Source organism: Sylvia atricapilla, chromosome 5, assembly GCF_009819655.1.
Source record: "Sylvia atricapilla isolate bSylAtr1 chromosome 5, bSylAtr1.pri, whole genome shotgun sequence".
Classification (NCBI taxonomy): Eukaryota; Metazoa; Chordata; class Aves; order Passeriformes; family Sylviidae; genus Sylvia; species Sylvia atricapilla.
In genome coordinates, this window is record NC_089144.1 from 4,336,375 (window position 1) to 4,480,553 (window position 144,179).

The 144,179-nt window shown below is 38.9% G+C and overlaps 2 protein-coding genes across 4 annotated transcripts; both read left to right on the top strand.

Moving 5' to 3' along the window:
* The first annotated feature begins 3,385 nt into the window (after nt 1–3,385).
* Nucleotides 3,386–17,313, top strand: MLC1 (modulator of VRAC current 1). 3 transcript variants are annotated; one of them, XM_066320262.1, is made up of 12 exons: nt 3,386–3,475; nt 4,154–4,337; nt 6,430–6,519; nt 8,554–8,607; nt 8,750–8,851; nt 10,325–10,426; nt 11,322–11,393; nt 11,871–11,987; nt 12,703–12,759; nt 13,881–14,003; nt 15,410–15,577; nt 16,730–17,313. In XM_066320262.1, exons 2-12 carry the CDS (start codon nt 4,158–4,160, stop codon nt 16,802–16,804), a joined length of 1,140 nt encoding a protein of 379 aa, XP_066176359.1. In that variant the 5' UTR covers nt 3,386–3,475; nt 4,154–4,157; the 3' UTR covers nt 16,805–17,313. The 3 variants fall into 3 exon arrangements, with proteins under 3 accessions (XP_066176359.1, XP_066176358.1, XP_066176360.1); XM_066320261.1 differs by lacking the exon at nt 3,386–3,475 and adding an exon at nt 3,533–3,620; XM_066320263.1 differs by lacking the exon at nt 3,386–3,475 and adding an exon at nt 3,564–3,655.
* Nucleotides 17,314–24,227: 6,914 nt separating this feature from the next.
* Nucleotides 24,228–70,345, top strand: IL17REL (interleukin 17 receptor E like). Its single transcript, XM_066318595.1, has 17 exons — nt 24,228–24,455; nt 43,455–43,482; nt 50,290–50,439; nt 51,185–51,294; nt 52,700–52,814; nt 54,456–54,500; nt 55,344–55,483; nt 55,684–55,755; nt 57,962–58,016; nt 58,660–58,823; nt 61,074–61,121; nt 61,779–61,836; nt 62,124–62,269; nt 64,757–64,816; nt 65,833–65,890; nt 68,484–68,538; nt 69,529–70,345. The coding sequence occupies exons 1-17, from the start codon at nt 24,354–24,356 to the stop codon at nt 69,554–69,556; spliced, it is 1,434 nt and encodes a 477-aa protein (XP_066174692.1). The 5' UTR covers nt 24,228–24,353; the 3' UTR covers nt 69,557–70,345.
* The last annotated feature ends 73,834 nt before the right edge of the window (nt 70,346–144,179 follow it).

A 144,179-nucleotide genomic window follows, 5' to 3' on the forward strand; every position in this document is an offset into this window, starting at 1 on the left:
CCCTCCCTGTGCAGGGGCTCGGCTGGCCGGGCTTGAGGGCGCGGTAAAGGTGGTGTCGCACGAGGCCACCGCGGAAAAGCTTAAGGGAAGAGGGTGCGTGCAGCCTGTTGCTTGCTGATGGTGCTGTCCGAAATTGCGGTCGTAGTGTATGATAGCGTTTCTGTGATGAGACGCCTGGACCGGGGAGAAGTCACTGACAGGCTGTCACCTCCCCAGGGCTGAGAGCTCTCCGTGCCCTGGGAATGAACCAGGCGGTGTAAGCAAGTGGGTTGGAAGAAGATGCACACACAAATGGCATTATTGATGGATTACGGCGCTCTCGTAGCAGCCAGTTTCAAAGTGATAGGATAAACTCTAGTACATGACAAACTTGCCTAACAGGAAAAAGAATGTGGCTTTGACTTAATATCATTAATGAAAGAGTTGCTGTAGTGCTTGAGGAAATACAATTTTACTGACTTTTTCACTGTCTTGGTAGTTCATATTTTTACTGGACACAGTGCAGTTCAGGTGTCTTGTATCTCTCTGCATTTTGTTTAACAAATACTGTTTCACAAATCAAAGTTTTTTGAGTTGATGAGCTCAGCATCCCAGTAGTTTCAATAGGAGCTGCCATACAAAGCTGTTTGTTTAGAGGAGGTGCCTTCGGGGGGTCGAGGAGAGCAGCGTGTACTTTTCTGTAGAAATCACAAAATACCTAAGCTGTGTGGCTAAAGCAGCAATTGCCCTTGGCAGCTGTTTAGTTTCTAGTTGTATGGTTCACTCAGCATTATTTAGGCAAAGAAGGGCTAGGAATGCATTTCAGATGGTTCAACACTTTAATAGAGTTCTGTACAGTTCCTAGAGCAGAATAAATTCTGGTTGCCAGTAACTGGATGCAGATTCCAGTGTCTCACTCTGAAGTAACAGATGATGCCATTGGAAGGAGAAACATGTGAATGTCTGTAGTCAGTGCTGTTTTTAGAAAAGTGCTGAGACAGTGTTAGCCTCTTTTGAATACATTGATTTAAAGAATTTTAAGTACTGTTTTCTTTCACTGAGTTTCCAGTAGGAGTGCTGGCAGGGGAGTATTATGTTGGCAAAAATGTGGTGGAAGAAGAGATTGTGTTTCTGGAAAAAAATGATGGTTTACATGAAGGACTAATTGAAAGGAGTTTGTATTATAATGGGGGAGAAAATACTGCTCTAGGGGAGCAAAACATCAAATTGAAGCTATTTGATCTGCATTTTGATCTTGGCTCATTAGATGCCCCAAAACATGAGCTAGGAAACATGGACAGGAAGCAGCTTCAGAGAAACAAAATACATGAAAGAGCTGGTTTTAAAAGAGGTGAAAGTACTGAACAAGGAATACAGGTAATGAGCTAAGGTAGCATAGTTAAATCTTGTGTGAAAAACCCCAAATGTAGGGCAGCTGTTAACTCATCAGAAAATAGAAGAGTTGGTCAGGATGCTAAATGTAAACTTCACTTCAGAAGCTTCTCATGTGTTGGAATTGTTATACTTGCTGCAGTCTTTGTGTAAAATTCCTGTACATTCTTTACAATTAGGAGAAATCTCTTTGTACAGCTAATTTGTACCTTATGTGACATTAGAAGGTCTTAGTCATCAACTTGGGTTCTGGTTGCTGGGTCTTGCACAAAAAAAGGAATTAGGAACTTTTTCTGGAATTAGGAACATGAGATGAAGGGAACCTAAAATAAGGACCCCAGAAAATTTTTAGAGTAGGAACTGAACTTTGAAGTTTAAGTGTTTTTTGTTGATGCTGACGCCAAGTGCAGAGGATACAGTAATTATGCAATGAACCTGTGTACAAAAGAGAAATGGGAAATACTGAGAAGTGCACAGGAATGGAGGTAGGAGGGGTTTCACTATAACCTGAGAAAACACTGTAATACCATGCTTGAGAGGGGGAACTTTCTGGTACAATACTGGCTGAAGCACTTGGAATTGTGAACAAATTATTCTAGGGTTTGAACCCTACTCTGGTCAGTGGTGCAGGACTTCATAAATTTTTTTATTCCAAAAGATTAGATCAAGTAAATACCTGAATATCTCACAAAAAAAAATTGTGTAAAAATAAAACCATAAAAAGCCAACCAGCGAAACAAACAAAAAAACACCCCACAAACCACCTCCTTGAACTGACCAAAAGGGTAAAAATATGATTGTGATTTGTGTTAAAATATGATGGTAATTTGTCAATCAGTACCTAGTATTCACTGAAAAAGCTGTCAGGTAAGCAATGCCCATTTTCCATTAAAGCATGGTCTTTGGAAAGTTGCAGATAATGGAAATAGTTGTGCAGTGTTTCTTCCATGAGCGGAGAAACAGTAGGGCTTAATTACTTCAGACAGTTCTGCTTGACTGTGCAATCCTTTTTTTCCCCTTTTTTTTCTAGCACAGTTTACAGATGTGTCTTGCTGTGTATGGTGTATTAATTCCCCTGTTTAAATCTATTAAAACAACTGTAGCATTTTAATATTCTTCCAGTATGGGCTGATATTATAAAAAAAGGAAAATCTACAGTCTGTGCAAACTGAGAAGTTGTGCTGTTCAGAAGTTTTTCTAGCATACTTTGAAGGTGATGCCCTTCAGAATACTGAAGATTTAATTGTGTCTTGGTTACAAGAGTGTTTAAAGTTTAGACAAAAGACCCTGTCATTGCTGTAGCTGTCAAGGTGCCAACATCTTCAAGATAAAAACGTCCTTTTTTCCCCCCCTTTTCATTGCTTAATAAGCAGGAGGACTGGATCCAATGTAGGCTGGCCATTGCATGTCACTGCTGCCTGCTTGATTTAAAATATGTTGTTTAGTCATCTGGGTGTTCTGTAAGTACAAATGACAGCGTGGTGGAAATGTGCAGGGTTATCTGCACACTCCACAAGACTGGGCTTAGGGGAAAAAGATGGAGAAGTGTTCTACAGTGGCAGTAATTATCTTGATAGATTTCTAACCTCTAACTTTTGAGCTTCCCATCTTGTTGAGATATTGTAATACTTGAGCTTTTATCTGAATTTTTTTTTTCTAGGAGAAAGTACATTTTGCTCTTTTGGAACAAGAACTTGTTGGTTACATATTGCGATCACCGGCTGTTATGGTAGCTAAAAGTGGTAAACTGTGAGGAAGCTTTTATTTAAGATGCTAAGTAAGGGATAGTACTCGAATGAAAAAAAGACATGAAACTTTTAATTTGTTGGTCTGGTTTGGAAGCAGCCCTATGAGATGTAGTGCAGTCATTTTCTAGTGTGTTCTGTTAATTAAAATTCAGGAGGCATTTTCCTGTTCCCTGGCTTAACTGAAGTTCTTGCTGTGCTTTTGTTCCATATCTGAATAGATGTTGTTGGAAGCCAAAGTGTAAGGGAGAACTTTTCAAAGCCAGCATGACTCACTGAACGGTGAGAATATCACAAAGTGTACAGGCAGCTGTGTTCACAGGGCTGTTTTAAACTGACAGTTAACTTTTCAGTGGAAGGTAAGCACCAAGGTTTTTAACTGTTGAAAAATCTGCAGTAACTTAATTCTGATATAAGATACTCCTCATGGTATTTTAACGGATTGGCAAGCCGTGAGGTGAACAAAAAAAGCATGAAGTGAACAAGAGAAATGGTTGATACTGGGTAAATTAGAAACAGTTTGCTGTAGCTGAGTTATTGTGAGTATGTTTGTTCATGGGACTCATAGGGAAGTCTGTCCTTTTAGATAGCTGATAAAAAGTGTTGAAATCAAATGGAATTTATATTGAAACCTGTTTGATTATCTTGACTGTCCTAGAGTTGAAAAAGAAAAAAGCTTTGATTATAGAGGTATGCACTAACTAAACACCTCTAAAATTGGTTCTTAGATCTTGAAATGAAAATTTACTGAGGTATCATAGATATACAAACTTTCAATTTGTTGGTACTTATACTGTGTTATTATGAACTGTGGCTGTAGGATGTAATTTAGTTAAGGTGTGCAAGTAAGTTGTTAGAAAGCTTACATATTTTGAAATGTAAATACATTCAGTAACTAAATAGTGCTTTTATTTATTTTGTCTTGAATACACAAAAAACCTAACTGAGCTCTGATCTGAGTATGTGAAGGATCTGAATTATATTTTTTTCTCTTTCTTTGTGATTTGCATTATTGTTATTTGATTGCCTTTGTGAAGTGTTATGACCAGGGAAGAAGGTTACAGAGAAGAATTTAGCTATGACAGGATGCCAACTTTGGAGCGGGGAAAACAAGAGAATGGAAATTATATACCAGATATCAAATCCAGTGACCTTCAGCTGTCAAAGAGGCTGCATCCCTGCTTTAGCTACAAAACATGGATATTTTCTTTGCTGATGGGAGTAAGTACTTTAAATGATAGCAAATTTAAAAATACAGGTGAGGCCTTAGTGCCCAGCAATCTGTTCTGTTTGACATTATTTGAAGACTAAGAATTTCATCACTGTTAGTAATGAAAAAAAATCTTTGTAAAAATAGAAACATGTTCAGCAAATTTGGAAGGTAGCAATTCCTTGACCACTGTTTTTTTACTAATCAGAGATGGTATATGAAGGCTTATTTTTATCATTGATATTACTCATATAAGCAGAGAATAAGCATGGTAAAGTAAAGTAGTGGTAAATATCAGCCCATATGTATGTATAAGCAGTGCCTTTTGGTAGATTATATAAAGCATGCAGACCATATGCATTCTTTTAAAAATAATTCTCACCACTAAATCTACACTGGCTGCCATGATATCATTTTGGCATTAAAAGTGTATGTGGAACTTGGTTGCCACATTCCCCTATCAAGGTTCAATAGCCACATAATTATTTGGTATAGTCATTATGTAGTGAGGTATATCCTTGTGTTTCTTCCATGAACAACAGTGATTTGAATTTTTGTGTCACTGCTAGAATCACAGGATACTCATGTACATCATATGCTGTTCCATTTTCTGAGCCAAGTTAATTAAACATCATTATAGCAATTAGAATTTGATGTTTTCTTTTTCTGTCAGCTCATGTGTTTTGAAGCGTAATTTTTATTAATAACAAGATTGTCTCACTATTAATATGGTAATTGCTTGTTTTTACACAGTGAATAAAAGTATTGCCTTATATTTGGGGAAACAGCTGAGCATTTTTTGCTTTCTGACAAACTGCAAGGCTTGGATTTCCTTTTAGAAGTACTGTCACATGAAAAGGGAGCATGAGAAGTGTTGGCTTCCTTTGCATTAAATTTCTTCAAACTCAATTGTCTAAAGGGACAACTGTCTGTAATTTACAGAGTCGTAAATTTTTGGAGTCTATAATGTCTTTAATGATCATTTACTGAAGTCATATTAGCAAAAAAGAATGGATTTAATGACAAATTAAAATGCAGTTTTATTAATAAACTCTTAAGTTAAATTCCAATTAGATTTTTTCTCCCAAATGTTTAGTCTCTATCAACCCTTCTGAAAGGCAATGTCCAGAAAAGGAAGTCTGTATGCTAAACAATGTAAGTCACAGTGAACAGAACAGTCTCCTTCAGGGGCAGTTGTGAGCTGTAGAGTGACTGATGGGCTGGTTTTGTGCAGAAACAATTTGATGAGCTTCAAGCACAATTTCAACTTGTGGTCCCATAGACTGTTCTTTCAGCCTGCCAAAATTCTCTGTGTGTGTATTTATACATGAACATATGCTATCCTTATTTTCTGTCTTTTTTTGACAAAGACTTTTTAAAGACCCCAAATAATTTTCTAACATGAAAAAAAGCCAAATTAATTTAAAAAAAGAGCCATTCTATCTCCTGCCTTCCCCAGCCCCTTCAAAGAAATGCCTATTCAGGGAAGTAACAAGGAAAAACAAAATAATGTTAGTAGAAGACACTAATCACTTCTTGCAGAGTGTGTAACTGTGACAGTTATGAAATAAACTGAAGACTTATTAAGGGAAGTTGAACATTGTTGGATGTGCTGCTGAATGAAAGCAGGAAGAGAATTTGGAGAGATGCAGGAATATAGTGGAAGAAACTTCACTAATGTATCCTAATACTATTTTTGCTGCTGTGTTCTAGTTGGCAACTGCCCAGCTGCCCATATGCATAATGAATGTTGGTGGAGTCAAGTAGAGAATGCAAAGTAGAGACATAGCTGAGGTTTCTGAAACATTTTTACCACTAAACACTGCAGTTACTTTTCGAGTATTTTACTGAGGTATTTGCCAGGTCGGGACAAAATTTTTGATTTAAACATGAACATTGTTCATTATTAGGTCTTGGTAACCAGTAAGATACCCTCAGAAGTCAGCATATTTTGATATTTTTCTTCAAATTTATTCACACAAAACTTGCATTCTTAAAATTACCTCAATTGGAAAGGGATTGATTACTCATTTATGTCTGACTAGTTGTTTTTCTAAAAAACAGTTTTATTCATATAAATGTATTTTATTTCTTGCTTTGCAGACCTGCCTCCTTATTACTTCTGGATTTTCACTATATCTGGGAAATATTTTTCCATCTGAAATGGATTATTTACGTTGTGCAGCAGGTTCAGTAAGCATTCTTAATTATTTGCTGTGGCTGTTTGACAGCAAATGCAATAATAAACAATTTTTGTGGGTTTATGTCTTTTGTTCTGTCTGTCTTTTTCTGCTGCTAATTTTCCTCCTGGAAGATTTAATTCTATTTAACAATTCATTAAATGGATTTTTGTTGCATGGTTAAAGGAATAACAGTTGTCATAAAGACAGCTGGGTTTGTGTTACCATTTCTGTTAATCAGCTCACCACTGGCATGCAGTATTAATCTGCTGAGCAGTTTTTCTGTGCTCGATTTTGCAAAAATTTTCACTGCTGTGTATATGGGAAGTTTTCTGGCTTTATGCTATCAAAATGTATTTCAGATGGTATCTCAAAGTATTAATTTTTCAGTTTATTTTGCCGTAATAGTCAAGTACTGAAGCAGGCTGAAGTTCTCTTGAGTGGTATTATTTTACTAATAAAGTAGGCATTAAAGGTATTTGACATTTTCCAGAGCCCAACATTTTTTTACTATATTTTTAGGGGTGCATATATATGTTTACTGTATTACATATACTTAATTTGTGCTTTAGATATTCATGAGATAAGTCTCATGCACTTACTTGGTTTATGGCAGTATCCTCTTCTGTCATTGTTATTTTCTCGACTTGACTTACATATTTGTTTTTAAGTTAGGTCCAAGACTAGTGCTTTACTTCAAACAAACAAGTCCCAGGAACTGCTCTGTGAATGAGTTATCACTTGGGTTTCCGCTAAAGGTGTTAAAGGAGAGGAGTTATCACTTGGGTTTCCACTAAAGGAGTTTTTGAAGCCAATATCCTCACAGACACCTTATTCTCTGCAACATTGGTGTTAGTTATTGAGGTGTCTCTTTCTCTGCCCCTTGACTCTTTGAACTCCATGTTTAAAAATCTCCCGAGACCTGGTAGGTCATTGGATGCAGATGGTTATCACATTGGGTTTGAAGGTGTGTATGTTTGGTGTCTGTGTGTGAGGAAAGTGTTGAGGCTCCTGCTGCAGATGATGGCCCCCTGCAGTCAGAAGGGCCTAGAGGGATGTGGAGCAGCTGGCCACCAAGTGTCTCGTTCAGCCTGAAGCTGAATTGCTCTCTAGACTTTGACCACCTGGACTAGTAGGATCTAGTTGCCTAAACATGGTCCTGTAGTGTTCTAGGGACTGCGATGTATCCAGGACATAAAAGGATGCTTTAATTATGTTCTGTACAGGTCATTTAGGTGCCAAGAATTTTACATATCAGTATTAATCTCTCTATAGTGTTTCATTGTTAAGCCATTCAGTGTTCAGATGTGTGGGAAGAGAATTAAAAATGTGGCATTTATTGCATGATTCATTATTTAACGTAAGAACATTTTTATTATAATTTTAGTAGGCATTTGTGTAAAATAGAGTTGGATCTGTAATGAAGCCATGTCAGTTGTAGTGGGAAGGAGCTGAGTGATAGGGAAATTACTTGGTAAGACTTTTCATTTGTGCATGACTTTTTCCATTTATTCTTGCCCTCAAGTATAAAAACATAGTACCCAGTGAACAGAGTGGACATCCCAGGCACAATTCTCCAAGTGTATCTTGACTCAGCAGATTTTCACAAGGTTCTTCAGAACTGTTTTGAGATTGGGCAAATTTTAGCTTGCTCAACCAGGATAATGTCTGTTTAAAGAATGTTCAGGCCCAGTTTGAGAGTAGCATTGTTTCTCCTGCTTAAGGATCTCAGTTAATTCTAGAGTTAATTTAAACTAACAAAGGCATGAAATACCTTATAAAAGTCTTTCTTTTACTCACCACGTTATGCTGGGTAATTAGTCAAAACTGAGGGATATGGAAGGTACAGCTAAATTTCTTGTAATCCTCAGATACTGATTGTGATTAATGAGCTCAGTCAATGCCACATTTGCTTCAGACTTTCTGATCTTCTGTTTGTCTAAGTGTACTGAACTACGAATTCAGACACATAAAATACATCTATATAAGTATATATAAAATGCATTGTGCAGAAGATCCCACTAGTCTTCTCTTTTAATTTTCCCAGTGTATTCCTTCAGCAGTTGTGAGCTTTGCTATAGCAAGGAATAAAATTAACGTGGTAAGTATGAAACTTTATTCTCAATTTTATTTCTCCCTCTCTCTCTCTCTTTTATCTATATATCTATATCTATCTGTGTGTGTGTTTATATTCCACTCATGTTTAAAATGAGAGAGAAACCCATTCTGAAACTGTTTTTCAGATACCAAATTTTCAGATTCTCTTTGTCTCTACATTTGCTGTTACAACAACGTGTTTAGTTTGGTTTGGATGCAAACTTGTCCTCAATCCATCAGCTATAAATGTAAGTTACTTAAACAGTTACTAATTGTGATACATTTATCTTTGTTAAGAACCAGGTGGGGAGGACAGTAGGTGGCTGGAGATCACATGTCATTGCTGCCAATATCCCAGTGCTCCTGCTTGGTCTGTGAGGAGAGATCATACAGCAGTAACTTTACATTTCTCTTTCCCCAATGTTAGTTACTTGTGATAATATTCACAAGAATCTAATTTATTTACTGTTGCCTTTTCATTTTGGTTATTTATTTCTTGTACCTGGGACTAAGTGAGATAGTCCATCAGTTTAGTTACAGTGCTTCTGGACTCAAACCTGTGCCTCTACATGGCACTGCACTACCAAGTGTGACATTGGTGGCCTTGCCAGCTCACATCAGTGTTACTACTGTGTCAAAGCATGTCAAAATCATGGGAATTTATAATCTGGATTAAATTAAATTGTTCTGCAGGCCACACATTTTGAACCTCTTTTCCTAATAAGTCCTGTATCTTCATTGTAGCACATTTTCTGGAAGTTTACCACAGTGACATTTATTGCTGTTTGTGGAGTTAGTACACCTGTACAGTCTGTTGGGTACAGCAAAGCACATAGTTCCAATAATCATTTCCTAAGCAAAAGTGAATTTCAATGTCCAAAAAGCCTCTTAAATCTGCCACTACTACTTTTTTCAAAAAACACATGCTGCAAGATAAGTCAGAGAAAGACCCTTTCATCATCAACAAAGCAGGTCTGACATGAAGAAACAATACAGTTCTGTTCTAAGTTGTTGAGTGATGTTTGCTGTAACTGTGTAGGTTTGGAATGGTGTCAGTTCTTCCTAGACTTTTGGTACTTTGCCCCAGTGGCCTGACCAGATGTTTTCTTGGGCTGCTGATGGAAAAACATGGTGCTTTTGAAGACAAGGGGAATCCTCTTTGCTTAACTTTGCCTCTAAGAAATGATTCAGTCTATGTAGTGTAGGTATCTACCTCTTTTCATGAGAATAATAAGGAACAAAAGAGCAAAGTTAAGTTTTGCATTCACTTATTTGTCTCTTGAATATGAGCAATGGCAGCATCCATGCTTTTGCACAACGGTGTAGTCTGTGAGAGTGAAGAACCCATGAAGAGTGTCTGTGAATGCTTTACCAGCACTTAGCACAGAACTGGGATCCTTGGTGCCATTCTTGGTTTGTCTTTTCATTCAGCATCCAATGTGGTAACACACCATTTGAGATTGCAACTTAGGAGTTGCAACCTGTGGCCCTGCTCCCCCTGAGAATCTTCCTTTAATTGCTACAGTGTTAGTATCTGAGTAATTAGGTTGTTCTTGAAGTTTGTCAGGAGCCAAGGAAGTAGTTAACAAATTATGTAATCTGTAGATGCGTCTAAATCTGACAGAAACCAGACCACCTGCTTAATCACGCTAGACTCAGCCCCTTCCTTGATTTTTAATATGGAAGACATAACTCATTTATGTCTGGGATTTTACTGACAGATAAATTTCAACTTGATTCTACTTATTCTGCTGGAAATCTTCATGGCAACTACTGTGATCATTTCAGCTAGGTCTACTGAGGACTGCTGTACAAGAAAGAAAGTAGGTACCCTTAAGGGTTGTGCATACTAAAAAATATTCCATTTTCCTATATTGCATACACTGACAATTTATTGGAAACTTCAGTATATAACTTTGTATGCAAAAACTATATTTGAGCTAAAAAAAAAGTACCATAGTAAATAGTTATTGCTTCTTTTATCATTTAAAATGCAGTGACCCCTCTGCAAAATTATCTGTTGAAAATTATACAGCACAGAATTCTTTGAATATCTTATGAATGGTCATGGCAAATGTTTTATTTCTGTTTTGTAGAATGAAACTTGATGATGTGTGAAACATTAGAGTACTGTAACTTGTATGCATGCGAGCAATACCTTTTTGAAGCCTGATGTGGAGAAAACACTTGTCTTGTATGCCAGTTTGATGGCATCTGGACAATGAATCTTGGCTTCAGCATTTGAGGCTATTGATAAAATTTTCTTTAAGCACAAGTGCTTTCCCAAACCCCACCCTCATTTTTCTGCAACAGTATTTTTAGGTAAGAATGAAGCAAACATGCCGTGCCATTCAAAATACTGATTGATAAATTGTGTAGTGCCCTGTCCTAATTCGGCTCCTGCTGATCCACATCTGTAAAATCTGAAGGCTCAGGAAGAAAGTATATTCTTTGAAGGTGGAAAAGGGTGATAAGATGACAGTATTTCATTATTGATTGGTGGCTGTGGAACAGCTAATCTGGGACTGATTAATTTGGTTTTAATGTAATTGATGTGGTCTGACACTGGAAAACACCGTGATGTGTCATTGTCTCCTCTTCTGGGCCAACCAGATGTTGCACACCTCCTTTAGGATCTGTATCAGGCTGTCCAAGACAGTAGAAAGAAATGCATTGCTTTGTATATTTTTTATCTTGATTCTTTTTATTCCCCTCTAGAATACTGCATATGACAGTGCCATTGTTTTGAGCAATGTCAGCTTTCCTGCTCGAATTCTGAAGTCATACTCTGTAAGAAAAGTGTTGTTTCATTGAATCCATTTACTACTTCATCTTTCCAAGTGCTGAGGTTCTTTAAAGCCAGGAGGAGATCAGTGTAGTTAAGAGCTGGAAGAATAAAGACAAAAATGAGAGATGTATAGTAAAATATTTCCTTTTAGAAGATTGCAAGATAAATCATTACTGCTCTTTATAATGGGAAGGAGACTACTACTTAATGACTTAAGTGTATGGCAAATGGTGTAAACTGAATTATTGTTTGGGGAAGCTAATAAATGAAAGCATCAATATGTATAATGAAGCTGATCTTGTTTTCACTTAATCTAGCTAGCATTTTGTCATATTTTAGATATAGAAAACATAGACTTTATGCCTAGCTAGTAGCATAAATGCATTTTATTCTTTCCAGTGAGGTCCTTTCTATATGTAAGTAGGAAATTTCATGTTCAAATACACTGTTAATAATTTGTGTGCTCTTATTTGTTTTAGGTAATTGAGGTGATTATTGGAATTTCATCAGTATTTGGTGGAATAATTGCCTTGAATATGGATGTTTTAGTCTCAGGTCCATACCTCTCAGTAACATTCTTTTGGATCTTAGTTGCTGTAAGTAGTACAAATGGAAGCTATTCTTTTAAAATAATGGTTTTTATTCAAAATTTTTCTCACTTTTCTCCTCCCTATTGGAGTACTTATTTGGCTTCAGTACTGCTTGGGAATTGCTGCTTAGCAAATGAATTAGCACTTCAGTATACTTAATATATGTATGCAGTATTTTCCATCTGTTTTGGCATGCAATGTAAAGTGTTCTGATACATTCTCAGTCCTCAAATCAGTAAAATGGAAATGAGTATTAGAACAAAGGTATTAGAAGTGAAGTGTTTTGTCAAAAAAGTCACAGGTTTCAGAATATTTCAGGCTGCAAAAAAAAAAGTTGAGTTTAGTTTTAGCATGGTAGAATCCTTAGAACATCTTATTTACCCTCTCAATTTAAACTGTTTTGAAAGTCTGAGACTTTGCTTGGTAACCCTTATCCCTAGTAACAGCCTCTGCCCAGGAGTATTGGATTCATCAAGGATGTTTTGCCACACTGCTTGCCATGAAGGAACTGATTGAGAAAGAAGACAACGTCCATTAGGTTTATATATGTGTCAGTAAAATCCCTTTGCATGAAGTGGAGAATGTTCATAAACAAGCTTTTCAGCATTCAGAAATTGCAAAAGAAAAAAGCTGTGAATAGTGGGAATTACTATAACTCAATTGTAATTTTTTGTAATTTTCAAGTCCATAAATACTTACTTTGTTGCACTCTTTTGTTTAGTGCTTTCCAAGTGCTATTGCAAGTCATGTAGCTGCTGAATATCCAAGTAAATGTCTGGTAAGTGTGTAAAATTCTTGGATTTTGTCATTAGGATGGGATAATACTAAGAAAGTCTGCCTGATAGTGGGCACTAATCAAGTTTGCTCACTTGTTTTTACCTGCTTCTACAAAATGTGACAGATTGAGAAATATGTGGCAGGAGTGTTAGCTGGTATTTCTTAAAAGAACTCTGGTATGTCCTTTGGAGACTTAATTTCATCAGTTGCAGAAAAGAATTTGAAGAGTTTGGTTGGTTGGTTGGGAGTTTTTTTGTTTTATTTTGTTCTGTTTTGGTTTTTTTTGATCTTTTTGTAGCGATTCCTTGGGAAAAGATATTACTATAGAAAAATGACATGCCTCATGTGGTATGCCAAGAACTGCTCTCAAGCTCCTGAGACGAGGTTCCCTTTTTCATTCATTGTCAATTGTGGTTTCTGAAAGAAAAAAATAAGGTGTGCAGGCTGTGCTGGATCTAGAACCTATTTTAAACAAATTCTTTATCTTCGTGATCAGCAACAAGAACTAATAATATTCAGTAGAGTGCATTTATTCCTTGACTGTCCTAGATGTGTAATTAAGGCTCCTTAAAATATCTGTTGTAAGTAATAATCACGTGACCATATTTAAGTGAGTAATGAAGCATAACCACAGTTGAAGTCAGAATATAATCCTGTAGGGGTGATATTTGAATGAAACTCGTCTGCTGTTGTATGGTAATGAATTTTCCTCAGGGCATTCAAATTAATTTGCATAAGATTTTTTTAGGTTGCAAGTCCACAATTCTCCTTACGTCATGTAAATTGAAGAATAAATGGTGTCTTCTACACTGGCTCTCCAGATTGGGTATTGCTTCATTTATGGAAGGCACTTGTAAAATAAAACAAGAATGTCATCATCTGTATGGAATGAAATATGAATTACAAGCCAACAAACAGTGTTTTGGATAGGAAACTGAGGTTATTCAAAGCTTGCTTCTGTATCTCCATGAAATGTGGATGGCTCCACATTTGTCTTTTATGTATAATCTTACACAGCTCTACACATTTCTGTTATGCTTGCTACAAAGAGACATAGCTCACAAACCAGAGTTAATTCTTTAGATTATTATTTAACATAATAATTATTATCTTATTTTTTAGGTTGAGGTCCTGATTGCCATTAGCAGTGTTACCTCTCCATTGTTGTTCACTGCTTCTGCATACTTATCCTTCAGTATCATGCAAGTTGTTGACATCTTTAAAAGTTATCCACCTGCTGTTAAAGTATGTGTTTTTATGCAATTGAAAAATGAACCTCTGTATGTTACAGTAGCAAGGAAGTAGTAAATTAGGAATGTATGAAGACAAGGTACTGCATTATAAAGATTGAATGAAATGTTATAGAAATCATTTAAAAACTTTTGTTTAACTTGTGATACAATTGAAAGTATGTTAGGTCTCTTGGCACCCTGGAATTGTATTAAAGATAGGATTTTGTTCCAAAGGCACAGTAAAAAATAATATATAATATGCTAGACTACTTGAGGCTTTTACAATTTGTAGTATTTAAATTAAAGATTCTAGGTTTCTTTGAAGAGTACATTTTTCTGTTCCTTAGGATGTTTACCAATCGTTGGGATTCTAAGCTTACACCTGGATTCATTCAAAGCCTGGATTGGGACAGAGAAGAAAAAGTTTGTGAAGTTTAAAACATTTCAGTATGAAGGGTTACCCGTGCATTGCTGAAGAGCTTCCTAAGGCTCTGCTGGAAAAGTATTTGCTGATCCCTGATGTTGTTCAAAGAACCACTTAGAGGCATCAGACCAATGTCATTGAGAGTCTTTACTCTTAGTATCCACTAGTCATTAAGTAGTCTTGTAACTTTAGAAGAAAAGAGGGAAAATGTTTATTAAATTGATGTCTCAGGGGCTGGAAAATCAACTTCCGAGTATGTGATCCTGTTCTTATTCTGGAGGAGTGTACTGTGCTGTTGAACCTCAGGAATGGCCACAGCTTACATACCCTCTTTCAGTAGCTTCTCCTGTCACACATGTTGGAGACTGATGGCTACACAGTTGCTGTGCCCCTGCAGAACATTTCTTACATTCTTTGCTTTGTGTCTAGTTACAGCAAGAGTGGGCTGCTCTGCACAGGGCGATGAACCGTGGAGCAGGAGGTAACAGCAGGGCAGAAAATGGTAACTTTATTGGCAAGCAGGGAGGTCCTGCAGCACCCCAAAAAATAGTAAAGCAAGGCAGGTGCAGCCATAGCCAGGTTCAGTCAGTGGTTCAGTGATTGCCAGGTAAGTCCACAGTACTGAGGCAGATCCAAGGTCATCCAGCAACTCAGGTCAGCAGGGCAAGGTCAGAGCCAGCAAGGCACAGGGCCAGGCCCAAGCATAGCTGTGACATTGCTTAGGTCAGAACCAGCAGTAAGGCACTGTTTTAGAGGATAGTTTTCTACATTTCGTTTTGTTTCCAGAAGAAAAGATAATTTGGCAAATTAACATTTTCTTAAAAATCACAGATCTCTTCTACTTTCAGCAAATTCAGGCACTAAAATTTTAGTTGAAACTTTGTGCTGAAATAAACTGTAAAATATAATTTGATTTTAAAAATCTAGATAGGAATAGAGATGGGAACATTATAAAATTTTTTTTCAAGTAGTTAACAACATATGTCTATTTTCAGCAATCTTATGATGTACTCCTGTTGCTTCTGATGTTGATGCTGCTAATTCAGGCATGCCTTACTATTGGAACTGTAATACAGTGTGTGAATTACAAGACAAAAATGAAACTACAAGATTCAGCATGGACACCAGCACAGGTTAAAAAACAGGAATACAGAACAACAGAGGTTTGTATTTGTACACACCAGAAAATTTGAAAATATATATTTTAAAATACTCTTTTTTGGTAATGTTTTGTGGTCTTAATAACTGATCTTAATTCAGACCACAATTAAAAGCTGTTCTATGAAACTTAATTTTGTAATCAAGAGATAATAGTTTCCTGGTTAGATGATAACTGGGCATGACATAGGGCACAGAACTCTACCCCTTAGGCTTTCCTCTGCTGTACTGAGCTAGAGTCTGAATCCTTAAAGATTCTGACAGGGTAACTCATGCTTACTGCACTTGAAAGAGAGATTCACTCCAGCACTGGATAGAATGTGCTGGGAGCAGAGACTGAAATCAGTCAAGTCAAGCAGTTGTTAATGCAAAGTGGAAGCTTTGGAATTGTGTCTCCTCAGACTACTGAGGATATTTGATGTAGGTTGCTTATTTTCTAGCTCTGTGTCCTGAGGCTTAGGTTCTGTACAAAAGATGAAGTACAGCAGCACTTCCACTGCTGCAAGTCATGTTTTGGAGCATGGGTCATGGCATGGCTAAACAGATCTCTGCTCTGGGGATTATTTACAAAGGTTTGTGAGGCACTGAGAAATTAGGCATGAGTTAAATTCTGAAAGGAGCACTTTCTCCTCAAATGAACACTTTTTTGCTTACCTTTTTGTATTTAAACACATGAATAATGTTATAGGTGAAGTTGCAAGTCCCTTTGGCTTCTCAGAAGTCTGTGTTCTTAGGCAAGGCCTTACTTTGCTTGCCTGTGTATAGGTAAATCTTGCTTCATTGGACCACAGGGGGCTGCTTCTGGCTTTGGGGTTAAAGGTTTAGCTGGGAAGGCTTTCAGTCATAGTTTAGAAAAAAAGCTTGAAAACATAACTTAAGTAACAGGCTTAAAATAGGAATTTGGCCCAAGTTTCTTAGGTCCAAATGTTTCAAGTATTATGCAATTTACACTGTTGTATTTTATATCCTAAATATAAACTCTGTAATATACAAAACTGTACTGTTTACAAATGTATAGAATATTTTAATATCTCTGGCTGTAACTATTCCCATTTGCATTTTCCTGGCTTCTCTCAGATATTTATTTGTTTGAACTTCAGTTTTTAATCAAAACATTTTTTCATGTTTGCGTTTGTCTGAAATTTGTTTACTTTTAGGTTTCCAATAATACCTTAAAGGATTTTGACAAAGATAAAGCTTGGAAAGCAGTTGTGGTGCAGATGGCTCAGTAGTTGGGATTCTACAAATGCAGCCAACACAGCACAATCCAATAAAATAAATCAACTGTTTGAATTAAGGTTTAAAAACTTTTCCATTTTTAAACACCAATATAGTTGCAGCAGTAGGAGCCATGGAATAACACAGTAAATGATGTATCTTTCTAATAATTTTAAAATTTGTTGATAATATTTTTAACATTTTTGTCTTTTCTGTTGGTATCTGTAGTCTAGTGTTTAGAAGATACCTTTAGAAAAAGGTAATGAGTCACATGGATTTATGCTGATGGTGAAGTACAATATTGCAATATGTAGTAGCTTCATGTATTTGCAAGAGATTGTTGTAACTGCAGTTATGCAGTCAGTGGGACTGATAAATGCTTTTGTAAAGTTATGAGTACAAGTCATAATTGATGTTTTTTGCTTATACTTCACTTTTGTAGGAGTTGTAAAGTTGTTCTGCATCTTATTGCTTTTATATAAATAAAAGTCTATTATGTGGAAACTCGAGAATGTGGATTGGCATTCTAATCTGAGAGGTGACCACAGAACATTATTTCCCTTTAAACTTCAATTCCTGGACTATTAAAAGGGGAAAGAGGCTTAAGACACATAAGCTACTAGCCAAAACAAAAACAAGCATAAGCAATTCACCAAATAACAGGAGATACTAGTGATATTGAAAAAGGGTTTTAAAATTTTTTATTTTTAGATACATTACCTATGAAATGTAGTTGCCCTGAAACAAGGGATGTCCCCCACTGCAGATTACCTTTTCTTATACCTGAGCTATGTACAATGGGGTAGACTTCAAACACTGTTAGAATGTCCGTGTTAGTAGGAATTCTGGTGTAACCAGGGTGATAGCTGCTGACAAGGTGGTGAGGTTATTTTTTTCTGTTTTATTGTTCAGCTTTGAAAGGTTATAGATTTTGAAGTTCATTCTTTTTTTAATTTGAAATAACTCAGATTCAGAGCATGCTTCTGAGCTTAACTTTTTGCTTTTGAGAAGGAGAAGGAAAGTGAGAAAGGTGTGTCATGTGTGGAGCCTTTCAGGTACACTAGCATCTTTTCATTTTGGGAAAGCTGACAGTTACTATGGGATTTAAATACATAGAGGGTACTCTTTCAAGTTTAGAGCAATGCTTTTTAAGAGCGTGTATGCAGCAACCTTCCTGTCCACCTAAAAATAACTGGGTGTGCTTTTGGTCCAGACTACTACATCAACAACTACAGGCTGCAGCTGCTGTTTCTTATATACTGCAAAATTTCATGCCTGTGCTGGTGGTACTTGTGTGACCATTCTCTCAATGTAACAGATAATTAATTACACGTCTGTTACAATCCTACCAATTTTACAAGCAGGAAAAGTTGGGGTTTGATGGTACACTATTTGTTTTGAAAGTTGCAAAGAAATAGTGACAGTTCTACCTAAAACATCTTTCTAAATCTCATGCATGAAACTGGGAGGAAACTGTAGACAGTGTGGAAATTCTTCATGGATCATTTAAAGTAAAAAGATATTAATATGTCGAATAGTGTGAATGCAACTTAACCATTTCCTTTATGGTTTGTTTTACTTCATGTCTTAAAACACTTTGCTTCTGTTTAACTGAATCTGTATCTTTAAGAGATCTCTGTGTTTTCTGTCAAGTGAAGATTGGCTTTTGTAATCTAGGTTAGTAATAAGTAGATATTACTTCGGCAAATTATTAGGGTGGGAAAAGAAATTAGGGGCCATTGCACAGGTGATGGAATTTCCTTTCCACAAAATGCCTATACCAACAAAGCAGATGAAGGCACTTCAACCTCCTTTTGAATCAAATGGTTTGAGGTGCTCTCTTCTGAAGAGTGAGAGCCTTTTAAACAGCTCCTATTTTTTTTTTTTTTTCTTCTGTCAGGAGTGACTATGAAGAGACTAAGTGACTATGAAGAGACTAAGAGACTATGACTATAATAGGAGATATTTGCATTTCTCTTAGGGAATTCAAGTGTTTTAATAAAAAGTGAAGAAAATAGCATTCATCAAAAAGAAAAAACTAAAGAGGCTAAACAGGATGATTGAGTTAAAATTTGGATTGACCCTGAGATTAACAAGGGTAAGGAATAGATGGGAATAAAAAAAGATACTGTAATAGAGCTGCCAGCCATGGATTCTGTGAAGATGAACATCCCAGGGCTCCCTGCCTGGCCATGGCTCCCTTCCTGCTCTGTTCAGCACAGAGGAGCCTGGACAATTTGCCAGGTGCAGGACTTCTCCCTGCATGCCTGGTATGAACTAGGAGTCCCACCACGTCTCTGGAGGCGGAATTTTCTCATACCCTGCAAGAAGGAAAACCATGGAGGTAAGAGGCAGGCTTTTAAAATCATATTTAAGGTAGGGCAGGCTGCTGAGCTGAAAAGCATTTCTCATGCAGAGAAAGTTTCACTGCAAATCTCACTCTGTGTGTCGATGTTTTTTATAACTCCAAACAACATCCCCCTGCCCATATGCCCTTCTTTACCTAAGGAATTTTGTGTTGATGTTTGACAGAGTAAATCTTGATAGCTTTAAGCTTTTATTAGGGTCTGCTGCTAGATGATCTGTTTCCACAGCTCAGCTAGAAAGCCTGTTCAAAGACAAAAGTCATCTCCCTCTTTGAGGTCAGCCTGGTGAGGTAAATGTGTGTGTGCCATGTTAGAAGGGTTTCTGCTTGGAAATGTGCCATTTCCTGCCTTGCTGGGTATCACTAGAATTAATGCCATGGGCTACTGCTTAGCTTATACCAGCAGTTAGGTTCCTAGCTTAAAAAAAATAGGCCTGGGTAAAATAAAGAAAAAATACAGACTGAAGCATCTCCTGAAAAAGAAAAAATTGTGTGTATGTGGTGCATGAATGATTTACTATTACTTGCAACCCCTCCACATGTGCTAATCATTCCAGTTTCTCTGAGCTTTAGGTTCATAAAAACATAGATTGTCTACAAAAATTTTTAAGAATTGTGAATATGCTTTATTTTTTATTACTATTTTACTTTTCTCTAAGTAGATTTTTTGAACACTCAGGTTTTTAGTTTTCTTTAATAATTCTAATAACAATTTCATAGAGGTCTAAAATGATTTTTGTTAATAGTTTAAAAAGATTTTTAAAAATTTTATTTCTTTGATAATGCAGGGGACTTTCAGCAAACTAATTTGAAACTAGATTATCTTTAAAATTCCCTTCTAGCCCAAACCACTTGAGGATTGTGTGATTCTAATCTTAGGAAAAGAAAGTCTTCAGCATCTGTGGGTTGCACCTAGGTTGTAAGCAGTGCACCTAAGGTGCTGCCTACTGTGACCTTTGTGGCCATTGCTGAATAATTGTGACTCTTGAAGGAAAAGAACAGGAAGGTGAGGGTCCCCTTGAATCGCACAGATGAAATGTGGTGGTTGTCTGGACAGTGAATCAGTAACTGGTTGAATACAGAAGCACTGGGCAGCTTGTTTCACCAGCATGTCTTGTGTGTCTCTGGGGTGTAGGTGCCCTGCTGGTACCTGCCCTGGCTGCACAGGCCCCCTCTGGACAGGAGATTGTGGACCTGATATTTTCTGAGCCTGAGAATTACTAGCTCTTCCCAAGGGAAACTTTTCAACAGTTTTTCCCAAAACAGCCTTGTGTAAACAATATTCCTTTCCCATAACAGCAGGTGTTATTTGCTATTTCTGTTACTGAGCCGACGGGAGAGGTGTCAGTCCTATGGACCAATAATGTGTCTTCTTAGCCCAGCGTGTTATAAAAGGGCTGAATGAATTGTAAATAAACCTTCTGATTTCTACTGCCTTCTGACTGGAGCTAAGCATCTTTATTTCATGTCCTGGTGTGACAGGAGATACAGGCAGGCTCCCAGAAAAGTGCAGTTCTCAAGCAGCTCTGAATCCCTTGGGAGTATTGTGATGACAGTAGCACCTCACACTGCTCCACTCCAGAACATGTCCACTATGACCAGAAGATGAAGTTATAAACAGCTGTCCCATGTGTGAGTGGTCCTGAGGCAAGATGTTGACAGGAGCAGGCAATACAGCTGCCCATAGAATTAAAATAATAGCCAGGGGGCTGTTATAATGTGGTATGTGTGCCTGTGTTGCTGCAGTTGGGAAGTGTGTCATGAAACATCACAGGATCCTCTTGCACAATGTAGTGTGAGTGTGGCTATTGTGCTCCAAAGAAGGCTGGGACTTCTCAATATGGATGTGACAGGGATATGCCTTCCAGCGTGGACATTGACATTGATTTAACAAAGTCAAAAAAGAATGTAGCCAAAGCAGACATCTCTTTGGATTCTATGCTTAAACTCCTACACATCAGGTCACAAAATCCATTTCTGGCTGCTCAGGTATATCTGGTGATGCATCTGTCCTAACTTTCATTTTCAAATATTTCTCATACACCCTTGACCAGTGGTGGAATGACATTCTCTTTTGAAGTGGGCCAAGTATGTGTCCAAGTGTCCAAAATCTGTGAAGACAGAGACTAATTAAGGAAAAGGTACCTGAGCTGATGGTTCAGAGATCAAACTTGACCCAAGAGAAAATGGGGAATGCAAAATACTCGATTTCACTCTTTACTCTAAGGTCTTCCTCTGCATTTTATCAAAAACACCCTGAACAATCAAGCCACTATCCTGAAATGTGCAAGATTTGGACTCAAACCTTCTTGGACTGTGAAATGTTTGGATTTTGGCTCTTCTGTATTCTTGACCAGTGCTCTAATAAATATTTAGTGTGCAAAGTATCTGTATCAGTAAAGTGCAAAAGGAGGCCCTTCCCATTAAGGGTTTTTTAAGTCTTTTTTCTGAAGATGGTGGGAACTTTGGTAGAAAAAAAGTATCTTTTGCTGTCATCTGTTCTTCAGGGATAAAGTAATGGAAGCATCAAAATAAAGACATGGATTAAAATATAGGTAAGTTGTAGTAAGTAACAAAGACTAAAAGACATTGGTTAGAAAGAAATTATTTTAAAAATTATGATCAAAAGTTAGAGTCCCATTTGAGCAGGGAGCCTAAGAGATATTGTCTCTGTAAATTTCAAATGTATCAAAGCTTCTGCATAACTGAGAGATTTCAAAAAGCATGGGTCAATTATGTTGCCCAGCTTTTAGTGAGAATCTTCATGGGGGTTTCAAAACCTGATGTAATATAAACAGTGGATGAACACAGTAATTCCAGTATACGTGATTAAAAATAAAGTTCAAATGAAGCAAATAACAATAAGGTTGTTGCCTTATTGTTGAGCTTAATAACAGCTACAGTCCACACAGAATCTGTCTTGACTGAAACACTGTTTTTTCATAGAAAGAGTAGATTGTTAGGGCTGTGCTATGATCAACTTTATTCAGAAGGTGATAGGGGTGCACTAAGAAATACCAGAAACAGTAAGAGAGTAAAATTTCATAAGGTGAATCACATCATTGATTTCTGTGCAGGTAAATGATACACTAAGAAGAGTCAAAATGACATTTGCTAGAGAGTAAAAACATCCTTGAACTGCTCTCCCCTGAATATTGTCTGCTGGATCTCCATCTTACAAAAGGGTATGGTAAAAATGAAGAGGTACATTACTTATTGTAGCAAATATAGGGGAGGTGTGTTGGAAAACAATACAGCTGTGACTGTTTTGGCAAAGGTGAGATGAGAATGGACATTCTGTATTTTTTAGAGCAATAAGGGGGAACCCAACTGAACTATTTGGAAGCAGTTTTAAAATCCAAGCGAAGCAAATAAACACAGTTTAATTGTACAGCTTTTTGCTCCAAGAAGTTTTGAAAACTGAAAGGATAAATAGATGCAAAGAGTTGTTTCACAAATACATTTAAGGAAGTTCCAGAAGCAGCTATTAAAACCACTGATGTGCATGTGGCTTCTGGTTCAGTAAATCTGTAAGATCAAGGTCATTGGAACTTGTCAGTGTACAATTTAGAATAATCCATGGAAGTAGAATATTTCACTTCTTTCTTATTTCTTCTAAGCTTCTGTTACTGTTCCTCTTAGGCACAGGAGAATGGTCAGGGCAGATTTTTGACTACTTTTGTGCTTAGATGTGTCACATCCCACTCCTGTGAGTACTCAGGATTCATGGATGCCTGTGGTCAAAGTTTTTCTGGACCTATTTGGTAATGGGCCAGGGGGCTTTGAGGGTATTTTGGTGGTCTCAATCCACCCCTGCTGGACTGACCCTTCCTCGATAGCTCCTGACGCCTTGTCGTCACTTCTGTGCTTTATGTGGTCACCATGGAGCAGAACAGGGAAGTGGCCTCAGAAAGGTGCTGCCCCACATCCACAGGGCTTTCTTTTCCAGCCACCACCTGTTCTAACCTGCCTGCTCGAGTGGCCATCAAGTGTTTGAGGCATAGCAATGCGTTAACTCCCTAATGACCAAGCTTCTATCAGATGGCAAAATTTAATTGTTGTTTTTTAACCAAAACACTTAAATTGCATTTTGTACAGCGTGGTGATTGATGCTGCTTATCTAAAAAATTTAAAGTTTTCTTGAAAAATTGGCAAACTGGGCTCACATGAAGTATCTAAAATACAAGTACAGTAGATATGTTGGCAGAGTAGATAGTGTATTTTAGTCATAAAGCCAGATCCAGTGGATGCTGTTAGTCATAAATACCCCACTGTAACTGATATAAAGGGTCTTGTAGGAGCACTGAGTGCTTGGGTCCTGGCACTGTCCTACTGAAAGATATTTCTCAGTGGTGAGCAAACCTCTCTGTGGAGGAAAACTGCCTATTCCCTGTAGGCATAATATCACATGTAGTCTCCATATGAACCAGAGGGTGTGTATTTGAAATACTTGTTCCTTACAAAGGTTAGTGGGACTATATGAAACAGCACCCAGAGAGGCATTCCTGGGAATTCTGTTTATGCTAACAGGCATTGAGGTATTGTGACTCACTCCCATCCTGCTTTCAGAGTTGGTGGTGTTGAGCTTTGAAAAAACATGCATATTTCTCAAAGCTGGAGATAAACAAGATGCTTCTATGGATAGAATTAGATAATAACGGAAATAAGTTCGAGGCATGGATTTCTAGGCTAAAGGAATCTGGTATTTCTGCTTATGAAAAAGAAGAAAATAGTCTTCCAATACCATCCACCTCAGCAAAAGCTGGCTTTCTTTTTATTAAAAACACTAGAAAACCAGGAAAATAAGAATGTATTTGAATACCCATGAACTTGTCTGGTACATCACCCTAGAAACCAAATTTCCATTTATATATATGGAATATACAAAAAAGAAATGTATTGAAACTGATCTAATGCTGGTATGATGAAATCCAGAAGGAAGAGGCTTTTACTGTGATTGTCAGAAATCACTGTTTCCTATTTTTCAGTTTGGAACATACGAAATGAGTTGAGCATGCTTTGTATTTCCCAGAACTAGCAATGTTCTGTCTTTGGAAAGTTTTAGAGGGAGGAGCTCAGAGGTGCTGTGGGAGGGACTAAAATTCATATTAAAGTTTTGGCACGAGGGGGAGAATTGTCAGAGTAGAAGGTTGCTTCTGAGGTTTTGCTTTTTGTATTTTATTTTTTTTCAATTTAGGATGATAAGTATTTATATTCAGATTCTTCTAGTAATTCTATTTTGGAATGCTGATTGTCAGATTATTCCCAGGATTGAAGAATGTGGACTTTCATGTTCTCAGGTAATCTCTTGCTTGTTCCGGTTTGCTGTCTATTAATATAGTAGTTATATGCTGCCAAAATAACTGTAGGAAAACCAAGAAATCAAAAAGGGAAAAATATTTCAGCTATCCTGAACATTAACTTTATATTCCTGTCATTCTGAATTAAATATGCAAAGTGGCAAAAAGTGCTCTGAAAGGGTGTAGGAAAATGCATCTTTACACCATTTGCAACTGCTGCTGTTAGTTTAAAAATCTGTCTTTTGTATTTGAAAAAAAAAAAGATTTCGTTAATATTAATTACTTTTCCAGAGTCAGTTTTTACAACAGCAGTGGTACCAAAGAGATGTGAGAGGGAGGAATGAGAGGGATCAGAAAATTGCTAATTATGTTAGGAAATGTGAAACACTGACTTTGCTGTGAATAAATAAATTAAGCATGAGGAAGAGTAGAATATGTTTTTCATTTTTTGGGTTGAACGTAACTTCAATATTAAATTTAATGACTTCTGTATGTGTGTGAAAGGAGTGTGAACCATACCATCTCTTTAATAGCTTTGGATTTTGTATCATTCCAAATATCCCCGCAAAGGGGCAGTATGGAGATGTTCTGCTCTTCTAGGCATTCTGAAATTGTAAGCATAGATATAGAGTACATGGAAAGATAAAAGAACAAAAAAAAACCCCAAAACAAAAAAAAACCAAAACAAAACTAGAGGGATTAAATAATAGGTAATCTGACTTTCAGTCTTAGTGGAGGATAATAACTGTGTACTGGCTAAAGAGAAGTGAAATTGATAGTGTGAAAGAATTTGGCTGGCTGTCTGAACTTCTGCTTGAAGATGTCAATATTTAGAACAAGCAATGAGACATTCTACAGATTGTTTACATGTGGTGGTACTACCCAGATATTAAGTTAGTTCATGGTAAAGCAATTTATTCTATGTTTAATATATATGTCCTAAAAATCGGTAGGAATAAAGATGCTTATAAAATACTAGATTGAGCAAAAAACCCCCTCTCTATATTCATGTGCTATAGTTAATGTTCCTGTAGTCTCTCTTTACTTAGATGTTTTCAGAATAATAAAATACAGCCATAAAAGATTAATTTCTAGATGTACCCGAATACTTTTCAAGAATTTTTATGTACTTATGTTCCTGAATGCAAATACACATGTATTTTAAATAATTTATGCTCCTTGGTCTGCTGCAATGAGTGTTTAAAATAGAAATGATTTACCATTCTAATTTATCCCTCCAAAGAGTGCAGGACTATTAGACTCAGCATGTAAAAAACCAATAGCAAGCTTTTGTGATGGGTTTCAGTCTAAGGGATAGGATTTATCTCTGGGGATCTTAAAGGGTGTCTTTCTCTGTCAAACCTTAGGTATGTATGTTACGAAGTCTGATTCATTAATTGCCTTTAGACACAACCCTGAGGTTTGGCAGGCTGGATCCCTTTCTTTACCTTCAAGAGTGTGTCTTACACTTTTTCCAGTACTGAAGATTGATTAACTGAAAAAGGTGTGTTTTATTTTTTGTATTTATGGGGGAAATACTTTGTTTCCAGCATAGCAGAATCAATCAATGATTTGTGATATTACAGGATTCAGTTTATGTTCTGTCTGTGATGTTTCTGCTAGTTGTATTCCGTAGAATCTTGAATGCACTAATGACTTTTTAAGACAAAAATATTTTCTCAGAGGGAACAATAATGATCTCAACAGGATAAATGCCAGTTTAACATTTTCAATCTAGTGCAAAGCACTTTAAGTTACATGAACTTTACAATCTCATGACTAGCTTGTTAGAGGAAACTTCTTCCTTTTCCTTTGAAAGTAACTTCAGTTTCTCTGCACAACTGACCATGACTTGTGGGCTCAATCCAGCTCATGAGTTATTCTAAAAGGGAGCAGTCTTTCTTCCCCTTGATGGTAACTCGGTGTTCTTCATAGGGGCACTAGTCAGGGGTTTCAGGTTGCCTCTGTCTGTGTGAAGTATGTGTACACTCCCTTCTGCTCCCTTCATCAGATCACAAAGTAGAGAATTAATGCTTGTTTCCAGCAATTTCCTTAATGGGATAATGAGATACTGTAGTTTTAAAACTGACAGAGATTTCTGCAGCTGCTGTTGTCAGAAGTGAAAACTATAGAAAATTGGGTTTTTTTCTTATTAAATTTTCCCAGAAGTTTGTACAGTAAATTTATCTTTTGCATTCAAACTTGAGGCTGTATGGTTCTTCATAAGGCAATAAGAATATAAAAAGCAATTAATTTGTATTTTTCTGCATTTTTCAAACTATAAGTATTGTCAGAAGCTTTTTTAGCAGGTTTAATAACTGAAACTGTTGAGTTTGACCATAGGCTAAATCTTAGTGTGGCTGTATCCACTAGATATTTGTGAGCAGTTTTGACCTCCAGGGATACTCCTTATCATAGTGACATAACTATTTTGAGGCATATGACTTGCAAAAGATCTTCATTGAACTGTTATCACAACTTTACGAATCATTCTTAGTTAACCATGGATATTCATCAAGTTACCCTTGAATTGCCTTGTGCAAGGCAGTATTCAAGTTTCATTGTGGTAACACAAACTGTGCATCTGTTCAGTACAGGAAAGGAAAAAAAAAAAAAAGAACATTGGATGTTTATGCCAGTATTATGTGAAATTTTAAACTGCATGAAAAAGATACAGTTGTGCATTGAATGGCAAATGAACAACTAAGCTTTTATTATGTGTTATGATTTATTTCTCCTTTATTTTAATAGCTTGGCTTTAGAGCTCGTGATATTCTAGTATTCCAAGATTAAATGCTATGGGCATGGTCTCCATTCCCCACCCAAAAGGAAACACAGTTTACAACCAAGTTTCTCTGTAAAAGCATAGGGGAATCCCAGCTTGCAATTGAAATTGGGTTTGTGCCCTACTCATTTTATAATCCACATTGTTTACAGGCTGTACACAAAGACATAGGTTTATGCCAAATTTGATTCAACAGCTGGTAAAGATCAAGAGCATTACATGTGAAAAACACTCCCCAGAACACTATGAAATATTATTTGTATTGTCTGCCATTTAATGCAGTAATGCTTCCAAAGTCTATGGGTAAAGAAGGAAACACTTAACTGAACCTGGGATTTCCCTCTAATTATAAAGGTTATTGGCAGCAAATCCTTGATAAAACTGCTGCTTGTTACTCGTATTCATAATCAAAATATGTGGTGTTTCTTTACTGGGTATTTATACCATGGATCAGTCCATTTTTGCTGAATACTACACACTGCAAAACCAGTGATATAGTATAGCCCTTAGTCCACAAACTCAGCTGACATAAACTTGTATTCTTTCTTCATTATTAAGCAATTCATATTTTAAAAGTGATCTCAAGCCTCTAGAAAATAGACATCCTAATGTCAGTGACATAATTCAGTTGTCCTCTAAAATCTGATTGAAAATATAATTTTAGATGTGAGAAACATCTAAAGAGACTGATCAGAGGCATGGCTTCCTCAGGGTGAGTGAGAGAGATACAGCATGAAATCCCATCATAGGAATAGAATTCCACACATTTTTTGGGTATGCGTTGATATATCTGATGACTGAAGGAGATGCATAAAAGTATAAAGCATATCCTTTGCTAATATTTGCTGAGGTGCATGAAAGCGTGAATCCATGAAAGCGTGCCCTAGACAGAAAACCTGGGGTCTGCCTCTCTGCCTGTCCTCGGATCACTTGTGTGGCCCTCTTCTAGTAATTTCATTTCTCTGGTTTTCACAAGTACAGAAGAGTTCTGACCTTCCTGTGTGGTGTGTCCTAGTTACATGTTTTCATTAACTGCTTTGAATATTATAATTATGAGTTGAGTACTCATTAGTTGAAACAGTCATACTTAAGGGGCTCAATCATATTGAGTCATGTTATTAAAATGATATTAACCCATTTGCTTAGATATCCTTGCTTGCCTTCTCTGCTGGTACTTAGAAGAGCTGCAATTTAGCACGTTTGGGTGGCTTACCTCTTGAACTGTGTTTCACATTTACTCTTGGAGTCAAAAATATCTTGGCAATGATAAAAGACAGCTTCCTGTTGTGTCCTGTGCCACTGGTTGGGTGCTGTCACATTAGTGCAGTGTTCCTTGGTGTTACAGCATGTATCACCAGCTCCTATAAGAGAGGTGGAGATGGAGAAAATTCTGCAACTCAGAACTTGCAAAAAATGAAATGGTAGGTTTTGGGCTTTTTCCCCTCTCTCTTCCTCAGGAACTCCAGAAAAAGGCTTCAAGGTCTGGAAAAAGACCAGCCACTGGCATAGCAAGCACAAAATACAAGCAGTCATGAAAGTTGGGGGCACAGACTTAACAGGTGTTGAAACTGGACCTGACAAAGTGTCTTGGAACTGAAACACAAGGCACTGCCAGAAGCTTCACCAAGAGACATCAGCATCAGTTATGTGCAATCAGTACCCATAGCAGGAGACACATATTTAAAAAACCCAAAAAAGGGATATATAAAGCAAGCTCAGCAGAAGATGGGAGCAGCTGGCCTTTATTATTGGCAGTGAATTTTAGATTACAAATCTCTCTCAGCCCTAATTTTAGGGATCTGATCTATCCTTCAGCTCCATTTGGACCCAAAACTAAGTAGTGGGTATTGAGACTTGGAAGTAGGTGCTTTCCACAGCCTGCTGACTGCTTGTAATTTGATCAAATCTGGCCAGGACAGATTTTCTAGGAGTAGTAATAACTTTAACAAGACCACATGGTATGACCTAGCTGGAATTCTTGCAATAAGGTCTAGGAATAGTTTAATATGTACTTTTGTGAAACTGCCAGTGCTGTACCTGCTACATTGTCATGTCTGTTTATACCATTCCATTCTTCCTCTCCTGCCAGAATGCCTGTGCATAGCAGAGGACCAGGGATGATAAAGAATGAAAAGGACCCAAAGAGGTTTAAAAGACTTCTTTCTAAGGATAGGTTTGGATACTCTCCTGGCTTTTTGGCTCAGCACTGAAATGCTAGGCTTTGCTGATGGATGGGTGGATGGATGCATGGATGGATGGATGGATGGATAAATTTGGATCTAAGAAAGGAGTTTCTCCTACCTCTGCCTAAAAGTATTTGGTTTCTGGGAGCTATAAGTTTCTGTGTGCTGTGTTGTGGGTTAGTGGTTGTTCAAACCAGGATCCCACATTTGAAGTTCTATGAGTTTCATTACCATTGTCCCCTCAAAAGATCCCTAGGTTTTATATACCAACCTGTTACAGCTGTTTTTGTAGCAGTTTTCATACTGTCAGAAAAATACATTTCCTTATAATTTTTTTCCTGATTTTGTTAACATTTATTGGCTATTTTTTGAAAACCAGGAAATTATTTGGCATCTTAAAAATACAAACCAGAAAGCATACCCCAAACTGCAGTGTGTTGCTGAGGAAATTGCAGACCAACTCTGGACTACTTGCCTGGCAATGATCATGGAATCAGTAGATTTGTGTATATTCAGTTGTGATACAGACATATCACAGCACTACTCCTGCATTCACAACCATACAAATACACTGGGCTAGAAGTTTCTGACATGAATACACTGGAAAATCACAGTAACTAATGATACTGAGCATTGGGATAGATTGCTTGTGGAGTTTATAGAGATCTCCACACACACACTAAGAAAATATAGCTGAGATATGTCTAATGTAGCTCACATATGTCTCAGATAAAGGTCATTCTTCCTAAGGCAGAAAAGCAGAGTAGATGACATCTTGGCTTTTTTTTTCTCAGACAAGCATCTCTGCTTTCATTCATTCATCCTCTTTTCTTTTGTGGAATCTACAGATAGTCCTTCAAATAATATTTGACTTAATCCTTTGGAACAACAGAGCCAAGGACCTGTTTTGCTCTATGGCATGTCCTGTCCTTCCAGCATGCAAAATATAGGACTCACCATGAAAACTGTATGAGACATGCAATCTGATTCAGGAAGTGTCTATGCAAAGATGAAGAGAGTTTTAGTTTTAATTTGCAAATTACCTGTGCGTCTTTCTTTTGCAAGGAAATGTTTCAACACAGTTGCTTTGAATAAGCGTGGTAAATTTCAATAATTTCTGGAAAACTGTTTGTCTTGCTATTGCCTCTACTTGTCTGCATATTTTCAGGGAGTATGAATCACATAAACAACACTGTACAGTACTAGATGTGCATTCATTGTCTTTTCTTGGAAAAACTTTGAGGAAATTGAATTTATTGCAGTTAAGATTTTTCACTGTGTCCAGTTTTATTATTCCTTTTCATCCCTACTTATGCAAACTTGCTCCATGTTTTTCCCACTTCCTCATCTCCCTGACCTGCTGTTCTTTTTTCTATGACTGCAATGATTTTTCTCCACCGCTTTTTGAATTTTGATATCTTTGTTACAATTTTTCATAATTGCAGTTATCAGTATAGTGTGATAATTGAGGCTTAGTTTTGATAAGTTACCATTTCCAACATACTATATTTATATATGATACAATAGAATAATTTTTAAAGCATGGTCAGATCTGTGTTACCATTCAGCCTGCCTTTGTAGCTTATTTTCTCTTCCACTTAGAAGTCAAAACTGACATACAGTTTTTAAGCAAATGTATGGCATAGGTGGTTTTCAGTAAGTGCTGTCATTAAAAGTGAAGCACAGTGAAAGTAGCACCATATGAAAGTAGTGAACACTGATGGGTTTATTTAGCTCTTGTAAAATTAGTAGGATCCTGCTTCTTTGGAAGCCTTTCTCTTGGACCTCTGCCTTCTTTAATTGCCCTGTGCTATGTTTAGCATCTACAGTACAAGCAGGATACATTATAAAAAGTTAAATTATCTGACTATTCCACAGTTTGTTCTCCCTTCCTCATACCCCCACAAAATTATGATTAACTGAAAAAATTTTGAGAAATAAACATATGTAATGACATTTCAAATAATTAATTTGTATTGGATATGATTTATTTCTCTTTAAATTTTCCAAATTTTTATATAGCTAGCTCCTCTATCAATTATCTCAAACTGCAAATGTTTCAGCTACAATACACACTAGATATTTTCATTAGAGTTTCTCTACACGGCAAATTCTGAATTTTTAAAATTTCTCATGTACTCTCACAGCTAGTTCTTTCAGGGAAAGGTGTTTTTGTTTTTGGCTTTTGTTGCTCTTGATAGGAGAGCAAAGGCATGTATGTAGGGATTCTGGTATAGGATTTCTGATGTAAGATTCAGACTTTCAGACACCATAATAACACAAATATGAATAGCCAAGAAATAGTCCTCTCTCAAACATTTTCAAGCATACAGCTGCAAAAACTTTTATGGACTATGATTTCCCTCATTTTGTTGTGGCTAGAATGTTTCTGTAGCTCAAGCAAGCACTGTTAGGGCCAGTCAGTCATGTTTAGCATTGTCTTTAGCAGAAGCAGTTCCTTAAGTGAACTGTGGCACCAGGCAGGAGTGCAGAAACCTCCCAGGACAGTCATCTGAGACTACCATGGCTCCTACCACGTCATGGGGGCTCATCTGTATGGCCTTACATCCTTACACAAAATAACAACCTAAGGCTAGAATAAAACCAAAATCGACGTTGAACATTACTGCTCATCTGGAAGAGTTATAGTGAGGGGTAGTTCCAGGATTATTTCGATTTGAAATTTTCTTCTGTTTAAGGAGAAGAGGGAGAAGCATCATTTTAATCAGAGTGACAAAACCTGGAAACATGTGCTCCTGCTTTGAAAGGAGTCTCAGCCCTGGAATGTGGCCTCCAGAGTCTTGGAAGTATTATAGGAGATCTTTGCCAAGTGTGCTTTGTTATTCTAAATTTTAGTATGACTTTGTGATCCATGATGGCCGGGTTAGCTAATTCTTTTTTGTTTTTAAGTTCCTGCACCTGCCACGTTTCAGGGTAGTGTCTACAACATTCCCCCATTTTGTGATGCTGCTGTGCTCCCATGGTTCCAGGTTATTAAATACCTGGATTCCGTGGAGATCATGAGAAGAAAGCATTAGAGACTTGTCAGGGCAGTATGAGAAACCTGCATGCTCATCATGGTACTGCACCAGGAAAGGCAAGGGGAAAAGTTAAGCACCACGTTAGTCTGATCTCCACTCTCTAGAGCCCACAAACCTGAGTTATGAGAGTTTGATGTTCTCTTTGTGGAGCAGCTGCTGAGAGCTACTCTTCCAAAATTACAATTTCTGGTTTGTTTTCTGATCACTGCTTAGATTACAATGGAAGTAGGAAACAGATCTTCCATGAGAATGTTGAAAATATTCAACAAATGCAACTTAAAAATTTCTCTATGTCTTCCCTGTTGTTCTCTCAGACCAGCATTCTTCCATTTCCCCTCTGTACACTCTGACTGCTCTCATTGACCAGGAAACCCTCTCACTGACCAGGCAGTGTGGCCAACAATCAGCTCAGAACTGCTTCAGTTTAAGGAGGATGTTGAACCTGCTGGTCCCTTGAGATAAGAAATGGAGTATAAAAGTATTGAAAGATGGAGTATAAAAGCTGGAAAATGTCCATATTCTGCTTTCCTTTTCTAATATTTACAGTTTGAAGGAGACTAGAGCTTTGTTAGTTTTACTCTGTTACCATTAAATCTCCAGCCACCTGCTGTGGTGGGTGACGTGGATGTGTCTCACTAGGAGTGTCTGCTGTCCCTGACATGAGCTAGAGGTAACTCCAGTGTCATTCTGGTCACCAACTAAACACCAAATTGCATGCATCCAGGGATATTTCAGATCAGAAAAAGAGGTGTCTAATAAGCTTAGGTGCCTCTAGTGTTCTGTGGCAATTCATTGGGTATTATGGATCATGGTGCTGGGCTGAGATTACCAGTTTGCTTAAATGACATTCCAGGTACCTAAACCTTCTTTTAGATTTGGCTTAGTCCTTTTGAGAACGGCTGAAAACTTTGACTTTATTTCACTACCCACTAATGCAAAATCCTCACAGAGAAATTACTTGGGAATGGTGTGACCCTTTTCTCATGGACAGAGCTGATGTTTGCATGGGTGTGTTGGGTTTGGGAAGTTTTGGTAGCTGGGCTGGAGTGGCTTCTGTAAGAAGCTTCCAGCCAGCTCCAAGACAGACCCACCATCAGTGATGATGGTAGCACCTCTGGGATATCAGCTTTCTGTTATCCCCTGATGGAGCAGGTGGATGCCTTAAGGAGGTTGGGAAGGCTCCTGGCAGGACCTGTGGAGAGAGGAGGCACACTGGAGCAGGTCTGCTGGCAGGATTTCTGACCCTGTGGGGCACCTGCACTGGAGCAGTCTGCTCCTGAAGGACTGAACCTTGTGGAAGGGATCCACTCTGGAAAAGTTCATGGAGAACTTCAGCCCATGGGAAGGACTCATCTTGGAGAAGCTGGTGGAGGTCTGTCTCCTGTGGGAGGGATGCCTTGCTGGAGCAGGGGAAGGAGGAAGACTATAAAGGGTCCCCTCCCTGAGGAGGGAGGAGCAGCAAAGACAAAGATGATGTGACGTGTGATGAACTGACTGCAGCCCCCTTCCTTGTTCCCCTGCACTGATGAGGGGGAGGAAGTGGACAAATCAGGAGTGAAATTGAGTCTGTAAAGAAGGGAGGGGTGGGAGGAAGGTGCTTTAAGGTTTGTTTTTTATTTTCTTGTTAACTCACTCTGATTTTAATTTGGAATAAATTAGACTAATTTCCCCATGCTGAGTCTATTTTGCCTATGATGGCAACTGCTGGGTGATCTCTCCCTGTCCTTATCTTGAACCAGGAGCTTTTAGTGGCATTTTTATTCCCTGTCCAGTGATGGAAGGGAGTGATAGAGTGTCTGTGGTGGGCACTTGGCATCCAGCCAGGGGCAATCCACCACAACAGGCAAAACAATTTATCCCCACTTGCATTGGATTCAAAATTCATTCAAATCAGTGGAATGTGTTTCACCCAACCATCCATAGCCTTCCACAATTTTGAATGTGAGCAGCATAGCATTTTTTATTTATAAATTTCACAGTGCACAGCTGAGCACTGAGTGCTCCTGGGACTGACTCTAGACATATATTAAAAGAATAGTTGCCTAAAGCAAAACAGTGAGGGCTTGGCTGTGTATGCCAGAACACTGGAAAACCAGGCCTGCAGGATATCTCCACTTTTTTTGCTGAGCAATAGTGTTAGGAGAGACGAGAAGACAGTAACTGGAATAGAAAAGTATCTTCAGGCAGAAATAATACATATTCTCAAATGAAATAATTACCACCTCCAGCAGCAGGAGGAGCAATTCTGTCCTGGAGAGTATCTTCACTTGAATTATTTATCTCTCTCTTTCTTTCTTTCTTTCTTTCTTTCTTTCTCTTTCTTTCTTTCTTTCTTTCTTTCTTTCTTTCTTTTTCTTTCTGTCTTTCTTTCTTTCTTTCTTTCTTTCTTCTTTCTTTCTTCCTTTCTTCCTTTCTTCTTTCTTTCTTCTTTCTTTCTTTTCTTTCTTTCTTTCTCTTCTCTCTTCTCTCTTCTTCTCTCTTTCTCTCTTTCTCTCTTTCTCTCTTTCTCTCTCTCTCTTCTCTCTTTCTCTCTTTCCTCTCTTCTCTCTTTCTCTCTTTCTCTCTTTCTTTCTCTTTCTCTCTCTCTCTCTTTCTCTCTTTCTCTCTCTTCTTTCTTTCTTTCTTTTCTTTCTTTCTCTTTCTTTCTTTCTTCTTTCTTTCTTTTCTTTCTTTCTTCTCTCTTTCTTCTTTCTTCTCTCTTTCTTTCTCCTTATTTCTCTCCCTTCTTCTTTCTCTCCCTTCCTTCTTTCTCTCCCTTCCTTCCTTCCTTTCCTTCCTTTCCTTCCTTCCTTCCTTCCCTTCCTTCCTTCCTTCCTCCTTCCTTCCTTCCTTCTTCCTTCCTTCCTTCCTTCCTTCCTTCCTTCCTTCCTTCCTTCTTTCTTCTTTCTTTTCTGTGCCAATCTTAGTGCCCACTGATTCCAGTCACCTCTGAGAATGCCAGCCTCAGTTCTGTCAGTGTTGCCGAGGGATCTTTTTTCTTGTAGCCTGTTTTGTGCCACAAAGATCATTATCACATCCCTAACCTCAAAGCACAAGGGTCTCCATGGTTGTCTGGAGGGCTTGTGGAATCTGTGTCCCTCCAGTTTTTCAAGAAATGACCAAAATAAGGCTGACTTGATCTGCTGATGGTGACAGTACTGCTTTCAGCAGGAGGCTGGCCTTGGTGACTTCAGAGACCCCTTCCACCCTACATTTCTTTGATTCATTTTATCATCCCCTGTATGAAATCTCCAGTAAGTAACTGAAAGAATAAATGCTGTGTCAGTGTCCCTGTCTCATTGTTATACTAGAAGTGCTGATTTGGTAGATTAATTCTCTTTTCATGTAGCTAAGTGGTCTGAAATTTTTGACTCTGTGTATGGGATGGTGCTGATTTATACCAGCTGAGGGTATGGCAGCCAAAGTACATTTTTATTTTACTGTGTAGACTGTATGCTTTCTCGTTTTGTTAACAACTTTTATTAATATTGTAGGAAACATAACATCAAAGGATTGACAAATTTTGGTTGGTTTTTTTGTTTGTTTGTTTGTTTCTTTTAATTTCTAAAAGAAAGAAGTTAACGCATACTGTTGCTTCAAGCAAATTCTGCTTCTAGTCCTGGAGTTGAAGCATACAATAGAACAGGCAGCCATAGCTCCCTTTGGTCCAATAAATTTATAAAGGAAGTGGTTTATATGTGGGTCCTTTTTTGTATCTCAACACTACTTTTAAATAAAATAATTGAAAAAAATTAGAAGCGGGGAATATTCTTCCCAGTTGAGAGACCTCAAAGCAATATTGTTTTGTCTGGCTATTCACTTATAGGATAAATGTATGTCCCTGTCAAGAGTTCTGAGAAATTACTGTGCTTCTAACTCTTCCAGTTGTTTTGCTCTGGGAAAGTGATTCAGCCATGCAGCCACTGCAGGGGCCAGAAGATGTTATATGCGTGTGCAGGACTGATAACATTACGGAGCAGTGCAGTTAAAATACAGGAACAGGATTCCCCTGTGCAGGAGGAATGTATACTGCCTGGAAAACAGAAATCTGGTATACCTGACTAGTAGCAGGCAAACAGAAGGACAAAATCTACAGGGGCTGAGGGTCATGTGCTGCTGCCCTCCTGAGGTATGCTAAGCTGTGATGGAGGTGTTGGCCTTGTGACAAGGAGCAGGTTGTGGAAGACAAGGTCTGCACCTTGCATTTGCCTGTGAAATGGAAAGTGGTGCAATGACAATGGCATTCTGCTTGAGATGCCTGTGAAGTCTTGCTGGAGAGTGTCTGATAACCCTCAGTAAACACCAGTCAGGTCTTCCCTGTTGGTTCATGGCTGTTTCACTGATGACTCTGAGCACACCAACAGAGCGTTAACACAGCCACATCTTACCTTGCTCTGCTGGACTTCAGCCAACTCTCATCCAAAAAGTGCATGACCTCATTAGCACTGTGCTCAGCCTGAGCTTCATAGCCCACTTCTCAGTAGCAATTATTCTTTCAGATTCAGCACTGCACTAATGTGATGGGATGTTTTTCCTTCTGCTTGGAAGACACAGGGAAAAGACCTGGAGCTGGATAATGTGTAGACATGAGTCAGATGTTATGTATTTGAATTCTGTGAAACAATCCAGTAGCATCCAGGTGTTTTTGTAGTTTAAAGGAGGCCAAAATAATGCTTTGCCTTAAGTTTGGGTGCCTGTTTCTTTTCTGCATGGATAAGAGTCCAAATGTTTCCATCTATGAAAACATTCTTAGCTAATCCCACTGCACGCTGCTTGCATGTATCAGATCACCACATTGTCAGTAAAAGCTGAAGAACAACCTCGTGGCTGGCCAAAAATTGAAAACTGTCATTAGTAAATAGTTTCACCTTGGCAGGGAGAATAATTACATGTGATGTCAAAACAAATACAGATGCTTCTTTAGAGAAAAGGTCTTTTGAGGGCACTGTATGAGCAGTATAACTATAAATTTCAACAGTTCTAAATTTTTCATATTAAGTAGTTAACCATTGCAATTTCTCTGGTTCTTGGTAAATATAACCACAATTTTATTCACTTGCCAAGTGTGTTTTGGAGGTCTATTATTTTTGCTTTTCACCCACTTCCAGTAACATGTATTTTTATATAAATACTTGACCATGATATACTTCAATCTTCTTTTAGTGGGACATTGTGTTATCACTGTGCTTTCTTTTACTGCAAAGAATTCTGTTTCCTTACATTTTGTGAGATAAATGCAGCAGTGAGCTTTCTAAAAACATAATGAGAAAAGTTCTGTGAGGTTTCAGCCCCACCAGCATGAATGATGTGTAAATTGCAAAGGTATTATGGCCTTTACCTATGAAAATAGCTCTGGAACAGGCTAAAACATACTCAGTTGTTTCCCTCCATGAAGTAATCTCTAGATAGTTTCTGGGGGCTGAATGTCTTTGTGAAAGGAATTACAGTGATTTGTTGGAGCTTTTGGATTTGATGGTCTGTGGAGCTTTTGATACAGAGAGGGCTCTGAATCCTCTCTGCTTCCATCCAAAGTTCTTAAATGGTGGAGATGCATATAACTTTGACTGTGCCTCCCCACTGCTGAAAGAATTTTTCCTTATGGAGGTGATTGAGATGACCATGATGGAGCTCTAATGGACCAGCATCTGTCCCTGGCTTCTCCCTCTGTGAACTGAAGGAACAGCTGAAGAAAGCAAAGCTGCTGTTGAATTGTTTACACAGAGAGTGGAAAGTGGCTCCCCCTGTGTTCTGGAGGATATGGCCTGGTTGTGGTGTTCCCAAGTGAGACAAAGATTAATAAGACTTTACAAAGCTCAAAGTGAACCCCAGCATTTCCAGAGCTAAGGATGGTTCTGGTCACTCTAATTGGACAGATGCATTAAAGTAGAAGAAGCTGCTGAGAAGGATGATGGTAAGAAGGAAAATCTGATTTATTAGAGAGGAGTGAAAGAGCTTGGCTTTTACAGTCTCACAAAAAAAGCTGAGAAAAGGAATATTACTGGTTGCAGATAAATGAAAAGTAAATTCCAGGCCAGAAAGCATCTATTTAAGTGAAAAGATAATGAGTAAAATCAGAAGTCAGTAGAAGCTAACCATTATTGTTTTCATGTAAGAAATTAAAAGGTTTGGTGCTGGTAGACAACAGGTCTTCTGAAATAAACTTGGCTCTCACAGCAGTGCACAAAGCCTGACTGATTTTAAAATGATGCTTTACCAGTTTTTGACAGAGATTAGGTTATATGTACCTGTGTTTATCAGGGGACTATACCCAGTGATCTGGGACATCCTTTCTATCTGTGTGCAGAAGAAGATGGATTTTTGCAGAGCATCTCCTCTCAATTAGAAATCAGAAAATATTCAGATTAATCATCTTGATTGGCCTTTTGGCTACAATTTGAACATCAACTATTGCAAACCCACCCTTTCCCTGTGTTGTAAGTAATTACATAAAATCCCATGTTTTTTTTAAAATGGTGGTTAAAGAATAGAAATTGTTGGAATAGAGCGAAACATTAGAATATGTCATGTTCCTTTCTCTCTGCCTTCTCTGACAACTGAACCTAAAATAGAAATGTAGCTAATAGCTTTGCCAGTGAGCATCACTGAAAAGGGGAGGGGAGAACTCTTCATTCTGCATTCACTGACTAATGTAGGTATCTTAATGAATGAATGTTAAGTGTCTGACAACCTGGTCCCACCTAAAGAATACATTTTAAGGCATTTTCAGGCTTTTTATTATTCCTTACAGAGTTATGGAAGAGTTGCCACCTTCTATGAATGATGTACAGCAGAACTAACAGGTAGACTGTGAACCCAAATTTTCCTCAGACTCTTTCCAGCATGACAGAACATCCAAGGAAGAATTTCCACAATTCTGCACTTGATTTAGTGCCTGAAGATATGAGAGGAAATGGGAAGCAGATTTGATCTTTGGTTCTTTTTCTTGGCAATTTTAGATGGTGAAAACACTCTCTGTGCCCCCTAATCCAAGTCTTCCTCTGCTGATCTCACTCTCTTCTCTACAGTTGTTAGACAATGGGATATTATATTTGTCTTTGATTGCTGTGCTAGCTAAAAAGTTGGCACCACATCTTCTATTCAGAATGCTGCATGCTGGTGGTGTCTGTTCAGATAACCTCTAGCTACAGTTGGGTAATACCACAAATGGGGAAAACCCCAGAGAAATAGGAAAATCCCTAACTGTTTGTGCATTGTGTAAGTATATTTTGCTTAGGCTCTTTGCCAAAGAAGATATGAATCAAAGATTCTCCCTGTATAGGAGTAAAATGTACTATCATGTTCAGGATCTTATTTTTGCATAAAAGATGCCCTAGGCATCTGTGAAAGGGGAAGAAAATTTCCATTCGGGTTTTCATGTGTTATGTTTTCCTATTGCACTCACCACTGAAAATTCCTGAAAAAAAAAAAAAAAGACACAGAAAGTGGGAGAGGAACTTGGTTAATTCATTTGAGTTATTCTTTCAGACAAATGGTCTTTTTGGGCTGTTTCGCAAAATGATTGTAAAAGAAAACACCACTCCCACCCACTTGGTATTGTACAATATAAAGAAACACTTCTTAAAAACATAAGAAATCAGGCTGTGACCAAATGTTGCTGTAACTGGCAAGTGTCTGTACAAATATTTGATTATTTATGTAAATGTTCCCAACAACTCCTCACCCAGAACACAACCAAGTGCCCAAGAATGACAAAACATCTCCCTACTAGAACAAAGGTCATGAAAGGATATTTCTTTCTTTCCTGTGGAAAAGACAAGAAAATAAATGTAAGAGTTCAGATGAAAGGATTCCCCTATGCAATAGTGACAACCAATAATTAATTAGGACACGCTAAAAGCTATAAGAGGATTTCTTTATCATGCCACAGCCCACAGAAGTGTGTGTTTTAGTTTTCCCCCAGCAATATATGTAATTTAATTATTTTACAGTCAGTTTTCATTTTTCAGGTGGCATAACAGGGGGATGACCTTCTCTAATGAAAAGGCTGAATAATCTGATTTTTGTAAGATTTTTTTTTGTTTAATTCAGTGTGATCTTGATTTTTTTTAAATGTAATTTTTTGCACTAAGGTTGTAACCAGAAAGAATGGTTAGAGAAGTTAAAGATGCTGTTCTAAGAAATTTTGACTAGCAATTGAGAACTCTGTCAAGCCACCTAACCAAAATATTTTCAACAGTCTGGCTGCAAAATGAGAAGTTAAAAATAAGGAAGTAATTTGATGAATGATCAGCTTCATGAGAGATTAGTTTCTTCCAGTAAGTAATGACTGAGAAGTTGATCCAGCGGATAGGTTTTCTCTACAAAGAAGTGAGCTCCTTAACTCACTCACTTGATTTTTTGCAGTCATTTTGTATATTTGGCCATTCCTCTTCCTAGGGCCATAGAGAACCTCAAGTAAAGTGACTCAATTCAAGTTTTCTTGCAGCACACTTCTGCAGGATTTAATAAGAAATAATTAAAAATTAGGACAAACTGAAACAGCAGTTAAGAGTCCAGTAATTTTATATGAGCTGGCATGTTCCACTTCTATTGACTCAGGGTTGCACTGAATAATTCAGAAAACTCTAGTGTTCTTTTTCTTCATGAATGTGCAGTGGGAGCATCACCAATCTACCAATGAAGCTTATTTTGTGGGGAAGGGACAGAAATAATTAATATATAACAAATATTTCTATGATACAGCAGAAATTAGGTCCTATCAGTCACCGTTTTCAGTTTTTCATGGGGATTAGAGGAAATTATAAAACCATTGAAATAGAAGTATCTCAGTTAAAGAACAGTTATGTAAAGAAGCTGGGCATACTTTATAGAATCATACGATGGTTTGGGCTGGAAGGGAACTTTACAGGTCATCTAGTCCCCTGCAGTGAGCAGGGATAGCTCCAAGTGAATCAGGGTGCTCAGAGCCCCATCCAACCTGGCCTTGAATGTTTCCACCACCCTTGTAGTTACTGAAAGCAAGAGATCAGGCAGCAGAGGCTCTGGGAATGCTTACCTTCTCACATTGGCCTGAGAAGTTGTAAGGAGGATTCAAAAACAATCCCTGGAAGGTGAAAAACCCTTAGTGGTGTTTTTTCTAACTTCTGGTTTACTTGTAAAAAATGGTGGGGAGGTGTTGTTTCTGACTAGCCAATCCTGTCTCATTCTTTAGAACTGTCTTTAGAAAAGGATAGTGAAAAATTAAGATTGCTCCTTTTGCCTTGGGAGAGCCAAGAGAGTCTTGTGTTGTTATTAATGTCGTTCCTAATGTGCAACGACACATCCTCACTGTAAAACATTTCTTACTTACATCTGATCTAAATCTACTCTTTTTTAATTTAAAACCATTGCCCCTTGTCTGGTTGCAACAGGCCTTAATCTGAGTGTCAATGTATGATGTTGTAGAAGCAGCCAAAACAATGCCTTTAACAATGACACAAAATAATTTTTCTAATCTTCAGTCTATGACAGTATTTGATCACATCTGTCTTATTAAAAACTGTGGTTTAAAACACCACCTTTTCTGCACTTGCACTTTTTTTTTGAGTCATAGTAACAAATTGCCAATAATAAAAGATGACAACTTATGTCCAAAAGTGATTGTTATAAAATAGACTTGCCAAAAAGACAGAAGAATGGGAACTGATGCAGGTTGGAGAGTGGTCACCGGTTTTCTAGAGGTCTCCTTTAAGAAGGAGCTTATTTAGTTCAAATGAAAAGCTGTCATGAAGGACAGGACTTTTCAGGTACCCCAGGCCACAGTGGAGTGAACATCTGCCATTTCTCACCTGTAGCAATAATATGGTTTTGCTCTGCAGCTTGGTTTCTGAGCAGCACAGGATTCCCTGTGGATAAAAAGCCTCCTGGTGAACCAAGCTGTAGTTATTTTATGATGTGCTAGTGCCTGCCCAGGCTGTAGCCTCTGTGTTTCAATTCAAGAACTCCTAAATGTCCACCAGAAGTCTTTTGCTGGCTCTAAAACGCACAGATTTGTTGGTTTGTTGACAGGACCCTAAAATGTTTTCAAAGGACTGAGAGCTGCCATCCCATTTGAGAGCAGAGGAGACAAGGCAGTGCCTACTACTTTTGTGGGTGCAATTAAAGTATCTCTGTCAACAGGACACTGCTTTTAAAGGAAAGAAAATGGGAACATATATTCTGTATGCAAAAGAATCCTGGTATAAGGGCTATGCCAGAAACTTGAATGCCAGAACAGCAGTAAACAGTATTTTCTGGCTAAGGAATAGCCTTTCTTCAGAATGTCATGCATAGCTGTCAGATTTGTTATTGCTGTGCTCTACAAAATTTTAGTGTGTGGTTAAATGTTTATTTTACTGGGAAAATGGATGTAGTCTGTCTGAAAGATAGCTGGAAGCTTGTTGAAATCTCAATGCCAGGTTCGCTTTGCCTCTTACAAAGACACTTTCTCTAGAACACAATAAGTACTGTGGCTCAGTAATTTAATTTTCAGTCTTCTAAGCCAGATGTCAGAAATAGAAAGTCTTATTCCTAGACTTCATTTGCAATTGCCATAATGCTTCCTTTCCAGTGGGATCTTCTAAAAATCATGTAATATTCAGTAATGTTCTAGATATCTTCCATTATAAAATCATTTGGTTTCTTTGCCCTGGTTTGAACAAATCCATTGCAGAGTTTAATGAAGTAATGCATAAACTCTTGGTCAGTAGGAATGGCAGTACCTGATAAAATTATGTCTTTATTTGATGGACCTCTTATACTTGTTAGAACAATTACAAACCTCAGTAGAAATAGATGAAAATGAGGATAATGCTGATCTTGTGTCCCCATATGTATCAGGCTGTCATATGCAGCACTGATATGCTTTTTCACTCTGTTGGAAAATCTTCTTTTTTTAACCTTGAAAATTACTTCTGTTGTGGACTAGGAATAAGTTTACCTGTTTAAGATATGTTTACTTGTGCACAATATTTGAGCAATATTTGTTTTTATTATTGCCTCATCTCTTAAAATATTTTGCTTCTGTTTGCAGGGGATTCACTGTCAAAGCAAACCTTCTGGTGAGTATGCATCATTCACATTTTTACTGTGTTTGTTTTTAAAGATAAAATGTTAAAGATACTGAATCTATTATCCTAGTGACATCTGATCACTGTCATGACAGGGTATTTACCACCAGTTATTTTGTAAAAAAACATTGGAAATTGGTAGGTTTTGATAAATACTAGGTTAATCATGACGATTGCTTTATAATTTTCCTTAGTGAAGAAAAGAGTGAAGTGAAAGCCATTTTACCTGTTTTTATGGCTTCTACTCATTACTAAAATTACCCATAGTAATAATACAGGGGCTTGAATTACCTGAGCTCTGAAGCCTCCATCAGTCATTCCTCCAGTGCACACATTTATGCAGGGAAGTATGAAGTACTGCAGCTGCCTCACAAACCATCTCCTCTGAGAGGACAGTCACAGTCCTGCCTGAAAGGACAGTCATAACCCCTCTGAGAGGACAGTCACTGTCCCCACTCAGAGGACAGTCACTGTCCCCTATGAGAGGACAGTCACAGTCCCCACTCAGAGGACAGTCATAACCCCTTTGAGAGGACAGTCACAGTCCCCACTCAGAGGACAGTCACAGTCCCCTCTGAGAGGACAGTCACAGTCCCCTCTGAGAGGACAGTCACAGTCCCCCCAAGAGGACAGTCACAGTCCCCACTCAGAGGACAGTCACAGTCCCCTCTGAGAGGACAGTCACAGTCCCCAATCAGAGGACAGTCACAGTCCCCCCAAGAGGACAGTCACAGTCCCCCCAAGAGGACAGTCACAGTCCCCCCTGAGAGGACAGTCACAGTTCCCTCTGAGAGGACAGTCACAGTTCCCTCTGAGAGGACAGTCACAGTCCCCACTCAGAGGACAGTCATAGTCCTCAATCAGAGGACAGTCACTGTCCCCTCTGAGAGGACAGTCACAGTCCCCTCTGAGAGGACAGTCACAGTCCCCCCAAGAGGACAGTCACAGTCCCCACTCAGAGGACAGTCATAGTCCTCAATCAGAGGACAGTCACTGTCCCCTCTGAGAGGACAGTCACAGTCCCCTCTGAGAGGACAGTCACAGTCCCCCCAAGAGGACAGTCACAGTCCCCTCTGAGAGGACAGTCACAGTCCCCCCTGAGAGGACAGTCACAGTTCCCTCTGAGAGGACAGTCACAGTCCCCACTCAGAGGACAGTCACAGTCCCCTCTGAGAAGACAGTCACAGTCCCCTCTGAGAGGACAGTCACAGTCCCCCCAAGAGGACAGTCACAGTCCCCACTCAGAGGACAGTCATAGTCCTCAATCAGAGGACAGTCACTGTCCCCACTCAGAGGACAGTCATAACCCCTTTGAGAGGACAGTCACAGTCCTGCCTGAAAGGACAGTCATAACCCCTCTGAGAGGACAGTCACAGTCCCCTCTGAGAGGACAGTCACAGTCCCCCCAAGAAGACAGTCACAGTCCCCACTGAGAGGACAGTCACAGTCCCCTCTGAGAGGACAGTCACAGTCCCCAATCAGAGGACAGTCACTGTCCCCACTCAGAGGACAGTCACAGTCCCCCCTGAGAGGACAGTCACAGTCCCCCCTGAGAGGACTGTCCTAGCTGGAGGCTCAGCTCTGAGCACTGCTGGTCTCCACAGTGCCTTTCAGCATCACATCTTCTCCCTGTCTCTCTACTCCTGTACATAGACAGGGAGAAGATGAGATGCTGAGCTCAAGCTCAAGTGATAGAAGTCTCACTAGAAAAAAAATCTCTAGTCTTCTGCTGGTCAGCAGAGTGAAACTTTGGTGGCTGGTTCAAGGATGGTGGATGGATCTTGTTATGATTAGGCAGCTGAGCTGGTAGTTGCACAAACTATGTGGAAGGTGGACAAAGAAGCAGGGGTGTTGACCCTTGCTCAGCTAGCTGAAGCATGCCTTTACATCCTTGAGCAGTATGGGCTGAGAAAATCAAGCCTTTCAACCTGTTCTCAAAGGGAGGAACACCTGTAATCCTGTTGGTTATGAGTTAAAATCTGTGCTGGGTATTACACAAATGCAGATCTAGATAGTGGAGACTCACAGGTATCATGTGGTGGTGATTCATTCCATCCATTTTAGGACAAGGGGATTTATATGCTGGGAGAGAGGCAAGAGGGACTGTCATTCTGTTGACAGCCAGAATTGCCCAGATCACTGACACAGCCTGAATGAGGTTGGTAGGAACCTCTGGGAATCCTCTGGTCCAACCCCTGAAGCAGATGATGCATGTCAGATAAGCTAGATGTTCCACTCCTAACTGAAAGGACACTGAAGGGTTTGTAAACTAAAGAGCCACCTTTGAAGATGATGTACATGAAGCTGGTGGTAGCTTTTTCAGTGCTGTCTGAAAAAAACTTATCAGCTGTCTTTAACACAAGTAACATGTAGGATGATTCAGCCTTAGAGGGGCAATGAAAAAGCATTTTTTCTCCTCATCCTAATTCACTTGTGCAGCAGTGGGTGCACACTCCTTTGCATATTTCCTTTTCTATATTATTTTTTAAAATTATTTGTTATTTGAGGTAAAATTACCTTAAAAGACCTTACCTCTACAGTAGAGGAGCTTTGCAGTAGTCATTTCTTGTAGCTGCAACAAAAAGATACTTCCTAAAATTTGCAACCACCACCTCAGTAGTATTTGGCAGTGTGGCTTTGACTCTGCCTTCTTCCTCCTGTTCTTCTAGACTCTTAGGTAGTACATAAGAACTAGTATTTGAAATTCACTGTAATATATCCAAACATTGATATCAATGTATTGATAATTAAAAAAATAATTACATTTTCAGAAAATGTATTTGGCACAGTGTATCACCATGTTGTTCAATATCCTTGAAAGTCTGAAATGTTTTCTGAACACAGAACCATGAATCCCTTTTAATTTACTGTGCATTGTGATCTATTGTGAAAGAGAGGCTGTCAATCTAAAATTTAATCAATTTCATAATTGCTGTAAGTACTTTCAAGTAGTGAATTTTGGTGCTTATTAACAGAAGGGCTCCATGTGGTTATTGTAGGAGAGCATATCTACTTTGTTGAATCATCCCAATGAACAGATGCAGCAGATACTGTGGTAAATCATATGCAAATAGGCTTGAAATACTACTGTAATTTATCCTCATGGAATGATGTGCCAGTGAAGCAATTCTAGTAGGCTTTAGAGATGCTCACAGATTTAGCACTGTCAGTATTCTTAAGCAGTTCAGATCCTTACAATACTTGTAGGGAAGGCATATCAGATAAAAAACCAGCTAGGATTTTCTATTGGGTGTTGTCCCAGTCTTGTTATTAATAGGTTTTCTCTGCCTTTTTTTTTTTTTTTTTTTTCCCATGCTCTTCTCCAATTTCATCTTCTTACCTGAGGCTTCAAATTATCCATTTATTCATTTATATTGCTTATTCATTGCTCAGCTCTGGTTTCTATTATCCAACCGTACATAAGGTGTGATTTGCTGTCGTGACACTTCTGGGTTGACTGCTGCATCATCAGATTAAAAAAAAATATCTTCTGTGGTTGAGCTGATGGCAAAAGTACAAGGAAATGTCTACATGCTGAATAATAAGCCTTGGTTTCTTTATGCCTGGGCTTATATGTGCCCATAATTAAGGAAGCTTTTATTAAAGCAACAATCCCTCTCTCATGTAGGGCTAATTAGAGCTATTATTCATAAACACAAAATTCAGGTAAGATTTACTCAACAGATGGTTTGTGTAGCAAGATGTATCTTTATGTCTTCTGGGATATAGATAAAACTACGTGTGTGAAAAGGAAAATGGGATGTTTTCCAGAAGAAAATATCTTAAAGGTGGATTAAAAATGATAAAGTAGGAGTTTATTGAAGAATTAGTCAGAAATGAGTCTCGTACTGTGATGATTTATACAATGAAAATTATTTTGTCAGGTCATCCTTGTATCATGTATTTACTGTAATCCAATGCTAGTATCCTCATGCATTATATGATCCATTTCAATTATTATTAATGAGGTTTGCAGCGTATTTTGCAATCATCAAAATCTCTCATAAAATTAATGGGAAAAAATCCAAAGTAGAAATGTAACTTCATTTTACTTGGTGCATTACATGTGTGTTCTCAGTTTGAAAGTAGAAACCATAGTCAAGGAGAACAGTGTCTCTGCTGACAGGACAGCAGAGGGTTTGTGCATCTGTCTGATGCTGATCCCGTGTCAGTAATGCACCCAGCTTGACTTAGAATTCTCATGAGACAGTTCCAACCCTGTGACATCTGATGATATCATACTTCAGGCTGTAATAGCTAAGGAGAAAATTCAGCTAAGTATGACAGTCCCACCCCTCCCCCAAAATATGGTAAAATAATATGATCAACACACCCAAACAGAATGTTTTGTAAAGAACTGTCCACTCTGAATATCCATCTATCTATCTATCTATCTGTCTGTCTGTTTATCTATATATATATATGTCTACATACACTGCTCTCCCCTTAAATAATTTCTATGGAGACATGGGAATGGGTGAGGACATAAGCCTGGATCAAGAAATTTACACTAATAACCAAAACTTATGCATAAACAGTTACTCCCAGATACCATTGGGTATCCACAACTGCATCTCATGATACAGTCAGGAAAAAAAATCTTTTTGAGCAAAGAGGCAGAGCTCAAACCAATCACCACTTACCACATTAGTAATAGTTATCAAGTAGTTCTGCAACGTGATAAACTCCCAATTAGTTGTGGGTGGATTAATTGAGTGTTGTACAATAACTTTCATCCTGAGATGCTTTCAGGGTTATTACACCACCCATTTTTGGAATGTGGAATACAGTGTTCATATCCAGCTGCTTGCACTGTAGTTCTGAGGGCTGTCTCATCTCTTTGGAAATGTTTATAAATTCTTCAAAAGTCAACGTACTCCAACTACTCCTAAGGCCTTATGTGTATCTTTTGAGTGATCTGTGTTCTTTCATTGGTTTGCACAAATTGTCTTCTCTAGTTGCCAGTATTTCTTTGGATAATTCAGAGTTGACTATTGCCAGTTGAGGTAAAGTGTCCTTATTTTCCCATGCTTTTCCACTTGGTTCATATCAGCATGTCCTGTTGCCTCCAAAACATGCTCAGTGACACAAAACCAGTTTAATGGAGTGGAGAGTGGGATGTGAAGTGTTTGTCTCTTCTGACTGTACAAATGTGATATGTATCACACAGGACTTCTTTCTCCTGATACTGGGTGTGAGGGCACTTAAGGCCTGACAGATGTAAGCGAAGGTGCCACATTTATGTCAGCCTGTCTTCACATCCTGCAGTATCTCTGATCTTTGCTGATGGGCTTCAGCTGCAACAGGGCACTGGGAAAATGAGGAACTCATAAGAGAGGGAGAAGTCCTGTTCAGGCCAATACACTTCCAGTCTTTGAATTTAGAGCACTTTTCTTCACTGGAAGGGTTGGAAGGATAAGTAAGACAAGCTTTGTCTTTCCTCCTTCTCCACACCCCACCTTTCCTCTGTGAGAACTGTGGATGTGTCTTCCAGGTGAGTCGATGAGCATCCACACTTGACAGCAGTTCTTGGCTTGACACTGGGGGCTCACCCTTTCCTGATGATTCCATTAAGAGTGCTATCCTGAATTTTATGGCAAGCACAGTATTGTGGCACTGCTGCTTCATACTTTCATACTCTTTGCCATACTTGAAGTCCTTCTTGGAGCATTTTGAACAGCTGAATTATATGATTTTTTTTTTTGTTTTTTCTTCTAGCCTCTCACCAGGGGAAGGACAATGGTCAATAAAATATTTTTTTTTTACAAGTGGTTTGTAACTTTCGTGCCATGTATGGAAGAGAGGAGGCTGCAAAATATTTCAAAAAAACCCAGTGGATATATAGCTGCAGCTAAAAAAGCTGTGCTGCATTGTACACCACACAGCCAAGGGACAAAACCTAATTCCCTGGCTATTTGTTCTGATAGTTTCTTGAATTACTGGTTTTTGAGACTACAAACAATGGATATGAAGTAGAGAAGCCCAAGGAATGCACTGGGGATTAAATCCACTGTACCAAAATAAATTCATAAATATATAAATAACTGATTTCTGTGTAGGGCAGACTGAGAAGTAGAAAGAAGAAATATGCCAACTGATGAGCATTTTTTCCTTTTATACCAGCCTACAGTTTTAGCTCTGCAAACCCATTCCCTAAGGCTTTGGAACGACTAAATTTACCCAGGGAAATAGAAAAAGACATAGTAGCTGTGTCTGTGCCTACTGATTACTGTATCCTGTGCCTTGAAGAAGGCCTGGATAATATTTATTCTGCTCTTGTTCTGGTCTAAAGCAGAAGGAAAGCCTGAAGGTGTAAGGTACTCTTCCATGACTAGGAATGCAATGGTGCCCTCTTGTGTGAAAGTGAAATTTTAACAGCAATGGTCAGAAAGTCCTAAAATTAAAGTACTATTATGAGAGTGCTCACAATATACAGGTAATGGTTTTGAAAAAAGTTTATATAAACTATTAGTTTAGCCATCTAGCTGATCTAATTAATTAAAAATAGTATGAGTCTAGGTGTGTTCTGCTAACCTTAGTTGTTAGATGTGTGATTGCTTCCTCTTGTGGGTTAGCATGTCCCTAAGCCTAGAAATTTATTCCAAGCCCCTACATTGCTAGTGAAGCCAACTAGCCACGTTGGCCATGTGAAAGTCTTAGGTAAAATATTGGCTTTGCTGGTCAGTGGTGACTTTCTTAGTGATTTCAGGAGAGCTGCAGCTTCCCCTGCAGTGCTTGCTCTCCCCCAGACATCCTGTGTGCAACGTGTTTTCTCTGTCCTTGTGTTTGCATTTGCAGGTGGCATTTTTAACAGCTTCTGCCATGATGCTCCTGCATCTTTATCTTCTGTGGTACTGAAAAGCATGAAGATCTCAACAGTGATGAAATGTGTCCAAGGAAGCCCATGCTCTCTCCATTTAAACATTAAAGGAACACTGAGTCTGGATGGTAGGAATCAGCTTTTCTAACGAGCTCTTCTGTTCACTTTTTATTGATGGCCATTCAGCCAAAATTTGTTCCATATTGTAATATTTGGGTCCAAGCTGCTTTCATGTAACGTTATCAAAAAATATTTTTGTGAAAGCATTTTACTACAAAACAGGATGAAGTCATGACTCTTCTCAAGTGAATGAGAACTGAGATAATGAGTTCTGCCTTCCAATATAACACATGTAACTTGTCCTCTGCCAGTGCCCCAAGCACACAGCTGCCTTTTTCTTTCTTGCTTTGAAAACCATGCACACACACTAATTCTGTCTGCTCTGATAATCTGGACGTGAGTGACTGCCCCTACAGAAGGAGAAACAGTTTATTCATCTGAACTTACAGTTCTGCACTAAAATAAAATGAAAGTACATGAAATTCCTGCACATAGTCTATTTTTACTAACACCTTGCCATTCATGTGCTTCACATGTTACCATTTAGATATTTTCTAGTTGCTTCATTCAGAGTTAATAGTTTTATTTTTTGAAATTTCCATTTAAAGCTTCATTTATAGCAATCTGTATTAAACCCTTGTTCCTACTCCCATGTGTGAGTTATATATAATGTCCCTTTTTTAGCAGAGATAAAACACATGTGCCCTTCACTAAGAAGGAAAGCTTATGATATGGTGTATTTTAACTTACATTTTTGTTCTTCTTAAAGGTGCCTAAATTAATTTGTTGCAATCTGTTCCTAACTCATTTCAGAGAATGTCCGTGGGCTGGAAATATGTTCTTTTTCACTGGACACACAGCAATCTCAGTGCACAAATGTGAGATTCACTAGGAAAAAAAGCAAGATGCTTAATGGAAAGAAGGTAAACTTCTTTTTGTGTGGGTGTAATTTTTCATTTAAATGTTTAAAAGCCTTTGGAAAAAGTATCTTTTGTATCTTTCTTATTTTCTTCTTATTGACTTTGTGGAAAACTACAATGAAACATATGCTTCAGCATAGCCAAAAGAAACTACACAACAGAACACCCTTTTACAACATATAAATTCAATTTTCCACTATTTTTGTACTTATTCCACTCACCTTTTGACAAGAAACCTATACTTACCTGTCAAGGGAACCTGATAATTTTCAGATCAGTCTTGCTGGCTTTACTTTTGGGCCCTCCAAATTGTGTGGAAGCTTTTTTGACCCCAATATCTAGGAAGAACAATGCTGCAGAGATTTTAAGTGCATATTACTTCAGTCAAACCATGTCAGTGGAATTTACACTCTAGAAGACAGACAGGGGCCTAAGCACTTGTGCTCATCTGTCCTAAGCCCTTGTAAGGGGCAATATTTGTTAAGGGGAAATATTTGTTATTCCAATTTGCAACTGAGATTCCAATGCAACTGGGGAGAAAAAGAACCATCCTTAAACTGTTTGAAAGGCATGAACTTTTGCAGTTAGTGGTGGCTGATGGTTGCTAATCCTACACACAATGTGCTGCTTCATGTGCCTTGTGCACCTTGCACTGATTGCACACGTGGAACAAAGTTCTCCCAAACTGCAACTGCAGTTTGCACTGGGTGATGGGACATCCATCCCTATGGGCACTGCAGGGCCACCAGTCAGCAACCACCAGCTTTTAGAGGAAGGCAAGTTTATAGGCAAGAATTAACAAACATATTTAATGAAATCTTCCTAGTTTCAGTGACTAAAATGGTGACATAAAACATCTTTTACCCTCCAAATGCCTTTTACCAAATAGGAGAGTGTCCAACATGAAAACCTACATGGAATTCAATAGTTAGCTGGTATCAGTGAGGGAATGACCTGCTATAATTGGACCTCAGCTTTTGTTTCTTAAATTACTTTCTGTCTCATAAACCATTATTGTAATTAATAAATTTTCTGAAGTTGCCATTTAATATTTAAACAGACTTTTTTTTTTCCATTCTGCAAATGCTTGTGCTTGTAAAATGCCTGTAGGGGGCTTTTGATGTTTTTATGCTTTTAGGATTATTTGATATCCTGGAGATATTTGGATTTCTAAAAGCGAAGGTGATTGCAACATCCTGGATTAGAATTATGATACTTTTTGAAATCCTTTTATTAAGTTGTGTCTGCTTTTTTTACATTCCTAATGCTGTCTTATTGACTGCTTAATGCTGCTTTTAAATGTAAATATATCTGAACAAAGAACATTTCTTTCTTGAATATCTTAACCAAAGGCTTTTCTGTATCTGGAAGTTGTGTGTGAACTCAATTTCATGAATGTTTTAAATAGGTCCAGGTACAATTCAATTGCATTGAAGTCAATGTAGCACAACACATCTATGTGACCATGAAAACTGTACCACACTACTGTGAAGTCAAGCTGAGCCAGCAATACTATGTTGAAGGTAGGAAAACATCTTAAATCAGATGCTTTTCAAGAAATATGTTGTAAAATTAAAAAAAAAAAAAAAAAACAAAAAACAAAAACAAAAACAAAACAAACAAACAAAAACCCAAACCAAAACAAACAAACAAAAAAGCCAAACCAAACAATCAAACAAAAAACCCTCCCAAAGGCAAAAGCACATCCAAATCAGGTTCTAGGATACACTGACATGGTAGATCACATATGCCAGGACCAGTCTCAGTTTATGTTTCAGTGGGGTTTTTTTGTTAGCAAGTAAAGGTCTCAACTTGCTATAAAACCCAGAGTTTATATCTAAAAGGATGCAGAAAACTGAATTTACACTATGCATTAGTCCCAGTTGCCCTTCTTGTGAATGGCACCTGCTCTTTCCCTGCCTGCAGGTTCAGCCCACTCTCTGTGCCTCAGGTGGCCCGAGGGGGCTTCAGAAGCTGAGGAAAGCTTAAGAAAGTCCAATAAGAAAATCTATAGAAGTTTACTTTTACTTTCATTAATCAGCTGTTCTACAGCCTGCTTGCATGTAACTGGAAAAGATTAGGTGGCACTTTTCCATGTTTTTGGGGTGAAGTGCCTACAGATTTTTTACAAATTGTGCCATGGGCATGCAAAAATAGATGCAGCACCATACAAAATAGATTCAGCACCATGGTCCAACCAAGACACAGTGCAGCCAGGAAAGGAAAAAGCAATAAATGAGACCCTTTGCTTGATTCTGTCCTGCCTTCCCATTTCTAGAGCCCATGGATGGGTTCTTGCCCTTGCCCCTTGGTACAGTGTCATCCCTGCTATATGCTTGGACACTTTGGTACAAGTAAAGCCTTTTTGTGCTTAAAAAGCCTTTAATTTTCTTATAAATCCTGATTCATTATTGAAGTATAGAAGTACTTTGTGAACAAAGAGGGGAGGAAACAAGGATTTATAAAGCCCAGTCTTAAGAAACATTACCAGGGTGAGAGAACAAATGAAAATAGGAACTATTTCTTGGTGGAAAAGAACTCAGTGGGGAAATTAGAGTAAAGTTCTGCTCCAATATTGTATTATGCAAGGAGGGGTGAAAGCAACATGTGAAAAATTGTTTTAATGTTCTTAAGAGTTATGTTTTAGAGATAAAAATACCAGATGTTCTCAAAGTATTGCCTGGCTTCTAACTCTGGTAAGCCACCTAGGAGCCAGATAGGGTGATTCTTTCTAAGGCTGGAGTCAGAATAGCAAAAACACAGAGTTACTGACAACAGAGAAATGAACCTGATAAACAACAGGAGTTGTTGTTTGAGGAAAAAGTAACCAAAATTAATACTATTACTTAAATTTTTGCTAGGTTTTAGGTAAAGAAGTGTGGTGTTATATCCTCAACTGCAGCCTTAACTGCTGATGAGGTTTCCCATTAGAAACCCCAGACTGGGGAGATAGTTCTTTAAGGCATATTGTGATATAATCTCTGTGTGTGGGAACAGTGCTTCTCTTTTTTACTGTTATTATCTAAAAGTGTATGTAAATCTGCCTTTAAAAAGAGAGATGAGGGAGTTTTCCTGTTGGGAATCTATTGGATGATTTGGCAGTTTGTTTACACAGTTATATGAATAAAGCAGCACTGAGAAAAGCTGTGCCTTCTACTTTGCAGATTGCAGAAACAGTGATGTGGGAAAATATATTCCAGCTTGTTCAGGTGAGCTGATCTTCTATGCAGCTTAGAGCTGGGAGATATTTCTGGTGACCTATACAATGACATGTTTTCATACTTAAATGAGGAGGGAGAAAAAATTATAATTTCAACCTGCCACTACTTACAATTACCATGTAGTTGATAGGTCATGTTCTGGAAATGTACTTTATGTATTTCTATTGAAATGGTACATGGTAATGTCCTGGAAATATATTGCAATAGAAAATGCTACATGGGAGTAAAGGTTTTGATAGTCTGTCTGATTTCTAGACTTTTGGAAATGGATTTGTGTTCTTTGAATGCACTTTGGATTGCTGGCTTCATGTTTTGTCTACAGACAGACCTCATAAATACACTGAAATTAATTTGCTGAACTTCTATACTGCTTTTGGCATACCTGTGAATGTATGTGTAAAAAATATCCCCCCACATATTGCATTCATCTATCAGAGTTGCACAAATTCTCTAGGTGAGAAAATTACAATCTTAGAATCATCAGCCCTTATAGTAGTATTTGTGTGTATTTCAAATATTTGTACATAAACTATATAAGATTTCAAGTACTAAGAATGAGGTTAAATTGGTAAGATGTCTTGGCCTCCAGTATTACAAGTGCTAAGATACATAAAGTTGAATGAAAATTATATTTCATAGAAAACAACATGAGGATTATCAGAGTATAAAAGTAATAATTTCAAACATTCTAGGTAAGAATTTATAGATGTTGAGTTTCATCTCCATCAAGTTATGAAATACATGTGGTACATTTATAAATAGATAAAATAGAAATAATAAAGTTATAAAGAACCAGATGTAATAATTTCACGCTTGATTTTTATTTTTCAGCTGGAAAGTTAGATTATAATTTAGACAGGGCAAAGAGAATTGTAACAGTGAATGTATCCAACTTTCCCCGAGACCAAGATTATTATGTTCGCCTGTGCCACAAATGGTTTACCTGTGAAGATGTTGGGGCATTTGCTGTGGTGAGTTAAACTCACAGTGGTTTGGGGAATTGGTGCCTTGCAGGTGGAAATTAAGGGTATAGTTATAGGAAATGCCATCTATATCTATATCTATATCTATATCTATATCTATATCTGTATAATCTATAGCCATATCTATCATTTAGCTTTATTTAAAGTCATTAACTGTCCTGAATTTATGACTATCTTTTTCATTTCAGATAAAAGGAAAGGAACCTTTTAAATCCGTTTCTCTGAAATATTCTCAGCTACTCCCTTGTCTTTGCATTGAGGTAATACAGTCTGGACTTTGGTATATATTTGTGTTTCTGATTAAAGAAAATTTATCAGGCATTTGTGCAAAGAAAGGAGAAAAATCTGATTTAAAAAGTTCTAGACCCATGTTTTTGGCTAAGGCTTTTTTTGACCTTAGGATTATGTAAATGTAAGGAATTTTTAGGAAATACTAATTATAACATGGCAACCAGAAGAAAATAGGATAAATTTACAAAAATTTACAGAATGTGTTGTGTAATATTATTTTGACTCATTTTTTATCAACAATGAAAAGAGAGAAGGCTTAATGTGACTGAATGTCAGCAGCATTTGACATTGTATTGCATGAGAAACTACAACAGGAATTGAGGAAACTGAGGGCGAGAAGACTTGAGCTGTACCTGGCTGCAGGGATAATTCAGCAACTCCTGTTGGAATTGGGGCTGTGCTGGTTGGGAGGTAATTTAAGGACAACACTTAGTCATTCTCACATAAATGTTTTCATCAATGACATGGGTACAAAAGGCAGGAGTGTGTAATGGGATGTGCTGGAACACAGTTGAGATGTGCAATCAGAATGGAAGAGGGTCAGGTCATTGGAAGAGACTAGAGAACCTCATGTGTGAAATAATTGGAGGACGATGAAGCACAAAGTATGAAGTGCAAGTTCATGCACTTGCTGTAATAAAAGGAATTCTTGCTGTAAGATGTGAGCCCTCATTTAGAAATAAGAGTGGAAGAAAAAAGATCTGGCTGAAGTAGTTGATCACAGGGTGATTAACGACAGCTCGCTTCCATGATGTAAACATGAACAAAAGTCTAGTGGGTTAGATTATTCCAAGCTAACAGGAAACGTATGGGCAAGGCCTTCTTTGGAATGCGGCAAGGAATTCTTGTATGCATATTCAAGAAAGATTAATTCAAAGGGAAGATGTACATTACAAATCTGTGATGGTTGGGGAATGAAGAAGCTGTTTTTCAAAGGAGAGTCAAATACCAAGTTTCCATTCACCTGGTAAAACACATACAAAAAGAAAAGGTGTTTGCTGTGTAAATACAGACCAGAAGGGTCACTTATAAGGAAAAAGAAGATATGTTTTGAACAAAAGCCATTCTTGCATTGAGAATGAAGGGAGACAAACTTCATTCAGTGAATATATTCAGGTTTGTTACGGATTTTTCTGATAACTTGAGAAGTGAGATTTTGGAATGTCTTTCATAGGAATACAAAATCCCAAACAAATTTAAAACTATCTTGATAACATAGACAGATACTATGTGAACCTAGTTTTCTCCCTGAATTTTGAGGTTGGATTTACATTGCAGATTAAGATATCTAAATGTAAATTTCCAAATATAGACATCTACATTTGAATTAGATGTCCAAAGTCTTAAAATCAATGGGGATCTAATTAATGCAGTCAGTTGCTCAACTGACCCCAGGTAGATGGCCCTTTTGGGATGTGCTGGTCTGCACTGTAGATTGCACTGACTGCACTGGCTAGGTCCCCATATGGCTACTGTGATAGTAATTTGGGCACTTTAGTCACACTTAGCTGTGTAAATTGGGATCTAAAATCACATACCTAAACACTCAGGCTGAACCACAACATCTCTTCCAAGCCTAGGGAATTTTTTCATTCTACTCTGAAAATATGAGGCCAGTAGGAAAATATTATTCCTCTCAGGGTATACACAGAAAATTCTGCACTAGGATTGCTGAGCAAACGGATGGGAACTCCAAATAACAGAAATATTTGCACAGGAATCTAAATAAACAGGATATAGCAGCAGCCATGCATATATACTCGAAGACTGGGTTAAGTGTTAGTTTTCAGATTTTAAGTGTGTGTTCTTTAGGATTGCCCAGGCCAGAAGATCTTACATTATGATTATTGAATGTTTTGACACCCATAGAAAGTAATGCCACTGTAAGAAACTTACTGAAAATCAAACAGGAAGACTTTCTAAATGAAATTGGACTAAACATACAACTTAAAATAGTAGGAATATAGTATTAGAAGGGATCACACTACTCAATGACCCTAATGGTGAACAATAAAATGAAAATATAGCGCAAAACGTCTTTTAAAAAATTACTTCCAAAGCTTTCTATAAATATAGCATCCTTATCTTTGGTGGAAAAAATTTCTTCCACATTCTACCTGAATTGTTAAAAGCATGTGTGTCTGACTACCTCCAATGTCCACTGTTTGATTGTAGGGTTGGCTGGCACTTCCAGATGCAAGAAGGATACAACTTTGCCCCTTTGAAAACGGCAAGTACTGTGTGATTATTCTTTACAGAAGTGACTTTCAGCAGCTCCAGTAGTATGCCACAATTTAAATTAATCTACAGGGAAAATCATGTATTGCAAAACTTCAAGGAAATCATCATATTGGTTTGTTTTACTGTGGGTAGGTAAAATGTCTTACTTTCAGACCAAATAGTTCATCAAGTTTATGCCAACATAAACACTAAGCAACTAAACCCACATTTTCTAAAGTGACACACAGACTGGCCAGAAGGAATAAAAGGTCAGCTTAGAAATGAGCTGAGTGTTTGAAGAGTGCCATTTGAATATGCCAAATACCCAACTTAATGGAGGGAGCAGGGAGTTGAAAAAGGTGACAGTTAACTATATATGTGCCTTCCATGCTTAAAGGGAAATTATTCACACAAATATTCCAGCAATGCCAGAATTTGTTCTGAGATGACAGCTGAGAAAGAAATTGTCTAATTTACACACATATGAAAGTAAATGTTTTGCCAGGCAAATAGAAAAAGTGTGGCCTAAAAAGTTTTTTTTTTTTTTGTGTTAATTTTGGTTTAAGGCACATGTAGAGGTAGCAGAGTTAATAACTGTGTTGATTCCTGTCTGGATGTTTTGAATAATGTTCTCCCTCTCTCTTTGTGCACAGATACACAGGTGCTGTGGGACAATGTTGTTTATAACCCATTGACACAAACCCTCGCTTGGGAGCCAGCCTGTCCTGTCCCTGTCACAGTTAACCTGTGCAGGTTCACCAAGTCAAATGATCACTGTGAAGACATAGAAAACTCTTTCAAAAGTTCTCCTGAGAAAGTAAGAGCTATGTGGATTAATTTAAACTGTGAGATTGATGGGCATCACCAAAGGCATAATGTGAAGAACTAGACTTTGGAATAAGAGCAGCTGCAAATTCCTCTCCTTTAATACTTAAAATTATTCATAATCAGTCTGTTCTTGAGCACCAATCACATGATTTATTCAAAATGGTCACTGACTCATTATAAAGAAAACGTGGAGATGACTGGGCAGCTAGTAATGTTTGCTAAATTCTTTGAGATAAATAGGATCTGCTTTTTATTTATAATTCACATCAGATTCCCTTTAAAGTAAGGGAGAGAGACACATTGTGAGGACAACTCCTCTCTGTAGATAGCCACAATAGGTTGGAGGGATTTCTCTCTGATGGCACTGCCTTATTTTACTGTCACAGGAGTCTATTGTGATTAGATGAGATTTAGATATTCAACATAGACATTGAAAATGTAAATGAGATGAAGCTAAATCTCTTTCAATATTTCTGGAGATATAATAGTACTTTGGTAGGGCACAATTGTTTTGTAATTAAGATCTTTCTGAAATTCCTTCTTCAACCTGGAGCAATGTCTTGAAATTGTGGGTGCTGAAATATTGTGTCCCTTAGTTCTTCCAGCACTTACTTTCTCAAGTTGAGAAAGGTTTTCAAACATCTGTGTCTTGAATAGCTTAATGCTTCAATCTGAAATCTGATTATACTGAATGCTCTGGGTTTTTGAGGTTCATTAGAATTCATTTAATCATGAAAAGTAAGTTTCAGGCTTGCCTGATTGTGGAGAGAAGGCAGTAAACTTAAAGTAACAACTAAAAATGCCAAATAAAATCAAATACAAGATACTAATTTTGAAAATTTTGGATTAATATTATTATTTTGATGACATGACTGGGGAGAGGTAGGGGCTGACTCAAGACTGTCGAATGCTTTTGTGATTAGGAAAACTCCTGGCCAAGCCTTTAGTGATTGTTCAGATTCATCATTTATGAGTTCCAACAAAGCTTTGATCTTGAAAGAACAGATTAATTTAATTTTAAATGTGAGTGATCCCTGTGGGATTATTCATTTGCTGGCAACAAGTACAATTCATTGCTTGCAGGAGAGAAAAAGAAAAAAAAGAAAATAAGGCTAAAATGAGGTCTGGCTGGTAATGGTTGTATCTGTTACTAGAACAGAATCCAACTTTATTATGGACTGTGAGTGTTTTTCTGTATTTACTGATGGCACTTAATGGCTGAACATTAATATTAATCATAGAACCACAGAGTATCCTAAGCTGGAAGGGACCCAAAAGGATCATCAACATCCATGGATAGAATGAATTCCCTTTTTTCCCTCATTAATTCTGACAAGTTTGATACTGAATTTGGTCCATTTATTGTACTGTAACCCTGAAAACCACCTCTGTATTATGCTGGAAGCTGCTGCAGATTTCTCAGATAGAGCCAGCTGCTCTGTAAATCCACACAAGGACACACAAAAGTCTAATACTATGCACATGTGCTGACTTAGGCACAAAAGCTGCATCACTCCACTGAGGCTGGGGCTTTCTCTGTCAATGACAACCCTGTCTCCAGGTCTGAGCAGACTCCTACAGAACTGTCTCCTGGGACACAGCTGTTATGTTCTCAAAAGAGGTTACAGGAAGGAAATGTCTGGCTGTGTATTGTGCTCAGTCACTTGAGCAACACGTTTATTTAAGTAGGTTCACTTACATGTGCAGCAATAGTTTATACAGGACAAGGCTTTTTGTGGTGAAGTCCTTGGTGGGCAAACAGTTGTTCATCGAGAAAACAACGTTTTGTGGATTGCTTAAGTGGATTTCTAACATTCAGCTTATGTTTCACTGCTCTGAAATATGGGTATGGAAAACTGAAAGATTTCTCAACTGATGGTGGAGTACTTTTTGGTATACGTTTAATTGTTCAGCTGAGTTGTTCATGGCTGGCAAAGAAGAGGTTGAAAGAAGACAATTCTGTAATCAGAATTTTGCACAAGCCACTATACAGTCAATTAATTTAGCTCTAATGGGTCAGGCTGACCATAAAAAATGCTACGTGTTGCAGATAAAAAGAAGCAAACTATTCAGTAATCCAAAACAGCAGTTGTTTCTAACCATTTAATGTGATTAACTTCCAGGCATGTTTATGAAGTAAACAAACCCTTCTCAATAATCAAACCATGAAAATTTTCAGTAGCTGATTTTGTGAAACTAGTTAATAAAACTAGCTAATTCTGAGTACTCTGTCTTCCAGCAGGTTAAATATTCTCGTGTGGATACTCACCCAAGACTTTGCATGAAGGTAAAGGGATTTCTTTGTAAAACACATTTTTACTGCCCTTCTTCTCTGGCTAAAAAAATGAATGGCTGATGTTCTTTATGATCAATGTTTTTTTTTGTAGCTCTGACAAATGGGAACTGAGAATGAAGCAAAAGTGAAAGATTAGATTAGAAGGTGATTGTTTTGAAGTGCAAGAGCAATGATAGATAGGACACAGGTCAGATTGTGCCCTTTATTTTTTCTGTTTAAGAAAACCAAGAAAAAAAATTGTTTGGGTCAATGCAAACTCTGAAGAATGTACTAAACTTAACACATAAAGTTTTTCATAGTAAATATTTGAAAATAAAATGACCAATACAGTATATTTAATGGAGACTCTCTTACTATTGTAGTTGAGGAAAAAAGCCAAATAAGGTTAATACAGACATACAATTGTTTTCTTTTAGAATACTTGTAAGTCAGTGGAACCAGATATTTCTGTAAAATATGAATGATTATCAATACTTGAAGAATTAAAGGGTCTAATTTAAGTCAAAAGTTGGAAGCTACCATAAAGAAGGAAAGCTGTGAATTAATCTTCTGCAACTTTGTGGAATGTCCTGATCATCACTAGTTGAATATTTTGCCATAGATTGAAATGGAAAAATCGGTTTTCCTAACAGATTTCTCTGCTTTCAGTTTACAACCAAACAAGGATCTTGGATTAAATGCCCATTTGCTCATGGAGAATTTCCAGGTAAATACATATTCTTAAAATTGCGTAACATTACATTGTGGAAAATATTTAAGTCACTAGATATGAGCTGTTTCTTTTAAGTGAGAAGTGGATAAATCCACTGAGGATAAATCTACTCTCAGCAGATCTAGTGTTCATCAGTGTAAAAAAGTAACTTGGAGGAATCAAAATAACTGCTTGCATATTGTTAAATAGCACTTAAAAAAGCTTTTATTTTAGGCATACATTTTAGAATATAATGTATGGTCCTTGTACATCTAAAAGTAAGTCTTTTCCCCTAACATCAGCCTGGAAAATGAGGACTGCTGCAGTTGCAGAACAAATACAAGTTTTCTTCACATCGCAAACCAAGGCACAGTTCTCAGTGCTTGTGTGTAACAGGACACAGATGGCCTCATGTGAATCTCTTGGGATGCACCATTCAGTCTCTGTGGTTTGTATATAGTATTTCTTAAACATTGTAAGACTTTTAAACATACCTAACTTCATTCATTTATTATTCCATTTATCGTTCTGCAGCTTGAATCCATTAATAAACCACATACATATTGGAACAATTACTGGAACATTTTAAAAGCATGTAGCTCTAAATCTGATCTCACCCTGAAACAAGAAATAAATAAGAATCCTCAAGTCAAATGAGTCACATCAAAGGATATGACTATTGAGTGGAACCTTAATATTATTTTAATGTCATTTTTGTAGTGTGGGATTTGTATTGTGTATATAGCAAATGTTATGGTTAATACTTCATACATGGGTCACTGATATTGCTGACCTGGCAAATCACACATCATGAAATATAAGACTTGAGGCATCAATCCGTGATGAACTCTAAATGTCACAGCAGCCAATACAAACTCAACACGCAAAAAGGGTTAGTTTTCAGCCAAATTGTCTTTTTGAGCCAGCTGATTGTGTGGCTACACAACTACTTCTTCCAACAAACTGGAGACAGAGGGGGAAAAGATTAGAGGAGGGTGAGATTTCAGTTTCAGGCAGGAGCTAGTCATGAGAGCCTCATTCCTCTCTTGCTGCTTTATCTATATCCCACACATTTTCAGTGCAGCACTGTGGTTTGCCCTTTAACACTGCCTATCAGTTACCTTGTTGGCCCAAACTGTGATCTGCTGAGAGACACATCTGGAAAGTGGAGTCAAAGAGCTAAAGAGTGGCCATAGCATTACTTTTCAAGCAGCAGAATATTAGCAGGGTAGATCCTAGTGGCTACTAGGACCACCATGCTGAAAGACCCCCATCAGCAGCCAGCTCCTCAGCAGTCTCATGTCCACTGCTAAATGTGTGCTCCTGCTGCCTGCTTCACTGACCAGGCACATGAGATGGCATATGATGAACCTGGAGGAAGTGGAGAAATCTAGATATTGTGTTTTGAATTGCTACTCCTGACTGTTGACTTTGCCCCACTCTAGGGGGATGTGCTTTAGAGCACACAAGCATAGCTCCTACATCTGTCCTCTCTTTAAAGAATATTCCAGCTGTACTTATTTGCCTCTATGCAGGGACACAATGCAACTGTGCCTTTTTCAGCCACTTGTGATTCTTCTAGTGAGAAGGGTGCACATACCAGGGCTTAGCTGATGGCCAGGCAGTTAAGAACAAAGATTTCTTAAACATAATGGGCTGGACACTGAATGCTGAATTTGTTTTCTAATGAATGAGTTTAGATCATTATTGCACCTCTGGTGCTGAATGTAACAGAACAGCTGTTAAAAACAGAGTTTTCCAACTCAGCTCAATCTGAGGACATCCATAGGTGGAAGATGATAACTTGCTCCTCTAGGAGATCCTAGAGCTGAATAATCACGGGAAAAGGCCTGGGAAAAAACAGCTATCCTAATTAACACGGACCACAGAGGGCATTGGTGGTAATATCAAGAGTCTGTCCTAATGGCAAAAGCTGTCTGGAAAGTGCTGTATTACTGGCAGAGATGGAAATCTGTAGAAGAGTTGTCAACACTCAGGGAACCTTCAGTAGCACTTCCCTTCAGCTGGTTTCTTTCACAGGAAATCTGTGGAGTTTATACTTTCTGTTTTTAAAGGTTCCCGGTGTGAATTGCTAAGTGGAAAGGGTAATGGTGGAGCACCAATAAATCACAGCTAGATATTCAAGTGTGTGTTTCATGAAGGCACCGATGCATTTAAAAATGCTGTTTTCTTCCCTGTGGCACAAAGCTGTGATGTCCTCTGCTGCTGTGACAGAATGGGACCCCACATCAGTTACAGACAGTCCCCGCCTCAACACCATGAGCAGTATAGGCAAAGTTTTCATCAAGACCTCCCAGAAACCAATGTTGATCCTCTAACTACTAATTCCTCTTCAGCCATGCTTGAAAAAAAATATATTCCCCCAAACTACTTCAGGAGTTTGCCACACTGAAGAGAGTGGTGTGGGATTCATAGCTATTGGTGCAGTAACAAACATTATTTTGTGGACAAACCATAATCAATCAAATATTAAATGTCAAGACAGTCATTCAGGACAATTTTACCCTAAGGCTCAGCTTGTTCTCTCCATACAATGGGATGGGAAGTCCAGAAGAACTGTAAGGACAGGGTCATTCCTTCAGCTCATCCACCAGGGAAAAGAAGTGAAGATGATGGGAGGAAGCAAAGAGTGAGGGGAGAGTGTCCTCCTCAGGATGCTCCATAAAATGCAGTAACATTGGCCCTCTTCCTGTGCTGCCACATTGTGCTTGGCAAAACACCAGCTGCTTATGGTCATTGAGATCTGGGGTTATCTCTGAAAATAAATAACCTTCCATTGATTTTCTAATACAGTAGAACTCATAGCATTATTGGAAACCAAAGCAAAGAGCTGGAGAGACACAGTATGTTTTCATTGTTCCATGATATGGAAAATAGTGATTTTTCCATTTCTTTTTTTTTTTTTATTCATTAGGGAGATTCTGTTTCAATTACTGTGTCACAGGAAATGTGTGGGTCAACAGTTTGCATTCAGGTATGTGTCTTGCTTTTGCCAGGTACCCTGTACAAAATAAACTAATAAACAAATCATTAAAAAACCAAGCAAACCAGCAGGTATTCTCACTGCTTTCTCCTCTCAACTAAATCTGATTACTGTGCAAATCGAGTTGGCAAAGAGCATTATTTATAGCTTGGTGTGCTGCCACCACCTCTCTTTGAGATGACATTAATTAACTGAGAAGTTGCTCTCCGTGATCTTCCTTTGTCAGTGGCAGATAAAAGGATATAATCAGGATATTGTTAATTCTGTCTTTATATGTTCCTTCATTAAAAAAAAAAAAAATCCAAGCTATAAATGATCCAAGTAAATAATAAATGAATTTTCAAAAATTGACATTGACTAGAAAAGGTGGGGCATCTAGTAAACAGCACAGCAAATGCATTGTGTCCTAGAATTAGCACTCAGGAAAACAGAACTGAGCCATTTTTTTTTCTGACATTTCTGCATGCTATTTCCATAGCTGAACTTTATTAAGAAATTTTATTCATAGAAAACGAGCATGAAGCTGACAGGTTTATGCCTCTCTGGAGTTAATGTTCTCAGCAGACACAGAGAGAAATGAAAGTGAGGAGTGGAGCTCTGAGGCTCCAGTAGCTGCCCTGGAAGGCCCTGGGAAGAAAGAGGCAAGATGAAAGTGAGATTGGCAAGAGCCTTCTGAGTAATCAGAGTAGTAGTTCTTTCCCTAACGAGAAATGAAATTTGATGGGGAGACTGAAAATTTCCTGCTTAAATTATTTATTTTGTAAATAAGACATTTTCTGTCAGACAACAATAACAACAAAAATTATGATTATCATTTAGAGACCTAAAAGTGAATGCAACTCACTTAATATACACTAGACCAGCAATCTCCATATGTGTATATTTAAAAACAGATTTTAAATGCAGTCCCTTGAGTAAACTAATAAAGCAATCTCATTTTGTCAACACAAGTGCTTACTAACAGTTCTGCTGAAAGGGGAATAAGCCTCAATTCTTTCTTTTAAAAGGGCTGGAGAACAGATGTAGATTATTCAGTTCCACTGCAGATCTGTGATACCTACTGTGGTAAGTATGCACGTTAACAAAGGAAGGATTGGGTGTTGATTCTGTAGAAGAAAACATTTCAGGTGAAGTGTGTTCTCACTGGGAAGCTGATGTAGGTATTCCCCTGACTGAATGCACCTGTGTGCATGAGAGCTAGATATGCTCAGATTCCTTTAGAGACAGTGGATTCATATGCCTCATGAGCTACTTTAATGAGCTCTGCAAGGGCAATTTGTGTGGCTGGCTGCTGCCTCTGCTTCCCAGGTGATTTTTCCACCCTGTGCCAGGTTCTGTCTGTCACACCTATATTTACCTTGCTGTCAGTACATGAAGTAACTGGTTAAAAACACACCTTGGCAACACACTGCTGCCACTGCAGTGACTGCAGCACAGCCCTGCTGGCAGCTCCCCACCTCTGCAAATGGGACAGCAGCATTTCCTTCCACTTCCGAACAAACAGAAATTTCCTTCTGGATATTATTATTATTATTATTATTATTATTATTATTATTATTATTATTATGGATTCAGGTACACTCAGATACACTCTGGAGTCAGAATATTCTAAAATATCCAAGTCCTGAAAGTAACACATTGTAGAAATCACTGAGTTCAGAGCAAACTAAGGCTGTGGGGTTTATGGTGAGCAGCACAGCAGTGGATTGACTAATTTAGAGCTAAAAAGTCTAAAATGAATCATGCTGAGAGAAGTCTCAATCTGAGCATTGCCAAAAACACATCCCCAAACTCACACAACCAGCCAACCAACCAACCAACCAATATCCCCTTCTAATTCACTACAAATATAGTAAGTCCTGTGACAGATTTTCCCTGCTAAAAACACCTGTCAGTTAACTATAGCTTTGGATTTGGAAGCCTGATAATAAAAAGAAGGGAGCTTGAATTTGTAGTTTGAATGTAGTTACTTCTGTAATCATTCATATAATGCCAGTTTAGGTTTCTTCCCTGGAAAACCTGTAACAAGCCTACTCAAGATTAATAACTTAAATAATCAGTGTGGGTGCATTTTCATTTTTATGTTTTCCTTTTAAAAAATGCAGAGTATGACAAAAGCATGTAGAATAATTAAAAGCTCTAGAGATGGCAGCTTTGGAATTTCCCTGCACCTCATAGTGGGAGAGAATGTGTCTGTGAGTCAATGGAAATTTCCATGGAACATTGAAAGCTGATTAAAGAACTTTTTCAGCATAATATTTGATTAAATATCAGACTTGTTGTCAAAAGTTTGTTTGTTTTGCTTGCTTTTGTTTTGTTTGTATGTTTGTGTGGTTTTATTTTCTTTTTTTTTTTCTTTTTTTTTTTTGTTCTTTTTTTTTTCTTCTGATTAGGGATTTGTGGAGATTAAAAAAAAAAGGGAGAAAATGTGCACTTATCTAGAATATCAGACCTTTAATATGTGATCACTGTGTTTGTTGCACATTAACCTCATGCTTCATGGATTGTGACATAATTTATGGTTTTGGGATAATGTGATATACATTGGTTGGCAGATAAATCCATCCCTATCTGTGGACCAGTGTTTCCTAAACCTCCCTGTAAGGAAGATGGTACAAGTCAGTGTCAGAGGTGGGACACTGAACTGGCTTGGTGGGTCTCACTGCCTTAATTGCAATATTCTTAATGACTCATTAGAAGCCACCAGCTGCTTCTCAGGTGTCAGGTTTTTCATGCATCAGTAACATCAAAACTACTAATTACTCCTCCTCATACTACTACTACAGGACTTTCGTATTCTTAAATGCACATTTTCTATAAGAAAGGTATTTCTAAAATAATTCTTTCATGTCCTTTTAAAATCAGGACATGAAAATTTCTTAGAAGACTCCCTGTGGGTGATAATTGTTACTTTGGGATGCTATTGTGTTTGGGCCTAAGGTGTTAAGAAAACCCATCCACATAAATGTGAAGGCAATATTAATGTCAAGATTTATCTGTAATCTGTGACAATATGGTTTATACAAATGTCAAAGCAAATGGCAAATAATCTTGTAATGGCATAGTGAAATTATATACTGTCTACATCTTTGTAAAATAGAAATGTGCATGTTAAGTGTTGCTGTTAAAGATACCAAGCACTGCTGGTGTGTCCAGAACACTCATGACGTTATTAAAGACAAGATTCCAGTCATAACAACATCTACTATAAAAAAGTCAGTGTGTCTAACCATCAGGAAGGCTGCTCTTTACCCAGGCTCCAAGAAGAGCTTTCTGGCATGTAGGATTTGTTAGTCTACAATGGATTGCATTTTTCTATAAGTAGCTGTGCTTTGGGAATTACAATGGCCTGGTCTTGTTTACTCTACAAAGGATGGAAATGGGAAAATAATGTGGTGGGTTTTTTTAAAATTTGCATTTAATAGCATTGACTTGGAGGCAAAATTATGTGTTCTTTTTAAATTTTCTATTTCCTTTGACCACTCTTCTGGATTCTATTTAATAAAGCCAAGCATTTTGAGACATTATTTCACCTATAAAATAAGAAACTTATGTATGTTGTACATGAAACAATAACCCATATAAGTTACTATGAGAAGAAATATGTGAATCATAATGAAAACAAAATGGCAACCTATATTTGAACTTGTTCCCTCAGGTTTTCTTGGTCAGCCACACAGTGATGGAAACCCAGCAGAAGCCATGACACACAGGTATCCATCTAATGTACAGTTTAAAACATCTGTGGGAATGGATGGAGTTTTTAGTCTTGAAACCATATCACTGGCCTTGCTACAGGCACAGAAAGAAAATCTGAATGAATTTTCTATATAGCTAGAAGGAATATCAGGTTCTTAACTTTTCCCACTGAAGACATTCCTTGCTTCTGTGCTCTCTCTTCTCTTGCCTTCTCTCTGTCCTGTTTAGTCTGGAATCAGAGGTGCAGCTGCCTTGCTGCCAGGGTGAGGATAAAGGGAGGCAAATAACCAGTGAGAAGTTTGTAAAGTAACAACACAACCTTCCAGAGCCCCGAAACAAGCTCAGATGTGCTGTGCCTGGTATTCACATTATTAGCATCTGTCCCCTGCCTTCTCACTGATGTTTGCATGCAGATCAGATCCCTCTGTGCTCTCACTGATTAGACATGTCTGTTCAGCTATTCCAGTGCTGCTTCTTATTGCCACAGTCCTTTACAAAACACCTCTCCTAGGCTACAGATAAATCAGTAAATAATTCAGCCCATGGAGGTATAACTGAGTAGACCCTGAGCCCTTAAAAATACTCTTCCCTTAAGGATACCTTTCAGAGCTAACCTAGGAGAGTGGGAAAGAGTGGGAAGAGTTTTTTTTTTTTTTCCAGAGAAAATAGAGATGGTCTGAAAAAGCCTTGTTCAAAGACGGGGAAAAGATGCAGCCTTGCAGCAGCTCTGCAAATCACGTGGTTGAGAAGGGGCTACATCCTTGCTTAGAGGCAGTTTTTGCCTTTTCCCTTGTCAGAAGATACCATTCAGAATAAAGTTTCATGGTTGTGTTTATTTGCTCATATAAGCACTGTTTGAACTGTGACAGCCAAGAACACAAGCTGTAGACCAATGGTTAGATTTCTTTTTATACACCAACTATATATGAATGCAACGAACTTTTTCACACTTTGAAGAAAATAACCTCACAACAATCTTCTTTCCTCTTCTGTTTTTCCCCTAGGATGAAGAGTGTGCAGTCCTTGCATTGAATTTAACAACACGTTGTCAAGGTCCTCAGTATCTTCTCAACATTGTATTTTGGTGCAACTTGCAAATATTGTTTAGCTGGTCATTTCTCATGACAGTAGTTTCTAATTAGATTATTCTCATGAGTGAAGAATTTAGCAAGTTGAGCCTACTCTAATATGACAAATTCAGATTATGAGTCCTTATTTCCCAGTATTAAAAAAAAGGTCTTATATCACTTAGAAAATCAGGTCCACATTTCCCATCTAAAGTAGTATTTTATTCAAAACATGCTCTGAGTACTTTCATAGTACTTTGTGTACCTATAGAACAAGTATTTCAGATTTTCTTGCCTTCATTTTAAACCCATAAGCAATAGTTTCTGAGAAACGAAGAATGGAGGAAGTTTTCTCAGCTTTGATGCATTATTCTTGTTTGCAATTTCCTGTTTTGATTTTCTCCAGCCTTCTGATGATCTCACCATGACAGAACACGTTCTTTAAGCATACCTAACAATTGCTTTCTGTGTTTGCATTTGTGTTTGCCTCAGAGATAATTTTCCTATTTTCTGAGTGGTACATGTCTTTTGATAGCTATTTAAAACTGTCTTGTAGAAATCTGGTCTAGAAGGAGACAGCTTAATGGAAATAATGGAAATATTTTTCCCTATTGTATCAGTATTTATACTCAATTGTTCAGGATAATATTACACACTGTACTGATTAACAAATATTTGGCCTTTATTTTGCTGAATAGCCCTGTCAAACATACTTCCTGTTGTGTAACACTGGAATAAAAGATGATTAATAGCATATCCTGAAACCATGTGGAATTGATCACTTCAGATCAGGAATATGGGTGAGGAGCAAGGGTCTGGAACAAGAAGATCAATAAAAAATATTTTCCATCTGAATGTGTGTGAGAGTTTAAAATTTGTTTGTTTTGTTTTGTTTTGTTTCAAGACATTCATTGACACGTTTACAGAGTACAGTATAAGAGACATATCTACTGCATTGAAACACAAGAATTTTACCTGGAGAGGTCAAGTTCTGCTTGACTCCTTTGCTATAAAAGCTTTATTGTTTACTCTGCACATGTATTAGACCTAGTCTCATTCCTAGGAGTGCTGCAGCTCCAAAAGCAGAGGTGGCAGGGCAGCATTCCTAAAGCACTTAGTTACTTTGTGAAGTTGAAGCTCTGACCTATCCAGGCACACCTGCTTTTCCTCTAATGCCTTTCAGAAACCAGACACTTGGCCAACCAGCTGAGAGAGCATCATAACACAACTCTATTCACTTCCTTCCAGTGGAAAGGTCTTTTCTGCAGGAAAAGTTGATTTGCACAGAGTGAATTTTATTGCCATGATGTCTTAAGATCAACTTTATGAATATGTCCTCCAAGAGAAAATGAGTTAAAATGATACAGGTGTATCTAAGGCTAAGGCAAAACAGCACCTCCAATGACAAGCTCATGTTGAGCTGTACTAAGCTCTGTGTTTTCAAAGAGAAAGTCCTCTTTCAGCTGCATAGGCACTCTCTTGCAGCACATCATCTCTCGTTGGCTGCAGTACTGAAAATACCAAAGAAAACATTTGGATGGTGGACACAGCAGACATCACTTAACCTGAGAGTAAAGTGTTCATCCAAAGGCAGTCTCTAGGCTCCCACCATGGCCCTGTGAGAGACAGGCAGTTTCCAGGCATATTTCATTCTGCTTAGATACTTGTATTAAAGGCAGCCCAGGCAACTCAATCTAAATGCTTCCCGTTACAACATTCCTGCTTACAAAAAATGTTTGCAAATAATCCTTAGTAGTATTTCTATACTTTAGCTCAGGTCTGCCTGTTTGCATTTATGTAGTGAGAAAATTGCTGGTAGCTTTTCTGACTAACTCCCGAGCAAATCTGCGTGAGTCCTTTTCTAATTCTGCGCTTCAGGCAAACATTGTCTCCTCTAATTACAAAATTCCTGCTCCCCCTGGGACCAGCTTTCCTGCTGTCCCAGATGCTGACTGGACCACCCCATACATGTAACACATTTGGAAGGAGTTCCACTCAGGTACAGTATTTTCTAGAGAAGTTACACCCTCTTCTGTCCTTGTGACTCCATAGCTGCAAAAGTAAAGGTGTTTAAATTTTTTCACAAGACATTTTAAAGAGTGGTAGGTCAGTCCTGAAAGAAGGTAGTACTAAAATTTTTCCTAACACTAAAAGTATTCATTACACTCTGCTGACCCCTGAAATGTTTTCTTTCTCTAACCCAAAATACGCAACAATTTTGCAATATTGACCAATGCACAAGTAAACGTGCTGTGTCAATAGTCAAATTGTCAAATAGCAATAGTCAAATGCAAAAACCCCCTATGTGTTGCTTATAGACTTGGCTAATTTTCTAGAGCCTCCACTCCTTTGCTGAAGGAAATTCCCTGGCTTATTATGGGCTCAGTCCAAACACTCTGTGTTGAGATAACCTTCATGCATTTGTTTTCCATTTAATAGCTACATTCTTAGTATTATCACAGAGCATCAATGTCCCACTTCTTCTGAGATCTTAGCATGTATCAGAATATCATTGAAATATAGCAAAAACACTGATAAGACGCTTTTTAGTAATCTTTTTAAGACTTTCTGTTATGTCTAGTGCATTGCACAATCCTGAAACATTTAAAGTTAACACATAAATTGAAGCAATTTTGTTCCGCTTACTTAGGGACTTATTTTCTTGCTATGCTGACATGTGGTCAGGTGTGGGAAACCAGCCTGGTGCTGCTGCAGTGTTCTTTATTTGCAGTAATGCATACATTTCCTTGATATCAGCAAAGTTACAGTTGAGTGCTGTGCTTGAATTGCCACATCCCTCATTAGAGTGGCTGTGTATTCACCCAGCCACAGCAGAACTAGTCCTTCTCTGCAGGCTGTGTTCCTGACCTGTCTCTTTTTTGGACTTCTGATAAACTACTTCAAGGAAATAAATGGGAAGAGAAATTATGATACTTTTGTAGGGTTATTTTACTGCTGCTTTCACTTCTTACAAAACCAGGCCTATGTGAGCCAGCAGAAGGAAACCAGCCCAGCTCTAGGGGAGTGCAAACAGTTCTGTTTGTTAGGTCCTTAGCTGGCAGGCTGACTGAGTTGTCATACCTGACAATAGACTTCAACCTGAAGTGTAACACACCTGTGCTTAACAAACAGAAGGAAATGTGCTTGCTTCAATTGTGTGAAAGGTTCCCCTTACTCATATCCTGTAACAGCTGGCTTAAAAAATGATGACTTTATCTTATATCTCATATCCCCTGCAAGTTTCTTTATTGTACACAGAAATATCTTTCTGGATTAAGAAAACAATTTCTCTCTCTTATCCGGAAAGCCCTTTAGTGCAAACATGTAAAGCTGTTGTGTTCAGTGAACAAGTCCAGTAGCAAAATGATGGAAGCTATTCCTCCCACCCCCCTGCTGGTTTTCTACCACTTCAAGCCACTGCCTGTATTGCTGACTCATTTTGCAGGAATAGGCCTTTTCATGTGGCACTAAGTGCCATTTTTGAAAAACTTTAACTAAATGAACAAGGGTCAATTCTGGTACTGGATTCAAAAGCATTCTAGAAATTATTATGTTCTAGGAACCATCAGACAGATTAATGCTCCATCTTAAATAGATCTTAATGAATTCTTATTATCTAGCTGGTACAGTAAAACCAGGACATCTTATCTACTGAGAAACAGAGGATAATTTCTATAGACTACTTTTTTTAATACATGAAATTTGTCAGATGTATTTTCTGCCATTGACTGCATTCTAAAGAATGAAACCTAAACCATCCTCTTTTAAAGCCGTATAAGTTCCTATCTAACTTCTAAAAGCCAGCTCTCAAAATCAGCTGTGGATGGGATTGTGATCTCCAATGCTCTCTCCAAGGTTTTGTACCTTTTCATGCCATAACCAGTAGAATACAAGAACTCTTGCCTTTGAGTTGATAGACACTATGCTCACGTATTTCACAGGTTCTAGTGTCTGATCACACACTGCAGAGATTTCTAAGCTTTGCTTGCATTGCTTATATGCATTCAGAAGCTGGATTTGTGCTGTTTTGTCATGAGGGATTCCCTGACAGGATGTGTTTGGCAGTAGAAAGGATGAAAAGCAAAAAGAATGCCCAGAGATAGGAAGATTAGATAAAAGATGGGGAGAATGTACTTTCAGGATCTGTAGGCACAGGTAGGGAGATGCACTCAGAAGGAAAAGCTGAATATGGAGCCTGCAGAAAAAAGCCCAGAAAGGATGAAGAATGACAGAGACCTGCAGAAATTGAGGCAGGGGTGACTAGAGGTGGGGCAGGGGAGATGGACTGGAGGGGACAAAGGCTGTGGGGCAGGAGAGGGAAGGGGGAGGGGAAGTTGGGCATCCCAGGTGTGATTCACATTCCTGACTCACTGCTACTCCTCACTCAGAACTTCCAGGGAAAACAGGAAAATGAGTGGAGAGTAACCACAGATGTGCTGCTCTGCACCCAATATATACATTGTCCCTACCTGATGCTTCTCACCTTCATCCCTGTTATACACTACCTTGTCCTCTTCTTCATGGGACACAATGCCAGGATGGGTGGGAGGAAAACAGACCCTGAACCTGTCTGTACCACAGGGAGTCCTCATCAGTGAGACTATGGGCTTCTTACCTATGGACTTCACAGTTTCTTGGGTCAACAAGTCACCTTACAGCATCCTGTGGAAACAGCCTGTCATTTTTATTCCTTTCTTCAATAATAACCATCCTACCAGTGGTGAGAGAAAGCAAAGGTGGTTCAAACATGTGGAAAACCACCAAGATGCACAACAGCTACACACCCTTGATAGTTATTTCATGACCATTTTCCCACTTAAAACTAGTGGCCAGGGGAATATTCACCAAATAACCAGTTAACTGCTGTGCTGCAGCATATATACAACCTAAGCTGCACAAGTAGACTGAGATTTATTCCATGAAAAAGACTACAAGAATAATATAAATGTATTTGGGAAGGCTGTTTATTACTCTTTGGCACAGAGACACTGGATATCATAGGAAATATCTGTACAAAAATTGCTGTTGTTTTTTTACTGCCTCAGATGAAATTGAGGATTCTGTGATTCCTGAATGTAGGTTCTGCTGCACTCCAGCTTACCACTGCTCTGTTTCCAACACAAGAGAAAAGTAGAAACTGTGTTTGAAGAATGTACCATGTGTGTTTCTGGTATTTTAAAAGACCCAAACACTACAAGTTAAGTTTTGGATTCTTACAAGGTTCCATTCTCTCTTTCCAGAAAATACTCCAATATATTCTTTCCAGCTCACAGAAATGAAGAACAAATGCATCAAGTCTTTAATGGAGATAATTTTTGTATGACTCAGCCATACAGGGTAGCAGCATTTTCTTATCTGTTTCTCAAGGTCTCTAAAGAAATGGCTTTTAAAAGTAATATGCAATTTTATGGAATTCTGAAAAACTCCAGAAATACCGGGAGTGTCACTAAAAGAATGTTCATTGTAACATAATTCATAACCACAATTCCCTATGTCTAATCTGACAGTTGTGAATTTTTGTGAAGGGTGAGTGCTGCTCATGTGTGTGAAGCTTGAGACAAAGGGAGGCGAAGAATGAACACTGCAAGAAACTTTGTCTCGCGTATCATCTGCCCTGTGAACCACTGCCTGACAGCAACAATATCTATTCCTGCCAGAAACCATATTGTTCCCTGCCCACTTAGTATTGTCACGAAGAAAACAGATACTGTCCCGCTCAAGGAAAGTATGCCTCGGATCTGTAAGCCATCTGTAGTAATTAGTAGTAGATCCCAGTCAAATTTGGATTCCATTTTCTTTGTATTACTTTTTGCTGGCAGCATGTGCACACTACTTAGTTTCATTTCCCAGAAGCACAAACCCTCTTAATTCTTCTATGAAGTCCAGTGATTCATTTCCAGGTAAATGTAAACCAAGTTTTTAGACTATGAGGCATAAGGAACAGCTTTTGGAATGTGGGTAATTATAGGATTATTTCAGAGAGAACAAATCATGTGCATGAAGAATCAAAGCTGTTTCTCACTACACAGATTTTATTCAACTTTGGGTCAGAACATAATAAGCTTCTGCGCTTTTGCTGACATCCTTGCTAGTTCCTCTAAAGGCTAAAATTTATGTCCCCATCAATACTAGTCAGGGCAAGATCGGTGTTTTGTCTGTCCTGTGACAAAGATGCTCCTCCTCCAACCATATTGCACCTCATGATGAGACATGCTATTTTCCTTTATGCCATCTCCAAATCAAGTCCATCCTAAGGGAAGATTGTGAGGCTGGAGCTAGACACACACATTCTCACTTCACCATACAACAAACAATGTATTTTCTCTCCTGTTCATGGAGCCCAGATGGTTGACAGAAAATGGAGGGTAAGGAGCCGGAAGAAACAAAAAGTACAGTCTGGGCAAAGTAGGAAATTACAGACAGATAAATTTTTTCCTCTGTAAATCCCATCCTTCCCTGTGTGTTGCAGAGTGCTCCTAGCCAGGAGCAGAGCTTCTCTGAACCTTTTCTACATTCTATCCAGTCACCATGGCCTTCCCTAACTTTGAGTAAGGACATATGAGAGTTTTTACTGTTTGAAATCAAATGTTCGTCTAGTTTGTACTCTGTCTTCAACAGGTTCATCTGCATTTCTTAAAAACTTAATGAAGGAATTATTCTTATGTGTTTAGTATCTCTGGAAGGGTTTTTCTTATACAACCTAAGTCTCTTTTTGAACTCTCATAAATCTCATATTTTCTATTCCTCATTTTGTTAAACTCCACAGTAAGCAGGTGATATGTGAAGTATCTGTCCTTGCTTTAAACCTGTCACCAGCCACTATGACATTCACTGAGCTCTAATGTCTCCTAGTTTATGACAAAAAGAACAATGAACTGTTTGTCTGTACTTATTTTCCCACATTCCTTATTCTTTATTGACTTCAATGTTATCTTCTTGATCTTTTAGAAAGTTTGAAGAATTTTGCTCTATTTAGTTGTTCTTTATATAGCAACCACCTGAACAGTATTCAAAATATGAAAACATATTATTTTATACAGTGGCATAGAGATGTTCCGTCCTGTTCTCTCTTCTCTGTCTAATAATGCTGACAACTACCTGCCTGTTTTTAAAAAGTACTTTTAAGTACTAAACTGTTGACATGGAACTCTTAGAAATCCAAGATGTCAATCACTAGTGCTAATGGCTAAATCAGAATATAGCAGTGTGTTACAAAAAATACACCTTTATGTTTTCTTCAGACCCTGCTTCTTGTAGACTGGACAGAAGAGACAGATACTTCATTAATATTCCTTCAACTAAACAAATTCATAAGGCAAAATAGACAACTGCTAAAATTCCCTTGCATTAGACAGTTTCTGGTAACACTTCCATGAATGTTAATATACCCTGTGCCAATGTGCAGGGAAGACTCAGCCACAGGACGTTCACTCTTTACTGGGATGTTAAGTAAATAAGTAGGTAGCTATATCTGGTATATATGGCCATGCAGTCTTTACATAGCTGGGTTTGAAGGGAAAAAACTCCTGATCCTCTAGTCCAAATCACTTCTGCCTAAAGCAGCAGGCTGTATGTGACAGTATCAGATATGGAGTATAACAGTTTTTGCAAGACAGGCAGCTTTAGAAAAGTTTTGCAACTTGCTCCTTATGGTAGTTTTTTTTTTTTTTTCATGAGCCTACCAAGGCACCGTGAGCCAGCACAGGACACCTTCTGCATTAGTTAAGGTTCATCGTAGGAGTGGTGATGGTTGTGGTGGTGCCATTGGTGTTTTCTGTAGCTGCAGGTTTGTTTTGTTTTCCCCACACACATCACTTTATTTATCAGCATTGAGAACCATCTACCATTTTATCATCAGCTGCTCACTGTTGCAAAAACCATTTGTAATTTTTTTTTATGTTCAGCTTGAATACCTTAGGTTTATTGGCAAATGTTTTACACTATTAGCTGGATATTTTACAAGCATGTTGAACAGTTGAGAAACCAACATGTGCTTCCTCTGAAGCAGTAAAAATGTACATAAATATCTTCTCTTTAATTGCCAGATACCTTTTCCATGCCCTCTATCTTGTCCTCATATTTTTCTCACTAGAGACATTGTCTTCAGATAGACTGTTAATAGCGCAGCTGGGGACAAGAGTGAAAACTGTGGAATAGCATTGCACTTCCTTGCAATTGGCCATGGGGAGTGCTCCAAAGGGAAGTGGTCCAAAGGGAAGTGCACTGAATGATACAACTCCCTGCATTAATCTCTTAATTTATGCAAAGTAGTGTTTGCTTTGGATTAGTCTTTCTCTCTCACTTTCTCAGCTGTGATTTTAATCAAGTGTTTCCTAACAGCTGCGTAGGTTTAGCATTTATTTGATTAATTGTGAAAAACTGAGCACAGCTTTTAAACCATAATGACTGGTAAGGAAAGAATAGACTACTCATTGGGCCTAGGCTTAAGTCTTGCTGAATTTGGGAGTCTGATGGGGAAACTTCAACCTGTGTTGAAAAGTACTTCCACAATTGCGTGGTTCCTCTGAAAGTGAATCACAAAATTCTCCATACAAGATCCAGGACACTTAGTTATCTAAGTGTTTCTTCCTTTAATTTGTTCTTCCTTTAATTTGTTTATTCAATCCTTGGCATTCTTGACAAATCTCTGATTTTTCAGTCAGCCCATTTGGAAAACTTTCTGGATGCCATTGCTCTGTGTGTTTTTTAAGTTCACCAAGACTCCTCAGCAGCAATTCAGTTTCTCTTTCTCTTAAAAGTGACAAAGTGAAGAGGAAATGGAGGCCCTCTCAGTGCACTGGATTACTGAAGGCTACGATGCGATGGTTTGGATGTTTCCTTATCCAGAAGCTCAGTCAGTAGGAGGTGAAGCCAGGTGATTGCCAATGGCAGCATGTGTCTGAGCTCTGGTATTGACTTTTTATACTGCCCTGTGTCAACAATTTGGGAATTATGCAAATTACCTGTTGAGTCTGAGAGAAAAGAGGCGAAGGAAGATGAACTCCCATCCAACTCTGCAATAACAAATGCAAAGTAGGGTCTTGAGATACAGCGAGGAGAACAAACAAGGTTGGAATCTCCCTCTGGGGACAGGTGAGACTGTCAGTGCAAACCTGTGATGACCAACATCCTGACAGTGATGTGTCTTCGAGCTGCCTTGGCCTGGTGTCTGAGTAACTCATGGAAGGAGCAGGATTCCTTGGTCAGAGCCCAAGAACTGGCCCCAGAGCAGTTGGAGGCTGTGCTGGGTTATTTGCAAAGGCAGCACTGCAGCTCTGTGGCAGTGACTCTGGGGCAAGTGGGGAATGCAACACTCTGGCTGAGTGTGCTGGAAATAGACTTCAAATCCTGGTGTCTGAGCCAGACTGTAGATTGAGAGAACCAACTGTGTGCCAGGAAAACATTTCTGAAGGATTTATTTGGAAAAGAGCATATGTAATAGGTAGATGAAATGCTCTGCCTTCCTGTCCTAACATGCATTTCATAAAACAAACACATGCACATACAACGCTGGTTAACAGGTGAGGTACAGGGGGCAGTCCCAGGTGTGGCTTTGTTTTGGCTGCTGGTCATTCCAGAAGAGAGCTGCTCATCCCGAGGTGGAAGGATTACTCTGGGGGTGACTTCTCCGCTGCTTCACAGGAAAAGAAATGTGGGTTCATAAAAGAAAATGAAAGCCAATTTACAGATTAATCTGTTATATTCTATTGTTTCATGGTATTTGTTCCTGAGAATGATGTTCCTCACGAAAAGCAGTGGTGGCTTTGCCATGATGGCTGGGGGCTTTGTGGAACTTTCCATAGATTTGGCTCTTCTGATTTCCCTATTGTTACTCCATGTACAGCTTTCAGAGGAGAAATGGGCACAAGGCTGTGAATTGTCACAGAAGGTTTTGCAAAGCTTGAAATCCACAGTTCCCTTTTTTTTTTTTTTTTCTTTTTGACAAGGCAACCAAGCAACTTTTTCACATCCCTTTTGTTTCTCACATCTCTTCAGACACCGTTTCCCACCCACCTCTATCTATCCTCAGCAGTTTCCTTTTCATGATGCTTCTGTTTCAGCTTCAGGGCTCCAACAACATTTTTTCAAACTGAACACTAAACCGCAGTCAAAACAGCAAGTGCTGCCACTTTTTTAACCTCACAGGCCTCTTACTCTTGATTTCTGACTAACTTTATTTATTAATATAGCAACATTAGACCTTGCAGGAGCTCTTTCCACTTGCCAAAGGCAAGAATGGGAAGCAAATGCGAGTTTGCAAATCTTTTTTCCTATAAAAATCTCAATTTCACTTAGATGCAAAGGGAAAAAAGAAGGTTGAAAGGATTTATATGAGAGGAATGCACATGAGAGGAATGTGGAACATATGACTAATGTAGTACTTTTTGAAACAATATATAAAGGATATATCTGCTGTCAAATTATCCCTTCATATGAGGTTATGACTGAGGTATGAACTGCAGAGCCAAGTCATCAGGGACCACACATGCACACAGTAAGAGATAGTTTCTAAGGAGAGGAAATTGCCTGCTTGTGAAGCCTGGCTTCTGATATTACAGAGGTATTACTTATTAGTTTATATTAATATGTCTCCCATTATTGCATAAAGAATTATCTCCATCTGTTTATAGCATCCTTGGATCCAGCCATGCAGATCCAAGATTGGCTTCCAGCTCTGCATTCTCACTAGCCCTTCTTTTCTCTTAGTTTTCATTTAGTAAAAAACCAAAACAAAAAAGCCCACAGAGATCATATTATTTTATTGCATTATGACTATACATCCTCTTTCCTACTCTGTTTTCCTAGAGCTATTAAAATATTTATTTTGCCCTATGTGTTCCTTGTGCTGAAAGACTGGCTTCAGATATAGGTTTTGTGTTTTCTTCTTATCTCAGCCATTTTATTTTAGTAATTTGTTATCTGCTTTACTTTAGTAATTTGAATCCTCCAACTGTTTATGTGGGTAGACATAATCTGTCATTGGGTAGGAAAAGGTAGACAGTATTTGGTATTTGTCTTTCAGGTGAATTTTAATTTACTGACTTGTCAGAATAGTTTCCCTTTTAGAGAAGAATCTAAAAGCTGTAATCAATCATCTTTTATTATCTCTTTCCTCATTTATTTTTTTTTCTAGATCTCCCTGGAAATCATTCCAGTTCTTACACTTTTTTGTCTTCAGGCTGAATTCATGGACTGATTTTTAGCTGGATCTTCACCATCCATGGCAACAATTTCAATGTAAATCCTCATTCCAGAATTTTTTTTTTTTTAGCTTTAGCTGATTGCAGAAGAGAAAGCTTTAAGGTGAATTAATTCCAGGTGCTCTTTTAAGCAGACAATATGAACAAGAGAATTATGCCAGAGAATTCAGAAGGAATATTCGTGGAATCAATACCTGTGCCATTGCAGGGAACAGCTGATTGCAGCATCCAGGTAATTGTGTTACTTTCTTGGCTCTGATGGCTGCATGCAATGTTGGGAAGCCAAACCTCAGTACAGAAACAGCAATAACCAAGGTTATCAGCTGACATACTACCCCTTATAAAACTGGTTATCCTTTCCAGTTACAACGCAGCTTCCTTTCATTTTCAGGGGATGGTAACTCAGGGAAAGTAAACTGGGTAATTCTAAAAGCACAACCTGTTCTCAGTTTCCTATAAGGAAACTAGGCAAATGCAATATAGACTGTTATCTGTGTAAATTTGTTCAGAGTTGGGAATTTCCACTTGACAAGCAATAAAAAAATTATGATGGATTCTGCGAAGAATAACAGCGGGAACGAGTTTCCAGTAAGGCTGTCATGATAAGACCAAGCCAGCCAGTGCTGGGAACCACTGACAGAACTACAGAGCAATTCAGAGTGACAAAGGGAGAAACTATCACAGTGCAGCAAATGCCATTACTGTCAATCCTTCATGTGGCTGCGTGAGGAAGTGTGACTTCCTCTTCTTTGCTGGTTATAGGTCATTTCATATGGGAAACCCCCTTGAAATTTGCATAGATAACACCAAATTCTGGCCTTTGCAGGTTGGGATCTTTCTAGGCTCCCCAGTGGACTGCACTGGTCAGGGTGTGCTCACCTGAATGATCTTTTCTGGTTTGTTGTAGAACTGAACAGAAATCATTTGTCCTATGGAGGGCAAGGGTCAGTCTGGAAGGTCTGAGTCACTGTTTGGTTTTTTTTTGCCGTGCTAATTAATCATGTTCTTAGCCAGTTATGAGGGGCTACTCAAATTGCAAGATTAATGACATTAAATTAAAAAATACCCAAACATTAAAGACCTCTACAGATTTTACTTTTCTTAATACTATCCCATGAAGGGAGTAAGACAAGGAACCTTCAGAGGAGGAATAGCAATATGGTATACCAACTCCCTGGGTATTTAGAACATCTGTAAGGAGAAGAGGAGGCTTTAAGTGTAGCATCATCTAGCCTGCACCCTGCTTTTGGTAACTACCCCTTCCAGTTGGATGCTTTCTGCAGAATGCAGGTGGAAGGCTTTGCAGGGGTTCAGCTCATGGTTACCCACTCACATTTTACACTTCTGGGATTTTGGAATGGCTGTCTGGGGTTTGCCAGAGGATCACACATGGAATTCCTGCTTTTAAGCTGCGGCAGTCAGAAGATAGTATAATAGTTCCATTTTGCACAGAGCTCCAGCTGTCTCAGGGATCTAGGCATCTGAGGACACTCAGGATGAACACACTCCAAGCTGTGTGGTTTATAATCACTCCTCTCCACTGGGTGTTGCAGGAATGAACCACCATTTTCACTTTTAACGAGGCATATTAAGTCGTACGCAAGTGGAGAGTGGGATTGATTACAGGCAGATCTGCTCCATTTGCTGTAGATGTTTGCCCTTTTGCAGGCCAGCTCCTGCCAGATTTTTGGATGATGACACACCAATCTGAATTATGAAAATACTTAGCAGGAATTTATTGCTGATATGCAGTAAGCCACTAGAATGTAAGCAAGTCAAGGGTGATAAAAAAATGTCTACTTCCTCTTTTGGGTTGAACTTCTCAGCTTTCAAGTGTAGGCTCAATTAATCATGCAGTCCCAGGTATTAAAATGTTGTTCCTTGGCTAATGTACTGTATAACGACTTTTTGGGAAAATAATTACCTCTGAATATATCATTCTGATTAGATCTATCTGAAATATCAGTGACAAATTTTGCTAAACTGGAAAGGACAGTAAGTTTTTTTCCAGCTTTTGAATCATGATAATGTTGATCACAGTTATAACATAGAATTCAAATCCAGTATAGACTGGGAAAATTGGAATTTTTCCCTCTGTAAAAACTCATATAGGGTGTATTTTTGATGAGTTGTTCTGGGCAAGAGTCCTCTGAGACAAAAAGACTGCTAGCAGGTACTTCCATAAAGAACTGTGTCCCTTAATGTAATTTCTTAAATAGAGTTAAGTAGGAAAAGTGAGTTTATCATGAGCTTCTTTTTTCAAACAAGAACAAACACAGCTAAGCAGCAGAAGAAACTTAACAATATGTGTGCAGATGCAGACAGTTAAAAGTCCTCAGGGGACCGTGAAATAAAAATAGAGGATAAGGCAAATTCATAAAAGTTACCAGGATTTTTAAGACCGAAGTACAGCCTGCTGATTTTGTGGTATAGATAGAAGTGACAGTGAAGCCTCTGGGGTTTTACCTCAGGAACTGGTCTGGGAATTGGAGTGTAGGTATCACCAATCTCTCACCCTATGAACATTTCCTTCTGACAACACCTGCCATGTGCTGTCCAAAAGCTTCTTAAGCTCAGGCAGCTGCTCCCTTTTTTGGCATGCTGAAGGTATGCTGTGTTCCTCTGTCTCTGTAGCTAATTCCAGGAGGCAGCTGCCTCCTCTAGCTGGCATCTTCCACCAAATTACATGGTTATTTACAGAAATTCTTCCTTCTCCCTCAGAAGCCTAATATCTGCACTTGTTTTCTTTTACCTCCTTCCTTTCCACTGACATGGTTTAGTGGTTATATGGCAGCATTGGATTAACAGTTAGATGTGGCGATTTTACAGGTTTTTCCAATCCTAATGACTCTATGATTGTCTGGAAGAATTTCTACCATGTGGTAAGACCAACAAACTGCCCTCTTTTCTTCTTCTTTTTTTTTTTAAATCTGGTCTCAGGGATGATAAAACTGAGTTACAGAAACACAGTGGTATTGCTGTTATGTTTGCCTGTACATGGACTATGGGGATGAGGGAGAGGTGAAGAGGTGAAAGCAAGCTATTTGTTAGCATGCTTGTTACCCATATAACATAATGACAAAGTACAGCAACAACAAGTTTTTAGCCATATGCCTCTTATATTTGGTTTCCTGTAATTCATGGTTGTTTCCATGCCAGCAGAGCTACATCGTAATCAGTTCCTTTCCATTCTTACTAGCTTTTTAAAAATGCTTAGATGCAATTCCTTTTCAGCAGTGTAGATGATTTGATTAAGGAGCTCATTTGGATGACTCCTCATTTTCTCTTAATCACAATGTTTTTGCAATTTCCGTTCTTCCTAAAAACCAAAGTACTTCCGTCTTACCTAATTCCTAGCATGAACTTTCCCAGGCTGGTTTTTGGTTATATCATCAGGCCATTGCACCCTTTGAAGCTTCTTTTGGTTTATTTGTGGTGCTCACTCTCCTCACCAAACCAAGTGAAAAGGAAAACCTCACCCTACAGAGTGTAGTGACCATGGCCAATGCATGGCCAGCACATCTCCTGGGGTGGCCTTGCTGCACAACTACTCGTGGCTCTGCAGCCCTGGGGCTCTGCAGCTAGCAATCACATGGCTTTGCAGATGAGCACCACACATCTGTCAGCAGATGATGGATTTGCAGTGAAGAACTACACATGGGACTGGACATTGACACACCTGATGACAGGCGAGAGGCAGTGCCTGTGGTTCTGAGTGGAGTGGGCATTAGGAGGGCGAAGGATTAGATAAAGTTTTTGGGTGAGGCATAAGAGAAGGCCATGAACTGGTACGCTGGCAATTCTGGAGGTAGGCTGCTGGTGCAGCCAATGGGTATGGTGAAACGGTCTGGGGAAACAGAGACTTGTTCCTGGATGTGAGTATCTACTCGTGCCTGGCCTGGCAGGAAAGGCCCTGCCCCACCACCTCCCAGCCCAGGAAAGTGGGTTAGGTGCTGCTGTACATGAAAAAAACCCTCTTTATATAATCATAGGATCATAAAATGGTTTGAGTTGAAAGAGACCCTAAAGGTCATCTAGTTCTGACACTGCTGCCATGGAGAGGACAATTTCACTAGACCTAGTTGCTTACATCCAATCTAGTCTTGAACACTTCCAGGGATTCTTAGCTCCATCCAATCTAGTCTTGAACACTTCCAGGGATGGGGCATCCACAATTTCTCTGCACAACCTGTTCCAGTGCCTCACCACCCTCACAGTAAATAATTTCTTTCCCATATCTAATCTCACCCTACTCTCTCTCAGTTTGAGGCCATTCCCCCTTGTCCTGTCACTACATGCTCTTGTAAGAAGTCCCTCTTCAGCTTTTTTACAGGCTAGCTTCAGTTACTGGAAGGACACAATTAGGTCATTCTGAAGCCTTCTCTTTTCCAGGCTGAACAACTCCAATTCTCCCAGACTTTCCTCACAGAAGAGGTGCTCTAGCCATCCAACCATTGTGGTGGCTTTCTCTGGACTTGCTCCAAGAGGTCAATGTCTCTCCAGGGCTGGATGCAGCACTGCACATGGGATCTCACCAGAGTGGATCAGAGGGGCAGAATCCCCTCTCTCAGCCTGCTGGCCATGCTGCTTTTGATGTAGCCCAGGATACAGCTGGCTTTCTGGACAGGCTTTATTGACACAAGATGCTATCACACAAGTCTGAAGTGATTTCACATTTATTAAATTGTTTATTGCTATTGCTCTGAACCATAGTTCTCTGTGAGGAGTCCCCAGTGAGTCTCTAAATACAAAAATGTAAAAAAAAACCCCTATGATTCCTCAGGGTGTCTTCCAGTATGACAAACCTGTAGCTACAAAATTTTGTACAGAATCTTAGTTATAGTAATTATTATTTTTAAAAAGACAATAAAAATGATGTGCTTGCACAGAGCTGGAATTCGGCTGTGAAAAACCACCCCTTCTCACAGATGTATTGGTCTATAAAAATTACAGGCATAAAACCAGCCTTTGGATTTTTATGAAATCTGTTAAAAAAAATCTAGCAATATAAAAATGTATTATAATTTGTGGCATCCTTTAAGTTACCAAAAAGGACTGAATCAGGGCAAACCAATTAATATTTAAACATAGTGTCTACAGTGATGCCAAAAGATAAAATAATGCTTGAGTGCCACAGCCTTATTTTATAGCTCATGCCTGAAGATACATTTTATGGTTCAGATAAGGCCTTTTGAAAATAGACATTTATGACTCTATTATTAAAGGGGGATCTTCATTGTAATAAAGTTGTACCTCTGCAAAATAGATGATAGTGTCACTATGACTTTTACCATGCAACAGAGTGCTGCTTCAAAGCCTGGCCACAAACCATACACAAAAATGCTCCAGTTTGGACTGGCAAATGTTTGTGCTATTCTTTGTCTGGAAACTGCACATTCCCTTTAGGGCCAGTTGTCCTAAAATTAAAAGTGAAATTTTGACATTGGAAAGTTTTGGATTTAGAGGACTTAAGAACTAAGAATTTAATAACTGAGCATGGTTTGACTAGATTCCAGTTCTCCAATCCATGAGGAGTTCCCAAAGCCAATGATGGACCATTGGTAAACATTTTATTACAATCTGAAGGTACTACTGCTACAAAATGCAGAAGGGTGAGAGGCTTTGATCATTCATTTGATTATTTAGCTGTAGCTTCACTGTATGGCTCTGGCTTGTCTCTCTCCTATCTGGTTTAGCAAGGACAGACACAGCTCAGGCATAGCTCTGGGGACAGTGCACTCCAGGCTCTTTCCCCCAAAATATGTGGAACTATCCTGCCTCTCTTCCCCTCTACAGTCATTCCATTCTACATCAGCATTTTTGCCCTCCACTCAGTGTGGCAGTGTATCCCTGGGCATGCAATTCACACACTACATCCGTTGCTATCAGAACACCCTGAGGGACTGCAAAATGCCCCTTACCTATTTTGAACACTTTCAGATGAAAGCAGCATGTAGTAGCAGCATTTCAGAGGCACCAAGGTATGACTGAGGCACAAGGATATCTGCTCTGAAGGGAGCTAACATTTACTGGTGTGGCCATGAGCCAGTCTACACTTCTTGGAGGCTTTTACTCAGCTGTAGTGAACTAAAAGCAAACTGCAAGCAAGCTAAACAGGGCCAAGGCATTGGCTTGAGAATTAACAGCTATCAGTCATACTCTTTGGTGTTTACTAGCCCCCTACCTGGCCCACTTTTGCCACATGACCTTTTAACCAGCACTGCTTCAGAAGGTGGCCAGGAGTGGCTTGAGGGATAACACGAGGCTGCAATACAAGGTACAGTGAAGACCATGCTGTGGAAAGGGTCCTGCTGTGCTGCTGTAAGCAAGCCAGGCCATCCCATTCATTTGCATGGTCAGAAAACATACCCCACTTGTCCAGCTGTGGCCAGTATTTTCATTGTAATCAACATCATGGTTTGTGTAGCAAAGGTTTGTTGTGAAAGGAAAACACAAGAAAGCTGTTTAAATATGGTAGGTTCTCCTTTGCTGTAATGTCCTTTTGTAACTTTGTGACCTAATTGGCTCAATTCAGTATGATTTTAGTGCTTTTAAACAGAGCCCAGTTTCAATCCCAACAAAAGTTCCAACACTTCAATACTGTTTTTGTTACACATGAAAAAAATATGAGCATCTAGTTCTCCAGCAAACAAGATGTTCCCACAAACATTTAATTAAAAATCTCAATGTTTTTCTGCTGTTTTTTAAATTTAAATTAAATGTTATCATAGACCACAATCAAAAAATTCTACTTTGGCTTACTGAAGTGAGCCCAAATGATTCATTTTCAGGTCTTCACCTCCCAACATACACCCAGCATAATGAAGTAGTGTGAGTAGGCAGAGTTCTCAAAAGAAAAGAATTATTCACAATGAAAAATGCAGGTATTGAGAAGCCTCTAATCTGGTAGCTGGGGCAACAATTTTGCTGATGATGGGCTCCATCAGATCAGGTGTAGACATCTACTCCTGAGCTGGTTGTCTGCTCTCTTACTAGAGTTACTGGAAGGAAATAGGCACCATTTGGAAAGTGAACATGGTTCAGTTTCTGAATGTCACTTAACCACATAGACGGAGCTAATGATATAATTCTAGGTAATTTTAACAGGCCTTTTGGAGTGAAATCTTTTGCCAATATTAACTCCAGATTTAGACAGAAAAGGACCCAGATGTGTTGGGAGGGTTTTTACAAATGGGATGGGACTACTGGGAGATGTTCATCGAGCCTTAATTGCAGCATCAGCCTCATAACAAGGTTTGGGACAATTGAAAGATGTCAACAGCTCAGGTCCTGCCAGCAGCAGCCAATGATTTCTTTCTTACAGAGCATTTGAAAAACTTTCTAGCCAATAGCATATTGCTAAAGCTTAAAGACAATTGTTCTAGCCAACCACTAGAAGAACATGTACACCTGCTTCAAACAATGCTTGCTTGTATGCCTTCTATTAACAATACACAATACTCCATTATTAAGCTTAAAACCTTCTACTATCTTGCTAGGCATATTTTTCTTCATTCTTAAGGTCTACCCTAGCCAAACCTAAAAACTCAAACTATTATTTCCTGTCCTTGCTTGCTATACTTATTGTATCTTTTCTAGTTTCAGACTTTGCAGCTGCAGCTGACTCTAAACTCTGCTCTTTCTGTTTCTGAGGCCTGCTTTCACAGCTTTCTGAAAGCCTTCTTACCTTCAGTATTTACCACACTAGAGGCAGGCATAAAACATATTTAATTTGCATTTTATATCTTTTCATTCTTGGGTAAATTTCTGCCAGCTATTTTACTGCCCATCTTGCCCAAGACACAGACATTCTTTGCAAACTGCTCCAGCACCAGAGTGTGAAGCAGCCCTGAAAGCCTGTGAACGATCCCTGTAGCATCTCTGAGGTTAATCAGTGTCAGTAATGACGGACAATGACAATGAAGAGAAAAGCAGAAAGAGTTTTTCTGAATGCCAGGAGGTAATGAAGCTTTTAAACCCATGCATATGGTATCAGATCACTCTGTGCTGCAATTATTAGAACAGCCTGGTAGATAACTTAATCAGGCATATTTTTAAGCACCACAAGTGAACAGACATAGATTTTGGACAACAAGGATTTTCTTTGTACTTCCTGTAGGTTTGGCTTGCTTGCAGGACACACCAAGAAGAAATGTAATTGTTTTCATCTCTGAAATCTCAGAGTTAGAAATGCCTTGCCAATCTCTCCTGGAAAATGGGGGAATCTCTGTGAGCTTGCTCTCAGCTTCTGACTGCTACAGTTTATCAGAAAATCAGATGGTAAGCCCATCACTCCACCCAATCCAAACTTTCTGTACCCTATTCTGTTGTCTCAGAATGGAGGTGGGATGAAGAGCACTCCATCAGCCTAAAGCTAGATGGTTGATGTGATAAATGAAAATCCATTCTCTATTAATCTTTGCTACCTTAACTATCATCAGCACAACCTTGATAGGCAGAATACCCAGCTTTAAAAAGAGCTTTTAATATCTGAAAGACATTATCTAAAAGTGACATACTGCAACTCTTTGATAATTGTCTGGAGACATAAGAAGCACTGAAGAGCCTATTCCTAAATTGCATCATGCTGTGATAGCAGATACTGACTAACTGGACAAGATAGTTCTTAAAAATCCAGTCTGTTGAAAAAGAATGGAGAATCTTGGATAAGCTTAAAAAAAGTCAATTATGTTTTTCCCCAGAAATAGTGTTTCCCCACTATTCTTCCCCTATAGGAATAATGCATCAGACATATGTATCCCATGTTTTGACTTTTGGATTCTGTGTTTTGGCTTTCTTTTTTGGTATTGCTATTGGCCATAATGGATGCAGAGGGTATGCCAAGCTCCAGTGCTAATCTCCAACTATTTAGAAACTCTCCAAAAGGATCTTAGGTTGCATAAAGAACTCTTACAAGATGTTCAAAATGGACTTAGTTGTGAATGTAAGAGTATTTTTTGCATTTTTAATGGACCATTTTCTGCTGATGTTACTATATTTACACTTTTTTTCATATGAAACAAAATAGCATCAGAGATGTTGTAGCAGTGTCTGTAAAAAAAAGGCATTTGAAAAACAAAATCTAAATCTCTGGTGACACTTTGATTACAGGAGCCTCTGAATTTAATAGTTGGTAAAGCACTCCCAATACTTACTGTTCTCCTTCACTTCTGCATATTATGAGTTTGGTGTTGCCCACAACAGAAAATCCCTGAAAGGGCTTCCCTTTTGAGATGTTTTCTTAAGGTAACTTCTCTTACAGTAGCTGGAGATTTTCAGACTGTGCTGCCTACTTTTATAAGCCTTGTCTTCCTCTACAGGGGAACTGAGATGTTACAGGCACAGGGTGTCCTTTGTGCCCCCATCATGCAGTGTGAGCCCCCAGAGAGTGCATGACCTCTGTGAGTTGATATAGGCAGGCATAGATAGTTAAATAGTCACACTGTTGTCTCCTGAATATACACAGCAAAGAGGCCAGGCATGACTGCCTGAATTCTTGCACAGCTCCACACACAGTTAAAATGACTTTTCACTTCTAAATCTGCTTTCCTCTTACGATCTCTTTAGTGTTTTACAGCCCAGTGTGATGGTAGCTCTGGTATCATCCCTCATATAACTTTTCTGCCATGGACTCACTGGCAGAAAGTCACTGGTCCAAGCTCAGGCCCTGGGGCCCCTCATAAATAAACACACTGCTTGGTACTTCTATGCAGAATGGTCAGAAAATTACATTAAATTGAGTACAATAAACCAAAGTCTAGGCTTTGAAGAAAAGGTTTTTCCTCATCCATAAGCAATGTGGAGTACAAATGGGTGTAAAAAAGGAAACGGGAGGAAAAAACCAAAATACGTCACGAATATCCCCAGAGGCAAATTACCACCCCAGAACATACCAGTGCCAAGGTAAACCCAAGTTTCTTCCTGTCAGGGTGGAAGCAGAACAGTGACTCACCTCAGACAATCACAACAGCAATCACCTTTACAGGTCACGTCTGAAAAATGAAGATTTGGATTTTCTTGAATAACTCCTTGAAATTCTTTTTCTCTAAGCCAGTTTCCAGTGGATAGATACAGCCATTCTCACCTGTGATACAACACCTGAATGGAGGACAAGTCACTTTATGAATTTGTTGGTATTTTATATGAAAAAAGAGTTTGTAAGAAAATAATGCAACAAGAAGAGCAAAAATATACATTTGATGTATGAAACAACTTCTCAATTCAGCTTTTTCCACTGCAAATGACAAAAGATAATCCCTTTCATAGGAGGTATTGGCCAGTAATTTTTCCATGGTAAAGGCTTGGTAATATTGCTCTGTTGTCAGTCCAATATAGAATGGGCTGTCTTCACTGGGCTCCCAGGAACTGACGATTAATTTGGCAGTCTTAGCTCATGTACAGGAATTTATGTGGCAGTGGAACTCCCTTTTAGAATTTTTAATTTACATGGTGACTAGAAATTAATTCATAACCAACCTAGAAAGAATGTAAACTTGTGAGTTCCTCCTTTGTATTTCTGTGTCTATTTCTTTACCTTCCTGCATAGTGGAGGTACAGAAATGTCTTATGCACCACAAGGTGCTCATATGATTTGGAAATCTCTGCTCAGAGGCCAGTCTGAGCTGTCTCCCCCACTTCTCCCAGCCTCTCACGCATATTCCAAGGCTCTGCTCAGAACAGCAATTTTTGTCTGTTTCAGAAATCTGGGTTGTTTATTCCAAGAACCCATCTGAAGAATTTACACATCGGAGCCCGCATTGCCAAGAATATGGAAATTATAACTGCAATACAAAGGACAGTTAATAAAACCAAGACATGACCCTAATGAAATAAATGCTTATTTGTGTCCACTCTGCGAAACAGGAGATCTTTGTGTGTGTGAAAGTATAAGAGAAAAAATTTTGCTGCTCAAAATGGTGGCATAATTATTTTAATGGGATAATAACTAGATGAAGACACATTCAGATGACGTCAATGAGATCTATCTTTTACAAGTGGAAGTGCAGAAACTCTACTTATGAAAGACAAGTGCTCTTGTGACTTGTCCATAAACTTGCAGACATAGTCCTGCAGCAGCTGAAATGGCAGGAATTGGTTTTAAAGGAACCATGCTTTTACCTCTGTTTGTGGAAATTTGTTGAGATTGCCTATGAGAATTAGGATCCCAAGCTGATAGTAGTTATTTTCCACCAATGCAAGGCACATTTCGGGCTTGATATCTTGCCAGACTTGCTAAGAAATTGAAGCTCTGGTAAAGTACAATGAGAATCATCAAACAGCGTGATGTGAGAGGGTGTGAATCGCTGCAGAAATATGGGACTAGTGTTTGGTGTTGGACAGGAAGGTGGGCTGGACTTCTGGCTCTTCCTTTATGACCTAGAATGGGGACACTCAATTCTTTTGCTTGTTACCGCATGTACAAACGCCATCGAATTGTTATTCACTTCTTGCTTATACCCGAAGGAATTAAAAGCAAAGCAAACCAAACCCACCCATTATGCAAATGCCGATTAGCGCAGCCCTGGAGGCTCCCGGAGATCATCCCGCCTTGGGTGCAATGCCCTTGTCCTGAGTCAGCCGCGTCCCCACAGCACCCCTCCACACACACACTGCCTCTGCCCAAAGGCACAAATTCCTCCGGAGCTTCGACCCCTCGGCTCCTGCAACCCATTACAACTCGCTCAGCACCATCTGGGAACGCTCTGCAATTCCTGGGATTCCAGCTGCTCTTTTTCCTTGGAAAAAGAACACCGGGTGCCGGTACCGAGGATGTCCGCTGCCCTGCCCGGCTTCCCGCGCCAGCGGCCGCTTTTTGCGGAAAGAAATGGGCTCAGCACCTCGGGCTGCTCTCGGCGGGGCCTCAGCCCGCCTTTAGGCCGCCTCAGCCCGCCTCAGCCCGGCCTCAGCCCGCCCTCAGCCCGCCTCAGCCCGCCCTCAGCCCGCCTCAGCCCGGCCTCAGCCCGCCTCAGCCCGGCCTCAGCCCGCCCTCAGCCCGCCTCAGCCCGCCTCAGCCCGCCTCAGCCCGGCCTCAGCCCGCCCTCAGCCCGCCCTCAGCCCGCCTCAGCCCGCCTCAGCTCGGCCTCAGCCCGCCCCAGCCCGCCTCAGCCCGCCCTCAGCCCGCCTCAGCCCGGCCTCAGCCCGCCCTCAGCCCGCCCTCAGCCCGCCCTCAGCCCGGCCTCAGCCCGCCTCAGCCCGGCCTCAGCCCGCCCTCAGCCCGCCCTCAGCCCGCCCCAGGCCGCCCTCAGGCCGCCCTCAGCCCGGCCTCAGCCCGCCTCAGCCCGCCCTCAGCCCGGCCTCAGCCCGCCCTCAGCCCGGCCTCAGCCCGCCTTTAGGCCGCCCTCAGCCCGCCCTCAGCCCGCCTCAGCCCGCCCTCAGCCCGCCCTCAGCTCGGCCTCAGCCCGCCCTCAGCCCGCCCTTAGGCCGCCTCAGCCCGCCCTCAGCCCGCCTTTAGGCCGCCCTCAGCCCGCCTCAGCCCGCCCTCAGCCCGCCCTTAGGCCGCCTGATCCCGCCCTCAGCCCGCCTTTAGGCCGCCTCAGCCCGCCTCAGCCCGGCCTCGGCCCGCCTTTAGCCCGCCCTCAGCCCGCCCTCAGCCCGCCCTCAGCCCGCCCTCAGCCCGCCCTCAGCCCGCCCTCAGCGCGGCCTCAGCGCGGCCTCAGCCCGGCCTCAGCCCGCCCTCAGCCCGCCCTCAGCGCGGCCTCAGCCCGCCCTCAGCCCGCCTTTAGGCCGCCTCAGCCCGCCCTCAGCCCGCCCTCAGCCCGCCCTCAGCGCGGCCTCAGCGCGGCCTCAGCCCGCCTCAGCCCGCCCTCAGCCCGCCTTTAGGCCGCCTCAGCCCGCCTCAGCCCGCCTTTAGGCCGCCTCAGCCCGCCCTCAGCCCGCCCTCAGCCCGCCCTCAGCGCGGCCTCAGCGCGGCCTCAGCCCGGCCTCAGCCCGCCCTCAGCCCGCCCTCAGCGCGGCCTCAGCCCGCCTTTAGGCCGCCTTTGGGCTGCCTCAGCCCGCCTCAGCCCGCCCTCAGCCCGCCTTTAGGCCGCCTTTAGGCCGCCTCAGCCCGCCTTTAGGCCGCCTCAGCCCGCCCTCAGCCCGGCCTCAGCCCGCCTCGGCTCGGCCTCAGCCCGTCTCAGCCCCCTGCCGGGTCAGACCGTCAATCGGCCAAGAGTCGGGGCACAAAGTACTCTCCCGTTTCTCGGTGTCCATCAGCCGGTGAAGTTGTCCATGAGTTGTTAAGTAAAGCTGAGCTGCGGCAGTAGCACGGTTCCCTTCCGAGCGTTCTGATATTAACAGGACAGGCCGGTGGTGGCCAGGCGCGGCCCGTGGGGTCTCTTAGAGCAAGGCCTCGCTCCTGACAAATCCAGTAGTTTCCATACTGGGCTTTCCAGTGACTGCCAGTGCTAGGCATTCTGCCTCAGGGGTGGCAGGGGAGGGAAGCATGAACACTTGTGGGGCCTTGCACTGGCTGTGGAATTACTGTGGGCCGGGTTAAGTCCCCCTGCACCTGGGCAGCTGGGGACTAGATTAGGGCTCCACTTTCAACCTAATTCCAGGGATTCACAGGCAAGGACCTGAAATCTCCCTGTGCCTCAAAGCTCCTTGTACAGACAGAGAAGTTCCTTTGCTGTAGCACTGAAATAAAGCCAGAATAAATCACAGGACGGTTTGGGCTGGAAGGGACCTTCAAGATCATCCCTTCAGACTGACTGGCTGGGTGACAGCGCTGCCAGCAGGACCTGGGCTACAATAAAAGTTACTGTCCAGAAACGCAATAACAATAAAAGTTATCGTCCAGAAATGTATCCTTTTGCAACAGCAGCATCCTGGGCTTCACTGGGCAGGGCACTGCAGCAGATTGATGTTACTTCTCCCACCTTGGCTCAGCCCAGGCAAGAGTGCAGTCGGAGTGTTCTGTCCAGGCCAGGGCTCTCCAGGACAAGAGGGACATCGACATACTGGGGTGACTCTTGAAAAAGATCACTGAGATGATTAGGGGATTAGATCCAATCCTCATGTTTAAGGATAAACTGAGAGAGATGGGACTGGTTAGACTACAGAAGAGAAAATTCAAGGGGTTATTATCAATGAGTGCAAATATCTGAGCAGAGACACCAAATGAGACAGAGCCTGATGAGTGGATCCAGTGGAAGAACAAGGGGGAATTGGCACTAACTGAAATATGAGAAATCCTGCTTGAATGTAAGAAAAACTTTTAAACTGTGATGGTACCAAGCATAGGCACATGTTGCTGAGAGACTCTGTGAAGTATCTTCCTTGTAGATGCTTGAAGCATGGCTGAACATCATCTACAAGAACCTGCTGAAGGTGACCGTGCTTGGAGCGCAGAGATTGGACCACATAATCTTGATTGTCCCTGTCAACCTCAGTCATGTCTCTTTTTTAAAAGAAAGAATGTAAAGAAGAAAAAGGCAGTAGGAAAAGAGAAGATTCCCCTTGCTCTCTGTATGCTAAAGACTGAAACAGGTAAGTTTTTGGATTTTTCTTCTCTTGTGTTGTTGAAAACATGAATAGGGAAGGGCGCTGGTAAACAGCATACTTCTATTATTACTCAGGCAAAAGGATTGCAAGCCTGAGAGGTGGTGTGTGGTTGGTTTTGTGGTGGTGGTTTTTTTCCCCAGGCCTGTAAATCCATTTGGAATAACCTTGTGTTTTGGCTAGCTGCCTTTTTCAGAAGGGGCATTAGCAGTAAGTTTATTTGCCACCTTCAGGCAGGTATAAGCCACCTGCACCATTGAAGTGGTATGTGTGGACTTGTTCACTGCAACGTTTTAAAAATTAATTTTAACTGTGTGTTTTGAGTGCCACGGAAATGAAAATCAAGTTTTAAATTGAGCATGGATTTAGAACACCTAGCAATACAGGGTGCAGTCATTTGTTTCTGCAGTCTAGTGTCCAGTTGGATGCTCCCTGAGATTAACTGGAACATAGCAATCAGCCTCTCTTTGTTAAACTACACGGTGTAAGATCGTTATGCAAGGAAAATCTCAGCTTCAGGCTTTAGGTAACTATTAATCCTCTTCACAGCTTTTCTGTAAATACTGTGTAGCTAGTAAATACACAGGCCTGACTTTTAATCGTGCTTGTCTTTTAGGAGACATCCTGAAACCCGTATATATATATGATCTATAATGTATATGATCTATTTATAATATGATCTAATTAGGAAACACATTGGACACGTCCTGGTGTTAATCCCCATTCCTTAGTCAAACTGTCAGTGAGAGAAGGTGTCATGCTCAATAATCTGTCTTTGCATCTCAGAGCTTACTGTGGACTGACACTGTCTCCTTATGAAACCATGCCTTCTGTACTCTTGCAGTCTGTGGAATGTGGGTCCATGTTAGGCAACACGACAGCAGAAGCTGCAGAGTTCCCGTGTCAGTGCATCAGGAAACATATGCCTCTTTTCTGGGTTGTGCCTACTTGTGTTTCACAAACTCAGTCTTCTGACAATTTTGATTTCTTCTTGTACATGAAGGTAAACTTTGCATGATGAGCCAGAGGATAGCTTATGAGCTAGGGTTAGTGGGCAACCAACATGTGTGTTAGAGTGTCTGCTACAGACAGGAAGAAGTAGATGAGGTCTCCTGACTAAAAACATAATAAAAAAAATGTTGAACAAGTAGAAGGAGGGTCAGGTTATTTCTCCAAACCTTGAAGGATCAAAGACACTGTCTAGGTGTGTAGGAAATCAATGAGGAAAGTAAAAGCCCACCTGAAGTTGGCCCATTTCACATTAATTAAAGCAGACCATAGAATAAAATAAATTTTAGATTTGAAAAGCTGAGGATGGTACTGAAATTTACTGTTTGGAGGAGTTTTCTGTAGTTTCATCTATAGAGAACTACTGAAAAGAGAAAAGCTGAGACTTAGCTTTTCCCCTGGGTGAAAAAAAGATGGAAATGGCTTTTACCTGATTCTCCTTAAGTTGTTTCTTAGGCTAAAATACTTCAAGGATTTGTTCAAGCATAAAGTTGATTACCTACGTCTGAAACAAAGTTGAAAACATTTGCAGGTCAAGAAGCCCACATTAAAATTTGTGGGAATTACAAAACTAATAAGGATAGTCTTAAACATACAGATTTTAGGCTGATGTACTGTTTTGGAATACATCTGTTTGACTCAGGCACTAAAAATGTTTCGATTCTCCAATATAGTATCTCTTGGATTTTTTAAAAAATACTTGAAATTAATAGGATTATTCCCCAGAATCAGAGCATTCCTCAGCTCTGCTCTTCTCTCTTCTCTGAATGTGTAAGTACACTTGTAACTCCATTCCCAAGATGCTTGGAAATATTCAGGTTTATTATTGAACAAGGCCAGTGAAAGTAAATATTCATGGCTTGGAAAGAATAAAGTTTCTATAAAATACATGTTACTGAATGTTTCATTCTGCTTTCCAAAGTACATTATTCCTCTTGAAGCCAATAGGCTTGGGGTAAAGCTGTAAGACAATTTTCTCTTACTTTTATAGACGATTAAAAAAATAGAATTATCTCTTGCTTGCAGCCTGTAAAGGAATTCTTGTAGGTGTTAAACCATATGCACCTTTTGTAGGCTGGTGCAATGTGCCCTTTACGTATTTATAGTTAAAATGCCTCAAGTCTGTATTTTAAATGTAGTTCTCATCTTACAGTATCAGAAAACTTTAGATTTGCTTTGAATTGTATTTTGGTTTGGATATGAGAATCGGGCTAGATTAGAGTCGATGGCAGTATGTTTTATAGCTGGCTGCCTGTTTTGCATGGCAGGGAATTTAGTACTGTTCTGGTATTTCATGTACTTTTCTAGTGGGAAGACCAACATTTACACCTCTCAGGTGAAGCAGCAGCGCGGTAAAATGATGGCACAAAGGCTTTTCTGCTTGTCAACAAATCCACTAGATGTCCCTCCAGCTCTTTGTGAGAGAGCTGATTTGCTCGGGCTAAAAGGCTCTAAGATGAACAGCACTGCTTTGTAGGTCCCGTATCTTGCACACGTAGCTCTTTCTGGATTTCTAAAGCAGTTATGGAGACAAAATAAATCCAATTTCAGAAGGTAATGGTAGGTGTCTTCCTTCTGTATGTGTACACATGCGATTTTAATCTGTCAAAAGCAATCTTGCACTGTATGGGTAGTGAGCAGATACTACACTAGGGTGGAAAAATGAATGCATTTTTAGGTTATACTTAAATTTTTACAGAAGAAAAGGAAAATTTAGATCAGGCTCAACATTTCCACTCTTCAAGTGAGGACTAGTCTGGGGGGTAATGTAACATAGTAGTTCAGTTGGTGGCCCTATCAGATGTTGAGTCTTACTATGAAAGTGGTCAGCTCAGAAACCTCAGAAAAGTTAAGACACTTTTTCACTACACCCTGAAATATTAAAATTAATCTCCTCAGAAATGCTGATACCTCTGTTCCATATTTTCAGCTGTTCCCTCTGAATTTGTAATCTTTTCATGCATGCTGCTGTCCTGATGCTTGGAAATGCAGTTCCAGAGTTTGGGCAAATATCATGTGAGATGATAATGTATTTTGATTGAATATCCTTACTTCTATGGTTTGATGCAGAGAAAATTAATCTAAGTCTTGTTCTTTATATTTTTTAATCCCATAATGTCTTATTCACCTGCTTTCTAAGGAAAATAATCCTCAAATTTTTGTGATTTCTACCAATACCTCTACTCTTTCTCATCACATTTTCCTTGACTTTTCTCCCTCGACATGTTATATTTTCCGTGGTGAGGTGAATTTTCCTTAGATGACAAAACCACAGATGTTGGCAAATTAATACACTAGAAATATTAGTTTTTTGGCAAAATAAATGAGTTAAGATACAGAGAAAATAGCTCTTTGTGTAACTTCATCTGCAGCACTAGCCATATACTGATTACACAGACTGATAGTTATTTTTAATAGAGATAAAATTGTGTTGAAGATAAGGGCTACTGCTTTATAATTAGGAGGTGCTTCTGTTATTAAATTTAATGTGACCATTCCATTATCTTTTGCTCGCTGTGCATTTTGCCTCTCAAAGCACATCCCCTGTACAGGAGCATAGCAGTTGTTGCTAGAATAATAGAGAGTAAGTGGTCAATGAAACCTTTGCTAGGTCAGGGATGTAAATAGTGTCGGACAAATGTTTTCATTTTAATCTTGTCTTGTAGGTGTATGCTGTAATCCAGGACAAGAGGTCCTGAGTTATGTTCTGTAGTAACTGAAAGCAAGGAGACCTCAGACCAAAACCCTGGTGGTTCAGAGCTGTGTGAACAGTGCTATGTAGAATCAGAGCAATAGTTTGTCAGATCCTTTTGGTTCCTCCTGATCCAGCTGTGATCAGCATAGCCCAGTTATGTAATTTTAAATTATTGAGCTTAAAATGTGGGTGAGACATGGTAGAAGGAATTATTTTCTCTGCATGGGACATGGCAAATGCCTTCAACATATCCAGTAATGACAGTGAGTTGGAGTGAGGATGGGAGGAGAGTATAGCAGGAGGCTGTGCAGATATACTTTGGTAAATCAGACCTCTGGACTCTGAACCAGCTCTGAATACTTCAAGCCTTTATCAATAAAATGGGCTAATTTATGTCTGTAACAGAAGCTGGTAAAACTCTTAAAATATCAAGTTTTATTTTTCGCTGTAAAGGATTTTATCCAAATCACATAAGACATTTTTCTCTGATCGCAGCCACATAGAAACCTGAGAAAACCACAGGTTAATTCACTGTGGGAAAAATACTCCTAGTTGTGTATAAAAAAACCTCCAACCCCAAGCCAACAACAAGATTATGCTTTTAGGATTCCCTGAGTAAGCACAAGTATTGAAGTATTGTTGTTGTCCTGGATGAGCCTATGTTCATAGGCTTGAACGTAGGCAGACTGGGTTGCTATGGAGTTTCTTAAGGTGTATAAATAATAAGGGATCTGGTGATTCCCCATATCCATGTGACAGCTCCCTCTTGGTCCTTCTAGACCACTCTGATCCTTTGCATCTGCTGTTTTAATTATTGTTCCTGTGGTATTGCCTGTCATGGATGGGAAGGAACTAAACCCACATTTTCCCCTTTCTCTTCTGCTTAGTGCTTTTTCCAACCTTCCTCTCCTCTTTTCTCCTATGGTAATGGGAAAGGAAACAAGGGAAGTAAGATTAGGGAGGTTGATGGAAAATTCCTTTCCTCTCTCTGCTTCCTTTTGTGATAACATGTGCCTGTACTGCTTGTCTAACTCCTTCTGGTCCTGAAGTTGTCACTTTATGTCTCTCTCTCATTCAGTCACCCAACTCTGTTTTCCTGTCCAGTTCCTGGATAGGTTAATTAGTCATAACTATCATAGAACTCCTCAGAAGGGCAATATGTAGATTCTTTGCTGTTGAAGTTAGTAGCTCAGATCTTGACAAGTATCTCATTGGCAATTTTGCAAGTCTACATGAAGATAGATTTCAGGATCAAGTAAATGTTATAGAAATTGGCTTATGTTATTCAAGTACTAAGTAGCATCACCTGCACCAAATTTTTCACTTTGGGTCAGGGATGCACTTGTAATACATTGAGAGTGCTGTTTGCCAACTTGAACATATAAAGATAGATGCAGAAACTTCTAACCTTGCCTTACTTTGTAAGAGAATCTGTGCTCAGTAGCCTGGGCAGTTGGTCATCATTTATCATGTAAAAAGAAGCATCAAACTAGGTAGGATTCTCTGAGTGATATTCTTCAGAGAAATAATTTACTTCTATTTATTCAGAAATGGCTTTTACTAAAGCCCTGCCTGTTTACGAGTCTTTCTTGCACAACATGACAGAGAACAAATCAACCAAGATAATAACATAGACATGTTTTCCTGTTGAACAAAGATGTCTTGTTTTTGGATTGACTTACAAGAATAATATATTCCTTTCCTTACTTAGTAGTATTTTAAAGACTAAGTAATATTAATGTGATAATGCATAATTAGAAGATAAAAATTAGTTCTTAAACACTGAAATCTCTTTTGTTGTTCAGACAATCATAATAGGTAAATAATCCATGACCATAAAGCAAAGAAAGAACAATATTAATTGTTTTAGTTGGAAATATTTTCATGATGAAACTTGCAGTAAGACATTTCTATATATCCATTTTCATTATCTTTTAGAAAGTCTATTATTTGAGAAGTCAGCTCTATAAACTAAGTCACACTAATTGCAGTTCTAGTACTTTGGAAAATATAAGTTTAAAGTTGCCAAAATCCCCCTCAGATATGTCAATTTGGAGTAATTTTTTACAGGCCAAAAGATGGTCAAGTGTAGGCTGTTAGTGATTCCAGATTACAGACCTGCAGTCTAGTGAATGTAAGTCTAATATAGGGCTGTCGTCACAAAGAGCTAGTTCCCTCTGATGGCATCATTTTAAATAACACAACTGTTAAAAGCTCATTTATCAAGAATGAGATGTCTAAGTCTCATGTTGGAGAACGTGGAGAAACCAGATTGCACCTAGACTGTGGTTTTGGGATTGTCTGTAAATGGAAATTTACATGGAAGTTTCTCTTGTGCTTATGAAGTTCACACAGTGGTTATACTCATGATTACATGGTGTAGTTTATTAGGGATGCAGCGTGGTGAGATCATTTGTATGAGGCCAGCTTTCAGAAAAAAGGACACATTCATGTTTTAACAAAGGCAGATTCTCAATCCATAACATTTACTGTGTCAAAAGGAGGAGGGAGGCCATTGGGATTTATTTTTCTTCTTCATTCTCCCACCTCTTTTGGTTGGTTAATTCTCTGGAGGAAAAATAAGGTGACTGGAAATGAGCCTAAACCTCTTTTCACAGCTCTTAAAGAATTTGTCAGCCTGAGTTTTTACAATCCATTTCTTGTATTTAGTAAACTACCAGAAAAAGGGATCTATAGTTTGACTTGTCACAGCTTTCATGTGACGAGTAAGGGTTTATATTTGGTGACACCATTAATAAGTTACCTGCTTTAGGAACAACCTTAGTGTGATAAAATATCCCAGTTTCTTAAAAATAAATGCAAGAAAAGTTTCTCCAGTCTTCTCTGGCCTGAATTATCTCTTTTCATGGTAGAATCTGTGCACATTAATGGATAATTGCTGCAGGCAGTCCTGGGCACAAAGTGCATGTCTTGACTGTGTCTAACCACATTGGTGTGAGTAGGTAGCCCCCTTCTCCCATCCTCCATCAGCAGAAAACCCCTGGCAGGGAAGGAGGAGGATGTAACATGTTTCTGTAGCTCCCCCAGGACAGAAGATTGGGACTGCTGTGTTAATGGTGATTCTCACATTCTCTTCTCAAATTTAGGAAAAATATGTTTACTTGTAATAAAGTACATATTGACCTTTTCTCTTTTGCATCCTACCCTACCACCTACATTTTACACTGATAAGAGTTTAAATTGAAAGTGTGGGGCATCTGCCAAGAGGAACCAGTCCCTGTGCCCCTTGTGAAGTGATGAAAATGTCAGTACCAATTATGTAGGACCAGATTACCTTTACCCTAATTTCATCAGATCAAAAGCCAGCTCTTCACAATTTTATGCATGAGCGTGGTGTTAGCAGAAGCTCTATTACTCTGGTTATTAATGGGCATAAAGGATGTTTATTGAAAGGTGTATAGTTCATTGAGCACTCTCTGAACTGAGTTTCTCAGAAGCCAAAGATTTGTTTTCTATGCTGAATGTCATGGAAAACGCTTTCCATTTTAGTCATCGTATTTACTATGTGCTGCTTCTCAAATCTGTCATCATGCTGTTCTTCTTGCCTAATGTTTTCATCCTTTTCTCTCTGTACTTTAGGTTATTTTGATCCAGGCTTTTATTTTCTTTCAGTTCAGTAATTAATAGGGCTGACTTCACTCCTTTTATGCCCATGCTGAATTTGCCTCATTTGTATTTTGCTTTTCGATTCATACGTCAGCCGAGATCTCTAGTTACACTGGCTTCATGTTTCCTGGAAGCTCTGCGTCATGGGGCCAAATTTATACCTGGTGTATTTTCCATTGACACGAAATTACTCCAAGTATGAATCATCTTTATGTTTACATTCATCTGGTCTTATTTTTTTCCTCAGATGCTGTTCATTTGTACCAACCATGTAACGCTTGTAGTCATTTGAATTATATGAAATCAAATTATGTTGTTTCGGGGACTTGGCAAAGACAACAATGAAATAAAGTTATGAGAGTCACAGATCCAGGCTAGATCTGTTTCTTTGACATAATGTACGTAGTACTCATGGTAAGTGCTAAATCTTATTGCAGTCTATTTTTCACTGCCTTGAAAAACAATGTAAAATGGGAGAACAGATTTTAGAGATAATCTTACATTTCGAGTACAAAAGCTCAAGATATCTCTGACTACCATGCAGAACAAAAAGATGGCTAGCAGTCAACTAGATTTAAAGTGATGCACACATGAAAAACATATAGAACAACCATTTTATGATCTGTTATAGGTGCTTAATGTGGAGGTAAACAGTGCAGCTTTTCATTGTGTTTGTTAATAATGCTAGAAAGCTAAACATAAAAATAGGTAAAAATATGACCAAAGTTGCAACTTATTTAAATCTCCTCAAACACTTGTCATCAATCTTATGAGACAAGCATAAGAAAAATCAATTTTTTTGTTTTCAATGCAGTGCCATTCTTTGCTCTGTTCTTAAGGCTCTGATAAAGAAATAGGCTACCTCTCTGCATGTCTTGGCTGTGGCACGTTCAGTGAGTCTGTGGGAATGGTTCCTGCACCACTGATACACCAGAAGGAGTTGTAAGAGAGCAAATGAGTTTCTGAACTTTTTTCCTTGATTTCCCCCTGAGCTTAGAGGCAGCAATCCCCGGTCAGTTTTTGTATACTCCTTGCCAGCTGGCTGATATACCAGCACATGGTGGGGGAATCTGGGTGTGAGACCCTTCCCATCCCATCCCATCCCATCCCATCCCATCCCATCCCATCCCATCCCATCCCATCCCATCCCATCCCACACAGTGAAGGCAAAGGAATTCTGGAAAATAATCTGGATTTTATCTGATGACAGACACTGTTGTCTCCCACCACCCCGAGGTTGAATTTCAGCCCACCGTGAGAAGTTTTTACTTTGGCACCTTGCAGGGAGAATTCTGCAAACTAAAAACAAGTTGTAGAATGTAAGAGTTTGATTGATGAAAGAGGATATCTCCACATGTTATTAAAATATATTCTGAAAGAAATTCTTCCTTCTCACATCTGTTCCTCAGTGATGTGTATTGCATTAGCACCCAGCTGTTTCCTGTGAAGTCTGTTTAAGTTTGGGCTTAATAGGTGGGGCAGACTCTATTAGCAGAAAGAGAAATTATGGCATCTCTGGAGCCGGCTTGATGCATTTTAAACTCATTCTGAGGTTGTTTCTGCCTTGTGATGGCTTAGAAAATTACTTTTAGCTTTGTCATTGAGGTAAAGCAGATTGGGGCAGGATAAATGCTCCTGTGGGTACTATAGTGTGGCAGGAGGTCTTTGAAAAAAGTGACTGGTGCAATAGGTCCCAAACCATGAGGCACAAAGTAAGAAAGAAATGCGAGGAGAACTGGAGGGGGAGTCAAGCTGAGAGTCTTTTTAAATGTGTATCCTCAGTTTCATTCACACGTATTTTCACAGAAATAAAACTTGTGATTTCTAATCTTTGCATGCTCTGTTTTTCTTAAGCTATAAGTGAAACCAGAAAAAAATAGTTTGGGGTTTTATTTTAGTTGTCAAAACTCAGCAAATTTAGTCCTGAATTCACTAAAACGTGTCTAAAAGAGAAAGACAAGCTTTGACAACTGTATTTTTGCAAATTTGTGGTAAAACCGAGAAGCAACAAACATTGTTCATTCAAGAGCCAGACAGAAAAAATCCTCTTTTCTTACTTCTTCCTACCCAGTCATTCTGGACTGTAATTTTGGAAGATGTTGGAAATCCAGATTCAATTCTCTTGCAATTTAAGGGGATTTGAACCCATTATCTCACAACAGAGATCACCAACCAGTACTACAGAGCGGATTTCTCTCAAATACTCTTTCTAATGTTGTTCAGCATTGCACAGAATACTAAACTCTCTGTGGAGCAGAAAGGATAGGAACTTTGCTGTCTTGCCTATTTTTCTGACTTTACCCTGGTGGATATTTCATGTAAAGTGGACCTACTGCATTAGGAGTGTGTTAGTGTAATTGTGTATTGTAATAGCAACAGAGCACTCAAGTATACCTTAAAGTGTTTTAGGCTCTCTGTGGGAGGTGGGACATGACTCTAACTGATTCTAGGAAGTGGAGGGATCCTGTATCCTTCCACATAAGCTTAATTCCAGATGTCCTGTATCTTTCAAATACTTTAAAGCTGCACTCTTCGTGTGTGTGATACAAGGAAGAGGTGCTGAATATTTATTTCCTTGAATCTGCATCCTCTTGTACTATAAGTACAATAAGTACAATAAGTACAATAAGTACTATAAGTACTATAAGTACAATAAGTACTGTAAGTACAAGAGGCCAAACACGTTCCTTGTTGTGTCCTTCAAGGTTGTCCACCTGTGAGAGACCCAGAGCAAAAGATGTAGAACCTCATTGTGTAAGATGTAGGACTGCACTCACTGAAGCCTTTAGGGAGCAGACACTAGTGCCCATCACAACCTTGTGGTATCAACCAAGCAGGAGTGAACAAGCTGCTTTAAAGTAATATTTCACTCAGCCTTAACAGGTCCTGCAGGCATGTCAGAAGCACCTCCACATCAGAGACTTATGAGAGATGAAGTAAAGTTGGCCAAATACTTGCTGTTTTGAAAGATAAGTAATTATAATAGAGAGAGGAAAAAAAAAAAAAAAGAAAACTTCAAAGACTAATAGGGGCATTTGTACATGAATGGGACTTGCAATTATTTATCTCCCAGTATGTGATGTTCAGCAAATTCAGACCAAATACTGTCTTTGTTCACTACCTTAATAGCTACAAGCCTTCCTTAAAGGAAAGATGCATTTGCTTTTATCATCTTATCAGCTTCATGTGAAACAGAACCTTTCAGACGAAAACAGCTGAAGGTGCTTTGCAAAGTAGGAGCTTTGTAAGGACTTATTGTGCACTGACATATAAGTAAATGGAAGGGGCAGGTGTGCTTGACAGTAACTTTTACACAGTATTTTGTCTAAAAGTCTGGAAGAGCTGTCCAGCTCTGCTGCGTAGTCTTGTTCCTTTTTGTTAATGTCAAAAAGTCAGTCTGACTGAACCAGGATGTGATGAAAAGAAGCAGCTCTTGCATGTTTAAGTGGACCTCTAGCTTATCATGCTTTTGCTAAATGGTGGTAACCTGGATTATATGTAGATTGTTTCCATGTGGTGGTAGTCCTGTATTTGTGAGGTTCTGACGTGGGAATGCTGTTTTCAGTATGAATTAATGTGTAAAAAGCTGTTAATTGCTTGATGCAAGATTTACGTCTTGCAGAACAACTTCTTCAGTGTTTTCAACTATAATTGACACAATGATGGCAGTTCCCAAATGCAAGTATTCTTCCACATCAGCTTAGATAAATCTTGTTTAGCTGTTGTTTAAATTTTTAAAACGAAATTTTAGTTTAAAAATGCAGACATCATAAAAGATAATGCTTATTTTTAAACAACTGAAAAGGCAGGAAAGGACAGAAAGAAGTAATTTTCAGACTTATTTTGAAGTGTTTTGCTGATTAGGGCAGTGCATCTAATTTCAGAGTAATATTTTTGTTTTCCTTGCAGGTTTTGGAACAACATACACATGATAAATATTTCGAGCCTCTCTCTTTCAAATAGAGATCCAAGGCACAGCATGAACAAATGCGAATTTCATATTTGGAGAAGCATGATAAGCATTTCAAAATTTAACCCAAATATAACCAAATATATTTTATGTTGGAAAGAGCCTATAATTAACTTAACTGAAGCTTTTTACTATGGGTGATCAGGGTGATTTTTTTTAAGCATATAATTGGAACTATGTGGCATTTTAAACTGTGGATAAAACCTAATGTTTGGGTTTTACTTTGAGAAGACAGATTTATTACCTGATTTAAGAGTGTGCCATCTTGGAGGCAGATCTTTGTAGGGAATACAGATTCTTTTACAAAAAAAATAATGACCTATGTTCTTTCAAATTTGCTCTCCTATGACAGCATCTAGCTGTACATCCTGGCCAACTTGAATCTTGGCTTTTTTGGTTTTCTAACTAGGTGTAAGCATGCCAGAGTTCTCTCAGTTTTGAAACTTCTGTCGGTGCTACTGGGATTCTTAAATCTCTGTGGACTTTCTTTAAATAAGGCACAGCTTTCCCTGTGTCTAGATATCAATAGTGACCTTGTAGCAGAGTGCTGCGTTCCGAGGCATTGGCTTTTTGTGATCAGCCTAACCAGACTAGCTCAAACTGTGACCCCGAGACTTCTGCTAAGTGACTTGGAGCCTCCCAGCACAGAGGGGACGATGACATAGTTTGGGTTTTTTGTTAGTCTTTTCTTTCCCTGAGAGATCTCTGTGACTGTCTAGGAAACGTCTTGCTTAGCATGTCTGCCACCAGCTGTGACTTCAGAGCACTTTATTTTCATTTACTAGTGCTGCACTTCTCTGGGCTGAGTGGGTTTATTAGGATGGTTTCTCATGGCTTGTGATTTGATTACATTCCCACTGATGCTCAAAGGTGATTAAGCTATTCCCTTCCAAAACACACAGCCAATAGATGATAGCTGCTGATACTGCAACTTTACCCAGCTTTCATTCCATGTAAAAACAGCTCTTCTGGGAAGGAATGGCTGTGTTCTTTTAGAGAAGGTGAACAACAGGTTTGTACTGTTAGGGCCCTCTTTGTTCTCTTCCGGACTTACAACTCATGAATTCCATTCTTTATGGAAAAATTGTTAGAACAGAAGGAGTGTGTGCTACTCACTTTGTTGTAGATCCAGGCTTGGTTTTGAGGGTAGTCTTTTGGGAAGGCAAAGCATCTGAGAAATGCCTTGGATCCAGTTTTTGTACTTGGGATATGTATGGAAAGACCATAGCTCACTCAGCAATATATGTCAATCAATAGAGTGGATTTCGGAGGCACAGTTGGCAAACATATGCCATCGTACTAGAAACAATTTGAGATGCTGAGCTTCAGGTGAACATCTCCAATGTAGAGAAAAATTTTAACCCTGAGGCTGTTGCAATGTCATGCTCCGTTTTTTTGGGTAGCTGAATTGCTCTTTTTTATTTGCTTGTGGGAATGATACAGATTCCAGGAAAGCTGGACTGTCCACACAGTTTCATACAGCAACCATGTTGTGCTGGAGGAAGATCCCTCCAATTTTGGGAGAAGTGGCATCCTATTCATTAGTTTTTTGTACTCACTTATATAGATACTGTACTCATTGTTTATCTTCCATATTTTTCTATAGTGCTGCAGGATACATATTTTCTGAAGTTTACCCTTACCACTAGTCAACCATTTCCCTGCCCTGAAGAATGAAGGGTGTTCCCATCTGTGGTTTATCAGAGTAAATTAGTGCTCTTTCCATGACCTAAATAGTCCATTTGAAGTAATGTGTAATGCTTCTTTTACACAGAGAAATGTAATCCAAGTCACAATCCTGCCAAAAGTAAATGTTTCTCTACAGCCTGGTGTCTTTATCTATGCATTCAGACTCTAATTACATGAACTTTTATCTCTCAGGTAATAGTATATCATAAGGCCAGAATGAGGGTTCCTGGATATTCAGTTATGATTTAACTCACCTCAGAAGGTTGTACTTCTTGCAAAATATTAACTGGGCTCAGGTTCCTGGGCACTGAAGCTGTTGTGGACCTGAGTTCACGAGTGCTCTGATTCCACTGAAGATAGCAGGGGACATATCATACTTCATGTCGTGTTGCAGTTTCAGGGGAGCTTTTGTTACAGGCATTCCAATGATATTCAGAGCACATATCTAATTTCAAGCAAGCTCTGCTAGTCTGGTGCCATTAAACATATTGTTTGCACAGTTGGTAGAATTTTGAGGAGCGGTGAAAGTAACAAGTGGATTCGCTTTGGTCTTTAAATTGCCAGGGAAACACAACCATGCAGTCCCTTTTTCCTATGACATTGGCATCCTCAGCCAGCTTTGTTGAAAGTATATAGCTTCAACATGTAAAGTATTGATGACATCAGTCATTCTCTATCCCGTTTATAGCGAATGAGAGAGAATTTAAGAGAACACAGTTTTACAAATGTACATTGAATTGCAAGTATTGAGGTCAAATGGAGTTTTCTGTCTACATAAGGAACACCTTCATCAAGGCAGAAGGTTTGGATGTGGGACTTGAAATATCCCAGGAGAAAGGGAAGATGAAACACTGAGGAGGTCATGAGGAAGGAGCAGCAGCATTCAGTGAGCGTTTGAAAAGTGTATGCCCCATCTTTGCAAGCAGAGGACTCTGGCTGTTGTTACTCTGACTACAAAGACTTGGGGAAGCAGCTCTAGGCAGCTGTTTGGGAATGCTCCATCAAGCAAGACAACTGAGCAAACATATTCAGGAGAGAGTTTAACTTCGGAATCATCAATAAGTGATTGATTCAGAAAAATCAGTAACTCTGCTTACTGACAGAGAGAATAAACCTGATTTCTGTCTTCTTTTTGTTGTATTTGTTTACGTTTTTAATCTTTTTGCCAGTAGCTAAATTCTTTGCAATATGCTGAATGCATATCTATCAGGATTTTATCTCAGCACCTCTCAGGATTTGAGTAAATGGTTGAGGGACTAGTCTCACTGATGCTATCTCCAGAAAAACAGTCTCTTTCTCTTGCTGTGTTTTCTTCATCAGTAATAGAGGAGCTTGTGAAGAAATTTTTAACCAACTATATCTTTTGTTTGCATTTAGCTTTTGTCTAATTTTATAATTTCTTTCTCATAGGAATTGCATTAAGCCCATGTGTTACAGGTCTCAGGGGGAAGGATCATCTTCCAGTGTGAGAAGAGTGCTGTGGAACCAGTGGAAATACTAATGTTCTGTTTACAATGCTGTCCCTGCACTTGCAAGGCACATTATGTCTTTAAATGGGGTAGTTTTTAAAGTCTTTAATCTAACTAACTGGGAATTTCACTGGCATGGTTACACAAAGGATTTAAGAGCTGGTCATCTGCAAAGCAACCTAAATATATGTATGTTTTTAAACAAGTTCTCCTCTCTATAAATGCCAAAAAATTAAATTATTTTTGCAGTTCTTTGGGAAGATCAGCAGTGTTTCTAGCTTATTCTTATTTATTATTTCCTATCTTTTCTTTGGCCACCAAGAAGTTGGAGAAATCATACTGTATTCTTTAGAAGAAGCCTTGTTTAGGGGCTAAAAATGCAAAAGCAGCCTGCAGCAGCATCTTTATTTTCAGCATGCTTTGAGGCTGACTCATGCTTTAGCTTTTTGTTTGTCCTCCACGGATGGCATCCACACAGAGCAATTCCTCTAGGCAATATTATTCCACTTGCTTTGAATAATCTGATCTGCACAAGGTCAATATAAAAAGCTTCATGCAGAGCCAGAATTTTCTGTCCTGAAAACCTCTCACCAGTCAAGAAGCCAGAATGAATGTGAACAACTTCTGTTCTGAAGTGTCAAGAGAATAGGTTTGAGTAAGAAAATGCTTTTAAATGCACAGTCTTGCTCCAGCTGACCTGTAATACAGCTGGCTGTCCACAGCCTTTGTGTTCCATCACAGGATTAGAATATGCAGGGGCTTCTGTGGCCTAATTTCCTGTTGTAAATCACAGAGTAATTTAGGTTGGAAAATACCTCTGACATCATCAAGCCTCAGTTGTTAACCCAGCACTGCTAAGTCCACAACTAACCCGTGTCTGTAAGTTCCACATCTACAAGTTTTAAACACCTCCAGGGTTGGTGACTCATTCAGTTCCCTGGGCAGCCAGTTCCAGTGCTTGACCACCCTTTTGGTAAAGAAATTTCTTATAATATCCCACACCAAAATGCTCAGTCATCTGAACTGCTATAAACACCAAGTATTTAATGTATAAACAAGATACAGTGGCATCTCTCCTATCACAGAGGAGATCTGCTTCATTGCACGGAATAATTAGTGATACTGTGGATGCTTTTATGGACAAATCAGTTGAAAGTCCAATGTTGAAATCACAATCCTGTGAGTCACTGATAGATAATGGACACCTGACTGAATGTATGAGTGCTGCTCACATTTCAGTTCAATTCTACAAGCCTTCTCTTATTTCTCTGCAAAAGGCTAATTACCAGCTCTTATGTGTTGTATCTTATGATTCAACCAAAATTGATGTTACACTTTTATATTGGATTTTTGGATTTTAATGGTCTGCTTGCCTGGCTTTTTTTTTTTCATAAGTTGATGTGTCCATGAAAAAAGACACTCTAGCCAATAAACATAGTTGGGTTTTTTTATTATAATAATGAATCAATTGAATTTTGAAGGAAGGAGTAAAGTCTGTGAAAGAGTAAAAACACTTCTTTATAGGCTAAATGACCTGCAGGTCAGAATGTTGAAGCTGAAATGTTTAAAATGAACCTTTTCCTTCTCCTTTAATATAGCATTGAGATGTGTTTAATCTTTTATTCCTTATGCTTTGTATTGATGGCATTTTATGAATTCATTCTTGTGTTCCCTAGGAATGTAAGATTATGGATTATTTCATATATATTGAGCTTGGAAGAAGGAATTGAAAGAAATGAGACAATTTTGGGGAATATCTCCACAATAGAGTCTTTAAAGACTTTAAGATGAACTGTAGGTTTAGTGTGCACAGATTCCATCCTGGGGTAAATAAATGTTCTTAACAGAGAATCTTTATGCCTGCTTTTCAGAAATATTTGTATTTCTTGGGAAATTTTTTGACTAGTGATAATGTGTTAGCTGAAAAGGATGGCTGTTGTATGTTGTAAAGAGAGAAAATTATTTGAAAAATAATAATAGATAAATTTGGCTTGCAAAACATATACTGGGTCCAACCTACCCTTGAGTAGTCACTGTTTCCTACTGTTTGTGTATTTTTTAATCTGTCTCTTAGTTTACAGTCAGTGGTTTATAATTTATATCAGTATTAAATTCTTCCTCTCTCCTAACATTCTATTTTAGGGAAAGACAATAAAAGAACATAGTATATTTTATGTTACATTGTTCACTAAATTTTGAACAAAGGGAATGTATTTTTTATTTAAAATTCACCCTTCCTGAAATATACCATTCCATTTTTCTTAAAATGATTTTCACATAGACAGACTTTAAAACTCTGAATGTCTGAATCCATATCTCTATTTTCCCATTGAATACAAGTAATTGTTTTTAAGATTTTCTTCATATTTATAGTACTTACCAAGGCATATGCTCATCCATTCTGAATGTTAATTGATGGCAGAGTTCAATTTTTCTGTCATCACATGGGATTTGTCAAGGACAGACAATAAAAACTAAGGGCTGGGAGACTGCAAAACCTGTGTCTTAGCTAAGAAAACATTGTCTTCCATCACAGCAGGCTTTCTGGTGTATTAGAAAAAAGCTATTACTGAGAAACTCCCTTCAATATTTTTAGTAATTTGAAACAGTGACACTCTTGCTACAAATGTGTATGGTACAATGTTGCTGAGTGTGCTAACACTCAAGCCAAGCTCCCTGCCCCGTTGGATCAATTGTGTGTGCACATATACTATCACTCCAAATCTGCATATAGTGCTCTCCCATGCATTATACAGGCTCTTGCACAGTGCTTCCAACTTCAATGTATCGTGTATTGTAGTAATCATAGTATCATAGTAATTTGAAAATCTGTAGTAGCTGTTTTCTGATCTTTATACAATGCAGACTCTGGGCAGTCACATATGTGGGACTGACAGCAATTTTGCACTATTGTTTCTTAAAGGAGTTTGGGAAGCTGTGTAGTCTTGAAGGGTTGATTCCAGCATTTTTCCTGCTGGGAGCAGTTCTGTACATGCACCACCCTGCCCATGGCCCAGGACACTGTTCCAGTCCTCTTGGGGCCATCATTCCCAGTGACTCTGGAGCAGGGCTGGTCTCCAGCTCCCCACAGCCTTGCCCTGCTGAGCAGGGCCCACCCACAGCCCTGCATTCCCAAAGGGCTGCCTGATGCCCAGGGCTGGGGCTGCTCCTGCTGCCCAGCTGCTGGCTGGGGTGGAACATGCCCTGTCTGACAGGCCCTGCCTGGATGGGTCTCCTGGGGGCTTCTCACCACCCCAGTGTCTGACCCTGCGGGACCTTTGTTGTGCTTGGATAATGGGAATGTTTATTAAAAACATATTAATAAAAATAATAATTAAAAAAATCCGAGTAGGCTTTTTCTTAACTGAAACATTTCCCAGACAACCTTTTCTTCCAAGCCAGAGCTCACATTCGTAAGACTTTTGTCCTCTTTGGCAATATGTATTAAATTCAATAGCACAAAATGAGTTGTGAGTCAGCCACCACGCTCTGAATCATCAAAATGCTGCTGTATTATTACCAGACGTTAAAACCGACATCTTGTTCGAGTAGGAAGAGTAATGCAAGTTTAAGGAATCCTTGTGACTCAGTGGTGTGTGTAGGAAGCACTGGGGTGTTGTGTAATGGGACGAACAGCCTGGAATTGATCCTGCCAGTTTTTCCTGGGGAAAACCGCCAGAGACTGGAGCTGTTAAGTCAATGTTGCGTTTTAATGAAATTTTTGGCACGTCTAATGCTAAAAGTCCCCTGAAGGGAAAATATTGTAAATCCAGCTGGTAGTGCTAGAAGTTAAGTTCTTAGGTTGGGGAGGAGGTTGTTTCTTGTGCTGTTTGTTGGTGAGAGGTGCTGCTTCCTGTCCTGTGGGATTGGCCCTAGGGAAGCCAGGCTGGGAGCTGCCGCCTGGTTCCTCACTGTGAGGGGGTATTTGCTGTGACTGCTGGCACTGAGCCCTGGACATGAAGAGGGGTGCAAGAGTACTTGATGGAACCACTGCATGGACACTTGTGTCATCAGTGTAATAAGTGAAATGAACCATGAGCAGATATGTAGGGGAATTTACAGGCCATGTGGCTTCTGAGATGTGCGTGTGTTTCAATGTGGGCCAATACATCATGAACTTCATGAGTGTGTACATAAGTGAGAAAGGAAGCAGTTGACAAAATGTTTATACTGAAAATAAAATTTTACTTTGAAGACTGCTTGTAGGCATCAGTGAGGGAAAACATGGATTTTTACTTGCCCTGTGAGTTTCAGAAACTGTGTTTCAAAGATGATTTTGGGGTACTTGCACTTGAGAAATATAGCTAAACACAGTACTGAAATATCTATTTAATAATTATGCAGTTATCAATTGAGACTAATACATACGATAACACTAATTTCAGAACATAATGTGTGTGTGCATGTGTGGGCTTCCTCTTCCTGATGTCTCTGAGAGTAGTTAATTAAATTAGCAGCCTAAAACTAGAGAGTGTTAATAGTTCCCATGTTTTTTATGTGTGTCTTTGTGCATTACACAGGTTGTAGCCTATGTAGAATTAGCACTTCTTTGTTGGGTTTTCTCTCTGTTATTTAAACTTTCCTGCAGGATCCCACTGAAAGGAAACAAAAGCACTTCTGTCCCTCCCAGATCTGGACCCAGAAACAATCCCACTTCTGTTGACTCAAGATTATGGAACTGGGCCAGCTCAGCTACATTTCTCTGCTTCCAGAGTATGCAACCAAATAGTTCTATTAAAAGTAGGAGAAAGTTAGCCAGTGAAACAGAAGAACACTTTATAGAGATGATTTTATAATCTCAAGTGTATATTTTTCTTCCATAATGTTATACATCATCAAAAGATCATTTGAATAGTATTCTTCAGGGATAAAGAAAAGGAGCAGATCCAGCCTGCAGTCTTCTGGCAGGCCCAGAATTCCTTGAGGCCTGTTGCCTTAAGGCTCTAAGCCTGTTTTACTCAGTTTTGATTGTTTTAATTTTATGTTTCTCTTTCCATGTTTTTTTTTTTTTTTTCATCCTGCATTCAAAAGAGTTGATTCTCAGATTGTTCTTGCTTTCCTAGACTTCTATAGATAAAGCATGGAGAGGTTGTTTTGCGAAGAACATCTACATGGATGTTGTCCACCCTGTAGTGTATTGAGAAGTCTCTCTTTAGACAGGTAGAGAAACTCAATTTATTTTTGAAAACAAACCATTGAAGAGTGAGAAAGGCTGTGATGGAGCATAGTTGATCACATCAATATGGAAGCTTATGAGATCTCAGCATTCCAGACAAAATATTTTATGTAGAAATAGAGTTCAGAAACCTTGAGACCTCTGTGCTGTGACTCATAGTGAGAATTAGAGGGGTTTGATTTATGAATGGGAAGGATTAGGAAATTACTTTTGAAACCTCTCTTCTGGTCAAACTTAGAACAGTTTTGTGCACATATAAAGTCCCAGTTGCTGAGCCTGTTTGCAGCCTTGTGAGCACTCATGACTTAATGAAGACAACAAAAATTGCTGACAGTTTTTCACATGCAGTAGGCACTTGAGTCTTTGCAGCTTTGATTTATTTGTGACCTATTGGACCGTTTTGACACTTGCAAGAAGAACATTTAGACTACAGTATCTTACTTGCAATCCAGAGTCTGCACCTACATTGTGCTGCAGGAGGTGATGCCTTGGAATACTGACCTGAAACAGAGACTGGACAGAGCTAGAGAACAAAGTAGTTGTTTATTGAAAGGCCTCCAGGATCCACTCTGGGCAGGACAGGGCCTGACCAAGGCTGCACCCAGGGGGGACCAAGAATACTCACAAAAAAATGACTGTCTGGTCACAAGATCTTACACTTTTTAAAGTTTTGGTCCATTTGAATATTGGGGTTTAATTATCCAATTCCAGCTTCAGGTTGTGAGGTCTCATCCTTCTTGTTGCTCCCTTCAGTCAACCCTTGTTTGTGCTTTGGGGCCTGAAAGTTGTCCTCGGTTCTCCGCAGAAAAAGGGTTTGTTTTGTCTACCTAATCTGTGAAGAGACCTCACTGGCACTTAATATGAGGCTCAGAACTACATCCCTAGGCAGCACAGGACCTGCAAATATGAAAACTAAAGCTTAAGGCATCAGAAGCAATTAATGAAAGAAATTTGACATAAAACAAAATATAAACCTGGGAGCAGAAGACAGTTTGATCATCAAAGCTATTGTTTTTTATGGTCTGTAGAAAAAGAGGAATGCAATGCTAAATCTCATTAAGCTGATGAGTGATCTCTCTCTCTCCCCCTTTGTTAAATCATTTTGAAATACTTATACTGAAAGCATAGTTTAACAAAATTCTAAGCTGCCTTCTGAAGATCCCACAGGGCAAAACAAGTAAATATTCAAGTGTGATTTCTGAGTTTGCCAAGACACATGCAATGCATGTGAAAAAACTGAAGGCCACATGCTTTATAACTTCTATGCAGGAGAAAGGTGGGGAAAATGGACCTCGTAGACCATCTCTACTGGAAATTAAGTGTTTGTACAAGCCTTAGGAGGCATGGCTATGATGTTGTTCCATGGTAATGATGGCATTAAAACGATACACTTTTTAGTGTATTCTGGCTGGATTTGTTTAATAGTTTATAGAATAAGCTCTCTAGTTTACTTACTTGACCCTGAGATTAGCTCTGTCCCTTAAAGCTTGGTGTTAATAACAGAGGGTGTGGGTTCAATCCACATATGGGCCATTCACTTCAGAGTTGGACTTGATGATGCTTGTGGGTCCCTTCCAACTGGAATAATCTATGATCTACTTTAGGTTACCATACTTATATTTGGAAAGATATCACCACCTTGAGGCCTACAAAACAGAGTCTTGGTTTGTGGCCATGATGCTAAATTGTGAAGTTCAGTGTCTCTACTGGACTTTTCCACAGATGGTTTGTTCATGCAAACAAAAAAGTTATGGATGTAACTTCTCTGTTGAGGATATTTGTATGGAAGCAAGAGGAGGAAAAATAGAGATTAAAGAATTATGCTACAAAATATTAGATATTAAAGCCCATAATTTAAATTCTATGAAATATTTTTTTTAGAAAAGGGTAAGGTATTTCTGAATTTTATCTCTTAAAGACAACCAAAGAATTTTGCCATTACCAAAGTTAATTGGGACACTCCGTTGTGCTTTTAGGGACATAAAAATTAGATGCAAAACCACAATCTCAAAGATTCAATAATTTGGGTTCTTCTACATGAAAAAGGGACTGAAGTGCTTTTATTCACTAGATTAGGTGCAACTCCAATGTAATAATGAATTCAGTAAAGATCTTTTTGAGGAGATGGTTTGGTATATCCCAGGTGAGATATTCAATGAGATTCCCAAGTAAAATCTAAGGCTCTTAAAATGAACAAGTCCATATTTTACTATAAAATTAAAATTTATATTTTTAATAGAGAAAACTAAAATTGGCAATTTAAAGTATTTTACAAGCCCTGTTCATTCCAGTTTTCTCCTGCCGTTGTAAGCTTGTGTGATTGATTTTAATCAGCTCAGTAGCCTGCTTGGTTGTACAAACTTTGCACAAACTTTTTTCACCATGGAGTATTTGTATTTTGGTTTGTTGGGTTTTTTTTTCCCCTGGCGACAGTGGAAGCTTGTGTGGTGGGTTTATTATTTTTTTTTTTTTTAATTTTTAGGGGTTTTTGTATGTTTGTGTGTTTTTCTTTTTGTTTGCTTGTTGGTTTTTTTTTTTATTTTATTTTTTAATATTAATACTGATTGCCTTGCTTTCTTCTAGAAGTGATGAGATTCAGACATGCTAATGCTGTGATGTTAAGGATGCATTGGCTTCCTACATCCAAGGAACTTTCTGTAACCTCCTGTTTTCAAAGATACATGGCATGGAGTCAAACAGCTCTTCTGTAGTTCTTTGAATTCAAAATTCTGCTGCAGTCCTTTCCCTGGCTTGGCATTATGTTCAGGAACACTTGGCTATGTTATCAGTTGTTCAAAGAAGGTCCATAAGAACTTGTTTTTTAGTAGGCAGATATTTTATTGTTTCCTAAAAGATCTTTTCCCTATCTGTTTGTCCTTTTTCATGTTCTTTGAATGTAAAAGTGAATTTTCAAAAATGCAGGTTGAAGGAAAGCAGACAGGAAAGGTTCTCAGAATTGTATTTCACAGTCTTAGACTATTTTACTATTTTGATGCTAGTGTTATTGTCTGTTTTGAAAGAGAAGTTTGCCTTTATTCAAAAGTCTCTTGAAATTGCTTTAGTTTTCTTCATATTGCAGTTAATAAATTAAGCATCCCTACTCTCCCTAACTTGTCTCTTACTTTACTCTCCATACACGTAATATTTGGTAAAAGTACAAGCAATTTTGCTGTTTTCCACTGTTTGCCAAATGTGTTCAGTGTTTGAATCAATATTGAGGTTTGCTATGTAAAGTTGTGGTCAAATCTCTGATAAATTATCTTTTCATCAATGTTATTAAATGTAGCATTCAGACTATTTGCCAATTAGTATGCTGTCATCTTGGACGCATTTGTGTGAAACTGGATTACATTTGCAAAAAGAATTCCTGCAGTTTCTTCAGGATACAGAAAATTATATTTAGGATTAATCTTCTTTTCTCTCCACTTCTTTCCCCTCCCCCAACACATTTTTTCCTTTCTCCTCCTTCTCTGTTGATATACTCATTATTTTCTGAATGAATGCCAACAGCGTAGCAGATTTTTCAAAGACTCTCATCGTAGCAGACATTTTGAGCTATGGCTTTGACAGATTGCACATTTTGAAAGTGTGATGCTGTAGCAAGCTTTTTAGTAAATTTGGCAGACTACATACTGTCTTGAAATCCACTGATGAAAAGTGAAAAATCTATTAGATGTAGGTTGGCAGGATACATGTGACCTGCTGACAGGCTGTGTACATTTTTTATTCCATTCTAGGAGCAAGGAATCCAATTCTCAGGGGTTTATGAAGAATTGCAGTAAATGTCACTTACAGAATGAAAAAAAAACATCTTGGAAGAATTAGATTGAAGAGATGACTAAAAAAAAGTGTTGCAAAAGTCTTTGTCTTACATACAGGGATTTTACTTAAATTATAACTGCCAAGTTAAGAACTTGGGCCCAGAGAGTGGAGGTGAATGGTGCTGCATCCAGCTGGTGACCAGTCACTAGTGGTGTTCTGCAGGAACCTGTGTGGGGCCCAGCCCTGTTTAATATCTTTATCAACGATCTCCATGAGGGGATGGAGTCTACCATTAGCAGATTTGCACAACACCAAGATAGGGGTGGAATGTTGATCTGCTGGAGGGTGGGAGGGCTCTGCAGAGGGATCTGGACAGACTGGATTGATGGGCAAAATCCAAAAATAGGAGGCTTAACAGGACAGAGTGCTGGGTCCTGCACTTTGGCCACTGGCAGGGCTGGGCACAGACTGACTGGATAGTGACCAGAGAGGGACCTGGGGGGTGCTGATGGATATGAGTCTGTGTCCCCACCTGGCCAGGAAGCCCAGTGGCATTCTGACCTGCATCAGGTATTGAGTGGCCAACAGGATGAGAGAAGGGCTTCTGCCCCTGTACTCAGCACTGGTGAGGCAGCACCTTGAGTACTGTGTCCAGTTCTGGGCCACCCAATTCAGGAAGGATGTTAAGATGCTAGAGCATGTCCAGAGAAAGGCAAGAAGGCTGGTGAAAAGTCTGGAGTACAAGTCTGATGAGGAGTGACTGAGAGAACTGGGATTGTTTAGCCTGGAGAGAAGGAGGCTCAGGGAAGACCTTATTGCTCTGCCTGAAAGGAGGTGGTAGCCATTGGTCTCTCCTCCCAGGAAACCAGTGACAGGACAAGAGGACACAGTCTTAAGCTCCACACAGGGAGGTTTAGGATGGACATTAGGAAGAAGTTCTTCACAGAGAGGGTTATTCAGCATTGGAATAGGCTGCCCAGGAACTGGTGGAGTCACCATCCCTAGAGGTGTTGAAGAAAAGACTGATGTGCTACTCAGTGCACAGGTCTGGTTGACAAGGTGGTGTTAGGTCACAGGTAGAACTTGATGATCTCAAAGGTCTTTTCCAACCTAATTGATTCTGTGATTCTCTGAGATTATTGGTAGAGAATAGATGGAAACCAAGATAGTAATATATATTATAGTGCTAAAGAGCTGCTTTGATGATGACCTGTGCTTGAAGAAAGAATTTGCAAATAGAGAAAATGCTTAATTTCCCAATGCTTAAAATACAGGGTTACACTTGGAGTTTCAACTCTCCATTTTTGATGTTGGGGCTGGGATACTCAGCATTCCATGATTACTCTGCAGGAAAGAGCTCAGCTTCCAAAAGCAGAAGGAGTTTTATAACAGTTTATTTGCAGGCAGAATGCTGCTCTGAGGAATTTCCTTTGTGGCTTTGAAACCTGTTACCCTTGGTGGCTTCTCAAAAGGTGTGTTTTATACACGGTTTTGTATGAAAGGGTCAATACCCAGTGCATACAGACACAAGAGGCACCCTGTGAGTGCCTGTGGCTAACCTGCAGTATCATGAGTTTAGTTGGAATACTCAGGTCATAATTCTGGAGAAAGGGGTGACAGGAGCCTCCTCTGCATCCTTGACATTGTGTTTTCACCTCACCTCCACCTTTGTTCTGGAATTGCCTTTTGGCTGTCTATGGTTAGATGAACCAAACTGCTAATCTAGCTTGAAACTAATAATGCAAATCCCCCCAAAAAATCGGCTCACAGTGGATTGGGAGGCTCAGTGGGCACATGGATAGTAGTACTTGTGCAAGAAGAGGAGGAAATATACTGTTAGGGAACACAAGAGTGGAATTACACTTTTGTAAGTGGCTTAACTCTGCAGGTTTCTTTAATTCTGTGACATGTACTCATAAGAGAAATAATTGGCTTCCTAATTCTTACCAAAACTGTTGTAGAACTTAGGATGATAATCAAACAATCATATGTAAAAGTGAAGGCATCTACATTGCACTTCATTGAAGTGTAAGAGCATCTTAAATGGTTGCTTTTTTATTCTCCTCATAAAATTCCTACCCTGGATGATAACATGAGTGGAATATTAAAATAGATCTTACCAAAACAGATAAATTATCTATCTAATTTTGTTTCTTGTATGTGTTTGGGTCCTTCACATTTTTTGCATTGCAGTAAGAATGTACTAGGTTTTTTTTTTAATATTCTGTATTTTCACAGCCTTAGCACTGACCCTGCTGTGATGTACTAGCAAGAAAAAACATTCAAAAATTTACTTATTACTTTCTGATTAACATTTGCACAACATGCTAAAGGAGATGTATTTAATTTCTTTGCAAGTTTTAGGGATAATGGAAAGAGGAAAAGTTTTAAGGAAACTGGAAAGAGGATTGATAATGAAATGGATAATGAAATGATGAACCAGTGTTTAACAAGAGAAAGGACAATAAAAAATTTTAAACTCAAAACTACTGATTTTGGAATCCATCACTTGTGTTTTAATATTCAAAGCTGATTCTTACTTCTAATACTAATTTTGTGTCTCAAAATATTAAATAATGAATGCATTTCTCAGATGAGAAACAGGATATAGGAATTATGATTCCTAGCAAATTCTCTAGGTTAAAGCCTTGGGTTCTTCTTTTTAAGACTTGAATGAGACCTTAGACTGTTTTAGGGAGACCTATTCTGTTTTAGAAAGACCAACACTGCACTGAATATAGTGCATAACTTAAAATGTCACAGGAAGTTGCAGATAGAAATATTCTAGGGGACTGGAGGTGTTTATAGTTTCTGTGAGTGAGTGAGGATGTGAAAGAGTGAAATTACAGACTTAAGAAGGTGCTTATGATGAGATTCATACTGGTTTTTACATATGAGACATGGCCAACTGCTGATACTCAGTGTGGGTCTCTCCTGTGAGACACTTGCACCTAGCAGATAGATATCCAAGAGAAGTGTTGTACAATTGTAGACTGCCAGGCAAATCTTGGCATGAAGACAGGATCTGAAGATGCAAGGAAAAATAGGTGATGTGGGAAAGGTGGTCAGATTGCCCAGTTGGTCACTGATATGTGAAGTTCCCTTTCCAGCACAGATGTCATCCCATCTCACCCCAACCCTGCATCAGAAGCTTCTTGGGTGGGTCTGGCGGCCTGCTGCTGATGTCTGAGCACACCAGAGAAAGAAAATTAAAAATAGGTGATACAGAAGGAAAGAGGATAGGGGCAAGGGTTGTTGGGAGATAAAGGTAAGCAGACATTGCTAGGAGGGAATTTGGAGACACTGGGGTAAAGTGAAAAGAGAATGCATGCAAGAGCAGAGAAGGAAATATTTGGGGTTTGGCATCCCTTACCTTGAAATACAGGGGTGTCTGAGTGGTGGATAACTGTACACAGAGGTTAGAGAGATTCTAAAGTGGTGAGATTCCTAAGGTTGGGTCTGACAGGGTAGATGGTAGCACACAATCAACTATAAAAATGAAGATGGCATTTCCATTTGTGCTATAAAGGAGATATTTATAAAGAGTTAACGGGATATTTTATGTGTTTGCTGTAAACAGCAGAGTATTTTTCTCTGAACCTTCCATGTATTCTATTGTGAGGGCAGCATATCAGACAAAATACTACATTTTTTGTTTTGCTCCACAGTCAGCTCCCAGTTTAAGTATTAATTTAGAATAATGTACCATCCATCAATCACAACCTCCATGTCTTCTTACTTTCCTTTGTTGCCATCTTCAGTCTTAAACTAGCGTGTTCCAAATATGTGTCAGTCTTTAATCAGTGTAGCCAGAATGGCATCCAACCTTTTGCAAGTTCTAGTGTACTTTTTCTGAACTGACATCTGATCTGTCAAATTCACACCTCTTGAAAATGTGAAGATGTAGGCAACAGGGTTAGTATAAGAATTATGTAATTGTGAGACAAAATGTATAAATGCTTTTCAGTAAATTCTTTTTCTTAACACCATATATAATAGTACTGTCGTTTCATCATTTGTATTAGATGTGTGTTTTAAAAAAATAGTTCCCCAAATTAAAATAGTTCTCCCAATATAAATACATAAAATTTATCGTCCTTAGAACTGAAGGCACTATCTTTGGGAAAAACAAAATCACATTGATTGCTGATCCTTATTGTAAGGAACAAGAGAATTGTGACTTTAACAGGGGTGACTTTCAAAAGGAGAAAAAAATGAAACTACGCAGATTTCATACCTGTAGTCCTTGTTGCTGTCTTATTTTTTTTAATTTTTTTTAGTTTTTTTTTAATTTTGTTTCCACTTTGAATGCACACTAATATATTTTACTGAGCTATGAAGCTACCTTCTTCAGATCCCTGGGCAGGAATTGACATTCTTGCAGATGCATGTGATCAAGCTCCTTATAGAAACAATTGAAAATGCCTTACCATCTGCATGCATTTGTATTAAATTCAAATGTACAATATCTTTGGACTAATCAGTTTTGCCATTGTGTGACATGTACAAAGAGATATCTGCACCAAAATATATTAGGGACTGAAATGAAGCAGGTGTCCACAGGTGACTAAGGGCTAAAATTGCCAAGTGAACTGTTCACTTGTCTCAGGTCACTGTTTAGAAATAAGAAGTCCCTAATCCAGGCCTCCCGTGTCTCAGAGATAGTGACTGATGTGAGTAAACTATGCATAAGTCCTTGGAAGAACTTGATTTACCAAGCAAATGAATGACATGCTGAAGATGATGAGTTCAGTTTACACTGACTCCTAAGTAGTGCAATGGTTGGAGTGCATATACAGCAGTGGAAAATCTGAAATCATAAGTTTTGTTAAAGAGACATGAATTCTGAACTCCCACTTCTCAAAAGAAAGCCATGGCCTGTGTCAGGGTACAAGCAAGTCTAAGCTGGCAGGGTGAACAGTTTCACCTGTGACAAAGGATACAGAAAGGATGATCTGCTTGAGACATGACAGAAAAACAAATTGAAACCTAAGTATGGGCACTGATGGGAATGTTAGAGAATGAGGAGAAGAGATGCTGCTGGTGCTGCTTATGTGTTCTGTGTCAATGGCTTACAGAGGGGGTACACCAGCAGCACTGCAAAACAGGGTCTACAACAGCAAATCCACAAAGAGATCATTTGATTTTTTTTAGCATAAAAATGCCACTTGAAATGTTTCCTGATTCATTTCATAACTCTTTTCCTAATCAGATGCCCTCTGCATTTGATGAGCATTTCCATTTACTTTTACAGTGTGGTCTTAGGCTGTAAATTTAAAATTGCCTTTGCCTCTTTCAAAGAAGTGTTGCATTACATTTGAGATAATGTTTACTGGTGATGATATGAGTTGTCATTTTGATTACAAAAAAAGCCTCTGCAGGGAGTTGCTAATAGTAACTCTAATAGAGAGTCAAACCATAAAAGACTAGAAGGACTCAGTATATATTATAACTGTGCTTTAATTTACAATTGTTTTACAAAAAGTTCTCTGAGGAATCCCTTAAAAATAACTCATCCATACAGCTGTTTTTAAAGGAAATGGGATGCTGGCAGAAAGAAACATTGCATTGTACCTGTGGACAAAAAAATCAGATTATTTTCTTTTAATAATAAAGTGCAAAATAAAATATTGGAAATACCAAATGAGACATTTAAAATTGAAAGACTGTAAGTCTGATTCTTTTTCTCAGAAAAATGTGGTCTCTTCCTTTATTGCATCTGAGAGCAATACTGTATTAACCCCAGGCAGCATCAGCCATAAAGTTAAAGTGACAGCACTATGGTCCTCAAGGGACAACGTGAAGATGCTTCTTACATTTGCATCAAAGATCAAAGCACAGTTTGGGATAGGTGCTGACTGAATGTACAAAATTCAAAAGACATTTAAGGCTAATAGCTCTAATTAGTAGTTCACCAGACTGCTTTAGTGGCAGGATAAGAATTTCATACAGCATAACATAAAGAAGGGAGTCTCTGTAGATGAAACTAAACAAAAATGTGATTTCAGACAAAAATTTACCAGCTTCTTTTGTTTGCGTTGCTATTTTTTAAATCTACTATGGAATAAGATTAAAACCAAGATTTTTTTATTGTTGTTTGGTTTGTTGTGTGTTTTTTGGTCAATATATACGTCTCACCTTTCCAAACAGTAACAGCAATTTAATACTATAGACGTAATTTTCAGAGTATGGCAAGAAGCCATATGCATTATCAGATAAGTGATAATTTGTCATTAATTAAGTCCTCTCCCTTTGTGTATGGCAGGAACAGGCAAATCAGATCCTGTCCACAGCTCATTAATAGTGGTCTGAGTCCTTGGGCAACAGGAGTCCTTGCTGCAGTCTGTCATCCTGACTTCTCCTTTTCTCTCCATGTGCTAAACAATGTTTAGACTGTCATCAAGAAATCATGCTGCTTAAAATCATCCTGTTATCATATTTATTCCTTGAATTTCATTCCTGTGGTGAATTTAACTATCTGCCATTTTATGTAATTTCTTATATAAAGCCTCAATTTTAGAGGTTTTACAACTAGAAATAAAACACTTAACACCACGCTCAGTAGCATGGTCAAAATGACCCTTTGTTCCCATCTGCTGCTTACGCAATTTGAAATTCTGTATGCGGGAAGTCAGGCTACTTAATACTCTGTGAATTTGCACAGAAGATTGACCCAAAGTGATATTATATTTTTCCTGTAATTGCTATGCATAAAGAAAAGAAAAAGAGGTTCAATGACTTCTTTGTTTTTCTGTTGTTTAAAATTTGTCTTTTAAAATAATAATAAAAAAATCCACTTAGAGAAGTGAAGAGAAAACGTATCAGTTGTGACCAGAGTGTAATATAATATATCTAAAAACTTATTTGTCTTTCTCTATTGGCTAACATCTGATTTGCCTTTTTCTACTACTAAGCTCAAGCCAGGTAATCCTTTAGGGATGGACAGATATACCTAAAAAGGCAACCTGAAGCCAGATGGTCCTGGGGGTGTTGTGAAATGAGTACACATTTCAAAAGAGAAGCCCAAATAAAAGGAAAAATGGTGCATGTTTTGCATTGCTTTTTGAGTTGGCATACCCAGTCTGAAAACACTGAGCTGCTTAGGCATTTTGAAGGTGGACATATGAAATTACACATCCAGCGAGCTTTTAGAAAGAAAACCTTTTTAGAAGGTTTTCCAAATGCCTCTTGAATCAAAGGGGATATTTTACATATTAAATCAATTTTCCCTGTAGAAACAATAAGCTCATGGTAAAATATGGGATTAGTGTGGAGTGGCAGCAGTCTATAGCAAACTTGTACCTGACTTGAGTATTCAGTAAAGGAGAGACTTGAATGTCCAACAGAGCAGTCCTCATTTCTTGCCATTTCTCTGAAATTCTGGAGCAGGCTGTTTCCATATCTTAACACAGTCTCTGTGATACTTTGCAGCAGGTTTTGAGGGTAAGGACTGGATGCTAAATTATGAACACTAAAAATATGACCCCAGAAAAGAATAGTTTTTGGACCTTTCTTGCTAACCTCGTTAAAAGCTGCACAGATATTGGAACATTGCTCTAAGGGGAGATCTGATGGTGTGTAATTCTTTTAATTAACAATTTAAAAGAAAAATGATTCTCTTTGTGCATATCACCTTCTTCTAAACAGGGTGATCAAAATGATATGCAAGGGACAAGGAAAGCAAGTCTGAAAGCTAATGTAACATTATACCTGCAGTTTGATTTCAGACATTTTCTGTATGCAATTAAAATACAAATCTTTGTGCAAGAGCTTGTTTAGGAAGTCTGGCATAAAGAAATTATTTGAGGGATTTGATTTACCATATTCTTGTGCATTTAGTAATCTTTGAAACGTTCATATGAAATGAGTGTCTGGAATTAACAATGGTTTTGCTTTTTAAAAAATTTACAAATGGAACTGCAATAATGAAATCTAATGTACTTTTACAGAAAACCCCCAATGTTTTTTATCAATTCAATTCAATTCAACTCAATTCAATTCAATTAATCCCAATGAATTTTTGCAATAAGAATGCTATTTTTTAAATATTGCCTTTATAAGGATTGTCAGAAAAGAAAGTATTGATGTAAAACTTGGGAACAGAACCTTACTATTTATTGGTATGAGATGCTCCAAACTTTCTTGTAAAATAATAACTCTTTCCTGTTTACATATCTTGAATTTCCAGACTCAGTTATTACTTAGGGATGGATCAGCCACCCATTGCCTTGGGTGCCCTTTTTCCTTTTATCTTTTCAAGGTGACTTTAGTAGTTGAGTCTCCAGACACAGCAGGAGCAGAAAGAAACAGAGAGGAAAGAATATCAGCCAGCCCATAAATATCACAATTTGGTATATTACTATTTGCTAACAGGTTGTTAAATTTTAGGGACAGCCAGAAGCTAACTTCACCTAGTTAATAAGTATTAAGGCACATGGTCATGGAAATCAAAATGGTTATGTTTGTCTCCCCACCAAGTACATTTATTCACATGAAATAAATAAAAAACACTTTAATCAAAGCCATCTAGACACTATGTTAAGTACATCTACTGAAGGTATGTTTCCTAGTTGTAGCAACTGTAATGAAACCTTGTGCTAAGGAAGTGACTGTGGAGAGTTTAAGTTTCATATCTGCTGGATGCCTACTTGTAGTTTAAGAGGAGATTTCAATTCACAGATTGGACATGTTGGAGTAATATCTCAGACCCTTGCTCTTTTTCCTGCCTCTACTGCCCCTCAGAATCTAAAAAACTTTTTTATTAACAAAACAAGAAATTGTAATGAGGAACTGTCTTAGCATATGAAATATGGGTCAAAATGCAGTAGACCTTAGATAATTATTTTCAGTAAAGCACTCTGGCTGTTTTTGCTCTGAGACCACTTATGACTAAGAACTGGCCTCTGTGTGAAGTAGAGGAGCCCTGCTGATAGTGGATTGATATTCTCCATAGGAATGTGAGCTGCAGAGTTTTGGCAATGAAAGCAGCTGCCATTGTGGCCTTTTTTTTCCTTTTATTTTCCTCTGTGTGTGTCTCAAGAGCCGAGCTGCTAAATTAGAAGCTGTGATTTGTATTGAAATTGGAGATAGAAGAATATCTACTAACTTTCAATTTAATTGCTTATGGTGCTGAGTGGGTTGTGTTTGAGGTGTTTGTTGCATTGCAGGGTGATGGTTCTGAAGCTAGCAGAAGACTACTTTTGCCACCTATTCACTGCATATTTTACTCAGAGTGGGAAACCTGATTTATTGATTTATTCCTGTGTTTAGAATACAATGAATGAAAATGGTACCTTCTGCATTTTGGGATCTGTGCCTGAACTGAGCAGAGAGGAGGGACTGTAACGAGTGCAGGAACAAAGCAGTCTGTTAATGATTCAGTTTAAAAAGAGAATGGAAATATCTTTTGTCAGCTGACAGAAGATTCTGAACACTTAACAATATTAGTTTTGATTCAGTAGAAGAATTATCCTATGAACAGCTGGGAGGTTAGTTTGCCATTGTTTACTCTTGGCTTTCTTGACTTGTGTGGAACAAATAGGCGAAGGGAGTCATTGAACTTGTTTGAAAAATTGAATCAGTTAAAATTGATAGAATGAATATACTTGTCAAAAGTATATTTATAGCTCTGTTTCAAATAGGAAAGTGAGAAATTTATCAAAATGAAAATGGGGACTTGAATGGATATAATCATGAGGGTGTTCCATTACATATGTAGTTCCATTACATTTTAGATTTACGGATGTTTTATGTTATACATTTTCACTGCTTGTAGAAATAAGAAAAACTCCTGTCTGTATTTTGCTCATCCAACTGAATTGACAGTAAACAGAAACCCGCTTGTAAGTTCTTTCTGCTGGTTTGCCTAAAGTCTGTGAATTCAGTAGAGAAGGCTTCTGGTGGTGTTTCCCCAGACAAGAATGGATGTAGCTTACACTCTAGGTACACATGGATCCCTTCTCTGGGTTGACCACATGATTCACAAAATGGAGGAAAAACACTAGGGGGAAACTAGAGGAACAGGACTTCTCTACTGGTGTTTTCAAACTACTCTATGAATGTCCTTTTAATCCTCCCCAGGGGTTTGTAAGCACATGTCAGAAATAAACAGCTGACCTAAGGAAGAGTTTTCTCCTGTGCATCTGCTTGGGCTATAGGTTTATGGCAGTACTGAGCTGTGGAAATCAATCTTTTGTAATCTCTGCCCTTTATGTTTTACTCAGAGGGCTGCTGTCACATCTATAAATAATCCATTTGTGGATCTGTTTGAAGATAAAAGAGGCTAGCATGCAAAAAAGCTTTGACATGCTCTCCAGTTACTTATCCAAAAGTGAATACACAAAACCTGGTTTTGGGTTCACCTGATTGATTTAGATGTTTCTTACTTTAAAATGCTGTTAATGCAGATTGCATTTTCAAGACAAGGCTTATAGTACAGGCAAGACTTAAAAATTTATGTTGCCTATAAAATCTTGTCAGAATAAATCTGTTCAACCATCCTGTAAGCTAGGCCTCAGTGTACAGAGGTAACACAAATGAAATGCAAAAACCTGCAGATAGAGTTGTTTATGTCTGTGTACTCTACTTCCCCAAAGCTGTCCCAGAAGAGGGGAAGAAGGATTGGTAACATTTTGTTATAATGGTTGTATTATTCCTAAGTTTTTACAGCTTCAAGTATGTTGATTATTTGAAAACTAGGAATTCTAGATTGAAAAATACCCCACCAAAAACCAACCCCAAACATCTGCTACTGTGGCTCCCTTTCCAGAAATGGTTACATTATAAGATAAACTGTTCTTTTTTCCTTCATTAACAGCATTTATTTTGAAGTCTTGTTCATTTTCCCCATTGTGTTCCCTCCTCCTTTAGCCAGGTTGAGCTGCTTCTACCTTTTTCTCCCTTCTCTATTTCCTTGGAAGAGCAGAGGTGACAAGCCACATATGAAAGATATTTTTATTACTTTAAAAATGTCTTTATTGTTGCTTATCTTGAGGGACAAGACTGTCTTTGCAATGGACCACAGAAATCTGAAGAGCCCTGTGACTTAATATGGAGAGGGGAGAAGTCTATTACACTTCAGAAAGTACAGCTGGTTCTCCCACTATGGGTGTGAAGGACAGGGGAACCTTTATTTCACAGTCCTACTGCTAATTGAACTGACCTCCTGATAAGTGTGCTTTCCTGTGTGTTTTTTTCAATGCTGGATCTCTTTGGAGACAGCATTTGTTGTTTACTGAGGTGATAGGGACTTCTAATGATGAAGAAATGCAACTCTTTTGCACCATTTCCTTGGAGACTCTTAGCTTGACTGTTTGACTGTTCTCAAAAAGCCTCTCTGTTATCTCTTCCTTTTCCTTTATGATCACTTAGGAAGATATCTTGAAAGTTATGTTAACATGGCTTCTCTGCTTTTGCCAGAGTTCCCTTCTATGAGCTTGCTTTTAAAACCAAAAGCACCAAAACAACGTTTAATGCACCTCTTCCATTGGTGGGTAAGGGCTGGAAGTGCCATGTAGACAAAGACTGTTGTCTTCTGTGGGCCACAGAACAGCTCAGTTTGAGCTAGAAATGGTGCTCTGAAGTGCCTCATCTTGTTTTCAGGTTGATTCTTCTCTGTTGTTTTAGATACCGTGTTACTTTTGGCACAGGTAAGATCAGCACCCTTAGTTAAATGAATGTCCTGAAGTTTCACTGACTTTTGAGTTTGAAGGAGAATTTAGTTTTTCGAAGATCTGTTATAAATTGAGTGATTGGTGTAAAAACAAGGTCAGAATTCTTTACTAGAAAAGAAGGAAAAAAAGAAACAAGGATGTCTTTAAGGCTGACACAATGAAAAGGGTCAGGTAGAAGAAAAGGTAAGTACAGTGCTTACTAAAGTAAAGCTCCAAATTATTCAGGCTGATGAACTGACTTAAACTGCACTGTTTTCTCTGTGAAAGTATATTGAAAACATGCATTTGTTTCTATTATGCTAGGTCCTAAAATGACCTCTCTAGAAGTAATTTGGTTTGCCACTGTTAGGATGGCAGCAGCACCATCACCCTGTGTAACTACTGCATTTAGCTAAGGTTGTGTTGTGATTACTGTCTTGTGAGGGTGCACCTTATTCATCCATGGTATTCTTCACAGCAGGCAGTTCTACCAACTCTGATCTCACCTTCCATTCTAGTTGTATTTGTTCTCCTCTCTCATCTTGTCACAGACAAACTAGAGTTCCTCATGTACCACTTGGGGAGTTGCCTTTCATAGAAAAATATTGCAGAGGCATTCTAGACTTGAACAAGGAATTCCTGTGTGAGGAGAGGTCTGAAACTAAAAGTAAAGCTTACAGAATTTAAAATAAATTTTTAGGAACTATGATTTAAAAATATTTGCTTTATTTCCTTGCTTGTGGTAGACGTGTTCCTTTTAACATTCTCAGGAAGCTTGAGAATGGTCACATAGCTTATTGGGATGCAATGAGCTCTGCAATAGCAGTGATACTAACATTGGAGTCCTCAAAAAAAAAAAACAACCCCAGGAGTTCCATCTGATGGGAGCAGCTGAAATAGTAATGAGCAACTGAGAGCAACTGGATGGGGCAGAAAGAATTTACAAAGAACACACTCTCCAGATCTTCCTTGAGTGCAATGAATTTTAGGCCAATGTTAACACCATAAGCAGCTCCATATTGTGGAAAATACCTGTGAGTCTATTTGTGTGCAGGAAGATATGTGCTAAAATGGAACTATTTGTAGGAGCTACAAAGTGCCTTCATAAAACTTCTTGCCAAGTGTATATGGGTGACCATTCTAGGTTAGCTAGCTCTGGAGATATTTAAATATCAGATCTCTCTGACATGCTGGAATTAGAGGGTTCTGCTAATTACAGTTCTGTGTAAAGTTTTCAGAAGTCTTGATATTAACCTGAAGAAAAAAAGAAACTTCACCTCTAGCTTTCAGCTATAACAAGAAGGATGTTATTGATCTATTGGGATAAACTGCAGAAAAGAAGTACCTTTAAGTATTTGATTTTGGTTTATAATTGAACCTCAAAAACTCTATAGAAGTTTGACCATTCTAGATATTTAATATAGGCATTATTTTAATGGCATACACACCTGAAATAACTATTTAGAGCCCTCATTATTCAGGGACTATATAATGTACAGTAACATCTGGTTGTAGAAGACAATGGTAAGGGGCTGTAGACAAACGTGTTGTGCTTTACTGTTGACATAACCCAGAGACACATATGGAACTTGGTGTTACTGAAGGAAAATGTTGGTCTGCAAACTGAAATGCAAAATGGAGAAATCCAAGCAGTTAATTCCCATTCTACATTATGAAATTAGAAATATGCTGATCTGAATAGGAACTGTACAAATGCATAATGCCTTTTGACAGAGATCATAAATCATGGGCTTTCCAAGGCTATTAAAACAAATTCCATCCACATTGGCAGAGCTGTTTTTAAAGTACTTTTGTTAGCTAATGACTTGCGCTATGTTTTGAAAAATATGGTCTTCCTTATCAAATTATTCAAGTTATTTCAAAAACCTAATTTCATACTCAAATTTTCTAATGCAGTGGTTCTAAATTTATTGTTACGTAAAGTATAATGCTTTTAAAATCAGGATGAAATGCTGAAGATAAAACCTGTATATGCACTGATATTATTACACTGTCCACTAGACAGTAAACCAGAGATGTAACCTCAAGTATTAATTGATTTTTTTCTCTGTAATTGATAATGTGCCTTGCTGTGATTTTTTTTTTATTTTTTGTGTCCAGATTAAAAAACATTTTTGGATAAATTATCTTGGAAAGGGCTTAAAAAAGGGTTCTGACACTATTAATCTTTCTTGTTCAGAATCTTATGTCGAGTAATATTTTCTACAGAAACCTGTTAGTTAAGTGTTACTCAGCATTAATAAGAGTATCAAAGTTTTCTCCAATGATTTCATGGAACATCTTTCATTACTGAAGACTGTTAAATATGAAAAGGGTTTGCAATGTTAGTTCTTCAAAAAACTGAAAAGAGTTTTGGGTGTCCTCAAAGTCTACTGAAAATCTTTCTTTTTATCTTAAAAAAGAAAAACTAAAAAAGCTTTTATTTGTATTTTAGGAAAGGACCCAAAGTTTTTAAAACTCTCAAATGTTTTTGTGGGAGTTCATGTGTGTAATAACAAAAACTCCAGTCTAAAAATGAAGCTTTTCTAACAAAACATGAATAAAACTTTTATTTTTAGTAGTAAGAAAATAAAGGGGAAAATTATTCATTTGAATATCTATATTTATGAAGAAGGCATTAATGGATGTTGATGTTTTTCCCAGAAATGTCAGAGCTTTTTACAAACACTCATGCAACATAAGCTGCCAACTAAACTTTGAAAAAACAAGTGTGTATTAGTACTTCTACTTTACAGAAAAATGAGAAAATAGCAGAACAGACACTGATTTTCCTGGGGCTGCACACAAAATCAGTATCAGAGTAATGGAAATAACTAAAACTATTTATTTCTTGTCATTGTTTTTAGGCGTGAAACAACAGCCCCTCCAATGTGATTGAAATCTGAGGTTAAATGTGGCAAATGACAGAAAAAAAGAAACAAAAATAAACATTTATATTTCCAGATAGTGAAGTCTCACTTCAGGTGAAATATATGTAAAAAAATTATGTCTAATGATTGAAATGGTCTTTCGTCTTTCTTAGGGCTTTCTTGGGACACTTAATTTGTGACAATGTGTTCAAAACAGTCCCTGAGTTGCTGAAATTTGCTCTGAATAAAAAATTCCTTACAACTATTTGTGAATAAAATAGCCTAGAAATTATCCTGCATTTAAGATATAGGTTTATAAGACCATACTTGTTTCTCATTACAAGAAGAGTCAAGCTAAAGTAGAACTATCTGCTGGCTGGAAAGAAAGGAATGTTTCAGTCTGTGTGATCTACCTTTACAGCTTTATATCCTCCCTTTGCCCACAGCTGTGTTTATAAACCCCCTCAGGTGAGAGATGGGATCTCAGGCTCAGAAAAAGGAGCCAGGGAAGATTGTCTTGGTGGCAAAGGCAGCAGTCTGAGCAGATGTGGGAGTCTGCTCTGTCTCTTTCTTGCATGATCCAGAGCAATGCTTACCTGTCTTTCCAGGAAAAAGAGGAGGGAGAACAAAGGAAAGCACTCCTTTTTCCCATTATTCCCTTATGCCTCTGTCTGTGGATCTTTCATAAGGGAAGTTTAGCCCAGGAGAAGCTTCTTGTTTGGTGCAGATGTTGATAGATGCAGATACTGGTGTGCAATGGCAATGCAGACCTACAGATTTTACCCACCTGGTGGCTACAATCCTCAGATCATGCCACTAGGAGGAGTTTTATTTAATGTTGTCTTATTTAATGCATGTTACTATCTTGGCTGATAGGTACCACCTACATTACATTTGTGGTTTTTGACATTTTCCCCACTCTCCTTAGCCTTCAAGTTGAGCTTGCAGCCACTTTTAGCAAGCCTTTTTCAGCAAGTAGATCTTAAAAGCCTGTTTTGATACCTAAATATATATTGCACAGGTCCTGGCGTGCTTCAGGAGGAAATGTCACTCTGCTTCTTTTCATGTCAAAAAAGAAAAATTTTTTGAGTATCATAAAGCAGCAGCAGCTCGCAAGAAAGTGTGTTCATTTAGGCCAGAACCTATCTTTTTGTCCTGTGTCACATTAATACTCCAAATAGGACAATCAACAAAATAATCAAAAAGAACTGTGAGCCTGAGAGTCAACTCCAAACCCTTACAATCTAAATGATGTACCCTACTTGAATAAGTGATATATGGTGGATGCCACAGCCTGGTTGGGTTTTTTTTGCAGTCTCCTCCAGACAGGTGATCCACTGCTGTTTCCAGTTTGATTTAGTGGATATTTAGGCACTTTCAGGACTTATGGTGAGATTTTTTTTTACCTGTTTGTATGTTAGTGCGTTCACATTCTTCAATTTCTCAGAGGCGGCTTCTGAAAGAGTTAAAGATCCAGGAAAATGGAGATATAGAGATTTTGTTAAACTAAGCTTAATTCCAGTGCAGCATGAATGCTCAGTAATTGATTGTTATTGTCAACAAATTACTGAATATGTCCTGTTTTCCTTCTTTTTTTTAATAGCTTAGAATATATTTAGTCCATAGTCTCGATAACTGAAAATATCCTTAGATTTAGGATTTTAAAATTACATTTAAATAAGAATATAAATTGTTTAGAGGGAAAGAGTTTTCTCTGATATTCTCTGATTATAGTTTATGACTTCTCTACCTCTCAAGCTGATTTTAATATTTTTCATTAAATTTGGTATAGTCTTTCTTCCCAAGAGACCTGCCTCTTCATTATAACCATTTCCATCAATGACAAGATCACAGAGCATTTTTAATGTTAAATAGGATGGAAGGATAGAAATTAGTACTTAAAGGGTGAAACTATTAGTATTTCTGAGTGCTTCTATGTATTCATCACTGCCTGATACAGATCAGTATTAATAATGGGACCAGCCAGACATAATCCATCTGCTGGATATTCCTTTTCTTTCTATGCAGTGACTGTCTTGTCTTCTTTCTCAGACAGTGCCTGCTCTGGTCTCCAGACAGGAAATCCAGACATGGCCATTCATCAATGCTGCTATAATCTGTCTGGTTTTATTAGCTTTTGAATTTTATCACCAAAATGAAAAGGAAGGAGGGGGGAGGGAGAACCCAGCACTATGAATCTTCTATACCTATGAGTTCTGCTCAATATAGTGCATTCAGAACAGACAAAAATTTAAAAGTGAAAAGGTACCTGGCAAATAAACTGCCCCCTTCTACCTCCCTCTCCCATCCTCTGCTGCCCTCCTCCCCCTGCCCCCCCCTTACTTGTAAGCAGCTGATCTACTTTTTAAATTTCTTCTTCAACAAATATATGCAGTGTACTGCAGTGGGGGTTTCTGGTTGATCGATATCTTTCCTTTATTTTTGATTTCATGGTGCATATTGATTATTCCCTTTTGTCATAGGACCTGCCTAGGATTGGATCTTGTTTTGGAGAGCAGATATGAACAACTGTTGGAAATTGAGTTGCTTGAAGCTGCTCTATGGATTGAGGCATTCCAGTGCCAGTGGTCCCAGAGGAATAAATTCCAGTTGGAATAACTGGTTGAGGCAAAGAATGTTAAACTATGTAGAGCCCAATGGAGAGAAAGGATGATCAGAGTAAAATCTTTGATTGTTTCTGTTAAAATGGCATAAATTGTTTCAGCCCAGGTCACCAAAACAGCAAATCACTGAAGACAATATTTTGGTTGCCCTAACATCCATTACCAAGTTTCTGGTGAGGCACAGAGGGTAAAATTTAGGTTGTGAAAAAGTGTCTACCTTGGAGCTGTGGAAATTATTAGATTTTCTCAAGGGGGGCAAGCTGTTTGCAGGCTCCTTTGGATATCCTGCTGTGGTGGTCTAGCTGAAAGCTGAATGTGGATTCATAGAAGTGTGGTGTGTGCATGAAATGAAGGAATTCCCTACTTATTGTCCTTCGTAGGACTGTACAGAAGTGACAGAATTGTTGCCTATGTCCAATTCTCCTCTCCATCCTGCTGCTGGAGAGGGAAAGGGAAAAAAAGAAGCAAGGGAGAGAGTGAGCAGCATGTGTTTAGGAGTCTCTCAGTGGAAGCACTAAATTGGGAAAGTACCATTCCTAATCCACAAGAAAGAAACAACATAAGAGTAATAAATTAGCTTTCAAAAATATATTTATTTGGATCTCTCTCTGCAGGGTATTTGAGCACCAGCCCAGTACACATCTGCAGAGATTAGAAATGTCCACATTATTGAAACAGAATTTGGAAAAGACATGCAAATGATACCTTTAAAAAGAGGCAGATTAATTTTGGAACTTTTTTGATTCCATGATGAAATCAAAACATTCAAAAGTGGAATGATGTCAGTAGTATTTTTCCAGAATGATATATAGCAGTCTGTAGTAGCAGCATTGCCATGTGGTTTGATGGCTTTTACAAATTCACTTGGCATCACAGTGTTAAAGTGCCATTACTGTGGCTTTACTGATTTTGCACTTTGGCATGGCATGTGGAACAAAGCAGTAAGTATGCTATCAGTAAAGATTTAACCAGCTTTTGTAGTACTTGATATGTCTGGCATCTTGGTATGTCAGTAATTCTATAGAGAAATGTCCATGGAAACGTCCAAAGTTTTGTATTGGAATGGGGTAAGTCTACAAGCATTAGAATTGCACATTTATATAAGCCTTGCATGAAATGGAGCCTATGAGAAAGAATTCCTTCTATATTTCCAACTTCTCATTTTTTGGAAAACCAAGAGCTGCTCCGTTGCCATTAATCAGAACTGAAAATACAGAGAGTACAGTTATTTGGCTGATCAAGGGTGACAATGACTTTCAAAAATCATACAGTTCAAAACTCAGTCTTTTTAGGTTCATAACCTGGCCACCAATGGCTTGTGAGGTAGAACTTTTGTATGCAGTGACTTTTTCCTCAAAATACCCCTGCAGAAAGTGAGAAACTCATATTTGATCTCTTTGCCATAAAGTGTTCAAAACTACTCCTCTATCTTTCAGAAATTAACTCAAAATATCATGCTCCAATCTGTGCTCAGATTTTGCAGCCACTCCATATCTTCTTGGAGCTAAAAAATTATTTGAAAAAAAAAAAAGAAGATTCCAGTGACAGGAAGACAAGCAGGAGAATAAAGTGAGTGCTGGTGCAAAAGAGCACCTGGCTTTTAATTTGGTTGTCAGTCAAGTCTTGTATGGGTGAAGAGCAGTAGGTCACAGGTCTTGCTCTAAGGGCTGCTCCTTATAACTGAAGTACCATCACTGCTTCAGCAGGTCCATTTTGAGAGGAAGCAGTGCTTTCTGAGTAACCAAGTCAGGCATTGGATAAGAGTAACTGCTACTGGAAAAGGTTTTAGAGCTATAAAAATACATTATAGGATTACTAAAGGTTATTTGAAGTAATTACTGCCTAAATTCTGGCTTTAAGCTATACATAAAGACAGGTGAAAACTCAAGCTATTCTTAGAAAAGAGTGCTCAAATAAATAGTTTTTTAATAAGATTTTTTGTGTGTTTTTGTTGTCTTCGTTTGAAGCTAATTAAAAAACCTATTAATGTTCTTTATGGAAAAATATATTTAAAGCAATAAGAACCTCTACTCAAATCAAATGGTAATTGCCATGTATGAGGGAGTGTGTAAGACTGATTATTAATTTGAATTACGACAATGGTTTCTCAAGTACTTTTCCAGTTTAAGAAAGTGCCTGGCTGTAGTGGTTTGACCTTGGCTGGCTGCCAGATGCCCACCTAGCTGCTGCTCTCTCATTTCCCCTTCTTCTAAAGGACAGAGGAAGAAAATCAGATGGAAAAGCTTGTGGGTCAAAATGAAGACAAGGAAATCATTTACAAATTAGTCTCACAGCAAAACAGACTTGACTTGGAGAAAAGCAATTTAATTTATTGCCATTTAAAATAAATTAGGATGGTGATAAACAAAACCCTTCCCTCCTCTCTCTGATTTTCCCCCCACTATTAACTCCTCTCCTTTGTTCCAAATCCTCAATTTCTTTCCCCAGTTGAGTGTCACAGAATGGGTGGGGAATCCATAACAGCTCCTCGTGACTGCTCCTTTGCTTTCATACTTTCCCTTATTCTAACATGGGTCCCCTCCAAAGGCTGCAGTCCTTCAGCAAACATCTGCCCTCTCTGCTTTGGGGTCCTCCAAGGGCTGCAGTGTGGAGACCTGTGCTCCACTGGGATCTTGTCCACAGCTGCAGCAGAATCTCTGCGGCAGCACCTGGACACCTGTGCCTTGGTAGCCAGGAAGAAAGTGAGGATGCACCTATATAAGAAGGCAGATTTATAGAATTTTAAATTCACGGCATCCCTGGGGTTGTCTGCCAGATTTTTGGGTTTTTTTAACAGGAAAATCCTTGATCACATGAAATCAATAGAGGGAAGTCTCCCACCAGCAATTTAGCCTTTAGCAATTCAACATAAGATCTGAGTTTAGAAATGGGTGAGCATGAAAATGAAGCCGGTGAAATGCACATCTGGTAGTTACTAGTGTATATGCTTAGCATTGTGTCATAGATAGTCGAGCAGCCAGCAGTTTCTCTTCTAAAGAGATGAAGCCATGCACTAAGGCACTGTCTGGAGCTCTCCACTTCCAGTGTGGATGTAAGGTTCTCTACAGAGTGCTTAGCTTTCTGCCCCTGCATTCAGGACCAGGGACTGGAGCCAACTTCCTTTCTGGCTAATATGTAATGTGGGCATGATGGCCTAGAACAACTGGATAGCAGCAAATCAACTTCCAAGGACACCCTCTTCACACCACCTTAAAAGGTAATGGTCACATTCTGGGTCCAGCATGTCTTAATGAAATCATCTTGCCAAAGAGTGCATATGGAGGTCGCTTTCTGCTAGACAGTAGGAATAAAGAGAAAGCAATTGTTTTCAGTCAAAAATCTTGATTCAAACATGGAGCTCTGAATCATGGTACTTTATTTCTATTGTTTCCCAAACTTATCCTAGGAAATTATTCACATTGATTTCTTGGGGTTTTGTGTTACTTTTAGCTTCCTACATACATAATTAGAGTCTTCATCTCCTTTTTAGGGCTTTCTTCATGAAGTATTCAGCTTAAATGGCCTATTTTTGCTTAAGGCTACTTAACAGGGATGCAGCTTTACTTGTTTTGAGCTAGCTTGCTTAACAAAGGTGTATAATTAATTTAGCCTACCTACATTCCAGTCATAGATTAGACAGATAAGAAATTCTTACTAGAAGGAGAAATCAAGAGAAAGTAATTTAGGATGATTTAAAACAGGAAGGATGAAAATTAAATACATATCAATGGGCTGCTTCACTCCCTTGAGACAAGATTATTTACTTGTGTCAAACCGCAAGAAAATGTTTCTATGCTTGAGGATAGAGCAAAAACATATAGCAAAGAATGTTGTCTATATTCAAGCTGCAGATTGCTCTGGTTATTTCTTAGATACTGTCTTACCTGTCAAAGTGATATGTACAGGACCTTTACAGCAGACTTTAATCCGTTCTACTCCTCAAATACAACAAAATATGGGGAATGTAAATATATTGTAGCTGTATTGTTTCAGGAGCAAAAATCTTACTACTCCCTAAACAAAAGAATTAAGTAAAAAATTGGACTAAAACCTCTGTTATATTTCATGTGAATATCTATTCCCACTTTAATGATGATTACCCCTTCACTGTAGTCTTAAAAGGTCAGAGTTGAAAAAGGGCAAGACATTAAGGTCAACATTTCTTCCAGCAGATGAAATATGCATAGCTTGGTTGGCCTTTGCCCTGCAAATACAGAGAAGTTTAAAAAATGTCATCATTAACTATGACAAATACCATTGATTTTTCTTGTTAGATGAACCATCTGCCTTTTTGATGCTAGAATGAATTATGTCTACTTCTTGTCAGTAGCAGTGGTGGTATTTGTGGTTTTTTTTTCTCTTGAATGCTCAAAATTTTTTTCTTATTGCAGGTCTGCATTCCTGAAGCACCAGAGGTTTCTGTAGCCTTGTGGCATGAACAAACCATCTGGCTTTCTTGGTGGTAAAGGTTACTGGCCTCAGCTCCTTGTTTTTCTGTCAAAGATTATTGTCCTCAGATCTGCCTGCATGCTGCTCATATGAGCACTCCCATTTTCTCCCAGAAAAAATGAACTAGGATAGCTTAAATAGTTTAAAATAATAATTCTGCTGGGCTGCCTTCTTTTTTGATGAGTGACTTTAGATGACTGCAACCTTTTAAAATCATAGCATAATTTAGGTTACAGAATAGCTTTAAGATCATCAAGTCCAACCATTAACCCAGCACTGCCAAGTTTTCCACTAGACCAGGCCCCTAAACATCACATCCACAAATCTTTTTTATGTGTCCAGGGATGGTGTCTCAACTGTTTCCCTGAGCAGTGTGTTCCAATACTACCTTTCCTAGAAGAATTTTTTTCTAATATCCATTCTGATACCATTCGCCCCTGGTGCAACTTCAGGCCATTTGCTCTTGTGCTATTACTTGTTTTTTTGGAGGAGAGATTGTGCCATAACCTTCTTTCATGTAGTTGTAGAGTGTGATAAGGTTTCCCCTTGGCCTCCTTTTCTTCAGGCTAAGCAATCCCAGCTCCCTCAGCTGCTCCTCATAAGACTTATTCTCCAGACCCCTCACCAGCTCAGCTGTCCTCTGGACATGTTCCCAGCACCTCAATGCCTTTCTTTTAGTGGGGGCCCCAAAGCTGAATACAGGACTCAATGTGTGGCCTCACCAGGTACAGAGGGAGGATCCCTGCCCTAATCCTTCTGGCTACACTATTTCTGAATAGAAGCCTGGATTCTGCTGGTCTTCTTGGCCCTCTGGGCACACACTGGCTCATGTTCAGCCACTGTCAACCAGCACCCCCAGGGCCTTTTCCACTGGGAAGCTTTCCATCCACTCTTCTCCCAGGCATGAGGTTATTGTGATTGAAGTGAAGGACCCGTCACTGGGCCCTGTTGAACCTTTGCCCATCAATCCAGCCTGTCCAGATCCCTCTGTAAAGCCTTCCCACTGCTCAGCACATCACCACTCCTGCCCAGCTTAATGTTGTCTGCAAACTGATTGGAGGTGTCCTAGATCTCATCCAAACCATCCATTAATACATTAAATGGCAGTGGCCCAATGCTGATCCCTGGGGAACATCATGAGTGACCATCTGCCAGCTGGATGTAACTCCATCCACTACCATTCTCTAGGCCTGGGTGTTCATCTGTTTTTTACCTAGTGAAGTGTATTCCCATCCATCTAAGCCATGAGCAGCCAGGAGAATTCTGTGGGAAACGGTGTCAAAGGCTTTGTTAAATTCCAGGCAGATGTGATCTACAGACTTTCACTCATCTGCTAAGCTGGTGAAGTTTGTCAAGCAGGACCTCCCTTCCTAAACCCATGCTGACTAGACATGATCTGGTGTCCTGCATGTGCTGTGTGACCACACTCAAGGTGATCTGCTCCATGACCTGCTCCTGCACCGAGGTCAGGCTGACAGGCCTATAGTTCCCCAGATCCTCCTTCAGACCCTTGTAGATGGTGTCACATTTTCTGACCTCTAGTCAACTGGGACCTCTCCAATTGGCCAGGACTGCTGGTAGAGAACTGAAAGTGGATTGGTGAGCACTTCCCCAGCTCACTCAGTGCCCTGGGATGGATCCCTTCCAGCCCCAGAGACCTGTTGTGTCTAAGTGGTGTAGCAGGTCATTGGCCATTTTCTCTTGTAAGATGGAGGCTTCATTCTGTCTCCATCGCTGTTTTTCAGCTCAGGGGCCTGTGTACCCCCAGGACAACTGGTCTTAAAGTCTGAGACAAAGAAGGCATCAAGTACCTCAGCCTTTTCCTCCTCCTGCATGCCTGTGTTTCCCCCTGTGTTTCCAACAAAGGATGGAGATTTTCCTCAGCCCTCATTTGTTGCTGGTGTATTTGTAAAAGTGTTTTTATTGTCTTTCATGGCAGTGGCCAGTTGAAATTCTGGTTAGACGTTGGCCCTTTTGATTTTCTCCCTGCATAACCTCACAACATCCTTGTAGTTGGGCTGGGTTGCCTGCCCCTTCTTCCAAAGGTCATAAACTCCTTTTTTTTCTCTTGTGTTCTAGTAAAAACTTTCTCTTCAGCCAGATGAATGTTTGCAAAGAGCAGACCTGTGTATGCCTGAAACAACCACAGGTGAACTTTACTCTTCACCCAGAATTTAACTAGCATGTTTCCTATTGAAGAGTATTATAATATAAATTCTGGCTATTTACTTTGTCTCTGCACTCATGTTTTGGAGTATTTCCCTCTAGAAAAAGATGCACCTACAGTTTGTGTGATGTACATTTCCATTTTATAATTACTGGGTCAATCAACTGTAACTTGGATAAAATACAAGCTGCCTTCTGAAGTGCATGGGCTTTATGCATTCAGAACACTACAGTGTGATTTATGACACTGAATTACTGTAACTTGCTCAAAATGGGTTTGAGAGTAAACAGATTGTTTGCTACATCTTATTAGCACAGTGGTCAGTAGTGTCATAACAAAGTAGTCTGGGTGTGTATAATTATGCCACAGTGGATAATGAATAGAGCAAAAATAAATAGAGAATTTGATCAAATAAGAACTTTATGGATTTTTTTTTTCCTAAAAGCGTTTCCAGACTGCTGTGAGGCACTAAATTGTTCTGCCATTCTTGGCTGACAAAAATGCTCATACTACTCATACTTTCTTACTGCTCTGTGAAATATTGAAGAAGAAAAGTGAATTGAACTGTCACAGTTCTTGGAGCACTTCATTTGGGACGTGGCAGGGTGTTTAAGCAATCTCACTGAGTCAAGGACTAGGCTACTGCTGGAGTTCTCTTTCAATTCTAATTTTTTGTTTATCTCAATATTATAACTGCAATTTTAACCAAGCTGTGAGTCAATGACATGCTTGCTGTAGACTTCTTGGCTTAGGCCTTCTTAATGTTTCATTGTATATTCAAAGATTATATTAAACATTAGGGAATTTTATTGTTTATGAATGCAGTTTTTTAGGGAGGAACTCATTCATTAAAATAATTCAAATGATCAGAAATTCTTTCTCTTCAGTCAAATTCTGTCATTTGAACACCAAATCCTAATCATGCCAATCTTTGGAATTTCAAACTTTTGCCTTTTTTTTACTTTTTGTCTTTCAATACTTTCTTTTGTACTTTTGACGATTTTTCTTAGTTTTAGTTCCTGAAGAACCTTTGAAAGCAGATGTACCTGACACCAGAGTAGTTTCAAAAATCTCCTTGGTTTCTGTAGAAACATTTCACAGATTTTCATACTCAGCAATGTACAAGTATATAAAAAGTAGCCAAGGGGCCCTGACTCTCAGGTTCTGGTCCATCAGTACTGTAGGGTCTTGGATCAAGATTCTGAAAAACTGAACATAATAACAGTTGGTAGCACTGTCTGTTCAGGACTTTTTCAATGACACAGTCTCTTGTGTTTTCAGCCATCCTGTGGCAAAGGGTTACAGAATGTAACTGTTCCACGTGGAAAAAGATGTATCTTTTATTGCACATCTCTTAGTCCAAGAAGTAACAACAATTTTTGTTTTTCACTGAACCACACATGTATCTAACATCCGTAGAGTCAGTGCTAAGGGGGCTCAGGGTCAGAATTGGGGCAGAAGTTTAAACATGCCTTTCTAATGTCTTTTTCTGAAAAGCAGAGTTTGTTTTTTTGCAGTCTACACTCAGGAAGATTGGGTAATATACTATATGTGCTGGCTGCAACATATCATCTGAAGGTTTGAAACCTTCCTTTGGTGGGTTTCATGGAGCATTGCCTACACAATTTGGATATTCCCCAATTTGGAATCAGAAAAGCTGCCAACTGCTGTTCCATTCACACTTTTCAGACCATTACATGTTTGATTTAGCTTTAAGTTTGGATGCTCTGACTGGTAATATAGTTTTGC

Bases quoted from the DNA above. Each gene is read 5' to 3' on its own strand.
- MLC1 (XM_066320261.1), top strand. The intron at 6,520-8,553 runs GTAAGCATTCTT...TAATTTTCCCAG, and splicing joins TACGTTGTGCAGCAGGTTCA to TGTATTCCTTCAGCAGTTGT. The intron at 11,988-12,702 runs GTAAGTAGTACA...TCTTTTGTTTAG, and splicing joins TCTTTTGGATCTTAGTTGCT to TGCTTTCCAAGTGCTATTGC.
- IL17REL (XM_066318595.1), top strand. From the start codon at position 24,354: ATGATAAGTATTTATATTCAGATTCTTCTAGTAATTCTATTTTGGAAT. The intron at 61,122-61,778 runs GTAAAGGGATTT...CTCTGCTTTCAG, and splicing joins ACCCAAGACTTTGCATGAAG to TTTACAACCAAACAAGGATC. The intron at 65,891-68,483 runs GTAAGTATGCAC...TTGTTCCCTCAG, and splicing joins GATCTGTGATACCTACTGTG to GTTTTCTTGGTCAGCCACAC.